The following is a 115225-nucleotide window of genomic DNA, read 5'->3' as shown; positions in this document are numbered from 1 at the left end:
TATGTTCTTAGCTGTTCAGTTGATGTAGGGTAGCTTCTGAGTTGGGCCAATCCATTAGACCTATCAGACAAAGTCTGGCTCTTTTTCTGGTCACTGCCATGCTTTTGCCGGCAGTAAAATTGGAGAACCAAGCTGGTCCACTCTGGAGGCACCAATGGCCTGGATCTGAGCAGCAGTGATAGAGCCTTATCAGGGCACCTCACATCTGAGTCCTGGGCCTGTTGATAAAATCACTTTTCTTCTCTTAACTTTAGATCTCTTCTACCCATCAACCATCTTTATTTTGAAGAAAACAAAGTAACATCTATTTCTTTAGATGATATTTTTTGCTTACAAGAGTAAAAGTTGGAAAAATTGTTTGGGAGGAAAATACACCATTCAAACCTGATAATTTAAACTTCTGTTTAGTAGATTACCATGTTGGTATTTTTAGCCAGTCTTGAATTTAACACTATAGCACAAATACAGTGTACTTATGGTAACACACACACACACACACACACACACACACACACACTGTGTAGGTCCGTACTTCTATAATCAACTAGTCTTTTTTTCTCCTGATCCTGCCTCTTGACCAGATCAATCCTGCTTTAAGTCCATAGGTGCTAAGCCACAACCAGACAAGTATCAGGAATGCAGTTAGTCAAATATCCTCCACTGATTCAGTACACTGCAGCCCTGGCTCAGTAGAAAGAGCACTAAGGCCTGGAGTTGGCAGATCTGTGCCTGAACACGCTCTTTGATACCTTCCACCTGTGTGGTCTTGAGCAAGTCACTTGACTTTTCTGAATTTTAGTTCTCTCATCTATAAAGAGAAAATTAATATCACCTACCTTGTAGGGTTGTTAAGAGGGTTAAAAATACAAGCTGTAAAACACAAATCTTATGTATAATTCATTTTCATCCTCTGCACGGTTCACTAGCAGTAGCAGTTCTCTGATTCCTATTACTCGTCCACGGGAAATACATCAGGATGCTCACATATGTGCCCAAGACAGTGGTGGGGATTAGGAGGCCCTACTTCTCTCTATTAGGGAAGCATCTACATTGTACATGCTAGTATAATAGGCACAAAAGGACAAAATGCCAACAGAAAAGTAGAAGACACAGTTGTTGCCCTCAAGGTATTTACTATTCAACCTCAAAGATAAATCATGAAAATAAAAGGCAATTACAAAGCCATGAATGCCACTCATAAATGAGTACAGAACAATGCATTCTAAACTAGATACGTTAATAGATAAGATGAACTTGATCTAGAAGAATCTGGAACTAAGAAACGATTTGCCTGTGGTTAGACCTCTTGGAAGAGATCAGTTTTGAAGGACGAAAAGAATGACTGAATGAAGAGGACACTCAGGAGAGGGCAGTGGCCCAAGCAAAGATGCGGTCACTTGTAATCATCAGGTGTCAAGTTGGATGAACCTGTAAAGCAGAGAAGCCCTAATATTACCTGATGTAACCTTCACAAAAATCTATGAAGATTACACAACCATCCTCATTTTATGAATGAGGAACTGAGGTTCAGAGCTTGCAAGTGAAGGAGTTGGAGGAGTTGGAGTTGGAATCCAGGACTGTTTAACTCCATAATAACCCAGTTTCTTGGTGAGTGATTTCTAGGGCAAGCATGCTGGGTTGTTGACCTCTGTTCAAGTTACTCATTTTTCTCCAAATCTAGGAGACTTTTATTACTTCATCTTGGGCTTTTAAGCTTCATACTCTCTTTGACTAACCATTTCCCCAACTGGTTGGGATCAGTCTGACTCCTACTGTTGATTTTTTGAAGAGGTTAGCAACTCCACCAAATTTCACCCTTATGCAGAAATGAAAGAAGCATGCCTGTCTTTCAAGCCTCTGATCAGTGCAGAACACATTTGGAGATCCAATTAGAGCCACTCAAAACTAACAATGCTTTGAAAGCTGACTATTGATTAGAAATGCGGATGTCAAGTTACCTTTGCCCTAACAATAAGCTCATTACAAGGCACTTCAGAGAGATTCAAGCATTAAAAACCTTGCTTTGATGACTTTGACAAGGTAGGGAAAAAGCAGAATTAGTTACAAAGAGAGTATTTTCCCCTCAAGTCAGAGACTAAAGACAGTGTGGAACTCATACACAGAAAGATACTTGCAGACAGAAAGACATACATATAAAGTATATTTCTGCATATGGATAATAACATGTTTACTAACTAATGGGCTTTATTTCCATTCCAATGTCTCTATTTGGGAAGAAATTTGTTGCTTAATGAGAATCTTGGAAGATACTAGTTCAGTGAATGAATGTTCACTAGAGTGGGAAGGGGTTCTACTCTTTTAATACTCAAGCGATGCTCCTGACATGCCTGTCAGCTTTCTGTAACTGGGTCTGTACTAGTCCGCCCACTCTCTCAGCTGTCTCTCTTGGTTGAGATAGCACCCTAAGGATGCCAGATCTATAGCCGAGGATCTACAGCCAAAGAAAGCAAGAAGGTATACAGTCACTTGCTTTTTTTTTTTTTTTTTTTAATATTTATTTATTTATTTATTTATAGCTGTGTTGGGTCTTCATTGCTGCATGCGGGCTTTCTCTAGTTGTGGCAAGCAGGGGGCTACTCTTCGTTGTGGTGCATAGGCTTCTCATTGCAGTGGCTTCTCTTGTTGTGGAGTACTGGCCCTAGAGCTCACGGGCTTCAGTAGTTTCGGCATGTGGGCTCAGTAGTTGTGGCTCACGGGCTTAGTTGCTCCGCAGCATGTGGGATCTCCCCAGACCAGGGCTTGAACCCGTGTCCTCTGCATTGGCAGGAGGATTTTTAACCACTGCACCATCAGGGAAGTCCAGTCACTTGCTTTTTTAATAACTTGTATTCTTAGTTTCTGCAAAATGACAAATTCCTTCTGTTATGGTTACAGCTAACAAAATGGTATTTAACCCCCACTCTCACCTTTTGACTGGTTGCCCTAAACAAAAAAGATTATGTCCATTGATACCCACAAATTTCTAAAACCACTTCGAGATACTGCTGGTGTGGAGGGGTGTGTGTGTGTGTGAGATAATCCTTCTTCATATGTTCACTCAACAAGCATTTCTGAGCATCTACTAAGTGCCGGACACTGTAAGGTACTCAAGATGTGAGGGGAAAAAAAAAAAAGATTCCTGCCCTTAAGGAGCTTTATTCTAGTGGAGAAGCACTGGGGAGACAAAAATCAATATAAAAATAAACAAAATATTACTATATATAAAAGAGATAAACACCACCATCCTACTGTATAGCACCAGGAACTATATTAAATATCTTGTAATAACCTATAGTGGAAAAGAATATGAAAAAGAATCACTTTTCTGTATTGTAAATGAACTATACCTCAAAAAAAAATAAAAGTAAAAAAGCAAATTGTATTATAATGTGTTAAAAGGGAATAAGGACTATGGACATGAAACATGCAACAGGGTAAAAGGCTGAGAGTACAGCCAGCCTGTGGGCAGCGGTCTGAGGTCAGGAGGCAGGCAGCGCTGTTAAGTAGGAGGGTCAGTGGAGGCCTCACTGAGAAGGTGTGATTTAAGCCAAGACCTGAAAGAGGTGGGGGCTTCAACCAAGCAGATCGCTAAGGGAAGAGTGTTTAGGCAGACAGAGTTGCAAAGAGCAAAGGCCCTTAGGTGTTTGCATATTAGAGAAATAGCAAGGAGACCAGTGAGATCAAAGATGAAACAAGGGGGAAATGGAGTGAATAAGCTTAACTTTTTACTTTCTGATCATGAGGGTGTTTTTCAAACTTTTTATGAAGCTCAGAGTGAAGAAAACTTATTCTTTTTTTTTTTTTATAAAATTTATTTATTTATTGGTTGTGTTGGGTCTTCATTGCTGTGCGTGGTCTTTCTGGTCTTTCTCTAGTTGCGGCAAGTGGGGGCTACTCTTCGTTGTGGTGCGCAGGCTCCTCATTGCCGTGGCTTCTCTTGTTGTGGAGCACAGGCTTTAGATGCGTCGGCTTCAGTAGTTGTGGCACACAGGCTCAACAGTTGTGGCTCACGTGCTCTAGAGCGCAGACTCAACAGTTGCGGTGCATGGGATTAGTTGCTACACGGCATGTGGGATCTTCCTGGAGTGGGGATTGAACACATGTCCCCTGCATTGGTAGGCGGATTCTTAACCACTGTGCTACACATGAAGCCTGAAAACTTATTCTTTCAAGAGATTTCTGTATTGACATGTAAATACAGACACAATACAGTTAAGTAAAGGCAGGTAACAAAACAAAATTTATCCACAGGATTCTTTCAAATTTTTAAAAAATTACATACATACTCATGGCTCTCACTTTCTACTTCACACACTTGAAAAACTTTGGGGAAAAAAAATATATGCTTTAAATATCATCTTTGGATTGTAGACTTCTTGAGAACAGAAGATATGTCTTTGTGGCCATAATACAGCAAGCAACACAATGTCCCACTGGTGGGAACGCTAGTGAGTAAGAATTCGATATACATATGAGTTAATACATGTCTAAGTATCCCTGTTTCTTGTTGAATGTGGGTTTTTCTATCTCATTCCCAACACATTTCCAACAAACTCATGCCATTCCTTTGAATTCCTTTGCAGTGATCTGGAATGTTCCTGTTGGACGTTCCCATTTTGCAGCTCAAGTCTCTGTACAGCATAACCAAACTGGTTTCTTACACCCTCTTTCCTGGTCAGGAATATAGCCCATTCTTTAGAGATTCCATGGGGAATCTTTCTTCACATTGAATTCTTCCCACTAGTTACCCAAGTTTCTTAACTGCTGAAACGTTTTCCATCATCTTTAAATTATTTTGATATCAGTTTCATATCTGCTTCAATTCCATTTAATGAGTGCCATTAAGGTAGTTTTGAGACTCCCACCCAGAAGCATACATACACATCTCTTAGGTTCTTAGTCCAAGGAGGTATTTTCCAGATATCTTTCTAGTGGGAAGCTCAGCTCCCACCAAGCAGTCCCTGCTTTAAAATGGCTTTGATGAATGACTCACAGAAGCCATGCCAGTCCCTGAATCATCACATAGCACCCCAGGTGGGAAACATCAAATGTCCTCTGCGGTTGCTCCATTCACACCCTATATGAAGAGATTAAATAAATGCAGTTTCGTGTGGCACAGTTCTGCTATTTTCATTCTTCAAATCCTAAAAATGCATACCCTTTGACCGTTCAATAGTCCACGGTGCTGGAACTGGGGCCTCACTGTACTTCACCTCATTGACTGACGACACCTCCAAAAGCAGTGTGGTGGTAACTTGTGCCCAGTGTGCCCAGGGTGTGTTACAGCCAAGTACAAACAAAGTTGGCCACTTCACAAGCTGGGTGCCCTAGAATCTACAAGAGGAAAGTCCTCTGCCTTTTCCTGCACATAGCACCATGTTAATTTTCCCCTTTAACACAATCCAGACACTGCATTTTTTTTTCCAAAATGCCATTGTACAGCTTACCTATTCTCTCTGTCCTGCTATTCTAATTATTTAATTACCCTGCCACAGTTAATTCGTACTTATTAAAGACAGCACCCTAATGGACATTACCACTACCAGAAAGCCACTCAAGTTGGGGTATGAGTATCACCTTCATACATCATCACAGTATTATTTATTTATATCACTGTTATACCAGGTTATGAATGAAACGGAAATATTTATTACCAGCTCCCCTTCCCCCAACCAGTGCCGTCCTACTCCCCATATGTGACATACGGCCAACTGGCATTGCTTTGTGCCCTGGAAGTGCCAGGCAGCTGTTATAAATGAAACTGGCAGTCTTTCCTTCTCATCTGGCAGAAGTCTTTTTCTGTCTTGAATAAGGGACCTCTTTACCACCCAGGAATCCCAGCAGTACTACTCTTGACCCCTGAACCCACACCCAGACTCGACGGGGGCTTCCCCACCAGCTCCAATTAGTTTCAGCACCCCCTGCTCACCCTCCAAGGCCTGGCGTGGGAGGGGAAAAGCAGGATGGAGTGCCAGTTGAGAGGAGTACCCTTCCCTGACTCCATCCTCCCTTCTCCTGTCACCCATTTCTGACCGCTTGATCCTATCAGGGGTCCATAAAGCCAGAAGGACTCTGGCCCAGGAGAGGGGGGTAGGGGTTAGGCAAACAGGCCAGGGAGGCAGTTGGTTGAAATTTAACCACAATATTCTTGGTCTCTATTGTTTTGAGTGAGGCCCAATATTTCCACAGCAGGATTATAGGATCTGATTAACCATGTTAGACAACAATGCTGAGCTGGGATGGGCTTCCCCTTCCAGCTGCCAATATGAAAAAGTAAATACAACACCCAGATTTCAGAAGGGACTCCCAGCAGCCCCCCAAGCCCTACTGCCCAATTCTAACCCCAAAGTGAAGGGAGGGAGGAAGAGTGTGGCACTGCGTGCTCCTATAACTCCTGGCCCTCGGCCCTGCAGGACGAGTAACCTGGCACATATTCCCAGGTGAGCCAATGGCTGTGTGCTCCCCACACCCTGGGCTCTTCCAGTGCTTCTTCTGGGTTCCCCTAGACTGGCCCAGATTCTCGGGAACCCATGAGAGTTAGGTGCTGAGAGAATAGTGCTCACTCAAAGGGTCCAAGAGTGTGGAAAGCACAGCAAAATCTCTTGGGTTCCAGGATAGAGAAGCTGACAGAAGGTAGGATTCCACAGCCTAGACGAGACAGCTTTTGCTAGAATGCTTTGGTGCTACCTCACGACTTCCCACGTGCCAGGGTAGAAAAATGAGACCCCAGAATGGAGAGGAAGCGCAAAGGCCACCATAAAGCAAAGTCTCAGCAGAAAGTATTCCTTGATGGGTCTGGAATAGAATACAGAGGATAGACGGGCTTCTAGATACTCAAGTAGAGACGGATTCCCTAGGGTCCCTCCCCCTCACAAACAGACAAACTACCTCACACCCTTCCCTCTCTGAATGTCTCCCCTCATGGTTGGGTCTTCTGAAGCCCTGTCCAAGAGAAGATGGAAGAAAAACAGAAGAGCATTAAGGAGCCCTCAACAAGAATACCCTGTAGCAGCTTCCAGGAGGTCACAGCAGCCAGGGAAACCCTCCCTCCACAGCGTGGGCTACCTTCTCTTCCGGCATTTCTCTCTGTATCTAAGCACCTAGCAGAATCCGCTACAATTCTGTGAGTCCATACATTTACTCATGTTGGTGAGAGGGACTAGGAACCAAGGCTCTTGAGCTCTGAGTTTGGTGGCTTCCTTGTAGAATGTCACTTACTCCTTTTGAACAATTTCTCCTTCAGGAAAATTAAAAGACAGAAAAATACTTCCGGGTAGAGCTCAGAAAAACATATTGTGATTGTATGAAAACCCAGCAGACATAAAGTTGCACCCTTTAGTAGCATAATACCAGCGCAGTGATATTTTTTGAGTTAGCATTAAAAACTGACCCTGTTCTCAAAGGGTATAATCCAATGTAAGGATGAAAACAAAAAGCCCATAGGAAATGTGTATCTAAACACTGATTATATTAATAGCACAAACAGTGAGGAGGTGGGCAGAACAGATAAAGTGAGCTTACCACAACATGAGGAAGGGTAATTAAGAGGATTTTAGGTTTCCCCAGTACTCTCTGGAGCAAATCCCCTGAGCTTTGTAAATAAGAGGAAATGAAGGACAGAATAATAGGAAAGAAAGAAATGCCCCTGGTGACAACGTCAAGAATGAGACCAAATCCAGGACAAGGAGAAGAGGCACGGCCTTTACCATCCCCACTCCCACCATCTCTGCACAGAAAATGACACATGGGCTCCTGCTTATCTCCCAGCAGACCAGGGAGGAGGAGGCAAGGGCCTTTGGAAAACGGGAGGTTTATGTGAACAAGAAGGCAAGAAAAGGGAGTTCAAATGGACCACGGGATAAAATTAAGAAGCAGTGGGTTGAGTATTCAGGAGACTTGAGCATCTCTCCCTCCCCCAAGTGCTCACTGAGGGTGAACTGCATCAGACCCGTGGAAAGATCTGGGTCCAACAGGAACAGATTCTTTCCAAGTCCAGAGTACAGGAGCTCAGATCTCACTCTCTGCCACCTTACACCCTAGGGATTCCAGGGCTAGCTCCTCAGGATTCAGTGGGCAGAGACTAGAAGCTCCTTCCTCCTTTTTCGATAATTTTACTACCCTTTGGAGACATTCCTTGATCTGGGAGATTGGCTGACTGGTGACAGAACAGAGAATGACCCTTGTGGGGTTTTCCAGGACCTGGCTCAGCCTCTGCCTTCAGAGCTGCTGGGAAAGCCCTCAGTGAGACCTGAAGAGAAGAGGTGCTGCCCGGCTGGAGTGCTAAGGGATGAAGATTTCTCTCCCAGCAAAGAGCTGGCCTGTCCTGGCTGACTGTGGGGGAAGGGTGAACCACCAGCAAGGCCAAGTAGGCCTTGCAGCCTAGGTGGCGCTATTTCTCTACTTTTTGGGTCAAGTTCCTGCAGGAACTTCCTCGAGGTCCCTAGTACTGCTCTTGGTTTGCTGGCTTGCTGCTGTAAACCACCTTATATTATTTTTTTTTCTAAAAATACTCCAAAGCAATTGAAAGAGTCCCTTCTCCCACCAGCCAGCCCTGGCCCCAGCCCCGGCCCCGGGGAGCGGGTGGGTAGGCGGGGAGGTGGGCCACTGCTTTATTAAACACAGGGAAAACTAATATTTACGGAATAAAATTTATGGAGCAGCCACGAGAATTCGACCCTTTTATGTGCATGTGGAGTGGGGGTTGGGCCAGGCTGGGGGCCTCAGGGAGGGGCCCAAGCCAGGGGGCAGGGCCGGAATACAGCCTGGCTAGGCCAATTTGTCAAAGCAGGGATTTCCCTGGAGTTGGCCCTGGGATGAATGATTTTCAAACACCACCCCTTGCCTTGAGGGGCAAAAGCTTCAGGGCAAGCATGCCTGAGGCAGGGCCTCAGGGAGCAATGTTTCTTTAAGGGTGTGTTTGGGCAATATCCCCATGGGGGCAGCAACCTTTGGGGATAAACGGGGCAGTGGGCAGGGAGGTCATTAGGCATACTCTTAACCTTTTTAAAAAGTTACACATTCTTCTGAGAGCACGGAAAAAATTATGCTCTTAAGATTTTACTTATAATTTTCGAGATTCACAAACCCCTGATCCCTCTCTGATTAAAAATGCCTGGACTGTGCTCTTAGGGCAGAGGGATTATCTAGGGTGAAGAACCCTTATTTTCTCCTAGCTTGTTGGGGAAGTCTTTCCATTTTCCATGTGGTCTCATACCTTGAAATCTGGCTATCTAAATTATGCCAAGAGAAACTAAACAACAAAGTGAGTCATCTGATAGATTGTTTTTACATAGTACCCAATTCACTTCAATGACAGTCACCAGACTGGGGCACTAGTCTGAAGGTAAAGAAAGTTATCAGCAGCAACTGGGAATGAGCCCTGGTGGAGCTCTCAGACTCTGCCGGGGGTAAAGGCCTGGGGGTAAGTCCTGGAGTCTGCCAAGGCTCCTCCCTTGTAGAGCTAAGGGACTAGAAAGAACATCCTCTTGAAAAGAGGCAGGGTCACAGGCGAGGAATGGTCACAGTTGAAGACAGGAAAGAAGGACTTTACATCCTTCCTGGAAAATGTTTTCAGTAATGTATGTAATAATGCAGTTCAGAACCCAGCTGTCTGGGTTCAAATTCTGGCTGTTACTTATTAGCTGTGTGACCTCTGATAAGTCACTTAATCCCTTCAAGACTCCATTTCCTAGTGGGTCAACAGTATCTTCCTCATATGATGCTGTGAGGATTCAGTGTTAGGCACTTATTAGAGTACCTGGTACACATTAACTGATCAATAAACACTAGCTGTTCATTATTGTTATTATAATCATTATTATTTTATTATTACTTGGGTCATCCTCTTTCCCCCAAGACTTGACATGGGGACAGAAACACCAGTCCCAGCTAGAGATGATATGTGGACAAGGAGGCCTTTGACCATCATAAGCAAATAAACCAGAAAAGGCCTCTGTGGGTTCTGCCCCGACCCTTCCTCTAGCTAACAGCTTCCGACGAACATCTGAATTCTACTTTTCTCCCTGTCTCTCCAAGGTAAAGTTTCAGATGGTCTTACCTATAGAGGAAAAACCTAGCAGAGGAGGCCAAGGAACTCTGTGAATTCTGGTCTGCTAAATCTTTTTTTTTTCTTTTTTCTTTTGGCCATGTAGTGCAGCTTGTGGAATCTTAGTTTCCCGGCCAGGGATTGAACCCAGGGCCACGGTAGTGAAAGCACTGAGTTCTATCCACTGGACTGCCAGGGAAGTCCCAAATCTTGCTACATTTGTCCAAAGAGTTGATTTTCTAAGATTCTGCTGATCTCATACAGCCTTTACATTTTTTCCTGCTAAGCACTATTCATTCTATATGTCAATTCTTTTGGTCCCAGAGAACTCCTGTGGTCATTTTCTATTCCCTGTCATCCTATCTTTTCTAGTTCTTCTAGTTACTGTGTTATCTGAAGTGAAGTGAAGAATGGGAAAATAAAATTCCTTTTTCTCCACTCCGGGGAAACTAACTTGGCCCTAGGGCCCAGAGCTCTTTGTAATTTCAATCCCACATTGTGGTTTAATCTGATGGGCATGCCTTGGAAACTGACAAAAAACACCCCATATGAAGTTGGACCAAAGAGCACAGAAGCCATATGTTCTATCTTGTGCCCATCATGGAGAAAGGTCTCAAGATCAAAGCTCCCTATAGCAGGCTTAGCACAGGCCACAGAAGAGAAGTATAAGAAGAATCTGAAGGATTGGACCAAGGGCCTAGACTTCATCCAGAAGTGGGACCCAGTAAAGTGAAGTGAGTTGGTTATGTGTTCCACAGATAAGCTATCTCAAAAGCGGGAGAATGTCAGTGCTTTTTATTCCATGCTAAAGAGAAGAGAGGGCCTCTGAGGAGCATCTGGGACAGGTTAGGGACTCTTAATAAAGGCAGACAAGGCTTCCTAAGCATGTTGTGCCTGTTTGCAGACCTGCCCCATATACCTAAAAGCCATGGTAGGTCCTCCGTCTAGAGAACCTTCACCAAAAGAAAGGAGGGTATGGGATTCCCAGAGACTGGCTTCCACTTGGACAGGGAAGGCTAATGCCCAATGGGCTGGAGCCAAGATTCCCTCAGTTAATAGTACCGATGCCTGTCAACATGAACTTCAGCTATCTTGCCCTTACAGTGGAGTCCCTGACTGTATAACTCTGTGTCAGAGATGCTGTTGCCATGGGAGCTCCTTGCAAGGTGACACGAGGAAACTACTCTCCAAGTCCATCCTCAGCAGTTGAGCCAGCGACAGGTTAAATGAAGAGCCCGCTTAGCTTCTTCCTCTTGACCTTCAACAGCTGAGGTCTCTGCACAGGGCCTGAAGTAACCTAGAAAAAAAGGAACCAAGTTAAGAGAGGTTTTGAACAGTTCCACCTAAGTTAGGAAAGGAACTTCCTTCCTCCTATGGCTCTGGTTAAGATGGGTGGCTGATGCAGGTGTTCTGAAGTCATGTCAGGCAGTGAATGTGATATAAGACTCTATGCAGAAAAAAAAAAAAAAAAAAGATTCTATGCAGGAGACGCACACATCCCATCTCCCCTAGGGAACAATCTCCTAGACCATCACTGGAAGTGCAATAAGGTAGAAAAGGAGTCAAGGTCCATCATTCAGAAGAAGTGCAGAGAGAAGACAACAAGGAAAGATGCAAAAGACCATGACTCTCCATCCAGAAATTCACAATTTAGATGCCTGATCACAAGTATCCCCCAATGTTGTTAAGGCAGTGTCATCTAGGTGACAATTCCAGGGACCACCAGCTTGGGAGCTATAGGTGCAGACTCCACCAACTCTTGAAATGCTATCTAGGAAGCTGCTCATGACTTACTGTGGGCTCTTTCTCAGGCACTGAGAGGGATGGTACTGAGGAGATCAGCTCTTCTGGCTGGTTCAGAAGCTGGCTATCAGTTCCTTGTGAGGAAGCACTGCTTGAGGTCTGGGGATCTCCTGAAATCAGAAAGGTCAAGAGAACACAGTGATAACTGAAGGCATTAACATTTACCAAGCATTCTGATAAAGGCCAGGCCTTGGTACCAATATGTAAACAGACACAAATTCACTTCCAACTAACTTTTTGGAAAGCCCTGTGTCTACTGTGACGATTCCCCAGGCCCACTTTAACCATGTAGGGCAAGAGTTTCCTTGACTCAACACAGCTAACTGTTCTTCTACATATTGCCTGCCACTTCTCAGGTACGGAGATTAATCTTTTTGCTGGTTCTCTCACTAATTCTCCTAAGCATGTAGACCAGTCATAATAAAACTTTCTGCAGTGATGGGAATGTTCTGTATCTGCGCTGTCCAACCTGGTAGCCACTGGCCACACGTGGCTACTGAGCACTTGAAATGTCCAAATGAGGAGATGAATGTTTCATTCTATTTAATTTTTATTTATTTAAATGTAAATAGTCACTACTGGCTAGAGCTACCATACTGAACAGCACAAACCTAGACCCTAACTCTAACCCCAGGGAGACCAAGGACCTCTGGAGCTACTCACCAGTGCCTTGAAGCTTCTGTCCCACTTGGATCTCTTGTCTGGTGACTGCCATATACAGACTCTGTAGATTTGTGACAAAGGGTCTTCCATCACCAACACTGCATGCCTCTGGTAGTTTCTACAGGGGAGAGGAGATGCTATCATTGGTGACACGGTATTGCTAGAGAAAAGAAACTTGATATCCCACTGGCAGAACTGGCATCAACCCTAAAAGAATTTACATATAGAAGTTAGATCCAATATAGGACATCTATATACAAACCTGTGGGGACCAATATAAAGACCTCTTGGGAGGTCTTTTCCTCTGAAAGGAAACTCCAGATGAATATCTTTACTTCCCTCATACTCAGGTCATTTATGTTTCCCCATGAATACCTCATAGGTTTGTAGGTTCTTTTGTTGAAAAGGATGACCTCTTAGAGGACTGTTTTAGGAAATCATCTTCCCTAAATTGCCCCTGAGTTATAGAGATTACTATTTTAATTAAATTCACTCCTAAACTTCTACACTGGAGAGAGAAAAAGGATGAAATCCAAGAAAGAGGAAAGAGAGCAAGATGGGAATGACAGACTGAGAAACAAAAATCAACTATGGAGGTATGATGGTCAGTCAAAGGAGATGGGAGAAACAAAGCGTACAGAGCTGTGGAGGCTTGCCTGCCATTTTATATTCTGTACGCAATCCCATTGTGCTTTACTATAACCCATGAACTCACAATGGCGGTGATAGTTCCCCCAAGGTGGGGAGAAAAGTTGCTCTTGGGGGGTGAAAAAAAATCTTACTCTTTTAAAGTGTAAAGCCCAGATATACAAATAGTACATAAACAGAATTTTGGTATATCTGTGGTATTAAAATTTCCTGGACTTCCTAGGTGATGTAGTGGTTAAGAATCCACCTGCCAATGCAGGGGACACGGGTTTGATCCCTGCCCCAGGAAGATCCCACATGCCTAGGAGCAACTAAGCCCATGCACCACAACTATTGAGCCCATGTGCCGCAACTACTGAAGCCCATGCGCCTAGAGCCTGTGCTCAGCAACAAGAGAAGCCACCACAATGAGGACCCCGCAAACCACAATGAAGAGTAGCCCCAGCTAGCTGCAACTAGAGAAAGCCCACATGCAGCAATGAAGACCCAACGCAGCCAATCAATCAATCAATCAATCAATTTACAAAATTTCCTGAGGAGGGATGATTAGGAAAAAAGGTCTTAAAAGGTTCCTCAGAAAGGTGATAATGAAAAAAAGTTGAGAAGCACTGCTATAATCACACTATATTTATCTTTTTCCTTCATTATGGAATGAACTGTGGATTTATATCTACAGCAAAATGCTTTGCCTGGTTTGGGTTTCATACACTTGGCTGAACTGAGTTTAAGTAATGGCTGAAGACTGAAGAAAGTGCAATAAAAATGAGATGAAAGAGTATGGTGCCCAGTGGACCTAAACCTGGCTGTACTTCAGAATCTTGGAAAGGGCCCAGAACCACTTCATCTGTCCCTATGCATGCAAATCGTCATGGTTCCCAGCCAAGTTAGCAGGTCCCCAAGGGAAGCCCTGCCAGCAGCTCACATGGGAACAAGCCCAGAATCCTAGATTGGCCCACATCTCATGTCAAGGGCACTTTCTCTGTGCCATAAGGGCATTCATTTCTGAAAACCCACCGTGGGAGAAGGATGGAAGAGAGAAAGTGGGAGAAGCAGTGAAGTAGCTACTGAACCATGGTCAAGATTATATAGCTCTTTCCCTGAGCATGGTGGTAGCTGAAAAACTTGTTGATCCCTGGGAAACATAACATAGATTTCTACTCCAACCCTATTTGCATAAAGACTATATCAGTCTTGGACTTTCACTGGAAACTACAGACAATGAATCAGGAGTCTTGTGTAGACTTTGCTTCCAGCAGTAATCATACTAGGAGTATAACAGCAGCATTCCCTGAGGAATGAACTGAAATAGGTCATGAACCTCTACCTCACCTCACGCTCCTTCCTAAGTTCAGCTCTCCAATCCCCAAGCCACCTCCTCCAGCAGAAGGTCCTCTACTCTATGGCCAGAGAGCCCTGACAGCAGACAGGCAAACAGCTGTTCTCCGTCCTCACATCTCATGTCTCTGGGATCTCCCTTCACACTGCTCAAGAAGTATGGCCTCTCTTAGGGTCACCCACACATGGCTTGGTAGGCACTGTGCTGTCTGTACAAACGGGCCAGGCAGAATCTAGGGAGCCCAGGGGTCATCTCCTCCTGCCTTTTCTATGGAGCCAAACAGATTCATAAAATTTCCAGGGTGACCTTTAACCAGTTAATGTATTTAGTCTCAAAATGAAGTGTCAAAAATAAAAGGCTACTAGAGCTATTGCTGTCTTGGACCTAAGTCCAAATCCAGAACGTATATCTTAGCCTTTCCTCCATCCTTCCCCTTCTCAGAGAGATCTGGTCCTGCAGCTGCTGCCAAAGGTCATCCCACTCAGGTATCTATTCGCAGAAAAGTACTAGGAGAAGAATATTGGTACATTTGCCACATATTTACTATGTGCTAGACACTGTTCTAAGTATTTTAATGTATCAACCCATTTTGTCTTATTCACTGCTATTTCCCTGGCACCTAGAACAACCTGGCCCACAGGATATGCTCAGTAACTATGTGTAAATGAAGGAACATGGTAGGCATGAGTATGACCCCATCTTGCTGAGGCAGTCACAGCTAGTAGGTGGTGGAACAGGATTAGAATCCAGACCATGTGGCTTCAGGGCCCTCAAACATAATGACTACTCTATTTACTTCTCTGAATGGTAGAATTTTAGTCTAAAGGGCAATACAGCCTTCTCCAGGATTATAGCCCTTAATTCTCTGCCTCACAGATCATCTGCCTATATTCCCAACCAGTTCAGAAACAAGCTCTCTCAGGGGATAAGAAAAAAGTGAGCAGATAAAAAGGAGGCAGCTGGCCCTACTTGGAACCCTCAGAGGACTGAAGGGCCATACTGTTAATCCTGTTTCAGCAGTTCCCCATCATCACTGATTCCTTGGGCATCATTCTCAGAATATGCTAGGGAAAACAGGTGGCGAGGCCTGAGCCTGGGAAGGAGAAACATTAGTTCCTTGTGCAGGACAATGGTAGGGGCGAGCTGGGGCAGGCAGCAGAGATCAAAGGGAGAAGCTGGACTCAGGACTAAGAAAAGCAAATAGCAGTGCCCCCTGCTATAAGTACACCTGAGCCAGGAGCAAGGTGTACCAGCCACAAGCAGGTCACTGCCCAGAATGGGGAGGGGAAGAAGAGCCAGGTCAGTCTACTGTATAATGTGTTCATCTGGTTAACCCAGAATCAATTCTACTCAGCAAAAAAGTCATTGAGATTCTACCATGTGCCAGGTACTACAGTACTGGGGGAGGGGAAGTGGACGCACCAGTCCTTCCCTCCTCAGAACAGGATGGAGTTAGTACAAAGATAAATAAGTCATAGGCCCTGCCTCAGAGTTTATAGTCACACGGGAGTGCGGTGAGGGGAAGAGGCAGATTCAGTATCCCCTGCTTCTTGAAAATTTGCTTTATTCCACTTTGCTTTTACGAAAAGCCTGCAATACTACCTGTTTTTGCTAAGTGGAAGAAATCCAAAAAAGATTTCGCTTTTATGAAAAAAGGTAATTGCTTTTTCACTTCATGCCATTTCAGCTTACGAAAGGGTTCACAGGAATGCTCTATTTTCAAACAGAAGGAGGAACTTGTGTGTGTGTTTTTCAGGCGTTATGCTATAACAGAGTTATAAACAAAGGGTAATAAGAACCCAGAGAAGAAGAAAGGGACAAAGTCTCACTGAGAGTCCTGCAAAACACTTCAGAGGTGGTGACATCGAGTTAAGCCTTTGCAAGGTTAGAAAATGTGGTGGAAGTATTTGAAGAACAAAGGTGTGAAAAGACAGGAGAGGTGCACATATCTCATGGGAAATGAGACTGCAAAGCTAAATTCATAATCACCAGACTGCAAAGGACTTTGTTTTCTGAATTAAGGATATGCCTGTGGGAATTCCTTTTGTTTCACAAAGCAGCTTTCTCTGCTATACAACTACTTACCAAGGCTTCCTTGGCTTCAAACTATTACTGATATAACGTTGAGGAAATCAGAAGTTTCCTCAAGGTTTCCCTGTCTAGGCTTTCTGCTACATATAGAACCTCTTCACTACTTACTGCTAGTACAGTGACTCTTTAAGAGGCACAAGAGCTACATCACTCTCCTGTCTCCAATAGCTCTGTTACTCTCCCACCTCCAATTCACTAGGACTTTGGCCCCTGCTACATGGCCCTATCACAAGTGTTAGGAAAATCATAGTTACAGAAATCATAAAGGGCATTTTAGTTCCCCTTCTTGCCCCTATGGCAGCCCATCTTGGTTGCTTGGCCCCCAAATTCCCCTCCTTTAATGATAATTCCCATCTTCATTGAGTCTAAAACTCACTTCCAGTGGTCTGGAAATTCCAAGATGCCCTCCTACCCTGTGATCACAACAGGATCTGCTGGAGCAATCCCAACTGCCACTTTCAACTAGAAATAAAAGGTGTGATCCTACTCCCAGTCCCCACCCCTATCTGAACGCTTCTTTCCTCTAAGGCTGCTTCAGAAAAGAAACCGTAAGAATCCTGGGTAAGGAAACGCTGGACCCCATTATATTGCTCAGCCTACTCAGTATGGACCCACAGGTGAAGTATACAGGTTTAAAAGACAGAAGAGAAAGGGGAAATGAGCAAACTGGAGCTCCTAGCACTAGCCTTGAGTAGGTCTTTGGTTCTGGCACCGGCCACAGAAGCCTGAACGGCCCCAAGGCCCTGACACTGACTGCCAGGGCAGGGCCCTCAACATGTGACTTCCCAAGAGTAAGAATCCTCTCCCTCTTGCAATGTGGTAAACTGTTATGCTGGATACAAACTTCCCTCTCGAGAGGGCCCAAGTCAGGTTAGGAAATCATGGAGCTAATTCATCATTAGCTCCTCTTAGGGGTAAGAGCACATTGGAAAACCCTTCTAAGGGCTCAAATTACCAAAGGGTTACCAAAATAAATACAAAGGAACAAGAAAACTGATTTGGAAAGAGAACTCCAAGGAGAAAGACTCATTGAGATAGAATTCCCCCTTTCCCCACCCCCACCCAGTCATCCATTCATTCAGCAAATATTTACTGATTACCTACAGTGTTCGGGGTGATGTAGATGCTAGGGATACAGTATATTGAACAAAAAAGATAAAAATCCCCTGCCTACTGAGTTTTAATTCCAGAGAGGGGAGATTAACAACAAATATAGCTAATTAAAACATATACTCGGTCAGATGCTGTTAGCACCACAGAGAAAAATAAATGAGCATAGGCATTATGGGATAGGGGCAGGAACATGTTGCAATTTTAAACAGAGGTCAAAGAAGGCCTCACTGAGAGGTGACACTTTAAAAAGACCTAAAGGGAAATAACAGAACGATCCATGTGGCTATCTAGATCAAGTGACGAGATTCCCAGTTTGCCTGGATCAGTCCCAGTTTGTGCTTGTTGCTGTTTATTAATAGAGCTCCTTTTCTCTCTTATAAGTGTCCCAATTTGGATGATAAATTAGATGGTCACTCTGTATCAGAGGAAGAGCATGGCAGGTATTTGGATATGTGTCTGTGTGTTTATTTGAAATCGTGAGATAATACAGTATATGATCTTTTATTCTGTAAGACGGGAAGCCATTAGAGTTTATAAACAGAAGAGTGAAATGATCTGATTTACATTTTAAAAAGATCACTTTGAGTGTAGATAGACAAGAAGTGGGCAGATCTGTTAGGAGGCTGCTACAATAGCCAAGTGGGAGATGATGATAGCTTGGGCCTGGGTGGCAACAGTGGAGGTGGTGAGAAGTGATCAGATTCTGGCTATATTTGAAGGTATGGTTAATAGGATTTGCTGTTGGATTGGGTATAGGATGTGAGAGGAATCAAGGATAACTCTACTCCAGGTCGTAAGGCAGATGTTACAGAGGGATGACCCAGAAACCTAAAATAAAATCCCAGATAACCTGAAGTGGCCCCTGGGTTGACAACAGACTCAGCCAGGGTAGTAAAATAGGGACACTTAGAGGCAAAATGAACCCAATGCCCAAGGGAAGTATCAAAAAGTTTAAAAAGAGGAAACTGAAAGCAGTTTCTCACTCAAAGAGGAAGAAGCAAAACTATCCAGAAATTAGGGGGGGAAAGTCTTGGAAAAAAAGAGAAGTAGAAACAAGCTTTAAATTCTGGCTTTGGAGTCTCAAAGACTTGACTTTGTACTTAAGGTCTTCTATTTGCTAGCTGTGACACTTTGGGCAATTACTATATTTAATCAATGTCTTATTTTAAGAGAGAGAAAGAGAGAGAGATGGAGGGTTGGGTTGATATGGGGGCTGGGGAGGGAGGACTGAGAGGAACAACATCTACATCATACAGTTCATGAAAGGATTAAAGGAGATAGTAGAATAAGTACCCAAGAAATGTCTGTCCCCTCCCTTTGCAAGACAAAGGAGGCTCAAGAAATGCCCTAATGCTCTAGTACATAGAGAAACCAGCGTCTCACCCAATTATTAACCTAACAATTCAGTGATTAGTCAAAGCCCAGGTCAGGAAGATACAGTCACAGAAACCTAGCTAGTAACCTGTGGGTAGTGCACTGTCCATCACTGCCACATGAGCCCAATCCTCAGTCTCCAGTAAGGACCAAGGTCCTGGCTTTAAACCCTGGCTTTGCCAGTGAGCAGTTATGTTACTAAGCTCTTTTAGCCTCTGCCCCCTCACCAGAACAATGAGGAGACCAATATCTAGTTTTATGAGACTGATTATACACGATAATACATGTAAAGGTTGCCTGCTCCATCTAAATTATGTCTCCTGACCTCCCCCCAAATGCTCTTGTTGCCTCTCAAAGATCTCCTTTACTCTCCCAATTTGCAGGACCTACCCAAGAAGCCAAGCTTTCACTTTTATTCTCTTCACCTCTTTTTTTGGAAGGTGATGGGTACAACAGTGGAGAGTAAAGCTTTCTACTTCAGAAGTACACAAAGCACAAACAGCTTACTCCCTGAAAAACTTTAGCTAAAGTGTTCCATATAGCCCAACCTGTCCAACAATGATTCCACCAGGAACCCTTTCTCACCACTGTTTGCTGTTACCCAGTGAGGCCTGGGCAAGAGGCTCTGCTATGGTGTTTCCATTGTAAAGTAATATATACTCAATAAAGGCTATTTGGAGAGTAGAAAAACATGACCTGCAGATATGTCATCCAAATAGTCAGTAATGTGTTTTTGATGGGATTAATCTCACAGTTTCTTCAGAGTCTGAGAGAAAAAAACGTTAATATTTAGGGCAGAGAAAAGAGATGTGGTGGTGATGTCCAGGCTTTTAAAAGACAACCAGCTTACTCTCCCTTCGCCTCACTTGAAATTTTTCCACAGCAGCTCATTTGGATGAGCAAGATCCAAGCCTAAGGGTTCCCTCTGTGTTGTGCCTCACAGAATACCCCTCTGAGTTCCCTCAGTTCACTGATCACAAACCTTGGTGACTTGGGAGAGACCTGGCACTATAAGGATACAAGGCATGCTGCCCTTGAGATCGTATGTGAAGTCGACGAGACGGCTGACCTGCTCCTGTGTTTGGTCTGGTTTGGCTTTGTTGGGTCTGTGTTGCACAAGGCCCACCCTGACCACTGTGCCCTGGTGCGGCTGACCTTGCCACACTCTCCCATCGGCCTCTGGTCCTGAGCACCCACCCACTCAGCACTGGGCTCTGCTAGGGGAAAAAAACAAACAGGCCTGAACTTAATCTTGTGTTTGAGACCTTGCAAATTAATTACAGTCCACCTCAGTCCTCCCCACTTTTAAAACTAGGTGGGAGGATGGATGCATGCCTACACTCACCCATCTCAGCATGCACGCATGCAATCCATTCACATCATTACGTCACTTTCTTTGTGGCCTGCCCTTCAAAATGGATAATTTTGCCGCCTCACTCTCCCTCATGGCGCTAGAAATGCAACCGAGATAAAATAGGTGCAGAGTTCAAAACAGTTTGAGATAAAGTCCAGATTTTTCTGATTCTACTTGAGGCCTAACTCCCTAACTGCACAGTCGGAAGAGAAGGGAGATGGGAAGAAAAACCATAAAGAGAGATCCAAACAGAAGGCTTGAATCACGTTAGTAAGATTAACATTTTGGAATGCTTTCAGTGTACTAGGTACTAGGCTAAGCATTTTAATGCACTATCTCAATTAATCTCCACAGTAAGCCTATCAGGTAGGCACTAAAATCATTCTTGTTTTATATAGGAGAAAACAAAGGCTCAGAGAGGTTATGAAACTTGACTAAGGCCACAGCTAGAAAGTTGCAAAGTGGGGCAGCAGAAGGCCCAGGAAGCTGAACTCCAGGACATACACTTGAACCACTACACTATATCTCCTCTTAAAATCAACCACTGAGACGGCCATTTCTCCCTCCATCCCCCACCTCCCTCTCCCCAGAAGGAGGCTGGCCCCTGTTCTGAGACCTAGTGGTACTAGAATGTAGCTCTTTCTCGGTGAGTGGGATCTTAGTTCCCCGACCAGGGATCGAACCCTTGCCCCCTGCATTGGAGGCATGGAGTCTTAACCACTGGATCGTCAGGGAAGTCCTAGCCTTCTTTCTTAAATCTCCAAATAGCCCAAGAGACTGATAGAGGGAAAAGACAAAATGCCCTCCAGAGAAGGAAAGCCTTACTTAACTCCTTGATTGTCCTCCAATGGGACTAGAAAATCAGAAAAATGAATCTCTGGTATGGGGAGGCTCTAGACTCTAAATCTCCTTTTAAAATAAGTACAGCCCCTCAAAGTCATAGCAGGAAGGCCCCTCAGCTCTGCCCCAAAAGAAAAATAATGGTAAAGGGAGTGGAAGTGAAGGTGGGGGCAGGGGCCGCTGCTCTTGTAAGAGCCCTTTGTGGTGGCTGCCTCTGAAAGGAGGTTTTGCTAGACAAGGTGGAACTTCTCAAGGTGACAAGCAAATGGTACAGCCTGAGCGGTGACCCTTTGCTTGCTCCATAACCACCCCCTCCCCTCTGGAGGGCCAGAGCCTAAACTGTCCCCGAAGCCCCACCCAGCCCCAGCACAAACCACAGCTTTCTAAACAAGCAGCAAACGGGCTGGGGAGACGCAAGTGGTTTCCTGGGGGGGAGGAATCCTCAGAGCCCCTCAGAAAGTGCAGTAGCAACTCTCATTCCTTCTTTCTCTACTCCCACTCCTTCTCCAGAAGAACAAGCAGCTCCTGTCAGCTCTGGCTCAGGGAGGGGGCGCTGACCAGCCTATCGGGGACAACCAGTCTGAAGGATAGTTTAGCCCCTCTCTCAAAGTCAGCCACCTCACCAGCCTTTCTCCAAATGCAAATGAAACAAAGAGGTAAAAACCAAAAAGAAAAAACAATCAGGTTTAATAATAATAATAAAAAAAAGCACAAGATTACAGCAGCCATCTGACTCTGAAAGCCTGTGACCCCTGCCCTGTGCCACGAGCTCTACACAGGAGCACATATTTCAGTTTTTCCCTGTTTTAGTGGAGAAGAGAGGATAGTCAACTGGGTTTGCAGGGCACAGAGGTGATTTAAAGGACCTGGTAGCATTATCTGTAGGATCTCTACTACCAAAGGGATTCTCTTTCACTCCCCATTACACGCTTGACAGCTGGGAATACAGCCCATGGCAGCTATGATCTCATGGGCTCCCCGCCCCCATCCTGCCTGTCTCCTCCACCTCACAAAATCTTCCTCTATAGGGTGATGCATCGCCTCCCCATAACACACACACACACACACACACACACACAGTCGCTCATGATAAGGGCCCGATCTTCATGACCTTAAGTAGGCAAAGATTTCTTAACGGGATATAAATCACAAAAGAAAAGAAAGATAAATTGGATTACATCAAAGTTAGGAACTTCTGTTCATCACAAGATACAATTAAGAGAGCAAAAAAGCAAGCTATACAGTGGGAGAAAATATTTGCAATACATATAACTAACAAAGGACTCATTTTCAGAATATTTGAAGAACACTAAAAAATCAGTAAGAAAAAGACAACCCAGTAGAAAACTGACAAAAGGCTTGGTCATACCTAAGTGATCAGGAATTACATGAAAATATAGGCAACCTCATTAGTCACTGGGGGAGTTAAAAAGCCACAATAGGATACCACTACATATTCATTATAATGGCTAAAAGGAAAAGGCAAATAACACGAGCGTTGGCAAGGATGTGGTACAACCAGAACTTTCATATACTGCTTGTATGAGTATAAACTGATATAATCACTTTGGAAAACTGTCTGGCAGTATCTACAAAATCTAAATATATGCATAACTATGAAGCATCCAACACAAATGATCAATAAATTGTGGTATAGTCCTATAATAAAATATTATACAGAAGTGAAAATTAACAAAGTACCGCTACCATGGATGAATTTCATAAAAATTTTGTTGAGTGAAAGGAGTCAGACACAAAAGAATACATACCATATAATTCCATTTATACGAAATTTAAAATAGACAAAATTAATCTATCATATTAGAAGTTGGGACAGTGAACCTTTGGAGGCTGTAGGTACTGAGTACTGGAAATTTTCTAGTTCTTGATCTGGGTACTGATTACACAGCTATGTTCAATGTGTAATTCTTCAGGCTGTATGCTTATGATAGGGGCATTTTTCTGTATACATCTCATACTTCAATTTTGAAAGTTTATTAACAGAAGAAAAACAACTTGGCAGCTCCTCCGAAAGTTACACACAGAGTTATTACATGCCCCAGCAACTGAGCTCCTAGGTATGTACCCAAGAGAACTGAAAACACGTTCATACAAAAACTTATACACGAATGTTCACAGCAGTTTAATTCATACTAACCCCAAAGTGGAAAATGATCCAACTGGCCATCAACTGATGAATGAAATAAACAAAGTGTTTGTTTTGTTTAAAATCCATATAAGAGCATATTATCCTGCCATAAAAAGGAATAAAGTATTGTACTCGCTTCAATGGATGGACCTTGAAAACAATGCTAAGTGAAAGAAGCCAGACACAAAAGACCCTATATTGTATGATTCCATTTTTATGAAAGATTCAGGAGAGGTGAATCCACAGAGAGACGGAAAGTAGATTAGTGATTTCCAAGAATGGGGGGAGTGGGGAATGGAAAATGACTGCAAGTGGGTACAGGGTATCTTTTGGAGGGGGTGATGAAAAGGTTCTGGAATTACATAATAGTTGTAGTTACACAACCTTATGAATACCACATAATTATACACTTTTGCTGTATACTTTTTTGATAAATGTTATGGTATGTGAATTATAACTCAATTTTTCAAAAAGATTTTTTAAAAAGATTAAGTCTCTACTCTCCCACACTCCTCTGCCTATTCTTCACTCTGTTCCCTCTTTCAAGAATAGACTCTCAGGCTCCCAACAGGCCTGGACAACTTTCAAAGGACTTTAACACAGTCAGTGGAGCAGAATCCTGCCTAGTGGCTGAGTGACTGGCGTTAGCACCAAATGAGGACAGAGTACAGGATCTAGAGTCACATATGCCTAGCTTTGAAAATAAGCCCACCACTTACATTTTCTTTTTATGATCCTGGCTAAGTGTCTATTAATCTCTTTGAGCCTCGATTTTCTCTATAAAATGAGTAGAATAATTCCTATCAATGAGGGTTATTGTGAGGATTAAGTGAGATCATGTACGTAACATATTAATTCTGCTCTCTTGGAGTTCCAAGCAATCTCAGCTACTTGAAGGCAACCAGAAGCACTTTAATTTGGCAAAACAGTGTGGGCTCTGGAGTTGAATTGCTTACACTCAGATCCCAAGTCCATTACTTTATCTTTCTAAGCCTTAGTTTCTCCAGTTGTACAATGGGAATAAGAATACTACCCGCATTTTAGAGTAATTCTGAGGATTAAATGAGATAATGCATGTAGAGTGCTCACTACACTGCCTGGCACATAGAAAGCACTCAATAAATATTAACTGTTATTATTAATTCAGTCATTAAACAAAACTGTTGACTATGCCAGATAGTGTGCTGTGTCCTAAGGATAAGATGGAGTTCACTGCCTTCAAGGAGCTCATAGTCTGGTTGGGGAGTCAGACACATAAACAAATAACTGTTCTTATGGCTGGGCACACACTGGAGCCTTTGACTGCCAGTCAGTAATACTAGGTCTAAGGCATTATAAAACCAAGCTGGATATGTAAGGAACGGTGTGGGGTGGGGGCAGCGGTGAACAGACTAACCATGAATCCATAACAGACCCCTCCTTTTTTCTACAAATAGCCTACAAGAACCTAGATAAACAGGCAGGCAGACTTCGACTTCCTCCTCAGCATTACTACTAACTGGCCAGGGGCTTAAGGGCATCTCCTATATACATATCTATCCCCGCTACTCTTCGAGTGGCTGGTTCCTTCTCATCTTTCAGATCTCAGTTTAAACGGCACTTCTCCCGGCCCCCCTCACCATATCACCTAAAGTATTTGTTCTTATAGCACTCTATTCTTTTCCCTCAAAACAGTCATAATAATTTTCAATTATTTATCTGTTTACTTGTTTCCTTTCTCTCCCAGTAGACTATGAGCTCCTAGAGCTCAGGTTCATTCAGTAAATATTTACTAAGTATCTACCACATGCCAGGCTCTGAAGTATGTGCTGGGAATTCAGTTTTGGCCACTGAATTCAAAGACATGGCCACTGCCCTCATGGAGCTTATACTCTAAATTTTTTGCAGAGCTTTGGGGTGGACATTCATTCCAATCCTGGCTGAGAACCTTTTCTGACTAGCCCAGTTAGAGATAAGCCCTTGGCTGCCAATCTCTCACTGAGTCCAAAACGTAAGAGGCTGGAACTCTGGGGATGTCTTAGTTCTTCCTTTTGCAATCCCAGATTCCCATGCTCACAGCCCAGCAGAGTTTAAGCGAGGGTAAGCAGCACAACCTCAGAGATGTTTCAGCAAATTTTTTCCTTATAAAGCTATTCATATCAGCATTCTAAAAGCAAGAACCAGTCGGTATCCGGCAAGGGATATACTGTCTGGGATGGGGGTGGGGATGGGAGGCAAGAGTCTCCTGTTAAGTCCTACAGAGAAGGAATAACTAGAGTCCTCAGCACTTTTCAAATTCAGTGCCCTGAGATTCTCAGATGGCTGCTTCCCACAGTCTGAGCTTCTCTAGCATTGACCCTGACCATCCCAAGGCTACTTCCTGCTAAAGCCAGCCTGAGGTCTTGGGATGCTCCATTAGACTTTAGTAAATATATTCAGCAGCAAACTCTCCGGGGGTAGGCCAAGAGAACACTTGTTTTCCAGGACTGGGAGATAATAAAATTCAAAGGATGATTTAAAAAGCTGCCTCAAATTCTTTATTAAATGAACAAGGGTGTACACACACACACACACACACACACACACACACACACACACACACAGAATCAATCTTTTAATAGCGGGAGATCAGTGTGACCCTGATCCCCTGGCCCCAACTACTTAGACCAAGGGTGACCAAAGAGAAGTCAATCTCTAGACCAACCAGATTCTCTCCATTGAGAGTGTAACCCAAAAGTCACAGTGTGGATGCTTAGTTTTTTGTGTGTGCAATGGACTCATCTGCAGTCTGGTAAAGGCTGGGGACCCTTTTTAAATGCATAAAATATGTAAGATTACAAAGAAGATAAATTAATTAAAATGCCATATTCAAATATTTTTAAAATGTGTAACAGAATAATATATGTACTTCTTTATTAACACGTTAAATTATAAGACCTAGTAGTAGAGCGAATAACCACCAGAAGTTCAAGTAGTGATGAGCATAAACTATATGTCATGATATCTGCAGCAACTATAAAGTGATATGAAAATATCTGTGATTTCTATTGGTGACAAAGTCACAGATACTGCTAATGACATGGTAATTTTCACTTATATTTATTTTAATTGAAATACATTTGATTTACAATATTGTGTTAGTTACAGCAAGGTGATTCAGTTATATATATATCTTTTCAGATTATTTTCCATTATGGGCTAAGATACTGAATATAGTTCCCTGTGCTATACAGTAAATCCTTGTTGTTCATCTATTTTATGTATAGTAGTTTGTATCTGTTAATCCCATACTCCTAATTCATCCCTCCCAACCACTCTTTCTCCTTTGATAACCATAAGTTTGTTTTCTATGTCTGTGAGTCTATTTCTATTTTGTATATAGATTAATTTATAAGTATTTTTAGATTCTACATATAAGTGATATCATATAATATTTGTCTCTGTCTGACTTACTTCACCTAGTATGATATACTCTAGGTCATCCATGTTGCTGCAAATGGCAATATTTTATTCTTTTTTATGGCTAATATTCCATTGTATATATGTACCACATCTTCCTAAACCAATCATCTGTTGATGGGCGCTTGGGTTGTTTCCATGTCTTGGCTACTGTAAATAGTGCTGCTATGAACAATGGGGTGTGTGTATCTTTCTGAATTACAATTTTCATGTTTGGGGGATATATGCCCAGGAGTAGGATTGCTGGGTCATATGGTAGCTCTATTTTTAGTTTTTTAGGGAACCTCTATACTGTTCTCCATAGTGGCTGCACCAATTTATATTTCCAACAGTGTAGGAGGCTTCCCTTTTCTCAGCACCCTCTCCAGCATTTATTATTTGTAGACTTTTCGATGATAGCCATTCTGACCTTGTTTATTACATTTATAATAGAAGGAAGTGCTAAATTTCAGTTACAGGTTAATGAAAATAAAAATGCAATCCCCCCATCCAATTCATGACACCCTGAATTCTCAAGGGATCCATGGACCCCAAGGTGAAACACTTCCATTGGATAACAGTGCTTGCTTACTTAGAAAGGCCATACAGACCTAGTCAGAGTTAGCAACAAGGCAAGCCAAAGGCACATGCCAGCCAATAGCTTATCGGAGCAGAAACAAACCTGTCAGCAGGTCTTGAGATGAGCGATCTTGAGATCCTGGAGAAAGATGCTACCTTTCCAGTTCCTGTGAGACATGGCTAGGTGTCCTGAAATTAGACATGGACAGATCTCCCTGTGCCTTTTCAGTAAATTTCCTTCTTTACCTAAGCTAATTGAGGGGATTTTCCTTTAAACAAATGAGTGTATTGAAATATGTTTATAATATAAATGTTTATTTGTGTACATTAACATTCTACTGGATTATGAATTCCTTAAGAGTTCAGAGTATGCATAGTCTCAATTCTGTAAAGCCTATAGCTGATTATGTCTATGAGCCTGCTGTAGCAGCTACTAACAATATCAAATGTTTCCCGCCTCCAAGGAGGAGGGAAAGCTTCCTTTCTTCTGCCTATGTGGCTAAACCTGGCAGGCAAACCTGGGCCATTCAGATAGTGAGCTCATAGGAGCCTGACAAAATGGATTAGGATGAAAAATCAAAGAAGAGGTCCTCATACCATCTGAATCATTGTAGAGCTCTAGGTTTAGGGAGGGCAAGAGCAAGAGGAAGGTATAAATGGCCAGAAGAAACCAAAGCTGTCAGAGGTCCTCTTGGAAGATGCACCTTCAAGTGTTATTCCATTTTATTTGGGGGGGGGGGGGGGAACTGAGGGGATTAAACTGCGTCCTGAACAGCTTTCCTGTTACAAAAGCAACAATGATGGTCAACGCTTAACTCCCACTGGACATAGGTCTGGGACTACTTCTGTGAAGAAGGGAATAGAATGACCCTCAAGGCTTCTCCCATTGTTCTTCCCACTGTTTTTAATCCCACTGAGGTCAAACACGAAAGAAGTGAGGGGATAAGGGATTGAATATTACTGACAATCATTTAAAAATGCAGTGAGTGGTGGGTACATGGTATTTGTTTTATTATCCTTTATACCTTATATATGTGATGTATTTTCTTTTGTATGTATTTAATATTTTATAGTAAAAATGTTTTAAAAGACAGTAAAAACCAAATCAAATCAAACACCCAAATGAAAAAGTAAAAAATATTTAACACAACACTGCAGTGACTACCAAAGCCCAAGCATGGCAGACCCGTTGAGGGACATGCTCTTCAGACTTGTACTAGTGCCTGGTCTCCCTGGACCCTGAGCTTAAAGAAGGGCACAATTGTACTTGGATGAGATAACAAATCTGAAAGCTGTTAAGAAGATTGATCAGTAGACCCCGTGAGAAAAATAAAAGCTCTCAGAGTTCGATGTGAAGGTGGAGAACATGATTCTAAACCATTCACTTTATTGATTCAACCCAGGGCACATGTACTAGCCACAGGTGTCCAGAATCTTTCAAATAATAAGTAGTAAGAGTCTACCCAGTTTGGTTCACGAATGCCTCAATGGCTGGTGTGTTTGAAATTGCTGCCAGGAGAATGCCTAGACCAGTGTTCTCCACAGTACATGCTTTAAAATAGTAGATAAGAAAGTTCCATTGCAGAAAAAAAGAGGAGAAAATTAAATATTATACTTGAGATATTCTAAAAAGACACATGCCATTTTATCTTGTTTTCATTCTTTCCAGCTATCGTTTTATATGTGTGAATATTTGCAATAAATTCCCCCTTGGTAAATAAAAAAAAAAAAGAAGGGCACAGATTCCAAGAAGTCTGAGGTTCTAAGGAAAAGAAAAAATTCTGGATACAAAGTCACTTTCCAGAAAATCAAGAACCTGGCAGGCTTCAAGGTTAGGAAGCTGAAGTACTAGCAGGTTAACTGCTAGGCCTGAGTTAGCTGCCACCAGTTCAGCTCAAAATACTCATTCACAACAGAGCAGCTGCCTAAAGCATGGCTGGGGTGGTGATGGAGGGATGTGACCCAAAGTTGTCCAATGATGACTCTAAAATCCAGTGCCTAAGGCGAACTAAGCAGGCCTAACGAGGCATTAAAGAGATGCCAGAAAAAGATGGAACCCTAGAAGAAAAGTGGAAGTGAAAAGATATCCTTCAATCAGACCACAACTCAAAACATGAGTGTGGTCTCACTAAGGGGAAGTTGAGGGTGGTGGTGGGAGAAGGCGGCTGGAGAAAGAGAAGTGTGACTCTGCACAGAGGTCAAGGCAGGCCTGATTAGGAGGGAATTTTCCGAAATGAATGTAATCAGGCTTGAGGCTAAAAGCTGCTTCCTGAGTCTTCCTAGTCCCTCGGCCTAGGATTTCTGCACTCCTTGTCTGCTCTCCACGCTGTAGTCCAGGGACCTGAAGATGCCTGGACCATTTTCTAGGCACAGTACATCTCACACTCCTTTGGATCTAGGTTTCACTAAGGAGGAGAGAATGCCCTGGTTATGTAATTAAGCGTTTCCTGATACACTCTTCACTTCTTTGAAGGAAGCCATAATCTTGTGGGTTTAAGACTCCCACTGAGTTTGCTAAACCCTTATCCTCAGGTTCACTTAGGAGGCGAGAACAGGCAGCCCTGACACCAGGCTGACCCTAGGGAACAGAACAGCTACTCCAGGGTTCATCTTCAGGTGAGGGGACGAAGGAAGGACCAAATCTAGGCTCTGGTTACAGGGCATCTGGAACACCTGCTGATAATAAAACATTATCTGTCAAGGCTTTGGCCCTCCAACCCACTGAAACAGAGGAAGAGGGTGGGAGAGGAATTTTATGCCCTCTGATACCCACCCCAGGGAATAACAACCCCCACCCTCCACTTCATCTCAGAGGCCACTAGCCAGAGTAGAAGGGCACCTAAGGGAGGATCTAGAGAAAAGACTGACCAAGGGATGTAAAAGGCTGTACTGGTCCCTTCCTAGAAAGGGAAGGTGGGCAGTGGATATGAGAGAAAAGCTAAGGAAACACTTGGCCAAATCAGCTTTCTTCCTTTCCCACTTTCACTGAGTCTAGCCACAGAGGTGGCTTTTGTAAGATCTGTGGGAGAATAAAGCAGAGAACGGAAAGGAAACATTCAATTTGAATATGTTGAGTTTGAGATGTCTATTAGACTTTCAAGTGGAAATGTTGAACACGCAGTTGGAAACACAAATGTGGGGTTTAGGAAGATCTGGGCTGGAGAAACAGGCATAAAGATGGTATTTGAAGCCGTGAGATTGAATGCAATCACCAACTGAGTGAATGTGGGTAGAGAATAGAAGAGGACCAAGGACTGAGCCCCAGAGGAAGTGCAGAAGAGAAGGAATTAGCAAAGGAGCTCGTGAGGAAGTAACCAAGAAGTGGAAAATAAAGCCAGGAAAGGGCACAGCTCTGGAAGCCCAATGAAGAAAGTGTGCCAAGAAGAACTGGGTAATAACTGTACCAAAGGCTGCTTGTAGATCAAAAAAGATGAGAACCAAGAACTGACTATTGGATTTTGCAGTGAGAAAGTCAGCAATGACCTTTTCAAGAACAGCTTCAGTAGAGTGACAGTCAAACCCCACTGAAATGGTTTTAAGAGAGAACAGGAGAGAAATTGAGCATCATAAAAACAGACAGCTCTTGAAAGGAGTTCTGTAACAAAGGGGGCAAAGAAGTAGGGTAGTAACTACTGGGTAAAGCAGGGTATCAAGAGAAGGATTTTTAAGGTAGGAAAAATAATAGCACATTTGTATGCTAATACAATAAATTTACAGAAAGCAAAAAGTTAGAGAGGGAAGAATTACCAGAGCAATCTCCTTGACAGGTGACATGGAATCTAACTGCACAAATAGAGGGACTGCTTTTAGATAGGCAGATGGCTAATTTGTCTATGCAAACAAGCAGAAAGGCAGTGTATGAGGGTATATTTGTTAGCAGTAAGTAGAAGTGGTGGCATAAGTCTGTTACAGTTCACTTTTAAAAAAAAATATTTATTTATTTATTTATTTATTTATTTATTTATTTATTTATTGGCTGTGTTGGGTCTTCATTGCTGCACACGGGCTTTCTGTAGTTGCGGCACATGGGCTCAGTAGTTGTGGTTCACAGGCCACGTTGGCAGGCAGATTCTTAACCACTGCACCACCAGGGAAGCCCAGTTCATGTCTTCTTGATTCTTCTTTCTCCCCCCGCCAGCAAGTTAGGAAGCAAGTTTAAGGTGACAGGGACTTAAGGAAAGAGAAGAAGGTGTGAAACAGTCATCTAGAATGATGGGAGAGTGAATGGATTAGGGAAATACAATATGACTGCCTGGCAGTATTAAGGGTGCATTGGAGGTTCATGGCCAAGAATTTAAATTGAAACTAGTCGGCATGCTTGTTATTTTTTTTTTCTGACTATATGTGGCTGTATGTGCAAGTATGGAAGAGGTAGAAAAGTTGGGTTTAACTGTATACAACACAAGAGTTGAGCAAAAACATCAAGAGTGCATCCAAGGAAGTGATTATAATGACTGACCATAGAAGCTGGGTAAGGAAAAGAAGCAGGACATCAAAGGAGTCAGGACAATAAAAAGGAGGGTAAGATCAATGGACTGGAGGTCTCTGGAATTAAAGGAATGTTGAGTCGAGGTAGAGAAAGAGAGCTGGAATGATAAGGAAAGGAAACGGTTGGAAAGTAGGATGTATAAAATTGAGATTACAGAGGGGCTGCGATTACAGGCGATGACAAAGTCCACAGTAGACCCTAGAGGAGCTTCTAAACAGCGGCACTACTGACACTTTGAGTTAGACAATTCTTTGTCGTGGAGGCCATATCCTGTGCACTACAAGATGCTGAGCAGCACGCCTGGATGCTACACACTAACTAGATGCCAGCGGCACCCCACCACAAATGGTGACAACCAAAAATGTCTGCAGACATTGCCAAACGTTCCCTGAAGGCAACATCTCCCCTTGTTGAGAACCAGTGCTCTAGAGTATGTCCATAGTAATCAGTGAATGAGACAGAGCAGAAGTCAAGATAATTCGACAAGACTGGAGAAAGTAGCAGTGAGTCAGGAGCTAAAGTCCTCAAGAAATGAGTTGGAATGACTCAGAGTCAGTGTGTTACAACAACGATGAAGAATAACAGATGATATAATCTGATGACACGAGATTCAAAGTAAGGTTTTTTAGGGAAGAGGAGGGAGAACAGTTGGAAAGCAGCAATTACAAGCATGGAGGACATGTATCCCATGTTCATATTCAGTGGTAAGAGGACTATGGGAGAAGAAATAGCCACCATGTGAGAGAGGTGTAAAAAAGAAACTTCCACAGGGGAAAGCCAGGATTCTGAGCGGGAAGGAGAAAGAAATGCCCAGAGAAGAGACTGAAGATAAAGAAGATTCTGCTGATGATGTACTATTAATCCCAGAAGGCACAGTGGAAGGATTTAGGAACTGGGGAAGGGTGGGAAAAGAGGATAGAATGGGGAAATGCAAGGTGTGTTCCTCAAACTGGAAGGTGGAATCCAGTGGGAGGTCCACTAAGGGGAGTGGTGGTGTACAGCAGGGGTCCCGAACCCGCGGGCACTGGTCCTGGGCCTGTTAGGAACTGGGACGCACAGCAGGAGGTGAGCAGTGGGCGAGCAAGTGAAGACTGAAGCTTCATCTTCCGCTCCCCATTGCTTGCATTACCCCCTGAACCACCCCCGCCTCCCCCCAGCCCCATAGAAAACCTGTCTTCCACAAAACCAGTCCCTGCTGCCAAAATGGTTGGGACTGCTGGTGTAGAGGACATAAATCTTCAAAACAGAGAAGAAGGAAGCCTTCTGTTATTCTGGCAGGAAGGTGGACACGAGGTAAAAATGTGCTGGCAATGTAGCACATGCCACTAGGAGTCAGGCTATAATTACCAACCCAAGGCTAGAACTAGTCTAGAACAAAAGGATACATTTCTAAGCTCCAAAGAATAGCGCCCACTTTAATATTAGGAAGTCAACCAGACAGAGGCATATCTCTCAGGAAATGAGAACAGGGTTTTCTAGGGTCCAGGAGCTAAGGAAACCTACAAGAAGGGTGAAGCTTGTGTAAGATTAGTACAGATAGGCCTAAAGAGGTAAGTAGAACTTTGGGGGCCAGTTAGGAAAGTGCTTTCCTCATAAGAAGATCAGAAATTAGGGCGATTTAAGAGGGCCAGACGGGCTCTAAAGGAGCAACGAAATATAGCTGAGAACCCAGAGGACTTGATCTAGTGCTTACACACTGGAAGAGAATTAGGATGTAAATTCCCAGAGGGACTGAGAATTACATCACCACCCCCCCATTCACCCACCAAGCTGGACAAGATTGAGGAAAGGAACAAGGACCAGTGAGCCCTGGCAGCTAAACCAATCAAGCTAAGAAAAGGCAAAGAACTCTATTAGAATAAGGAATTGGTGCTGAGTAAACTCATCCATTTAGTTTTCTTCCTTTTAAAAAAATTACAAAGAAACATACTGACTTAACACTTAAGTTTAAACACTACAGAAGTATATAAGTAAAAGACTCCCCCTCTTCATCCCCAATCATTCCTCAGAGGTAATCACTGTGAACAATTTGGTGTATATCCTCCCCTACTTTTTTCTATTCTTATATAAACAGACACAGAGGTGATTTCCCCCCTAAAATGGGATCATATTATACCTATTTTTATGCATTTATCTTTTTTCACTTAATAGTATATCATGCCCATCTTTTCAAGGTATAGACAGGTCTACCTCATTCTTTTCTAATGGCTTCCTTGTATTACATTGAATGGATAAGCCATAATTTTTTCTTATTTACATAACAGTAGGCATTTAAACTGTTTCCAGTTTTCCCTATTAAAAACAACGCTACTTCGCACATACTTGTGCATGTCTTTGCATGTTAATAACTCTACAGATCACATTCCTACCTGCTGGATTAAAGGATATATCTGATACTACCAAATTGCCCTCCAAAAATAATGTACTGATTTATTGTCCCACTAAAATTGTATAAAGAATGCTCAATTCCCCATACTCTTGCCAAAGCTATAATAACCAATCTTAATTTTTGCCAACTGATGGGAGAAAAAGAACTCATTCTTGTTTTAATGTGAACTCCTTTTTGTTTTGTTTGTTTGTATGTTTAGGTGGGGAAGGATATTTCAGTTTAATGATAATGAGAACTAATTTCAAATTCATTTATATACATAAACATTGAACCAAGGGGATCCATCTTTATTAAATATACTGATTGCTAAGTGGAAAAAAATATGAGAATAATAATTATACACATGACTAGTAACTTTGAGTATATTACATGCCCAGATGCTGTGAAAAATACCTAAGTATATTATCTTGTCGAGCTCTTATAATTCTATGGAGTATATTAATATGCCCATGTTACAGAAAAAGAAACTGAAGCCAGATTGGTTAAGTATCCTTCTCAAAGTCACACAGTTAGTAACGGAGTAGAACCATGTGTTGAACCCAGACCACCTGACTCTGGAGTCCCCATTCACACAAGTTAAGTAACTTGTTCAACCAAAGTTGCACAGCCAGTAAATGGTACAGTCAACCCCAACTGTTGAACCCAGGCCTGTCTAATTCCAGAGCACACATATGTTAGGTGCTTATTTGTTTAGTAGAACTTGCATTATTTATATGAATAATGTAGTGATGGTGTGGTGAAGAATTTATTCCTAACTAAATGTGGGGTTTTTGTTTCTTGTTTTTTTGGTTCTGGTTTTGGTATTTTGGGTTCTGTTTTGTCTAAGGTTTAAAAAAAAAAGTACTGAGATTGCCCTGGCTGAACTAAAGGCAGGGCCACTGCACTGCATGACTCCAGGGCATCATACCTTATGTGAATGGAACTCACTGCATCTGTGCAGTACACAACCTGCAGGGCCGAATGTGGTGGCCCCAGGACCAGACACAAGACTGACTAAAGGAAAAGGGGTATTTCTCCCACAATTAGGCCAAAAGAACTAAGGGAAACAGAGTGTCCCCTAGTGGCTGAGAATGGTGTTAACAACCACAAAAGTCTAGCTAGAAATCTCCAGAACTGCTGGACTAGGGTAGGTTGCTGTAGTGAAATCAGGAGACACGAAAACTAATTGCTGCTCTCTCTACCTATAAGAGAATGCAAGATATATCAGGACTACTCTTTAGAGGATAAATGAAACAAAGGGGAACAGAGGATAAGTTTCACTCATATCTTGGGGCTCAAGAATAAGATGCCTATAGAGTAAATGAAAAAAGGAAAAGAAAATCATCTTATTAATCTAGAGAAGGTGGTAGAGAAGAGGGGATATATAAATAGATTCAAGACTAGATAATCAGTCCTGGAAACTTCTGAGCACTCTTACGAAAGGCACCCCCCCCCTCCCAAAAAAAAAAAAAAAAAAGAATCTAGAAAATTAGGAGAACCTTGAAAATGTTCTCAAGGGGGAAAATGATGCTAAAAGAAACCCAGATGTGGTGAATATAAAATGAATGGAATTTTGGATTCATTCCTACTGTCAGCCTCTCTTAGAATTGAGGCAAAGGCAATTGCAGACTTGGGAAGAAAGGCTTAACCTGACCAAATTAAAATGGCCTAAAGCCATAAAGAGACCATGGGTAAAACAGAAACATACAACAGCTGAGCAGAAGATGGGCCTTGCAAATCAGCACAGTAACTGAAAGAAATGGAGAATATTCAGCCAAGGTAAATATGACTATAGTATCAATCACATGCTTGATTGAGAAGCAGAATTTCTGGTTAATCACATTTTCTAGTTTACTATTTACCATTTGTTACATATACACATTATCAATTTTCAAAGAATTCAGAAGTAAACTGTAAAATAAAAATACCACTAAAATATAGACATCTCATAATCTTCTATGACATGGGGTATTTATCAAAAGCATCAATCATCACTACTGTCTAAGGCTTGTGCAGAATCTGGTCTCCATTACTGACATGTCAAAAATCTAGCTAAGAGGAAATAATCTAGAAAGATGTAGATGGCACCAATTAGGGAGATGACAACGCTTAGAGAGTTGAGAGACATGATCTTTTCCAGTTCAAAGGACTTGGTACAGTAAGAAGCATGATGAGTGATAATAGCAGTGGAACAGAGAAAAAGGGCCACATTCACTTAGACAACTCACTAGACGGTCGGTTCTCTGAGAGCAAGGACTTTGTTTTGGTCATTGCTCTATCATCGCATCTAGAACAGTGATTGGCACACAGTAGGCAGTCAAAAATATCTAAAGAAGGAATAGTACTGTTCTGTTTAATATGCCCTTTTCCCATTCTCTCAACAAAATATTTCTGGAAAGAAGGAATGAATGTTGTTCACTCTGTCTAATCCTTTTCCACATTCTCTACTTCGGGAAATTCTGACCCCAAGGTCCAACTCAAATTTCTTCTCTTTCTCAAAGTCTTCCCTGGTCGCTTCCTGCTGCCCACAACCCTACCTCCTTCGAAAAGCCAAAATCAAACCTACTTTATTCTTTTCTTCCAAAGCATGTTACTTGGACCCATATTTGTTCTTATTTCATTCTGCGTTGCATTATAGTTCAGTATATGCATGTCTGGGACAAGGAGCAAAGTTCTGGATTCAGTTATTCTTGAACCCTCATCTTCCAACATACCTTGCAAATAGTCATTACCTAAATGTCTGCTAAGTTTAATAAAACAGAATTAGATTCTTGGTGTCTAATAAGAAGCCAGCATATAATAGGTGCTCAAGAAATGTTTATTACATGAATGAAGTGAAAGAAAGATAATACCAACAAAAAAAAAAGTTCCTTGCCTCAAATCCCAGGGCTGGGAGGTGTCATGCCTTGAAGTTAGAAAAACGTTTTCTTTCTTGCCTGGTTCATGTGCCCAACATTGGGCATTCTGGCACCAAAACTGTAGAGATAAGCTTGGGGGAGCCCCACGAAGAGTCACATAACTGACTTGGGGTGGGGGAGGAAAGGATGAAAAAGCAGTGATTAGTGGCTTAAGCCAGGCAGATGGCCTCAGTGACATCTGAGACTGGACACAATAACCTTCTGCTAACATTGGGAGAGTGTAAACACCCAAGAGGGGAGGAATTGTTTAGCCTGGTCCAAAGAGCTAAAAGTAGGAGAAAGGATGAAACAAGGGATGGAAGATCAAAGCCCTGGGACAGGAAAGCCAACCAGGAGAGACACTGTTCTCCCTGGACTGAGAAAACAATGTTATATACATTTTCATAGATATCAACAAGTGTTATTATCCTCAGGTCTACAAACAGATGGAGGTCTACAAACAGATGGATTGCTGAAACTAGAAGAACCAAAATCTAATACAAAGAGCCTATGCTTGGAACAGAAAGTTCTTTTCCCATTATGCAAAATATAGTCCCATACTCAGTGTTATTAAAACAGTGTCCAAAAAAACCACTGCTTCAGACTGCACCCATAAGTAAAAGCACCTCCAAGAGAAGATTAAAGAAGAAACTAAGAGAGAAAGAGAATCAGCAAAGCAAGGTGACCGGAATCCTGTGGTTCAGTAAAATACATGAAATCTCCCATTTGTGCTCTAATTTGCTCTTTTCCGTTTTATTCTAACAAAGTCACCTCTCAAAGTGGAGTTTGCTGAAAACATATTCATTGCTTCCTATTCCTATTCCAATCCCCTCCAAGTCTGCCTGCCAGCCTTTCAGCGAAGTGTTAGTGGACTTCAATGCTGTCTACAACATTAATAATAATAAGTGCAGTTAGTGGTAGAGATAGAGAAGATATGGTTTCCTGCTGCAAAGACTCGTGATCTACCAAAATATAAATATGTGAAAATAGCAAGAAAATAATTGCAAAGAAACATATGATATATACAAGGGAAGAATAAAAATATATCCTGAAGAAGAAAAATAGAAATGGACTATTTGAAATCAATGTATGGGTTTATAAAAGCAAGATGGAACCTTAGGGGGTATTCTATCAAAATTGCTCATTGACAGATGAATTAAACAGAAGCCCAGGGAGCTTAAGTAATATGTCCAAGTGACAGATAAATAAGTGGAAGAACTAGAATTCAAATCAAAGTAACACCAATGTTCATTGCAGCATTATTTACAGTAGCTAAGTTATGGAAGCAACCTAAGTGTCCATTGATAGATGAATGGATAAAGAAGATATATATCTGGAATAATATTCCATTAAATAGATATCTAATGGAATATTATTCAGTCATAAAAAATAAAATCTTGCCATTTGTGACAACATGGATAGCTCTAGAGGGTATTATGCTAAGTGAAATAAGTCAGACGAAGACAAATACCATATGATCTCACTTATACCTGGAAACTAAAAAGCAAAACAAACAAACAAAACAAAATGAAAACAGACTCAAACACAGAGGACAAATGGATGGTTGCCTGAGGGGACAGGGGTAAGGGGGGGTGAAATAGATGAAAGGTATTAAGAGGCACAAACCCCCAGTTATAAAATAAATAAGCCATGGGGATGTAATATATAGCATAAGGAGTGTGGTCAGTGATAGTGCAATAACTTTATATGGGGGCAGATGGTTACTAGACTTATCATGGTGATCATTTCATAATGTATGCAAATGTCAAATCATTATGTAGCACACTTGAAACTAACATAATACTGTATATCAACTATATTTCAATAATAAAAAAAAATCAAGGTATTCTGACATCAAAGCCAAGGCAGATGACAGGAACAAATGCAGAGAAGCAAGAATTAGCAATGCCTGTAAGGACGAAGGTCAGCAGATTGGTTTGGCTGTGACAGAGGACCTGTTTCATAAGTACTGAGAACCAAGAAGCCCCTGTCTATTCCCAAATCATCTGAGTGGCTCCATGTGAGACCCCAATTTTCTCCCTCTTCAGGAACACCCACCACACTTCAGTGACAGGGGCCCTGCAGGACCTCTGCATTTCCCACACTGCATGTCCTGCTCTGAGATCTTGTCCTCTGGCAGCCACCATTTTTACTCCCAGATGCCTACTAGTCCTAAGGACCCCCAAAACCTCCAAGATACACATATGGCAAAACTAACCAAGAAGCTCCCCTACATATGAACCTCTGGTTCTGCTCACAACCCCGCCCTCCTCCTTTGCCCCCACAAACACTGAGGAAACCAGATGTACAAATGGTTAACAGAGAAAAAAAATCCCACCCAGACCACTTGAAACGCGGCTAGTCTGGCTGGGCTTCGAGTCTGCTCAGCGACTGCTCCATGTCTGCTATTTATAGCCTCTGGGTGCCCAGCCCAGCTTCCAGGTCACTAATTGTGGCCCAGCCCCGAGCCAACCCCCATACCTCCTCCCCCGCCCTGCAACACAGGGAGCAAGAAGCAAACCCAGCTTTGTCCAGCCCAGGAAGAACAGCCGGGAGTGAGATCTGAATCCAAGACCCTATATTACATGTCCTGTAGAAGATATCAAAAATGTTCCAGAGGGTCTGCCCTCGTACTGCATATCTTGGAGAGCTGAGTTATCCCTTCCTTCTATGGGCAGGCATCCTTTCCTGAATTCTTTAAGATCATCCAAAGTTAAACCCTGAGTACAGGCTAACCCATTCGAATACTAGAGAGGGGAGATATGGGTTTTAGCTATCAAGGACATCAGCCAACAGTCCACAAAGGGCATATCTCTTTGAGTAAGTATCTACGTATCCATGGATTGGTATGCTTGCCCCCTCTTAGGGTCTATTTGTTAGATTATCTACCCATTTATTTGTATTACTACCCCACAGCAAGTAACCAAGTACTTTTTAATTTTATTAGAGTTCTATCTATTAAAAATCCCTTCTGATTCCAAGATGCTATTACTTGAGTATTATTCTATAATATGGTTTTTCCCCTAGGAATGCAGATGATTCTGAGGTGGGCAACGACCATTTTTTGGCATGTGAAGCTTTGTGAAGTTACCCTGAGTGGAAAAAGGTTTTTTTTAATTTTTTGCTTTAAAAAAAATAAAGGCACAAAGATTAAAGCAAAAAGACTTGGCAAAAATACTCAGTGAAGCTTTCTGTGTTAGGCCAGTATCTGTGCCACACTGGGGAAACCACTGATGGGCCACATTCTCAAGTATCAATTCTAATCTGAAGTCTTCTTTCCATCCCAATTAAACCTGACCATTGTCAATGATGTTCATATTCAAAGCGAAGGATTACAACTAGAGGTGAAGAAAGAGGTAAGAGGCTTAGAATAAAAGTGAGAAATCTCCTTCCTTTCCTGGTGCTCTAGTGCCTAAACTATGGTTACCAATCTTCTCAGACAGTCCAACAAGCTCCCAACCCTCTATATCCTTGACCAATACTGCCCAAAACTATACATCCCAATGTCAGTCTTCCCCTTCTCAATTTGGGGTTCATTTGGGCCACTGGATAATATGCCAGAGATTCTGGTTATTGGAGCCAGAGCGAGAATGCTGCTGTGCTATCTCATCATCACCCACAAATACCAATTCCCAGCCCCAAATGGCCCCAAATCTTTCCTCCCAAGACCACAAGGGGAAAAAAAGTTTCCAAATTAAAAAACTAAAACTGGCAACAAAGGTGCCCCATGGCAGTAACCTTTAAAACTGGCCATTAAAGTTTATAAGTCAGACGGGCACCAACGTGAACGATCAAGAAGAGGAAAACAGCCCCCTCCCTTGGGGACCTGGAGCCACAGCCTTCCCCCTAAAGCCACAGAGCTGATGTCACAAGAAGTGCTTGCTGCCGTCAAGGGCTCTCTGTGTCCTGACTACAACTACTCACAATGTAGGCAGCCTCTGTGTGCTGGAGGTGGGTGGGTGTCTGGCTGAGAATAAAGGAAAGAGGAGGGGCAAGGAGGCATGGGTTGGGGGTATATAGGAGGTAGGGAAAGGTGGGAAGGAGGAGAAAAACAACAAACAACAAATCTCCTACCATGAGGGCTGCCTGCAATTCCTAGGCCAGGAGGGGACAAGCCTGTCAGCCTGCCTAGGACAGTGGTTCTCCACTTTTTTTTTCCACCCAACACACATGAGGCATACCAAATATTTTCATCGGTAACTATAGGTCATTATGCAATGATTCTTAACCATACTGGGGTTGGCGGGGGCATATATCGGAATTTTTTCGGTAAGCGTATGAATGCTTGAAAAGGCCTCCAAAACATTCTGATCACCTCCCCTATGGGTTATGTAGCCCCTATGAAGAATCACCGGTTTAGAGAGCCTAGTCTTCCTTCCTTCCCTCCTTTCCTTCCTTCCATGTATTCAACAAATATGTTTTGAGAGCTTATACATGACAGGCATTGTTCTAGGGCCTCTGGGAAGACAGCAATGAACACATAGACAAAATCCCTGCCCTCAATGAGAATCCATGCCTTCACAGGGGAGGAAAACATCACAGTAAAAAAGTAAAAAGTAAAATCTGGGGTATACTGGGTAATGATAATTGCTTAGGGGAAAAATAGAGCAGGGAAGGGGACAGAAAGTACTGGTACAGGTGTGCAGTAAGGGGGAATTTTAGATAGGGTGGTCAGGAAGTCCTCAACTAGAAGGGAAAAGACCTGGAGGAAGAGGAGGAACCAGCCATGCAGGTATCTGGGGAAAGAACATTCTCAACAGAGGGACCAGCAAGTGCAAAAGTCCTGAGGTGGAGCACCCATCTAGGATGTCCAAGGAAGAGTAAGGAGGTGGCCACTGAGGCTGGAGCCCACATCCCACTGTCCACACCAGAGCTCCTCCTCCATTTCAGACCCTGCGGCTCTGATCACCTGTTGGACTAAATTGTTGAAGCCAGGAACGTGATCACAAGCAGAAAAAATGTAAATACCCTGGTGAAAGGGGCACAGGTAGGTGGGTAAGATGAGCTTAGTAGTAAAGTATTTCTCTTTATTTAAATAGCTCAGAGTTCTTTTAAATAAACTCTCATCCATTCACATGAAATCTTTCTAAGGAACAAAGGTCATATCCCCTTAACAAAGGACCAGAGGGAAAAATGGCTAGCTCAAGAATCATTTGTTAAATGATTTTAAAGCTAGAAACTGGAATAAAATTTACTCTTGATATTCAGTCCAATTCTCTATTATTCATAAAATCATAGCATATTAAAGCTGGAGGGTCCTTAAGAGATTATCTTACACATTTCCCTCATATTACCCAAGAAGCAGCTACCAAAATTAGAACCCAGGGTTCTTGGATAAGGGTTAACACTCCTTAGAAAGCAAAGGAGGGGAATAGTGCAGTTTTTAAAAGAAGGGACCATTTCTCTCAAATCTCACATTTCTAGAATTTCTCCTGCAGAGGAAGGTATGGTGATGACATTAGGATTACCGAAGACTAAATAGTGTTCTCTGTCCCCTGACCCCTAAAAAAAGTCTGTTATCTCCACATGCGAGACCCACTGCCCTTTATCCAGCTCCCTTCAGTCCAAATGTCCTTTGTGAGACAGAGCCTGGCCGAGCCAGTGGGCCGCAGGTCTGAAGACCAGATGAAGTCTACAGCATGGATACAGATATACACAGTCAGGGGGAAGGAGGGAAAAGGAAAGCACACACAACACAACACACCAGGGCAGCTGCAGAAAACAACTGCTTGTTAAGTTAAAATTAAACTCTGCACAAATATTGACCTTTGGAGGGGACAGAAACCGGTCCCATATTTACCAGTTTTATAAATGGGACTGACCACAGCTGCCCCACGCGCTTGGCCAGCATGATGGCAGGATGGGGCGAGGCCACGCTTTGGGGGTGGGGGATGAATGAGAGGGGCAGGAGACATTTTAAACACTCTCTTAAACGTAGTTACTACTGGTAGGTCAAAGTTCCCAAAAGCCTTAAAAGAGGAATTTCTAGGAAAGCAAATAAGGCAGTCTCTGAAAGTGGGGGGTCAGAGAAGTAGGGATAGAGAGGAAAAAGGAAGTGTCAGAAAGAAAAAATTGCTAAAAATAGTGAGAAATACAAGAGAGATTGAAACTGAATGGAGAAAACACTGGGGAGCTTATCCTTTTGAACCCTGGCCCTTGGTCAAACCAAGAGTCATAAGGCAGAAGACCAGGTGACCAACTTAACCCAGTGGAACAATCTAAACTGACTTGGATTGAGTCGGCTCTGCTGCTTACTTGCTATGTAACCTTGGGAAATTCAGGGACACCAGCTTCCTCATCTATAACATAGGGGTAGTAATATTAAAACATTGCCCTAATTCACAAAGACCACAACCAAAAGACAATGTAAATGTAAGCACTTTGCCAACTATAAACACCACACAGATATAAATCATTATTTTTATTAATTCTATCCCAGCTAACTGTGCACCTTTATGGTCCAAACTGGCCAATAAACTGCAGTAAAAGAGCAGAGTCAGGGGTCAGAAGGGAGAGCCTGAGCGTCCCCTGAACTTGTTTAAAAGCCTCCTAAAGGGATATACCTGATCCTTCCCTTACTGCAGGATGACAGGGAGGCCAGCCTGCTGAAATAGGCCCCAAAAGCCACACTCACAGCTGCCAAAGGTCTAGATAAGCAGGAGGAGAAAGGACTCATCAATATTATTTCCCTGAAAGCTGGTCTCCGGCAACCTAAGGTTTTTCAGGAACAAACATGACAGATGCTGGGCAACTTAGTTCTGTTCCAAGCCTCTGATGTCTCTTTTATACCTTCCTTTACACCCATGACTTTCATGATCAATAATAATAAACATAAAAGGCCTGGATCCAATCTCTACATAGGGCATGACAACACCCTCCCCCCGAGCTATGCCACCAAGAATTAGAATTCTGAAAGTATCTAACTTTGAACAATACATGAAAAGATTCTGCTGAAATTAGTCACCAGTTTTATAGAAAGCTTCTGTGCCTTTCTGTGGTACACTGTTCACACTCCACACCTGAAAAGCATGGGGTAGACAAGTGTCTATCACTTACGGCACATGAGAAAGGCAGTGATGAAATTAAAGTCCTTTACCTCCTCCGTGCTAACCAAACACGTCACTAGTATCTTTTGACTCTGCTTCACTTGTTCAATGTTTTACCTTAATATATTACAGTTTATATTGTTAAACGTGTGTCATAAAACATAAACAATGTACAGCACAACCATGTCAGCAATTCAGGAGGAATTTCCAACGCTGCAGTCTCTGTGGTCACAGGACAGGAGGATGTTTTGCTTTTGGTGCACCAAACACGTGCTGAGGCAGAGACTCCAAACAAATTGAGGAGGGGGAGACAGACAGGAAAGAAAAGGGGAAGAGAGTAGGCAAACTACACTCCATGTGGGGAATCAGCTTCCCTGAATTGTGATCCAAGAATTTATTTTAAAATGGAATCATTGTGAATTGCCATAACCTTCTTCCTTTGGCTTTATCCTTCTGCAGGGACAAAGAGAAGTGATATGCCCCCAGGTCCAGCCACTCTGGGCCTCTATGTGTTTTTATTATTCTTTCAAAGAAAAGAGTCCTCTCCTCACTCCACCCCCATCTTTCCCATGAGCAAAGGACTCCTCCCTGTAAGTTTTAGTTCCATCTTCTACAAACTTTGGAGAGGCTAAGCTAGCTGAGCTAGTGAACCTTCTCTGCAGGAGCCTAAGATTCCTTGCTTATTAAGCTATAGCCAGAATTGATAATGTTTTCAAGTATTCTCTACTTCTAGAAAAAGGGGAATGTCATTACTGTAATTAAGAGTGTCACCCATTTAATACTCCAAGAAAGTCCATCCTCATTCTAAGTGCCAGTGCTCCCAGGAGAAGCCCTGAAGAGGACGTGTTAGTCTGTCACTCTTCAAGATCCTCCTGCCTCAATGCTCTCATCCAAATAAAATCAATGCTTTATAGACAGGGAGGTGTCTAGGCTCGGAAAATGGTGCAGGAGCTGAAAACAAGTATCTTCAAAAGCAAACTGTTCTTAAGGAGAAATTCACATCTAAGTAAATCTCAGAGACAACAATAAAGGCCACAATGGGACAAGTGATGATTATGCAGCAATTAGAAGTGAAATGTCCAAAGATACTTTATGAGGAGTCTCTTGACCCTCTACCCACAGCTTCATCTGTGAGACCCTGCTGATCCCCTCCCAGACTAACTTGAGGCTGCCCAAATGCAACAGAATGCAGCAAAATGCAGCCCCGCTTAGGACTTCTAGTTGAATACAAGTTGTTTCAGTGATCTCCCACTCTCTCCTAGTCAAACTGGGAGATGACCTCTCAGAGCAGTCCCTGAACAGATCACCTGCCAGGGATGATTCCCACTTAGAATGCCTTGGCCTGACTAAACAAGCAAAATGTCTTTCTTTGGGGCCTCAAGACAGAAGGGCACTTTAATATTGAAGATGACAGCTCCGCAAATGCTCCAAAGGTCTATAAGAGGCAATGTTCATTCAGGCCTAAGAAATACAAAATGAAACCAGGGTCCCTAGAAATGCTCTGATGTAGCCTAACAGTAAGGACAAGAAGGGGACTCTTACACAGGGCCTGGATAAGGCTGGGAGTGAAGTGAAAGCACAAAGAAGGGACTCACAAACCTGGAGAACTTCTCCATACACAAATGCACATCTATTTCCTATCTGAGGCTCAGACACTGCAGAAGTATTTGACTGTAAGAACTATGTCTGTAACTCAGAAACAACTAAATTTCAAGCACATTAGGAAGCATCCTTCACCAGTAATCTTTGAAGCCCCTAGAGAAGTAAATAAGGAAACACTGCTACCAGGTACCAGTGAGTGCTGCCGACTCACCAGCCCTAGGAAATGTCTGAACAGAGTCTTATTCAAGCCAAGGGAAAGCGCTGTTAAAATACACAAAACTCCTTTGACTAATGTGAGGGGGGGAAAGAGCCTCTATAATTAACAGAAACTGTCACAGGCACTGGGGGCTCCGATGTGTTCAACGCAAACCACTTGAAAAGAGCCAATCTTCTAGGAGAAGGCTGGGGTTTGTGAGTGGGGATCCAACAGGCTGGGGACAGCTTTTCCAAAAGACTCCCACCATATTAAAAAAGAAGAAGAAGAAACAAGAAGAAAAAGGAGAAGAAAAAGGGGGGGGGGAGGAAAACCCAAACCTCAGCTGAATATTTCCCCACCACTGGAACTAAAAAGCAGAACAGAAGAAGAAAAGTCCAAATGCAACCAGTTTTCAATCAGGGTCTAATTAGAAAGAAAAGTGGCAATACTATTATTACAGATCTGGGGAGGAAGAAATGCAGTCAATGGCTTTCGTTTGGGCTGAGCCATCCACTTGAAAGCTGTGATGATTAGAGGGACAATTTATGGCAGAGAGATGCTGGAGGGGAAGGGAGCAACAGAAGAAGAGGGCCTAGGGGCTGACTGCTCGTGCCAATCAAGAGCCTAAGCACATAGTCAAAAGCATTTACTGATCGCTTGCGATTTGCAAAGCATCACATGGAAGGCTATACGGAGGAATAAAGATCCTAACAGATGTAGCTGCGACCTGAAGAGGCTTATAAACACTATCCCTGCAATAAGCACCCACCTCTTAACTCTCAGCCACTATATACACACGCACAAGTCTTCAGAGAAAATTTAACCTTGACTTCTTTTACACACAAAGTTCACTCTGACCACTCATGTGGCCTGACTCTGCATTGCTCCCAGCTCCCTCCTCATTTCCACACAGGAGACACAGAGACCTCACAAGAAAAAAGAGGTCATCATCAAACATAATTCCTGAATGAAGCTATCTGGATTCGCCTCAGCCCTCAAAAGAAGCCAGTCAAGGTCTACACCCTGGCTCAGGCAAGCTGAGACCCTACATCAAGATGGGGAACCTCAGAAGAGCTGGAAGAGTATTTTCTTTCTTTATGATCCCGAAGGATTCAGGTCCATTTTCTAGGTAAAAGTCATAATACATGAGAACCAGCAGAAAGGAACTAGGGACGGGCACCCTAATATACACATGGTTATAGGAAGGAAGGGGTCAGCTAGCTCCATTCCATATTTGCAATAAAACAAAGCTGTTTGATTGGTAAGAAGTGTGAAGTACTTTCTTCCCTTGCTCTGGGGTACCCTCTCCTTTGTTGATTTAGTTCAGGCAACTTGGAGGAGGGACAGGAAGGGCCAGGGCAAACATGTCACAGCCTGCAGTGAATAGGGCCAACAGAAAGGAGAGGCAAAGAACAGAGCTGAGAGGAGAGGAAAAGAGGAGAGGCCTCTCTTCCCATCCCACAACCTGGGCTCCATCCAACACAAAGTTAATTCCTAACCTCGGCTCACCACCCTGCCCACTGCTTGCATGATTTATCCCTCTATCTGCCTGCATCGCCTTTACAAGCCTCCTAGCCCTGCACACCATTATAAAAGCTGTCTGTGCTGCTGGCTCGACCTGGCCTGGCCCAGGCTCCTGCCACAGTAACCCTTCCCCACCCCTACATTTTACAAGCCTTCCGCCATCATGGAAATCTGAAATCCCACGAAAGAACAGTAAACATCGCAGGGAAAAGAAAATACCTAGCTAGGCCACTCTGGATAGCAGAGTCACAAATGGACTGATGTCTCTAAGCCAGGGATGAGGGCCTCTAGGCAATAACAGTGAGCTGCCTTCTGGCCTGAGCTCAGTTGAATAATAACAAAGAGATGCACACAGAGACGTGCCAATCCTTTATGGGGCATGGCCAAGCATCCTGGTGCCCTGGGAATTCCCAGGCTCAAAGAATCAGCCAGAATGTTAGGGAAACTCACGAGTAAACACAGGTGTCAGGTTTAGAGAACCACGTGGAAATGTGAAGTTTTAAATAACGGAAAGAGACTAAACATTATTCAGACCACAAACTAAGTCAGAATCAGCTCTGTCACCTTCTTATGGGCTCCTTAGGGAGGTAGCATGGTGTAGTGGAAAGAGCATGGATTTTGGATTTAGCTGACTCACTTTAAAAGCTGGCCTCATCACTTATTTATTAGCTATGTGACTTCGGGAAACATATTCTCTGAATCTCAGTTTCACTCTCCATACCGTGGAAAATACAACTCATAAAAAGATGGTGAAGAGCAACAACAAGATATATAGCCAGAGGGCCTAGCACTTGACAGGTACCTGCCACACAGTAGCTATTACGATTATTGGGGATGTTAGATATCCTAAAATGGGGGGGGGGGTTCTATTGCTTCCTTATGCAAATTTTAGCCTGCTTAACAGGTTTCCCCTTTATTCTATGAAAACTTTCCCTTTCTAAACCAGATTCCACCATTTCATCTCCTGGCCAGAGAATGAGCCACAAGGGAGTCCCCTAGGGGAGTATTCTTCCCTTCCCACTGTCTTGAGTACCCTTGTCACTTCATCACTTTGAACTCATATGACCCAGTTCTGCTTCTGACCCTCCCCACTAGGCCTGCATTGGCTCCTCCAGCCTCAGTTCATAAAGGCTCCTCTTTCTCTTCACATGCCTCAAGAGAACCTGCCAGCACCCACCAGGTTCCATTCTCTTCAAGAAATGCCCGACTGCCCTATTACAGCAGAGTCTAAGCCAGAAGTCAGGGTTCGTACCTTCTAACTGAGTGGAGAAACGGACACTAAAGAATTCTCCATGAGTCTCTGGAGTTCCAAAACACTCTGCCAATGAGGCTGAGTGCTCCCCAGAGCTCTGTTATTCACTTGGGGGTAGGCCACGGGGACATGGAGGGGGAGGGACAGGGGAGGGCAGGGAGAGAAGAGAGCCTTGATTCAGGGGCCAGACTGAGTCTGCCACAGGCCAGGCTCCGCTGAGGTTTCTTGGGTGAAACACGCCTCTGTGATGGCTGTGCCTGTGAAGCGGATGGAAATGCCCATAAAGCCGTATCAAACCCTGCGCAGAAAAGGACAGGGATATATATAGAACCAGGAACCAAAGGGGCCACAAGGGATTCAGGCGGACAGCTCCGCCCAGCCCTTAAACCCGCCCAGGGGAAGCAGGAGGCCCAAGGAACGAGCTCAAGGAATGAAGGTTGGAGACAGCCCGGCGGGTTTGAGAAGGGAGTGGGGAAAGCAGGGGCATCGGGGACAATGGCAGAAGAGAGCTAGCAACTGGGCTGTGGGAATCAGTCGGGCCGGGGAGCCGTGCCTCCTCCAGCACCTGGAAGCCAAAGAGCCGGCCTCTGAGTTTTGGCAGATCCTGAGATGACTCTGAACACTCGCTTAGGTGTCCTACAGTCTGGACAGTGTCCTGCTGCCTTCTCAGAACCAAAGAGCCTCTCATGAACCAGCTTTCCCTGTCCTCCTCCGCCCTCCCAACCAGCACCTCCGGTTTAAATCCCTCCAGGGGCCGGTGTTCTCCGTTCCCCACTCCCTTCACCCCACTCCCATCCTCCCAGAGAAACTGGGGTGCATGCAGGTTGAAAAAAGAGACCTACCCATGAGGAAAGTGTCCTGAAACAAGAAAGGTATCCTAAGACGGACGTCTGTCAAAAGGAAGAAATTCACAGAAAGGAAAAAGAGGTTCACAGAATGAGGTGAGAGCCTGAGAAACCATGGGCATGTGGTAGAATTAGGCCCTGAAGGAGACAGTCTTGCCAGGGACAGAAGGTGAGCAGGCCCTTCTTCCACTCTTGGATTTGCTGGGACTCCCCTCTCCTCACCAAACCTCTGGCCAAAGTAGGATGTTAGAGGTACAGTCCCAGGGTGAGGGGAAGCGAGCAGACACTGAGTCCTCAAGGATTTCTGCCCCGAGCAACAGCTGGGCAGCAAGTGCCCCCTCCCTGTCCCCAAGAGAACCCTTCCCTCTCTCTACATCGAGTCTTCCCCAAGTCAGCGTGAGAAGTAGGACAATGTTTTGGCGCCACCTGCTGTCTTTTCCTGACAGCTGGCCCTCAAATTCACCTCCTTTAATTCATCATAAGCCCTAAAGGAACGGAATCCAAACAACGGACAAGTCCAGGGCTCCAGGCTTCTCCTGTTCCCTTGGATCAATGTCCTAGGAACTCCAACTAGCCAGAACCTTTTTACTGGGTTCTGAGTTCTGGTCTTAACAGCCATTAGTCTGTGAAGTTCCTTCACCAAGAGTTTTGCTGATTTGAGAACTGCGAACCCTCAACAAGCCCTTTCTCTAGTTGATAAATTCCATATATTTTAAAAATATTTCTCTATCATGCTGTTTGGTTTTCTTGGTTTTAGGTAGAAATTCTAATTTTGCACCGAGATGACATGATCCTTTGTCATCAAACAGTAGAATGAAAACAGTGTCACCAGTGAGCAATGACTTAGATACTTCACACTGCTCTGCCATTCCTGTGGTCCTCACTATGGTCTGGGCAAATATTCTAATAAGCAATATGCTCATTGAGCAGTCAGTTCATCTCACAAATATAAACATTTGTTCATCCCTTTAACAAATATTTCTGTAGCACCTACTATGAACAAGGCACAAGCTGGAGGTTCAGTGGTAAGACACACATACACCCAGCTCTCATGGAGCCTCCACTTTAGCATCATTTATCTGATTCTTTAAGGTAATCTGGCAATTTCTCACCTATCTTAATATCTAGGTGAACAGCAAAGGTCAAGACAAAAATGTAAACAGACTTGGTAAAGAGACAGAATAAAGAAATATAACAGGATACATGAGGAAGGATATATAGAGTGGGACAATGAATGTGTATAGAGAAAGAACTGCTACTATTATTCCTTTCTCATATTCCTTGTGAAGAAGCGTTTTTCCCTAAAATCCATTCCTGGACATAACTCTAGGAACTACATGCCAGCTTCCAACGTCAGCTTCCTCAGACCTCAAGAAGGATTTAGTAGGTCTTTAGTAGAAAGTATGGAGAGATGCCTGGGATTGACAGCTTAAATTACATGCAAGTATTTCCCTAAATGTCACCACAGGAAATATGTGGGGCTCCATAAAAAGTATTGTCATCTGATAGAAGAGGGAGAAGCTTCTGCTAGGCTGCAGCACAAGCCAGTAAATCGAGGGGAATAGACAGTTAACCACAGAATCTTAGGGCCAGCCATGCTGTCTCCTGTTGCTCTCCAACTGTTTCCAAGCAGGGATGACACCTGTTGTTAGGGAAAGGGTCTTAAAGAACACTAGGGAGGTAGATTCCAAAGTTTCCCTGGTAACATTCCAGTCAGGTAAGAGAATTTTCTCTCTACTTCAACTATATCCTTATTGCTGCAATTCAAGTTCATCTTTTCTTGAAATATCTTGAATGAAATGCAGAAAAGCACATCCTACAGGTGCTAATTTTTCATACTTAAAAGAATGAGTTACTACTCAATCTACTCTCAATTAATTGATCTCATTTTCCCTGGATACTTCTTGAAAAATTCTGTTTCCATCCTTATTATTCTCCTGATTTTCCTATGGGCACTAAGGCCCCATGCATCTTTCAAACATAACACCAAAATCCTAAGTGGCCAACCAGTGCTAAATACAATGGAAGGGTGGCCCCAGGCTCTCCTGCTCTTCTTATAATTATACCATCTGGAATTATGTTCATCTCTTTAAATAACCAAACTATGCCAAAAACTATATCGCAGTTGGGAGCTTTTACTAGTTAAATCTTTTTATAGAGGAAAGACATGCTATTAAACAAGATACTGCGCTAGCTAAAGCATCTGACAAAAGGTGTAGCAGGCAAGGTTGGTAAGCAGGGTGCGGGGAGAGGGTGGCATTTAGAGGGGCTTTATGCCTTGTTGAGGGTTATTAAAGGAATCACAGGAAATTCTACTTCTCTTTCCTTTCAAGAGCTCCCTGGGAATCCTTCGCTAATTTTCCCATAGAGAATGACTTCCTCATTTGTCCTCACTCAGAGCTCTGTGTATATCTCTAGAACAGCACTCTCACTTTGGATAATAGATATAAGTACACCTGTCTCTTCCACATGCTTCTTGGGGCAGGAATCATGTCAGTTATCGCTGTATTCCTAGCACTCACTAAGTACTTACCAATGCTAGTTTCCTACCCAACAGAGTACCTCGTACAAGAATCTAAACCCAGCAGTACTCAGTACACACTGGACAAGGACGATGGCATGAACAACAGCCATCCAGTACGACTGCACTAAGTTGTCAGACCAGTTCAGGATATTGGCATGAAAACTACTTTTTCTCTTGGCCCAGACATTTACTCTTAAGGTTTGCCTCCTCCTCAAGAGACTCCAGGAAATAGGGCTAGTTTTAAGTTCTAGAAACTTTAATCATTCCTGTTTTCTCCAAGCTAAGGGCCCGAAGGAAGCCTGCAGATACCTCATGAATATTGATGAGCCTCTGCGGTCACATGAATATTAACAACACCCTGTGGCTTTCGGAACGGCAGCCCAGCTAGAAGGTCTAATATTAACCTTGGCTAGTCCCGAAAGGTGGGAAGAGCATATGCCCATACGACTCCATGGGGAGTAAAGAGTGAATGGCAGAGTCTAGTTGGGGGTTGGCCCCTGTGCAAACACTGGGCACAAGGGCAGTTAAGAAAGGACTAAACATTGTGCCCACCTCCCTGGTACCGAGGGCTCTGTTAGCTGCTACCCAGGCAGAAATCCCCAATTCTCAAGCTCTACAGAAGTAAGGATGCAGAAACTAAGTCCTACTCAATTCAGAGAAGAACTGGTAGGGATACCCTGACCTAGTTCAAGAGCTACAGTAGAGGGGTAGGGAAAGTTCAAAGTAGGATCTCATTGGACAAAAATCAGAATCAAATAATAAGGCTCAATTAGGCAACAAAATACACAGTTAGCAGGTCACACATTAACAGTAATGAAAGACCTACAGGCTGTGGAATTTTCAGCCCCACACCTTCTGTGAAACCAATGACTCAGTTTTAAGAGAAAAGATGTTCTAACACTGAAGGAGCAAGAGATATGAGGGATCGGGTTCTTTTCACACCTACAGATTCTGAACCCAGGAGACACCAGTAAGAATGATGACTGTTATTAAAAACAAGCAAATAAAGAAGTACCATGAATCAGAGTCGACCAAAGAAACCCAGGCACCACTGGCCCTGGGTCTAAGTCCCAAACCTACTTCTATGGCACATGACAATACCATTAAAAGGAAAGGCAGGTTAAATGCCCCATGCAGGGATTGGAATTAATGCTAATAATAGGATTCCTGCTGTACTCACACACCAAAACAGATTTTGCTTAAAACTAGAAAACACCTCTTTACTCCTCTCGCGTGATCCTACTCAAAGGCCTTGACCCCTTAGCTCTGTCTGCAGATCTGACCCAGCCCCCTTCACACACAATCCAGAGGAACAGAGAGGCCTGTGGGCCTAGCCCCAGCTGAGGCGGTGAGAGGCCACACCTAGGAAGAGGGTGGGGGCTGCTCACGGAGCTGTGTTCTGTCACACAATTACCATATTATGTACCCCTAATAAAAAGAAATACTTGAAGTTTTACTAGTGCCATATAATAAAGTATTTATAGAATTCGGGGGGTGGGGTGGGCAGAAGTAGAGGGGGGAGGGCAAACGGAGGAATCAGAATTGTTTGCAAGAACCCTGGCAATGACAATCCCCCGTATTCATCACGTAGCTCAACTTCAAAGTGTCAGCCTGGGCCCTCTGGCTGGCTCTCACTAGCCCAGATTGAGGTGGCTCCCTGTCCACTCCCTCATCAGAACAGTCTGTCTCTGACTTCTTGCTGGTTAACAAAGAAGGAGATGACAAATTGAAAGGACCGGGAAGGAAGAAGGAATGTCCGCAGAACTGTGTGGAGGCCTGAAAAGGCTGCGGACCAGAGTACAGGGGATGGCAGTTGAAAGAATGAATGGAATGTGAACTTTAAAAGGTTCTATTCTGAGGCTAACCTTCTGCGTCTCACCATCCAACATACCTGACAGTTTCGAAATTTGCCAAAACAGGGTTTTCCATCATTGCACTGGCCCCTCTGCACACCTCTCACACTCCCCATTCCGACCATACACTCCACTTGCCACCACCACGAGCATGGTGCACTCCACACCTACGACAACCACAGAATCTCCCACACCTCCCCTCCTCACGCACAGTCCCTACGGCCACAGCATCTCACACACAACATGCTCGCCACAGCACACTCCTCCCCACAAGCTCTCACTGGCTGCTTGGATTTCCGGGCATCTTCCCAACTTAAGACACATCCTAGATAAAAACATTTTGAGTCTACAACCCTCTTTAACATTTCAAAATTTCCTATTACCCAGAAAATCTCCCCAAAGAGAGAGCAGTGAGGGCTGTGGCATTATTACAGAGGAGACTATAAACAGAACAAATATAGAGCTGCTTTATTACAAGGCAGTGTGGGGTTGGTGGCTGGCTGATTACAGGGACACTCCCCAGAGCTCTCTGCAGTCCCAGACCTCAATAAAGGCCAGACTAGAGTTGCTTTCAACTGAGGGGCAATTGGATCCAGGGGGCCCTTAGAATCTCTTCAGATTCCAGTCCAGGATATGAACCTGCCTTGGTTGAAGATAAGAAGGAAAGCAAACACAATCTAAGAACAACCATGCTTGGCAAAGAGCCACCAGGCCATCTTCTCAAAGGCAAACACAATTAGTAATGGTTTGGGTTTCTTGAAATCAACAGATATCAAACTTCAGATTAAAAAAAAAAACTATAAAAATCAAGAGCAAATTGATAGGTTTAGAATCTACACACATCAGGGATGGTGCAGAGTGAGGAGAGAGAATGGATTTGAAGAGAGAAAGAGAAGCAGCGCAGCTTAAGTGACTAAACCAATCCATATTACGCATAAAATCATAGAAGGAAAGAGTGGGAAATCCACAAGTCCTCTCCTCTGGGCTCTGGGCACACGGCGTCCCTTCCTGGGTGACTCACAGTGGGATCACCTTCACCCCTGCTTCATGTGGTAAGGGCCTCTTTATAAGGAGACACACCGCGAGCCTTCTCCTCCTCCATCGCTGCAAGCCAGGGGAATTGCGTCACTGACCTCCACACACACTCACTCCCTCCTCTTTCCAGCCGGCCACCACACAAGGGATCTTGTCTTGTGGTCCCCGCAATCCTTTCATCTAGGCTCCAAACCCACTGTCACCTTGGCCCTGAATCACTCCCCAGGAGACACTGGGAAAACATTGCTGGACAAAGAGCGTCTGGGTCCTGTATGGCTAGAATTTACTGATCCCTGCTGGCAAGAGAACCCGGGCCATCCTCTTCTCTGCCCAAAGGCCAGGGCGCAGGAATAATTTTGAACCTGGCCTTGTGGCCAGCTCTGCCTACAGACTAGGTTTCCACTGATTTGGGTGATACCAATTTCCTCCAGCTCCCAAGAGCTGAAGGATAAAAAGGGCTGAGAGGCAGCCTTAATGGTTCTAGCTCTGCCTTACTTGTTCAGTGGCTGAGAAATTGTTAGAGCTGGAAGAGGGCTAGCAAGTATCCCACCCAGTTCTCTTCTCATCCCACTTGGCTATCCTGTTATCAGGGAGGCCCCAAGGGAAACAATTTTGGCAGCTGAAAATGTCAGTGTTTCTCAGATCCTTCTCCAAGATAGAGGATTCCCCTCCAACTGTGTCTCAGCTCATTTCCATGTCCCATGGTCCTAACATTTTTCCTTGACCTTCTGTGTGATAATACTCCAGTTTGGTGTTTGGCCATTTTTCTATAATTTCAGACCTGTGTTTCAACGGGCAGATTTAAGAAGAGTTACAGGAACGCTTTTTACTCTCTGAGTATCCTCCCTTCTCAAATATATTTCATTAGAACAGAGTCTCTGAGACAGTGTGAGATAGTGGAAAAAAGCTCTGTACTAGAAAGTCAAAGGATGAGGTTCTGGCTTCAACTGCAATTACTTGTGGGACACAAGGTCACTTAATTTCTCTGAGCCAATCCATTATATCTCTTTATCCTGAAGTGGCACTAGTGGAGTGAAAAAAAAATTTATGTAAATTGGTTCTTTCTTTTCCGCCTTTAAAAAAATCTGAGTAGGCAATCAATATATTTATGTTGAATTTTCCTCAATGAAACCTGCTCATTTCACCAGATAGTTATGAGAATCAAATTAAATAACAAAGGCAAAAATTCTCTGCAGAATACATAGCACCGCAAAATTTGCTGAGTACTTACAATGGATGAGACAAGTTAAACAAGATAGATAATAGCCCTCCTCTTGGGGAACGTACCAGTAGCGGAAGGAGCCAGAAAAACTAGTAATTACAACACAGTGTTGATAGGGCCTATGATAAAACAAATAAAATAGCACATCAGAAGGGCAACTAGGGACTTCCCTGGCAGTCCAGTGGTTAGGACTTCATGCTTCCACTGCTGGGGGCCCAGGTTCAATCCCTGGTAGGGGAACCAAGATCCTGCAAGCCATGCAGCACAGACTAAAAGGGAAAAAAAAAAGGGGGGGGGGGCGGAGACTAACCTGAACTCAGAGGGCCAGGGAAAATTCCCTGGAGGAAGTGACACCTTCACTGAAATCCAAACAATAACAGGTGTCATCCTGGTGAGAAGGTTTTGCTGCTGGTTGGCAGGGGGTTTCCAGAGGGAAGAACACATGCCCAGGACTAGAGATAGGAGAATAATGGGCTCTAGGAACTGACAACTGTTCACCGCGACTGAAAAGAAGATCTGGGATGAGTTTGTGGGTACAGACTTGGAAGTGTAGATTTGGGGATGAGTGTGGCCTAGCAAAAGAGTGGGAGAGGTAAGTAGACACCAGATCATAAAGGGCCTTAATGGTTTTACTAAGGAGTTTGGACTTTATCCTAAGGTCAATAGGGAGCCACCGATCAGTTTTCAGCAGGGACACGTGACCAGATTTACTTTAATCAAGAGCTTCCATCTGGTTTCTTGTCCTTTCTTGAGTATCACCCCCCACTCTCCAGTGAGAGCTGTCGGGTAACCCAGGCAATAGTCTACATTTCTAACCCAAGGCCCATTTCTTATCTCTTACTTGAATTCCACCAACTCTGCCAATATTTACTTTTCTCCTCAATCCTAGATCTTTCAACCTCTAGAAACAATTTGGTGGCCTCCTAACAGAAGACTAAGATAATGCTGCCCAAACACATGATCGATCTGTATAAGAAAGACCTCATATCTGGATGATAATGATAGACTAGTAAATGAACTGTATGAAAAACATCCCCTCCTTTTCTTTCTTTACCTCATTAAGTTACCTAGAGCCACATTTTAAGGCTTAGATCAATACCCTAAGGGAAAACCATCATGGTCATTAACTTTATCTCTTGGCCTCACCATTTAACCTTAGGATCGCAGAACCTTGGCACTGGGAAAGAAACCTTTACTCCTCTAGCCCAGCCTTCCACCTGAGTGTCAGAGCTTTTGGCATGACTTGGCAATTGAGATCAAATTATTTCTTACTGCCTGAAACTTCCTTAAGAATTTATTTTTAGGGCTTCCCTGGTGGTGCAGGGGTTGGGAATCTGCCTGCCAATGCAGGGGACACTGGTTTGAGCCATGGTCCTGGAAGATCCCACATGCCACAGAGCAACTAGGCCTGTGTGCCGCAACTACTGAGCCTGCGCTCTGGAGCCTGCAAGCCACAACTACAGAGCCCACACACCACAACTACTGAAGCCTGCGTGCCTAGACCCCATGCTCCATAATAAGAAAAGTCACCACAATGAGACGCCCACTCGCCACAACTAGAAAAAGCCCATGCACACCAATGAGGACCCAATGCAGCCAAAAAATAAAATAAATAAATAAATAAGAATTTATTTTTACATTCATCCTGTGCTGAATAGGTTTAGGGTGGGACCCCTATGTCCAATAGGAAATAGCTCAAACTCACTAGGTCTTAAGGTTCTAGAATAATGCTATCAAAGTGTTATCAACAAACTGGTCCTGGTCCATGGACTCCCTGTTACAAGGCCACCTACAAGTTAAGTACAGAAATCAAGTGTAAGCATGTGAAAACTTTTATAGCAACCTGATATTGTCATGACATCGACAATACACGTTCAGAGGACTCATCTCAATGAACAGGGTATAAAACCGTTTGAGTGTTGTTGAACTTGTCACATGTGGCACCTGCTGCATATGAGTTATGCACAGTAAGACCATGTGTCAGATTACTTTGCAAAGCACTGTTCTAGAAGGTTCCATGGAAAGAGAAGAGGAGAGGTCTTGGGGTAGGAGGGCTAGCTCCTCATTCCCCTCCCTTCTGGGTACAATAGAGAGTGAATCTGCGTCCGAGGATGAGGAACAGGAAGCTGCTCCCACTAAGCCACTGGCTGTGTGGGGTGAAGAGGAGGGCAGGAGTTGGTGGCCAGGTTATCAGGCAATAACAAACTCGGCATCCAAGCACGCGACTTCCAGCAATGCAAGGAGTTTCCTTTGTTTTGGGAAAACAAGAACTGCAAGAAGCCTCTCCTTGACACGTTCTTGCCTGGCTTCGGGAGGAGCCCAACCACCCTGACATACAAACAGGACAGTCCTGGCCAGTGAGAGACAAGCCAGTACCCTGACCACAACCCCTGTTTGCTTTTCCTTTTCCACCACTTCCTCAGTTGGAGGGCCACTGTGGGGCCACAGGGAGCTGCCAGCCTAGGTCACCACTCAAGAACTTCACCCCCAATGACCCAATACCTATTCCATACAACTCTTCCAATGCCCTTTCTACAGCCTACTTTCTCCCCCCAATATGGTACTTTTGGTCTGAGACCAAGGGCATCCTTCCCTAGAGTTGTAGGTAAAACTAAGCTTGAGAGCACCACTCTGGCAAGGGCCATGGTATGCTCTCGCAAACTATGCTATTTTAACTCTAAAGCCAAGGAGATCAGCACCTAGCCAAGTGCCCAAGAAGGACAATATCTGAGGTTCCAACAAAATATTCTGAAGAAGTATTTTTAAGTTATCTGAATAGTCACTCAATTATATTAGGTTATCAGCTTCAAGAACCCAGTTATCACCAAGACTAACATATGTAAAACGATGCACCTCTTTATGATGTAGAATGTTGTTAAAACTAAACTTGTAGTAGCTAGCTAGGGAGCGAGGACAAAAGACCCAAACATCTGACACCACCTGGGAGTCTAGCTCTTGGGGTATAAACAGAGTAAGAGTGTCAGCCTCTCAGACTCACAGGAGAGCACCTTCTAAGACCAAAGACTTGAGGACATTTTCTCCAAGAGTACTGAGAAGTAGGGCTGCCAAGTCCTACTTAGGACTTTACTATGATCAGTCAAGAGCCTTGCGGACCAGGAAATCTTCCTCCCTTTCTGATTAATCAAGGGAGCTTACTCTTTATTCTAATGGCTCAAGAGCCCAAGTTTCTATGAAGACTCATTTGTCCAGTAAGGGGAGGGGTGTGGGGGCGGGACTCCCCCCCACTCCAGGCCTCCTTCATGCCAAAGAAGGAGGAAACAGAATAAGCAAAATAAAATTCATAAAGCAAAGCAGTAATTATGGTGTGGTCAACAAGAGGCTGTCCTCAGGCCCATCATTATGTGGCTAAATTTAACGCCCTGAGCGGCCAGGGGAGCCGTGCGCCCCGGGCACCGTGTGTCCACACAGACGCCAGCTTCGCCACCTTCACCCGCTCGACAGCCGCCAGGGCTGCCAGAAAGCAGGTCACAATTTTTTTTATAGTCTGTTTACCAAGATGCTGTTTTTACTGCGAGGTTTCTCTCATTTTATCTCTTTTTCCCTTTTCCCCAAACAGACTGGCCTGTATTTTCTGTCCTGGTTTTTTTTTTTTTTTTCTTTCTCCCTCTCTCAGTACTATTTTCAGAACTCTAATTTTATATGGTATGTCCCTTTTTTTTTTTTTTTGGTAAATATTTGCCATGACTAAGCCAGGCACATCCAGTTTAAAAGGCTCCATCCCACAAAACATCAGGTCTTTAATGATATGCATCTCATTAGCTTTCCCCATGAAAGGGGGTATAGAAAAAAAAAAGCAACTTACAGACTCTCTCACTTTTTATATCTAGAGAGACCTATATTTATATATGAGGACAAGCTGGAAGCTGACATTCTAAGCCTCGATATGAGGTTAGTACAATGGCCATTTGATTCAGGAGAGAGAGGCTATTGGTCTGTGTGTCAGTTGATTGCTAGTTGATCCAGGTGGTTCGGACCAGATCAGTACAGCCAGAACCAATCCTCAAACTTCTGAAGTATCAGGGCTTGATAGATCAGGGGAACAAAATTCCGGGAAGTCCTCTGACACTAAATTTTCTAAAATGGAACAAAGAGAGTCAAAGGGCACCAATATATCCGTCCTCCACTGGTGGATGAAGTCAAAGAAAAGAAAGCTATGAGTTAAGAGAGCACTGAGAGAGATCCCCTTCCAGTTAGAACTTCATACTGCCCATTCACCACCCCAAGGGCTTCTCCAGCTGGGCAAAGCCCCAAAATTGATGGGAGGATTTCTTACTGTACATGTTAGGTTCGATGAAAGGGGCTGTGTGTTCATTTACTGCACTGAACAAAAGGTACAGCATCCAACACACTCTCTCCGAGGACTGACCTTTGATGCATTTAAAATCATCTTGATACTCCAAGAGGAAGTTAGAGGAGTCTCCAGTATTGACAGTTTTCAATAAGAAATGCTGGGGAAGGGAAATAGACATGGGGATTGAGAAACCCTGAGCGGCTACCGAAACAGCATCTCATGGGGAGTCTATATTTTGTCAGTGTCACCAAAGGTCCAGAGTCTCTAACTTGGTTTTCATTGGTTAATTTAGGGATAATCATACTCTAGAGGACTGACTGATGCTAACTAAAATCATAAGAGACCAATTTAGAAATGAAAGTACCAATTTATTAGTTTATAATGTGAGGCTATACTATTCCAGTGACTGATATATCTTCAGCTGATTTTTCCTGGGAAGCTGAATAAACACTGAGAGTGCTACTTGCTAAATACAGGAAAAAAAAAAAAGGCAAAAATAGCAAATGACTTTATGGGATAGTTGATATACACTGAGGAAAAAACTAGCATTCATCCTTATTCTACTCTAGCATTGCTTTGGCACTGTCCTAGACAAATTAATCAATTGTTACTCCTTGGTTTTTCTTTTCCTGAATTCTATACAACTCTGCTCCTCTGTTAGTACATCTCCTCAGACCTCATGAATTAACTATATAACAGTTTTTCTTAAATTGCTTATCAGAGCCGAGAGGTGTGCAAGACGACGAGTTGGAAGAAAGGGATGTGGAATAAGAAATTAGGCAGTACTTGGGGCAGAGTTCTCTAGCCATGGACCACTTCCTTCCCTATCTTGTAATTAAGTTACGAGATAGTTACAAGTCTCCCTACTACACATAGATGGGTCTCAGTCTTGCCTACTGCTCACAGAAAGTTCCAGGTGTACCTGTGTAACATGTGGCAAGGCAACGGAACATGATGGAAGAAAACTGGGCTGGAAGTTCAGAGCTCCAGATCCTAGTGCCAAAATCTACCACTGTTTTTCTACATGACTTCTTTTACCTTTATAGGCCCTAATTTCCTCATAAGTAAAACAAAGAGGCTTGATATATCCTTAGACTGATACAGTTCCTTCCAGCTCTTAAAATTCTATGGCTCTAATCTTCTGAAGAAGATATCTGAGATGCCATAACTTCCTTCTTAAGGTATCAGCAGAGGCCCTTGAGATTCGTAACCTCATCTCATAAGTGATATATTTACAAACATTTGGGTGGGTTACTTCTGTAGGTAGCTAACCTCATCCATTTTATATTGATTCTTATTTACCCCACTATGAGAATGACCCAAAATTGGGGTGGTGGTGGATATTCTGCTTGAGACTTGCGTCTCCTTAGGTATCCACTAAATTCAGCAGTTTCACTCTGCTCTTCCCCCAGCTGCCAGCTGCTGCAGAAAACTAAATGCTAAGATGCTCACGGACTATTCCTTCTTCTTCTTTTTTTTTAATTTATTTTATTTTTTACTTATTGGCTGCATTGGGTCTTTGTTGCTGCACACGGGCTTTCTCTAGTTGTGGCAAGCAGGGGCTACTCTTCATTGCAGTGCAGGGGCTTGCTGTTGTGGAGCTTCTCTTGCTGTGGAGCACGGGCTCTAGGTGCATGGCCTTCAGTAGTTGCAGCACGTGAGCTCAACAGCTTAACCACTGCACCACCAAGGAAGCCCTGGACTATTCCTTCTTTACACCAAGCAGTATCATCATCCTTGTCTCAAAGCACCCCCTCATTCCTAGCCTCACTCACATCAAGTTGGAAGGAGTTCTTTGGAGTAAAGATTCGAAGAAGACAATGTACAGCAACAGAACTGTTCAGGCTTCAGGCCTAAGAGTAACAGATGCCAGAGAGCTTTTGACGGATTCCCTCAAACCACTACACTTAGAGCCTCTCAGATTGTTTAAAAGAATAAAACCCTTATATGTGTCTTTTCTTCAGTAGCCATTCACCATATAAAATCCATCTGAACTCTTAGCTCAAGATTCACTTCTTTGGACTTCCTAGATGGCACAGTGGTTAAGAATCCGCCTGCCAATACAGGGGACATGGGTTCGATCCCTGGTCTGGGAAAATCTCACATGTCAGAGAGCAACTAAGCCCATGCACCACAACTACTGAGTCTGCACTCTAGAACCTGTAAACCACAACTACTGAGCCCACATGCTGCAACTACTGAAGTCCTTGCGCCTATAGCCCATGCTCCACAATAAGAGAAGCCACCACAATGAGAAGCAGTCCCCGCTTGCCACAACGAGAGAAAGCCCTTGTGCAGCAACGAAGACTCAATACAGCCAATAAATAAATAAATAAGTAAAAAAAAAAAAAAAGATTCACCTCTTCCAGAAATACCTCACCCATACTAGCCTGGTATGAACCCCAGATACCATCCAAATGAATCTATTTCTTTCTCTTCTCAGACAACATATATCTTTATGTATTTAGAACATTTTTTGCATATGTGTAAATATGGTCTAATCTCCCTCTTCAAAAGTCCATCTTTCAAGGGCAGAAACCATGTTTTAACTTCTCAGTATGACTCCACAGTGTTTAATATTTTCACTGGTGCTTAATAAGTACTGTCCACACAGAGGTTTATGTTTCCAAATAAAAAAACAAATAGACCAAAGATCTCCCACATAGAATGAAAAATATGCTTCCTGAGACTCTGGGGCAACCTCCCCTTTGACAATTCCCTTATGGGAGATAACAAGGATGCCCACGAATCCCTCTGTCTTGTTCCCTGAACAGTGGACAGCTGAGTGGCCAACCTACAGGACTGTCTTCCTCTCACACTTTACTGTGGCTCACTATCCAAAAGAGGTTTCCACCCACAAGCAAAGGCCATCATAAGAGAACACTTTAGGTGTAAGGCTATATAAAGTCAATAGATCAGGCAAAGCTTAAAGGTAAGTCGTTGGATACTTTTGTTTTCTCTCTTCCTTTCTCTAACCAGAGACACTTACCAATGTGAGAAACTTCTCCAATGCCAAGACCTTTGAGCTACAAACACTCATTATTGTGTACCTCCTACTACAGGGCACTGCGGTAGGTTCAGAAGAGGAAATAAAATAAGCAAGACAGTTTTGCCCTGAAGGAGTTTATCACCTAACAGGGGCGCTAAGTATAGAAATTCTTATATACAAGGCCAAAGTGATAAGTGACACAGGAAAGATACAAAGTGTTGTGGGATCTCAGAAGAGAGAAAGAATATAGCTTATACTTTGACTTCAGTCCGTTTCACTATTTCTAGCATAACAGAAACGTCATGGAACCATATGATTCTTTTTAAGTAAGGAGAGTTAAATGCCCTTGGAAAGAACTGCAAAATTCCTGGATGAAAAGGCTACATCTTCTGGGGAAAGAAGGCAGAAAATAGGCAGAAATCAAGTCATCTATCTTCAAAATATCGCCTGTGCCTTCACGCCACCCACAAATCCCAGAGGAAGGCCTATCCCCCCACTTGGCTCCACTCCGTAGGTCCTTGCTTTCGCAGTGTCATTTTCCCTTCACCACTGTAAGTTTCTCTTTCTCCAGTGGCTTCTCCTTTGTTTTCAAACACATATTTGTCTTCCCATCTTAAAAGGGGGGTTTTGCTGGGCCGTTAGCTCTCCAGCTAGCTCTCATTTCCTTTTCATTGTGAAACTTCCCAATGAGAGTTCTACACTTAACTGTCTCCATTGCCTTATCAAGTGACCCTTCTTTAGCTGCCTACAATCTGCTGATATTGCCCAAGATCCCGGACTGCCTGATGATCTTTCCTCGGGCAGTCAGCATGTGGCACGGGCAGATACCCTCCCTGGTGATGGGAAGAGCATGGGATTTGAATAAAGACAAATTCTGTGATCTTAAATGACCTGAAGCAAGTTACTTAGCCCTTGAGCCTCTGCTTCTTTATCTTTAAAATGAGGATAATATCACCAACCTCACAGGTTTGCTGTAAGGATTAAAAGCTATAACTTAGCTAAAGCACCTACCACTGTATCTAGCACACACTCAGTACATACTTGATAACTGCTAGCTTCCCTTTCTTATCTAATTTACTCCCCATCCAGATTCTCTCCTATCTCACTCATATTGCCTTCACTGACTCCTACTACCTTCCAAGTATGATTGCTCCCCAAATCTCAATCATTGGACTTTTGTTCCTTTCTACATGCTGTTCCCAGCAAAAGGTGCTTCCATTCTCCTGCCATTAAATGCTGCTCCTTTGTAGATCATTCCCAAATCTATTTCTACAGGTCCTTTTTTCAACCTAAGCTTCAACCTATTTTTTTTAACTCTTTCCTGAACATTCCCACTTGTATGTCCTATAACCAATTTAAATCCAACATATATTGAAAAAGATCTTCATCTTTTAAATTAACTCTAATTATATATAAGGCTTTTTTTTTTTTTTTTTAATAAGCTAAGGCATTGTTAAGTAGTCATACTGGAATGAGTGGACTTTTATGAAACCCTTCCTCTACTAGGGGACAAGCAAGGAGACTCAACTGTGTGAACTGTGGCAAAATGTTCCAGAGGTATGTAAAGCTTATAGGTTAGACCTAAAAGGACTCGACATTTGCCGGAAATAAGGCCTCAGTTATCACTGCCTCACTATGCAATTCTGAACTAAGTGGATTTCTCAGACCAGAGATCAAAACCAAATGAGAGACTAACAGTGAATCTGGCGAAGCTAAACGGAAAAAAAAAATAGTTTTCATTTTAGAAGAGTTGGTAACTTCCTTTGAATGAAGTAAGATGCACAGCCCCTGCAGCAGTGTCTGTTAAATTGTGTTAGCCGATCTGGGTCTAGATGTATCTAGATATACAGGATTTAGTTTTCCACAAGCCCCTACAAACTCTGTTGTCTTTTATCCAGCCTGATCCACACGTTTCTGTTATATACCTACCCCCTGTAATCATCTGAGTTTGTAACACCTGGTTTTGAGTGTTTTAGGATGAGAATTTAAATGTGATTAAGTCCTTTACTGTTGGGATTCTCAGAATCAGAAAGCCTATCTTTTGGAAATGAGTAATTTTAATCCTTTTGTATTTTCTATATTGATTTTCTTTTTGTTTTCCCTCAGATTTTTAATAAATTCTCTTTTGAAAGTATAAGCCTTTATAAATCTTTGTAAAAGGAAAATAAAGAGGTCTTTTTATATATTCTTGGGACAAAAAGAAAAGAAGTGGTGACCCCTGGTAGCAGGGCTCAATGGTGACTACAGGAATTTCAGTGAGAAAACCCCAAAAAGAAGGCAAAATTCAGAAGAAATATGGTTGAGAAACATGTGCAGCCATCCCTTCCTCCCTGGAGCTTTCCATTCCAGACCTCAAATACTGGTGGACTTGTGTTTTAAATAAGGAAAACCATTCCTTTATATGCCCAAGATTAGATTTAATTGAGCCCCACCCATGATTTTTCCAGTCTGTCAATGGCACCACTATTCTTCAGATCACATAGGCAAAGCACTGACAGCCTAATCTTCCTAAAAGATCACTTTCATATGTCACTTCTCCGGTCAAAACTTCCAATGGTTTCCCACTTTCTATAACAGTAATTAACTGCAAGAAGGAAGCGCCCCAACTCCCTCCTAGGAGATGTGCCCCTGTTTGAAAATCACTGCATGTAATGACAGATGTTAATAACTGGACTGAAACAAGCAAATAAATGGATTACAGGCAGAAAAGAGCTAAAAAACATTTACTGTTAGAACAAAGCACCAATCTTCCAGACCAGCATTTAAGCCCTGCCCCCAACCTAGCCTCAAGTATTATCTTGCTAACTTTATTTTCTACTAATCCTCACCCACTCTTCTTATTTTATATCCTTTGCCCATGTGTTTCCCACCTAAAATGCCTTCCACATAGTTCCCTAGCAAAATCTGAAAAAATACTAAAGTCCAGTTCAAGTCCTGCTTTTTACAGGACGCTTTTTCCAATCACTCCACTACTGTGGCCTCTGTAACCATTCACTAAGTACAGTGTGCTCTTTGATGGCAATGTTGCCATTTATGCTAGTTCATGAGCATGATACTGGATACTGGAAGGATGAACTAGCTGCAAGCTTCTCAAGATCAGAGAACAGACACACACAATCGTAGGGAGGATATTCTCATGCATCTAGACTTATCCTTCTTTATGATGCCCATGAAGGAGACTGAAAAACATCCTCTGAATGCTGTGTCTTCCTCTACATATTGAAAAACAGACACATGGCAGAGGAGCAGCCCTTCCAACCTTGGAAGTAGAGCCCAGAGAGAGGAAAGGCTGAGGAAGGAAGAAACTTAATAACTTACTTTGGGCTCTATGACTCATGTTCTTTCCAGGATTTTGTCAGGTTCTTATTCCTTTGGTTTTTGAGATATTTAATTGCTTAACTGGCTCTGAAAAAAGAGGTTCTAGGACCTCTCAATAATAAAAGATACAAGGTTTATACTTCATTCCAAAATTGAGACTATCTCCCAGTAAACTAAGTGTCAAAGAAACAAGGCAGGTAGTACAATCTGACAATGATCTTCTCCTTAGGCTACTCATCTGTTTATAGTGGGGCTAAGTCTCAGGATACCAACAGCTGACGGTTTCATGGCCTATTCATAAGATAGTAAAAATAACAAAGAGTGGGAAGATATGATTCCTTCATCCATCAACAAATACTTCCTGAGTGCCTACTATGTGTGGAGATACTGCTCTAGGCACTTTGGATAAACCAGCACACAAAACACACATCCCTGTCTTCACTGAGGTTATACATCCTGGCAGGCGAAGACAGGCCATAAACCATAAGCATAATAAAGTCAATAAATTTGATGGTAATACGGAAGATAAGTGCTATGGCAAAAAAATAAAAAGCAAAGCATGGTAAAGTGAAATGGGAGTGCCGGGGGCAGAAGGGAAGGGATGTGGCTTACAATCTTAACAGGATAATCAGGGTAAACCCACAGAGAAGGTGATATCTGAAAAAAGGCATGATTGTAGTCCATGTAGATATGCTTGCTTTTTTCAAAAAATATATTCATTTATTTATTTAGGCTGCACCAGGTCTTAGTTGTGGCACGGCAAATCTTTTTTTAGTTGCGGCACACAGGCTCATAGTTGTGGCACACGGGCTTCTTAGTTGCAGCATGCAGACTTTTAGTTGTGGCATGCATGCAGGATCTAGTTCCCCAACTAGAGATCAAACCTGGGCCCCCGGCATTGGGGGCGTGGAATCTTATCCACGGGACCACAAGGGAAGTCCCCGCCTGCACATTTCTTGACATGCCTCCCCTTAAGAGTTGAAGCTTAATTACCCTTCCTTGGAGTGTGGCCTGGACTTAGTGACTCACTTCTAACGAAGAGAATATAGCAAGATGGTGATGGGGTGTCACTTCTGAGATTAGGTTATAAAGAGACTGCAGCTCCCATCCTGGTCTTGGTCTTGGTCTCTCAGCCCCTCGGATTACTGGCTCTGGAGGAAGCCAGGGCCGTGTCATATGAGTGGCCTATGGAGAGGCCATGTGGCAATGAAATGGCACCTCCTGCCAACAGTCACATGAGAGACCTTGGAGTGAATTCTCCCGCCCCTTATGATGACTGCCTTTCCAGCTGAGATCCTGACTTGCAGTTCAAGAGAAATTCTAAGCCAGAATCACCCAGCTAGCTACTTCTACATTCCCAACCTTCAAGATAATAAACGTTTGTTGTTTTAAGCCACTAAGTTTTGGAGTAATTTGTTATACAGCAATAGATAACTAATACAGACAGAAAAGAAGTGAGGGATTTGGCCATACAAATACCTGAAGAAAGAGCATTCCAGACAGAGGGAATAGGCAGTGTAAAGGCCTAAAGGAGGTGATGCTTAGAGCATCAGAAAAACAGCAAGAGGCCAGTGTGGCTGCAGTGGACTGAGGGGGAGAGAGAGAGGAGATGAATCAGAAAGGTAACAAGGTCCAGATCACGTAGAGTTTTGCAGGCCATCATAATGTCTTTGGGTTTTCCTCCATAAATGAAATGTAAAGCCAGCTTTGAGCAGGAGGTATCATGATGTGATTTGAGTTTTAATAAGATCACTTTCTTGGTAACAGGCCCAGAAGGGAGCAGAAGAAGCAACAGGGATACCAATGAAGAGACTAATGCAAAAATGTGGGTAAGAGACGATGGTGGCTCAGACAAGAATGATAGCGGCAGAGGTGAAATTACAGGTGTACTTTGAAGGTAGAGCCAAGAGGCTTATGAACTGGATGTAGGATGTGAAAGGACAGAAGTCAAGAATGACTCCAAGGTTTTGGGCCCTAGCAAGTGAATGGATGAAGTTTCCATCAACATGGGAGGGGGTTTTTAGACAAGCAAATTTGGGGGTTAAGATTAGGAGTTCAGTTTTGGACATGCTGAATTTGAGATGCTATTAGACTTTCACATAAAAATGTTGAGCAGGCAGTCTGAAGTTGGGGGCAAGGTCTAGAATGAAGATTAAACTTGGGATTCATCAACAAGATGATATATATATATTTTTAATTTTTATGCAATTTTTATTGTTTTGTTTTTCCTTTTAAAAGGAATTTTATTGAGATATGACTGACATGCAACAAACTGAATATGTTTAAAGTGTAAAATTTGATTTTTTCCTTATTAGTCATCTATTTTATACTTATTAATGTATGTATGGCAATCCCAATCTCCCAATTCATCCCACAACAAGATGATATTTAAAGTCATGGGACTAGATGAGACCAGTAAAGGAGCGAAAAAAAGATCAGAGCATCAAGGACTGAGTCCTAGGGCACTCCCAACATTAAGAGATAAGGGGAAAGAATCAGCAAAAGATTTTTGAGAAGGAACAACCGATGAGATAGGGAGAAACAGGAGAGTATTGTGCTGTGGAAGCCCATGTTAAGAAAGTATATTGAGGAGAAGGAATTGACAAGCATTATAAAGGGAAAACCTAAATAGGAAAGGATCAGCCAACTCGACTGTCTTCTGCCTCCCTACTCTTCTTTTTCATTTCCACATCCTCCCTGATGACAAATTCTATAGCAGTGATAAGTAAAGGGGGCTGTGGGGACAGCAGGATAGTGTACCTATGCCTGGAGGAAGGAAAGCAGACTGAGGAAAGGAAAAACTGTCACGGAAGACTCACAAAAGGAACGTCAGCAGTGCAGAGCTGGGAAAACTGAACAGGAGTTTGCCATGAGGACAAAAGAGAAAAGAATAACAGGCAAACGGATCACAAAACATATGGGCAGGAAGCTGTCAATACCTGAACATGATGAAAGGGTGGGGTGCTATCAGGGAGTGACAGAAGGTCAGGCTGAGGAGGTCAGCAGGACCAAATCAAGAACCAGTTTGTGTGGCATGCAAGGAGTTTGAACTTTACCCTGCAGGCAGTTGGGAACCACTTCAGGACTTTAAGCAAGGGAGTGATATCATTAGGTTCCTGTTTCAAACAGATCACTCTGACGTAACTGCAAGTTCAATTAGAAGGAAATAAGTATTGACTGGGAGACAAGTTAGGAGGCTGTGGCATGGTCAAACCAGAAACGGGGTGGGGGATGGCTAATCTAAGGCAATGGAAGCTGGAATAGAGAAGAAGAGAAGATTCAAAAAAGGGTTAACAAGTTAGGCTCTGGAAGTAAGGACAAAGAGAAGAGGGGATAATGCCCAAGTTCCTAGCTTAGAAAACTAAATGGATAATGGTACAATTCCCCAAGAAAAGGAACATAGACGAGAACTAGATTTGGGGCAGTAGACAATTAATTTTAGACATGTTTAGGGTATTGCATGTGGGACATCCAGGTGGAAATGTCAAATATGCAGAAAGAAATATGGGCCTGAAACATAGTGGAGATATAAAACTGGTACTCAGGGGTATACTAGTGATAGCTGGAACTGGGGTCTGGATGAGATCACCCAGGGAGAAGAGACTGAAGGGTGGGAGGATGGAGGACCCAATCCTGGGTAACACTAACGTTTGATGGTAGGGAAAGGATGGAGAGCCAGCCAAGGAAACCAAGAAGCTGCCTGTGAACTTAACAGGATAGCAATTTTCAGGTTAAAGGACTCCCCATCTTTCCCAGATTGCTTTGATATAAGCTTTGGCTTCATAAGAGCAGCAATGAATATCTTCATAGCTTGAAGTCTCTGCTCTAGAATCAGGCTGCAACCAGACAGGGGATGAAAATACTAACTAAAACTAGACAGGACACAAAAGCCATGGCTACATTTAGGATGCTGAGTCAAATCAGTGTTAACTATAGTTGTAGAACTCTAACTACATAATAGAAATTGGTTAAGGTATTACATGAAACAGATTATCTAAGCCTTACTAAGCATTCAGAATGCAGTAACGGGAGTGATTGCTAGGCTGAACACTCTCCTCTAAAGACAGAGAAGAAGAGAACTGCAAAATCTCTATCTCTGCTAAGGCCCCCTCCCCAAGGAAGCCAACTTCTCGCAACTGCCCAGGTTTCGGTGTCCGGGGCTGATTCCCAGCCAGGGGTTGCCAGCTGCAGAGGGCGGGGCTCTATTTTGGGCTGCCTGCTGTCCCTGAGCCCAGCCGCGTCTGGTTTGAGCAGCATGCAGCCCCAGTGACTCACACACCCATGCAAACCGCCTGTGGCTCGTGGCATGGCCTCGGAATGCCAGCCTTAGGCCAGCTCCCTCCTCACCCCATTACACTGGGATAAATAAATAAAGAGCATGCCAGCAGCCGCACAGCCTGATGGCAACCAGATGAAGAGAGGGAGGCATGGACAGGGCCAGGGGAAGGAACTCCCTCCAGTGGACCCTGCTGAGCGTGGGCCATGCCAGCCCTCTCATCCTAAACTTCCTCTTTAACACCATTCCTACTGGCATGTAGTAATAGTCCCCAATTCCTTGACAGGTCTTCTATTCCTAAAGGTGCCTCTCAGCCCCTAATCCTAGGAAATGCTCCACGTGGGGATGCTGCCCTCTGGGAGAACAGGGCCAGACCTGACTTGAATGGGCACTGCCAGGAATCCCCCTCTAGTTAGGCCACCATCGATTGGTCCCCTTGGTCTCCCTGGAAATGAAAATCAGGCTCTTAAGGGGAGAGGAAAAACAAAAAGACTAAATATGGAGAAGTAACCCCTGTTCAATCCTTAAATATTTTTCCTGGCCTTAGTATCCTAGAAACCTCCTGTCCTACCGCCTCCTGTGCCCCATCTCAATGGCCTCTTGCCTAGCAATCATCCCAATGAGAACTAGGAAAAACAGACCCCAGGCACTGACCGCATGGCCCTCTGACATCAGCCCTGGCCCCCCTGCACCTTCATCCCGAGCTCTCTGTCCCTGGTTTGTTTATCTTCCAACGTTGCTTATTTTGATGGCACATCCTTTCAGCTCAGTCTTGGGTGACCCTGTGACCCTTCTGTGTCCTGTTTGTAGGACCCCAGGCAAGCAGGGTAACTGAAAAGATGCAGTGGCCATAAGAAATGGTGCAGTCCTGGTAGGAAACCTTTCAATTCTAGCAGTTCTGCAGGACATTCCGAGGACAGTGCGGTGATCCCAGAGGTCACAAGAATTCTACACCATCCTACCCCTTGACTCTTCTCTAATTTGTGTGTGCAACCAGTAAAAGTAGCAAAACAAAATAGGGATAATCCTAAACAATGAATCAAGAAGTGTGGATGGTCCTAAACATACAGCTACCACCACGTGACTTTAGGAGAATCACTTAACCTTCCTGAGGCCCAAACTCTTATTTTATGAAATGGAAAGCTATAATTACCTATCTCTCAGATCCTTTCCAGGTATAATAAAATTCTACAAGTCTATGTGGTTTGGATGTGATCCACCCAGAACCTAGAGGACTAGTGTTCTCAAAGTAGTTGGTTCTAAACATCAATCCCCTTCCTGGGCTAGCACCTATATTCTACATGTTTTCTCATTCAGTTCTGCAGCGTTCCCCCCACCCCAATAGCATGAAAGAAATGAGCCTCCAGTTCTACAAATGAGAAAACAGGCTTTGAGAAAAGCCACAAAATAAATCAGGAGAATAACTGAAGATCCTAACTATGGGTCTAACAAGCAACGCTGTATCCACAGCACACACTGCCACAATTCTCATAAAATCCCTTCAGTGCAGGTTTATCAACATATTCATCCACAAACTCATTGAGAACCTATCACTTCTAGGCACTATGTTTGGTGCTGGGAACATAGAAACGCATTCAACATGGTCCTTGCCCTCGAAGAGTACATAGATCAGTGGAAAAAGACATAGTCTTGCAGACATACAAACAGCATCATGACAAAATTATAACTAGTAAAACAGAGGCATGAACCAAGGCACTGCAGGAGCAGGAAAGAAGGATTATCTTTACAAGGACAGTCCGGAAAGGTCTCCCAAAGAAGCTGAAGCTGACACTTGAAAGATTAATAGAAGTTTACAAGGTAGATAAGACCAAGGCACTGGGCATTCTAGATAAAGGAACAATGTGTGCAAAGACACAAAGGCTAGAGAAAACAGCATTTTTGGCAATTTGAAGCCATTCTGTATGGCTGAAGCATAAAACACACAGAGAAAAATGTTGAGAAACCAAGCTGGATAGGTATGCAGGCACTAGATCAGGAAGGGACCTCCCTGCTGAGCTAAGAATAAGCCTTGCATTGTTTGACTAGGGCTGAGGCAGGGAACTAGTATGCCATCCCAGCCTACGTTAACCTCCTTAAACCCAAATCTATAGACAGGGGAAGCTATCTGAGAGAAAACAAGGCCTAGGATATCTCTCTCTGTCACAAGTTTAGATTTAATGGTCTCTCATTCCCCATGAAGACCTGAAACCTATTCTGCTTCAGGACTTAGCAACACATGCTTTCCTTCTCCTCCAGAATTACAACTGGATGGACTGAGTGCTCAACTTCCATGTTTTGGTCTCACTGTTAACACCTCGAGCATCATGAGGCTACCGCTCAGTCAATGGACAGAGGCAGAACAGAGAGGTTCTAAATCACCTGCTTTTTGCTCAGCCCTGTGAAAAGAACTAATTTCAGGTTCAAAAGAAGTAGGAGTCACAGTCCCTGTCCACAAGGAGCTTACAAATTAGCCCAGAAGACAAGACAGAATAAGAATAATCTATACATAACACAATATTAGAACAGCATTATTTACTCACACAATAAAGTACCAACCTGGGTAACATGTATAATTAGAAAATAGTGCAATAATACTAGGGTACTAACTGTACAACCAACAAGTCCCAGAAGAGTTAGAGAAAAAGATCAATATTGACTGGTATTATCAAAGGTCACTATTAATATTACCCCTGCTTGGCATTTAATAGATGTTTCTTTTGGCCAAGCTCAATCCTTAGAAGGGAAACCTAGGCAGGAGCTTCTGACAGGCCACAATTATCTACTCCCCATTCATTCCTTTGCCAGTCTCCTTGTATAAACACTGTGATTTTCCACAGCCTACTGTGCCCACAAGACAGTCCCCAAATGGTAGCCCTGCGCTTTTCACTTTCCTCTACTGTGGGATGTCAACGGGGCCTGGACAAGTAATAATGACTAGCCCCCAGCTCCACAATTCAGACCTGGGATCAGATCTCAACAAGCAAAAATTCAGCAACTGGTCAACCAAGCTTTCCAAGAGAATTCCAAACAAAATCCCTAGGTACTTTAGCAGAGATATTTTACAAATGTTAATCAGCCCACTTTTGCCTTTTATGTCTTTCCCCCACTTCTCCCCATCTTCCCCAGGTACATCTTAAGCTTTATCAGACTTTCTATAGGTGACTTTTCCAGAGAAAGGGCTCTCCAACCATGCAAGCAAACCTAACACCCAAAATGCAAGTCACCACTCGGGCACCTGGAAAGAGGAAATAAAAGCAAAGCTGCACAAGGAGAAGGGAAATAACAAACACTTTACCTCTACCATAAATTGTTCCAAGAAGGAATTCTCTTCAAATGGCTCTGTCTTCAACCGATCTGTAACAAGAAGGGAAGCAGAAAAGAAATATGAGTCTTAGAATGAGCTTCCTACCTGTGAGATGGAAAGAGAACAGAGCCCAGGACTTCTTGGGAAAGAGGATAAAGATGCAACACCCAGAGAAACCTAGTTCAGTGAGAGAAGAGGACAAACGGGAGGAGAAAAGGGTGATCAGCAATAAATCAGCAGGTTCACTGGCAGCATGTGCTCTAGAAGGTTTTCCCACCACAAAGACAGGTCAAATTAAATTTTTATTCTGAAGTTGGAGCTATGCAGCTTCCTAAAGTCCCAAGCCATTCTGCCCTCATGCAGTTTTGTATAGCTACTGGCTCCTTTCCAGAGTCTTTCTGTGCCATTGCCTAGGGCATGTCTGGACTCAGTTACAGCTTCTGTTGGACACTTGGGCCCCAGCCAGGTACTCGAGGCAAAAGAAGTGTCATCTAGTCTCCAGTTCCTGGTCAGCACCCAGCACCCACCCTCGCGGAAGCACCTCCCTAATGCAAATGAGTCTCCCCCTTTCCTAAGGCTCTCCGACTGTCTGTACCACTCCCCACCAAACGCCTCAAAGAACATCCTCTCACCTCGGCTCAGCGTAGCCCCACTCTCCTGGTAGTCCTGGAGCTCTAGATCTTTCTTACGAAGCAGCATCGCTAGGTCCCTCACTTGGCACTGCAATGCCAGGCTCATGCCCATCAGAGGACGAATCAAATGCTGGGAGACCTTTCATGGAAGAGATACCAATTAGCCAACAGACACACACATAGTACTACCTAACACTGCATAAGATACAAGGAAAAAATACTGAAAAACAAAATGTTTTCACAGGAACTTGTATTTTCATAGGCAAGCAACCCATTTACATGAATGTAAACACAAATATAATAATTAAATAAGTATATGAAAAAGGTTCAAGGATTTTCTCTGTGGCACAGATAAAAGGATGGGAAGAATAAAGGAGAACATGTATGAACAGATAACCTAGAGTTGTGATTTAAAGAGAAGGATGTGATACAGGTGATAAGAAGTAAGTGTGGACTCAACTCTCAGCAAAAACTGAGAGACGAAAGCAGAAGATCCAAGTAACGAAGAAAGTAGGTGCGGTTTAGCTGGAGTGTAACGGAAGACAAATATCAACAGAAAGTAGAGAACTTTGAAAGTCAAATCAGACCCAGACACTAATTATGAACCATATCAGGGCTGATAATAGCCCAGAAAGAGGCCAGAGTTTCCATCTATTCCCACGAATGCAGCAAAGTCTTAGGTCATGGTTGTGATAGAAGCAAGCCAATCACCAAGAGACTAGCCTAGGAAGGAACAAACCACTCCTCCACACAGCTTGCTCTTAACCAAAGGTAAGAAGGATGCAAGCGTGGCCACACCGCAGTGCAACCAGAGTGATGCTCTCATATGATAATACACAGCTATATAGAATAACCATTCCATTCACCTACACAAGGTGTCCATTAGCCTGTCAAAGAAGTTAGCAAAAATCAATCATTTGTGGCTGAAAGTTCCTTTCCCTTCCCCCAAGGAGATGAACTAAAGGAGGCAGCAAGAAGAAATGCCCTAGATCAGAGGTCAGCAACTCTTTTCTGTAAGGGCAGATAGTCAATATTTTCAGCTCTGTGGCCCACAATATTCAACTCTGCTGTTGTAGCAAGAAAGCAGCCATTGACAACATGTAATAAATGAGGGTGGCTGGGTTCCAATACAACTTTACAAAAATAAGCAGCAAGCCAGATTTGGCCTGCTGGCCATAGTATGCCAACCCCTACACTAGACCTAAAAAGGAGAACTTTTAGACAAGATACCCAACACAGGCTTGAAGTGAGGAAAAGGTACTAAAGTGGCTCATAAGCTGTGCAAGCCAGACTCATCTGGATCAGGATCAGAAGTCTGGACTCTTCAGACTTGTATGTTTTCATTTCCATTAATTTTCTAGTAAAACTTATTACTAAAGACTTCAAGTATCTTACGGTTCAAACTGACAGGAAATAATTTTTTTTTCTCTAAAGACAGATTAGAAGAGAAGACACTGGGTATGTGTTAGGGTTGGGGTAGGTTAGGGTTTGGGAGCAGCAGCTTTTGCACCAGCACCAGGACCCAAGAAACGCAGGGGTAACAGCGCAGAGTAGAAGGTCGGCAGTCAAGTGCAGCTACCTGTCATTTCTTTCTGTCACATAGCACATCCCAACCTAGGACTGTCTCCCAGCTCAGTTCTTAGTATGAACTTAAACCTCCAGGAAGTACTGTTCAGAATGTGACAGAAGCTCTGCTTTTGGAAAATTTATCCACTCTAGACTCAACCCCCTTTTCTAGGAATTGCTTTAAGTTTGGTCCTTTTCAAGGGAGATCAGGAGGGAAAATAGGTGAATACTTGTATGAAAGCAAGTCAATGTTCAGTGAGTTGAACTGAAAATAACTGCCACTGCTAACCAAGCAGCATCTCCATCCATTTGTTGGCGCACTCAAATAACAGAAATTCCTGGAGTTAATAACCAACCTTTCTCTGGGGGCTACTTTCACAGCAATTCCTTTGAGTGGTGGTAAATATAACAGCATGAAACATGATGAGAAACAGTTTTTAATCAATGCCATGTCTAATTAAATGTGGTAATTATTGAAATTATTAATAGGACTCCAATGTCTATATAGCATTTTTTAAAAAGCTTTTTATCATTAAATACTTCAACTTCTCAAATAACTTCATAGGACTGGGTTACACCACTCTGAATCACAGGGGTATAACTCACTTCGAAGTTAGTTGAACCCTAACTTAGATCAATTAATTAGAATAAGACACTGTGGCTGAAGCAACAGATTTCAAAGCAAATTCACAGATACTACAAGGAAAAATCTAAGTGCTTTAGGAGGCCAAGGACACTCTCTCCCCTTCATTTATAGACAGCAATATATGAAAAGATGCAGTTGAATAAGCCAATTCAACAAATACCTACTGGGTGTCGAATACATGTTCTGACCCTGTGAGGCCTCTGCCCTCAAAGAGATCACAACAGTTAAGGAAGTCAGGAAGTGTGGTGGATATAGAAGCAGGAGTTGCCAATCTTCTCCAGAGGAAAAGCTATTTATAATTTTCCCCAACGTCTTCAGATTTGTTCATATGTCATAGGGAAAAGAGCAGGACAGCAGTTACAAACCCCAAGATGAAATGTATCACGTTTGGATATAATGAAAAGAATAGTAGACTAGGAACTAGGAGACCGAGATTCTAGCCGTGGCTCTGATAGCATCTAGATGTGAAAACGGCTTAACCTCAAGTACTTATATGGTCTTTGTCTTTTAAAAAAAAAAATTATGGAGTTGGAATATTTGCTCTCATAGGTCACTATAATCCTAAGGTTAAGTAATGTTACATATGTTCTCTTATTTAATCCTCACATCTCTGCAGTAAGGTCATGGTTGGTATCTCCATTTTACAAATGAAGAAACTGAGTCTCATAAAAATTCAGTAACTTATCCAAGGCAATACAAGTAGTCAAAGTGGTGGAGCCGAGTTACAAATTCAGGTCTGCTGGTTCCAAAGCCTGTGCTCCTTCCACAAAAAAAACCCTTGGATGTGACTCCTGGGAATCAAAAAATAGCCAAAGAGGTGACAAATTTGTAACTCAAATATAGACTATAAAAAATTATATTAGGAAAAGAAGATAACAATAACAACAACAAAGAATTACATTAGCCACTAGGAAGAACAGAGAGTGGGAAGGAGGAGGGGTGATAAGAAGTTGGCCAGAAGTGGAAATGGGTTCAGTGTTAGGAAGTTTTATATATTCCATAATATCCTGCAGAGACATAAAAACTATTACTTTATTAATGTGAATACACCATGTGGTAGCGGGTGTGGGGAAACAGGTACTCTCCCACTCTTCTGTACTGGGGGGCGTGAAACTGCATAATCTCTCTGGAAGACAACAGGACATTATGTTAGCAAGATTAAAGATGCAAATATTCCTTGATTCAGCTATTCCACTTCTAGAAATTTAGACACATACTTACACATAGAAAAAGTAAATACAGGATATTCACTACATATAACAACAAAAGAATGGAAACAATTTAAGTGTCCACTAGCAGCAGATCAATTAAATACATGTTGATATATTCACTCATCAAAATGCTATGTTGCCACTGAAAAATATTAAGGCAGGTCTTCTAAATGTATTGCTGTGAATTATTTCTAAGTTCTAAAACTAAATGAAAAAAGCAAGGTACTGAACACTGTGAACAGCATGCTGTCATTTGTGAAGATACATATATCCAGATATGTATTTGACTCTATGAGTATATCCATATATACATATATATACATACACACACACACACACACACACACACACATATGTAGCTTTCCTTGAAACAAGAAGCTTACAGCAGTAGTTGCTTTAGAGAAGGAAAATGAGGGACTGGAAAGGGAGTGGTAAGAAGACCTATTTCTTCCCTACATACCCTTAAATGCTATTTGAAGTGTTTGCCTTCTGCATGAGTTACTCATTCAAAAAGAATTAAATAAAAACTATGACAAGAATGAGTAACAAACAAAAATTATGACTGTGTGACCTCACAGACACACACACAAGCCTGAAATAGTATCCACCTACATCCTTGTTGGTGTCCACTGGCTCTAACTTTTTCCCTATAAAGCTTCCTCAGGTACAGGGGTTTCCCTGGGATGGCATTCTTCTTGTAATAATATACCTTGAAGCATAATTATTCATAAATTGTTCTCCCCATGACCAACCAAGACTCATTCCACTCTAAACACTGTTGCTCCATAGCCAGCCAAGATTCATTCCACTCTAAACACTGTTGCCTCTTTTTAAATTACGGCTCCCCAATTAGAGGAATTTGCCTAGAATAGCTAGGTTTTCTTTACATATTACTTTCAATTATAATATCATTATACAAGTGTTCTTTACTTATTCTTTGAAAGAAAAAACTATTAGAGCCAATCAGCTTCCAACAAGAACTGCCTCCCCAATCTCACTCCTCTGAATTTCCAGGGCTGTGTGATATAAAATGAGAGTAGTTATGGCTAGGGTTTCCCCAAGGCTGCCCAAATGTTTTGGTGCCAGAATAAGCATTATTGAGGAAACAGTGCCCCCTGGTGTTACTTAGAAAAAGTTGCAGGGGTTTTGAACAAAATAAATTCCATCGAAAGCAAGGTGGAAATTTTCACAAGTTCAATTAAAACCAACAAATGTAAGTGATTATTATTGCTAAGCACTGTTTATGGGCCTTAAAAATTCAGAGGTTAACGAGCAGTAGTTCTCCAAACACTCAAGTCTAGCTTGGGTCAAAAATACCATATCAAAAACAGAGAACAGTTTGTTGAAAAGCACTTTGTTCCATCACCCTATTGATGCCAAAGCAACACAACACCTCTGGGAGACTAAAGAAGGGAGACAGGAAATGATGCCCACTAGTCTTCAGATCCCTCTGCTGATGAACCTACAAGCTTAGAACTCCCATAGAAGACCCTGTCCTCTAATGCTAAAACAAGCTCTATTTATATAGAAGGGTAGAAGAACAAGCAGAAGTAATTCCTGCAAACTAGTTCTTCGCTCTCAACAAACTAATCACTAATAAAAGCTCTTGGGGCCTAAAAATCTACAAGTCAACAGAGGACATTATCTTCCGAGTCCCTGAAAATGGGCTCTCGAATCAGACCTATCTGGGAGTCAAATTCCAGCTCATTCATTTATAAGCTGGATGTCTTTGGACAAATTACCTTCAATCTCAGCTTGCTACTCTGAAAACTGGCAATAATAATACTTACCTTTCAGGACAGGACAATCGTGAGGATTAAATGACAAGATAACGTTCAAAAAGGTACTCAACACTGGTATATGCCTGTGCTACAACCAGAATGATCTTGATAAATTACAAATTGGATCTTGGTAAACCCCCACTTAAAGTTTTTCAATGAATCCCTGTTGCCTTTAGGATAAAATCCAAACTCCTTCAAGATCTGGCCACTGTCTACCTCATTTCTCACGGCTCCCTGCAGTCAGGAAGTTCCCCCACTTGCCCTACACTTAGGCATTTCCACACATTTCAGAATGCACTCATGCCTAGAATGATCTTTTTATTTTCTCCCAGTTACTTCCTACTGATCTTCAAAATTTAGCTCAGAAACTATCTCTTCAAAAAGATTTTTCTGATCCTCAATCATCCTGGGCTTATCTCAATCAAAGTATATACCATACTTTATCCTGTTTCCTATCTGTCTGTCTTCTCATTAGACTATGAACTCCAGGAATAGGCAGTATTGCTTTAGATCTGGACACCCAACAATTAGCCCATAGTAGATGCTTAATAAATGATGAGTAAATCAAGTAATGAATAAAGATACCCAGTAAAGCATGTAGGCCCAAACTCTGCTCCTTTTGCAAGAAAAGAATGTACCAGTCAAGAAACCTTTTTACCTACTTCCCAGTCAAGGAAAATTTTCTAATTAGAGAAGAATTTGAAATTTGAAAATCTTCTAACTGGGGTTTATTTAAAAAAAAAAGAAAGAGCACCTAAAGCTTCATTTGAGAAGCTTCGAGAAGGAGAAGCAGCTGGCACCTCTTTCCCTACCCCATATTTGAATTGCACTTACCAGCAAAGGGCTAGCTAGGATACAGTGGAAATTCCAATAGAATGGGAGGCCAGAGAGCTCACTCCGCACCCGTAGTATCAATGCCTCTGCCACACGATCACAGGAGAATGTAGCTTTGCCAGGGCCAGCAGTGTCCTTCAACAATGGGCAAAGCAGGTCATTCAAATGAGAAAGAAAAGCCGCAGGAGGAGCAGTCAGGCGCTTGTTCAGCTCCTAAAAAAGACAGCAAGCGTTGTACAGAGTAAGAATGCTAAAAGGAAACTGACTCCCTCGTAAGTAACAGCAAAGGAAAGTTCCGGTTAACATGAAGATAGCGGGCAGTAATGGAAATAAAAACAAAAATAAATAAGTGGGACCTAATGAAATTTAAAAGCTTTTGCACAGCAAAGGAAACTATAAACAAGACTAAAAGACAACCCACAGAATGGGAGAAAATATTGCAAATGAATCAACAGACAAAGAATTAATCTCCAAAATATATAAACAGTTCATGCAGCTCAATATCAAAAAAAAAACCCAATCAAAAAATGGGCAGAAGACCTAAATAGGCATTTCTCCAAAGAAGACATACAGATGGCCAAGAGGCACATGAAAAGCCGCTCAAGATCACTAATTATTAGAGAAATGCAAATTAAAACTACAATGAGATATCACTTCACACCGGTTAGAATGGGCATCTTCAGAAAAATCTACAAACAGGACTTCCTAGGTGGCGCAGTGGTTGAGAATCTGCCTGCCAATGCGGGGACACAGGTTCAATCTCTGCTCCAGGAAGATCCCACATGCCGCGGAGCAACTAAGATGGTGCGCCACAACTGTTGAGCCTGTGCTTTAGAGCCTGTGAGCCACAACTATTGAGCCCATGTGCTGCAACTACTGAAGTCCACGTGCCTAGAGCTCATGCTCCGCAACAAGAGAAGCCACGGCAATGAGGAGCCCACGCACCACAAGGAAGAGTAGCCCGCACTCACTGCAACTAAAAAAAAGAAAGCCAGCACACAGCAAAAAAAAACAAAAGAAAGAAAGAAAATCTACAAACAATAAATGCTGGAGAGGGTTTGGAGAAAAGGGAACCGTCTTGCACTGTTGGTGGGAATTGTTACAGCCACCATGGAGGGCAGTATGGAGGTTCCTTGAAAAACTAAAAATATAATTACCATATGACCCAGCAATTCCACTACTTGGCACATACCCAGAGAACACCATAATTCAAAAAGACAGATGCACTCCAATGTTCACTGCAGCACTATTTACAATAGCCAGGTCATGGAAGCAACCTAAATGTCCGTCAACAGATGAATGGATAAAGAAGATGTGGTACAGATATACAATGGAATATTACTCAGCCGTAAAAAGGAACAAAATCGAGACATTTGCAGAGACATGGTGGGCCTAGGGACTGTCATACAGAATGAAGTAAGTCAGAGAGGGAAAAATAAATATCATATATTAACACATATATGCGGAATGTAGAAAGATGGTACAGATCAACTGGTTTGCAAGGCAGAAACAGAAACACAGATGTAGAGAACAAACATATGGACACCAAGGGGGGAAAGCAGGCAGGGGGGAGGGGTTGGGGTGGGATAAATTGGGAGATTATGATTGCCATATACATATTACTAATAAGAAAAAGATATATCAAATTGTACACTTTAAATATATGAGTTTATTGTATGTCAGTTATATCTCAATAAAAGTTCTTAAAAAAATAAAATAAAATAAAACTAACTAGAAGGTAAAAAACCACAGTGGGCAGAAGAGGAAGGGAAAGGAAAATAAAAACATCAGAACAGGAAAGAAGAAAACAAAAAGAAGAGAGATCAACTGGCCTACTCCACAGTTCTGCCTTCCATTGAATGCACTACAGAAACACACACACACACACACACACACACACACCCACCCATATGGAAAGATCCCAGGGCTAGAGGTAGAAGTGCAAAACATCAATGGAAATTGTCTCAACCTGACTTGACCTTCCTTGACGTTAATGTCCCCTGACCTTCACTAGGAAAGAAATTATATCCACTGCCACCCACAGCAGTGCTTCTCTTCACACTTACCTTGGCTCGCTGGCTGATCACACTAGTGTCCACCTGCTCATGCCACACTTGTTGAAGATCCGAAACCAGCAAGGCATAGCCCTGCTTGGTGATATAAGCCTTGACCAAGAGGGAGTTCTCAGCAAGCTGCAGCCATGCCCAAGGCTGCATCAGCAGGCCTTGCTCCAGTTCATCCATCTGCAGGAAAGCCTTAATTTAGCAAAGTGCCCCCAGGGTGCTGTAGGCCTGGGGGGACACCACTCATAAAGTTCTATATCAAACACATCTTGTGAAAATCCTCCCTAAGAAAACAGAAGGTATGGATTTACATTCTACTCCCTCTCCTCCACCCTCCCTCCCTGTATATAACCAGCTGAACACCAACCCTATTGCCTCTTGCCACTAAAAATCTATTTAGAATTTTGAGGGTTTTTCTCCCATATTAAATTCCTAGAAGACATAAAATATCTCCTTCTTCTATAGCGTTTAAGCCTCAGCATATTGGTATTAGTATTTCTGCTTTCTAATAATATAACAGTATGGAAACCTAAACCATTTTTGTTGCATCTTTATCACATTCCTAAGAAATATGTCAATGCTAGCCTTTCCCAGAACTTCTAAAAGAGAAGAAATAGTTCTTGTTCTATAAAACATCATAAGTCATAAATGTCATGGGCAGGAAATTCAAACTATTTGATCATTATCTAAAAACAAAACTCTGGAAGCTCTGTGAATTTTAAATATATATATGTGTGTGCCTGTATATATATATATATATATATATATATAGAACATATATATATTTCCTAAACATATAAATATATATTCCCTAAACGAATGTAGGTATGTATGTGTATATATATATATATATATATATATATATATATACACACATTTATATGCCCTCTAAATATATTTTTCCCTAAATATATATACATTGTCTAAGACAGGGATTCTTTTTTTTCAGTAGAGCCATATTTACATTTTATTTAATTGTAGTTTAATGTTTTTTTTGGTTGATGAATTGAATAACATTTTTAAAAAATCACAATATCTTTCATCGGAAAGCTTCTATTTTATGCCTTCAAATGAATAGGAAAGTATACCAAAATTATTAATCATTCCATAGTACTACAAACCAGTCCTAAAAACTAACTTCTTTGTGTAGCTAATTGAATACCTGTCTGAACCATTATCTTGACTGTATTTTTCCTTAAAAACACATAGGGGGAAACCTTAAGATTGTTTTTCCCCCAAGAACTGGGGTAACATACCAAGAAGTATCATAGATTAATGTGCAGACTCTGGAAAGGTCCAGAGCCTATTTTTATATTTGCTGAAGATAATAATATGAACTTCAGCATGGACACAGCATATTCCCTTCAGCATGTATTTTTAAATATGAAACATACTTTTCAGTAAAAACTTTCATTATTGGTGATTTTTAACCAGTGGCCTCATTTTTTCTCTCCCCACTGTATTTGCTAAGGCTGCCATAACAAAATACCACAGACCAGGTGGCTAAAGCAACAGAAATTAATTATATCACAGTTCTGGAGGCTGGAAGTCTAAGATCAAGGTGTCAGCATGTTTGATTTAAGACAGGGATTCTTATACTAGAGTCTATGCATGTAAACCCCCTGGAATTATATGCAAAATTTCTTCATACATGCATATACCCATTTGGAGGGAAGAGGTCCACAGCTATGGTCAAATTCTCAAAGGGATCAATGAGACACAAATAAAGAGCTAATAACTCTGTGTCCAGAAGCAAAGAGAAAAGCCCTAATCCCATTTCAATACCCTGAAAGACTAAGAAGTCAATAGAAGGCACAGCACATTACACAGGTAGAGACCAATGAATTAACTCCACTCATCACCCACATCCCCACCCAAGGCTCTGCCATCAGTGACATCACACCCTGCTTCACATCCTGGAAACCAACCTTCCTACTTCAACAACTAAACTTGCAGTCTTAATCTAGTAGATGTTCAGTAACTATGACTACTTTACAGGCAGTTTGATCATTTTTCCTGTGGGTAAAAAAAAAAAGTGTGGGACTTTCCTGGTGGTCCAGTGGTTAAGACTCCGAGCTTCCACTGCAGGGGGCACAGTTTTGATCCCTGGCCGGGGATCCTCCAGGCCATGTGCAGAGCAGCCAATAAAAAAAAAAGTGATTTCAATCTACAAACACAAACTGAAGTTGGGGGTGGGGGCAGATCTTAGAATACAAAGAAAACAATGAAAATCCCTGGATTTCATTAACATGGTTAACACAGTTCTGTTCTTCCAGTCATTTTCATCTCAATCTAAGCCATTATTCTTCCACTTATAACCCAGTTTTTGAAGCGTGGCCTTGTTACATAATTTGTATAGTCACTAGACAGGTGAAATAGAAATATACATATTGTGATTTTTATCTCCAGCGGCCTCAAAACCTTCTGTTTGGAAGATGGTATTTCGGTCACATTTCCCATCTGCTGTTCCTACTGGGAAGAGATCTTAGAATGATGAAGCTAGTCCTCACTGGACCAGAGTTCCACACTACCCAAGGTCACAAACCGCAAGTCGCCAAGCCCCTCTCTCCCTTATAGGCACTCCCCAGTGGGCACTCTAACAGTCACTAAAATTGGGTTGATTATCCGACCCTGTCACTTAGGAAAGCCTGGAAGCTCAGGACCCTCACACTGTATGGTGCTTTGTTTTGCGGGCGGGGGAGGAGTTTAAAATGTGGCTGGGGTCAACATGTCCCCTAAAGAGGTCTGAGAAATTCAGCACCAGCCCTGGGGTTAGTTGCTCCCACCACGCATGTCCTGTTCTGAGGCCTCTGTATCTCACCTTTTTCTTATTACCTTCAAGGATGCCTTGAACCTTTACTTAACCAGATTCACCCGTTTATTATTCTTGAATGAGGCAGGGGAAGCGCTGAGGGCCAAGAGTGGAGTGGGGTTGCCTAAAGCGGGTCGGCACCCAGTCCCGCCGCTTGGCCAAGAGCCCCTCTCCCGGAGCAGTTCCTCCGCCATCCTGCAGAGGGCAGCAAAACCCCAGCGACAGTCTGGGCTGGGCCACGCCCCGGCCCTCGGGGAAAGGGCGACTCCTCACTCCCTTTACCACAACCCCGCTCCAGGAGCCCCACCTGGCGTCGTCCAGTTTCCATTCGCCCTCACTAGAAAGGCCTTCACTGTCCACGTTTGTACGTTTACCACACCAGCTACATAAGGAGTGGCTTGGGACCCCTCGAGGGACAATAAAGCCGAAAACCGCCGGCTTGGTCGCACCAAGCTGCCGCCGCAGGAGTACCCTTACAAACCCCGCCTCGCGGCCGGAGGCGAGCTGCGCACGCGCGGCCCTGCGGCCCCGCCCACCCCGGAGGCCTGTCCCATAATCCCGGCCCCGCGCAGGTCCCTACTGGGAGGAAACTTTGGGGAGGAAGCGAGTTGCCAGGGCCCGCCCGCAGGGTCCGAGCAGTCTCTCACCGCCCTGCCCCGGCCCCGACCCCGACCCCGACTAGAGCTCGACCCCACCTACCGTGAGCGGCCTCGAGAGCTCTCACCCTCCTCGCTGCAGGCTGAGCCGCCCGCGCAAACCGAAAGCCCTAAAGTAGAGGCATTCCCCCCCAATCACCACCACGGGGAGGCGGGGTCTTGGGACACTGGGGAGGAGCCCAGGCCTGATGTAGGCGGGGCGTCTGCGCCCACAGAGCTGATAGCTGGAGCGCTCGGAGGTGGAGGAACACTGTGGCCTGGAAAGCGAGAAGGGAGGCTCAAGGACCCCTGGTAGAGATGTGAAAGGGGTGGTGGCATTCCTTAGAGTCGCGCTGGCAGAGCAGAAAGAATGCCAGACGAAGTGCAGGAGAGAGGACCCCGAATTTGGATTTGTTGACAAACCTAAAGTCATTTCCCTTCCCTACCTGTCCAACCGCTTTTTTGGTTGTTTTGTTTTTAAATAAAACGAGGGGATTGAACTTCAGTAGATAATCTCTCTTGGGTCCCCACCAGCACTCGAGTTGTTTAAGAGATGAGTCTCCCAGGCATAAATCCCACGATCTGACCTCATGCTTCACCTCTCCTGTCTCATTTCTCCTTCCATTCACCCCCTACTTATGCTCCATCACCACAGAGAAGCTTGAAATCCTTCAGCTCATCTTGTACCTTGTACAAATTACTGTTTTGCTCGAGCTGGGTACCTGAGCCTGAAAAATTCTCCCCATCCATGTTCCACAACCAAAAGTCCTCCTCTTGTCAAGGCCAGCCTCAGTGCTGCTTCTATGTAAAAGCCTTTCCCACTATTCCCAATCAGAATTCATTATTTCTTCTTCTTTGCTCCTATAGCATTGTTTTCATCTTTATTGCAGACTGCTTTCTGCTTTGGATTTTAGTTAGTAATTACACATCTGTTTAAACCATAAGTGTTCTAGAGGGCAGGGACCCTGTCTTATCCATATGTGTATTTCCAGGACCTTGCACATAGGAGGCACTCAATAAATATCAGTTAGGTGAATGCTGGGGTTGGAGTACAGATAGTTCACAGGCAAAATATCATTCATTCATGGCCCACTAAACCATAGCCCTGCTCTGAAACAGTTGGGCCTAAGTAAGAGAAGGAAAGGCAAACACACCTATTGGGAAATGAGACCTTTAGGTGGCCTATGTGACACACACACACACCCTCTCCCTGGGAGAAAGTAGAGCCTGGGATCTGGCTCTCCAGCAAGCTGGGAGATAGGGCTAAAGTAACCAAGGTGGAAGCAGGAGTTCTAGTAATTACTGGGACCTAAGTTCTCTGCTGGACCCAGGGAACTGCTCCCCAAAACCAGTCAGCAAATCAGCTGTCTCTCCTGCCTCAGAGGGCCCTCCTTCCTCATTCCCAGAGTCTTCGGGCAGTGGGCAGAGGCAACGGAGGGGCTGGGGAATGCAGGGACACAGATTTTGGATGGAGAAGGGAAGCTCATACTCTTCAGCAGCCTTCTCCCTGGACTTCTGAGGCATCCGAGCCTCTTGGGCAGTGAAAGAAGATGGCAGCCCTTGACCTAGGCCTCGCTCAAGCCGTGTACCTGCAAAAGAGAGGGTGGTCAGGCCACTGCCCAACCCAGGGAGTGATGACTTCCTGGCCACTCCCCAGTCTCCTGGGGCCTGGCCTAAACTTACCAGGAATGGTGTTCTCTAGGAGGAAGCCCAAGAGTCCCGCCAGGAAGATGGGCTCTGTGAGCAGTGAGCGTAGTAACACATCCAAGGGGCTCCAGCCTACAGGGGGTTGAGGCCAAGCAGGAGGGGAACTCTGATCCTATGCAACGCCAAGGAGCCTAATAACTTCCAACCTAAGCCTTAGTCTTGGACTAAGGACAGATCTTTCTGAATTGTTCCATTTCCCCTCTCCCCCACTTTGTCCCTCTGCTCTCTATTTCCCACATCCAGACTCTTCCCCCAGGGTCCCTGCTCAATACCCTATATTCTGAGCATCCATGTGCCTTTCAGATATGCTTCGATAGTTCTAGGCTCCCTGTCTCCGGAAAGTTTGGCATTAAAAGCCCCAACCTTATTTCCCACTTCTTACCTTCTATGCTCTAGCCTGGGTTCCTCAACCTCAATACTACTGACATTTTGGACCAGATAATTTTCTGTTTGAGGGGGGCTGTCCTGTGCATTGTAGAGCGTTTAGTAGCATCCTTCTACCCACTAAATGCCAGCAACAATCACCTCTCCCCTGCTTATAACAACGAAAAATGTCTCCAGCCATTGCCAAATGTTCTCTGTGGGACAAAACTATCCTCAATGAAGAACCACTGCTGTTTGCTCAGCTGAGCTAACAAAATGAGTTATTTGCTGCTCCCAGGACATACCCTATGACTTCCTACTTCTATGTCTTTGTTTATGGTGGTTCTTCCACCAGGAGTGATGTGTTTATTTCTTACCATCCTTCAAGGCCAGCTCAGTGTTACTTTCTCCATAAAATTTACCTAGATCATCTCCAACAGAAGCCACCTATCTCACTGCTGAGCACCACAGCTCTTTATCTGAACATTTCTAGTTATGTTTCTACACATCTCATTTCTTTTACTAGACTGTAACACCTACAGGCACCTTTGTATCCCAAGGAGCTAGCACCATGTTCAACAAATATTTGCTAAACAAAGGAACAGGCTATTTGTACCAAAGCCCAGAGAAGGGTGTGGGGCCTAGTGTTCAGAGAAACTCAAGTCTTGAGCCCTTGCTTTCCCACTGCCGAACAACTCCTCTTTCCCTCGCCCCTCCTCCCACCTGTGCTCAGTAGAACTGGAGCTTCCCGAAACCATCTTGGCAGCAACAGGGCCATGAAGATGGAGAAGCCAACAATGAAGACATTCCGCCCAGAGTCAATGTCAGCCAAGTGGAAGCTGGAGAATCCAGTAGACAGAACCACGGCATGGGTCACCCCCAGCACCCCACCTGTCTCGTACAGAAGTAATCAAAGATGTTGGGAGAGGGCTGGCACAGCAGAGAGTATTGCAGGCCGGGGAAGGTTGTAAGGGGCAAAGACCACCAAAAGGCCCAGGAGCCCAGAAGCCCAGTCAAGAGGCCAAGATGTGGCTGAGAAAACAGGGCAGCTGACATATACTCATATCTACATACTAGGGAGCCTATTCAGAAAGAAAGGGTGCCAACCACCAGCAACCAGGTGGGCCCTGCTGGGGGGTACTGGTTCAATACCAGTCCTGCTGATACATCCACTCACCAAGCACAGGCAGCGGGATCATGGTGAGGAGCTGGGCCAGCCTCGGGGAGAGCCCAAGTGCCACGCAGAGCAGCCCCACCAAGTGGGCCACTCGCCGAGATCCAGCCTACATGACGAAGAGACACTAGAAAACACAGCCACCTCCTCGACCATTCAAGGTCTTCGCCTGGCTGACCCTTCTCATCATTTGGATCCCAGCTCAAATGTCACTCTCCCAAGAAGCATCCCTGAGCACTCTACCTAAAGGGGCCTCCCTTACTCAACCACTATCCCACCCCCTGTTTTGTTTTCTTAAATAGCACTTATCACTCTTGGAAATTATCGTATTTGCTTAATTCTTAAATTGTCTGCCCTTCTCTCTCTTGAAGTCCCCAAGAGAGCAGGGACTGCATCTGACTTGCTTCTCTCTAGAACCTCAGCCCTGGTCCAGTGCCTGAGGGACAGAAGGGGCTCAGGAGTGATTTAGTGTCTTCCTCACACTCCTAGCCCTTACCACTTCTAGGCACCTCTCTAAATGAGATCACTGCTATGAAGTGCCTGGCAGAGGGCTAGGCACAGCTGGCAGTCAATTCCCTTCCCTCTCCTGCCCCTCTGGCTCGGCCCCTCCCCCCCACCACACCCCTGTCCACATACCTGGAGAAGACTCACTGTGCCCACGTTGGGGAAGCTGGATGCAGTGCCCATGGGGCTCCCCAACAGCCCAGCCAGCACACTGCCCAGACCCTCCAGGCTCAGCCCTCGGCTACAGGCATGCGGAGGTGGAGAAGGCAAATGCAGCAGCCGGCCACACAGGGCGTAGCAGCCCAGGGAGCTGGTGGAGGCTGCCAAGGCCATGGAGATGCCCGCAGCCAGAGCCCTGGGTGTCAGCAAGGGCCAGTCCCACTCAGCTGGGGAGGGAGAAAGAGCTGCCTTAGGGCCAGACTCAAGTCTAAAGCATCTCCCTGCCTCTGACAGCCTACGATGCAAGAATCCTAAAGGCCCCATTGTCTTTGAAGATAAGGTCTTGGGACAAAACCATCAAACTCAGGGTAAAGACCCATCCCTTTACTGTGGTCTACAAAGTCCTCTTTGGTCTGACCCTTACTTCTCTCTCTCCCACCATACCTCACTTCTTGCACTCCAGATACACTGGTCTTGTTTCAGGTCCTTGTACGTACTGTGCTGCTGGCCACCACAGGGCCTTTGCATATGCTGTTCTCTCCACCCAGAATGCTCATCACTCTTGCCTTTACCCAATAAGCTCCTACTCATCTCTCACATCTCAGCTCAGTGATCACTTCCTCAAGAATGCCTTCCCTGGAAATTCCCTGGTTGTCCAGCGGTTAGGGCTGCATGCTCTCACTGCAAGGGCCCAGGTTCAGTCCCTGGTAGGGAAACTAAGATCCCACAAGCCATGCAGTGCAGCCAAAAAATAAATAAATGAAAGATAAATAAAAATAAAAACATTTTTTTAAAAAAAGAGTTCCTTTCTGACCTCTCCAATAAAGTTAGATTCCCTATTATAAACTTCCATCACACAAGGAACCTCCCCTTTCTCATATTTACCACATGCAATTTTGTATTTACTTGGGGACTTTAATTAGTATCTGTGTTCCCCAGCAGATTATAAGCTTCATGAGTGCAGGAACTGTGTCTGTCATGTTTATCACCATGTCCCCTATCACGTGCCTAGCACATAATCAGCACTTAAATGGACCATTATTAAGTTGATGAGTGAGCAAATTTCATATACAATGCCTCAAAAGCCATCTTTGTGCACAGGTCACCAGCTCAAATGCCTGTGAGAGTAGGCATCATAAATGTGTAAATTGGGTAAAAGAGTATCAACACACAGTGGTGGGGCTTACAGATGTCTCTAAACAGTAAATAAGACACCTGTGGTGAGCGCCTGGCATTGCCCCTCAGACAGGCAATTTCTCTCCGCTGTGTGTTTTGATAATTCGTACAATTTCATTAAGTCAAAAATGAAATTCATGAAATCTTGAGTTCAAAAAAAGAGACATTTTTATCGGAGTCAGAGGTTGGATGACCAGAATAAAACCTACCTGGGTGAGGCAGCCAAAGCCACGGTGCCTCGGTGGGGGCAGACAGCTCCTGGGGGATGATGCTGAGACCCAGAAGGGCAGAAACGATCCACACACAGGCCACTGGGATCAGCACCTGAGGGACAAGACTGAGACAGAAAAGAACCCCTCCCCCAGAACCTTCTAAGCCCGTCTTGGAGGGGTAGACAGAAACCAAAAGGTAGGGGGCCAAGCAAATGTTCCGTGCCAGCCCTTCTAACTTCAACTGCCCCAGCCCAGACCCCCACATACCGAGAGGAGCCTGAAGGCAGGGGTGTGAGTGTGGGTTGAAGGGGTTGAAGAGATTGAAGATGGCCTCCAGGGGCGTGGGGGTAACAGGCGGGAGCCCAGGTGCTGAGAACAGACCACCATGAGCAGGATAAGCCTAGGAGAGAGAAGGAGCTTTAGGAGCAAGAGGAAGCAGGCATCCTGAGGGGCGAGTGCAGGCGGGAGTGGCAGGATACCATAAAAGGGGGTCCCAGAGAAGAAAGCTCCCCATGGAGGGGGAAAGAGGGTACCTTGGGGGTTAGCAGGAGACAAGGTGAAAGTCGGGGTGACCAAATGAATCCAGCAAAAGTCCTGGATTCCAAATCCATAAACTTGTCCCTGCTGAGATGGTAGAGCCAGCAGCTCTGCCCTTCCCATTTCCCGCACACCCCATCGGACACCACACCTCTCAGGACTTACTTACAGTGATGCCAGGCCCCAGTGAGTAGAGCAGAAGAGGGCCACCTCCCTGTGGGCAGAGAGCCCTGCCACAACCAGGCTGGGGGCCAGCACCAGGGGCCCACAGTGGGGGAACAAGTGGCCAGGACCCCCCAACAGCCCCAGCATGCCCTGCAGCAGCCCAGAGACCACCACGGCCCCGGACACCTGGTGGAGTGGAAAAGAGGACAAAGAGAAAACATTCTGCTCAGTTGAGATGACCTCAGTCTAGACTTTTTAACTAATTCCAGGGAGTTCCCTGGTGGCCTAGTGGTTAGGATTCCGGGCTTTCACTGCCGTGGCCTGGGTTCAGTCCCTGGTTGGGGAACTGAGATCCCACAAAGCCACATGGTGTGGACGTACACACAAAAAAACCCAAACTGATTCCAGGAGGGGTTTCCCACCCCCAATTCTTTCCCTTAGAACATCCCAGTCCCTGCAAAATGGAAACAAGAGCCTCCCCAATCCCAGCACCAATCCCCAATCCCCAATCTTAGCCCGCCTCCTCCTCCACATCCCCAGGCACTTACTTCTCTGAGAGAAGTGTTCCAGAGCTCCAGGCCATGGCAGCCAGGCCCCCTACACAGGCGCAGCACAAGGGAGGCTGGGAGAAGTTGGGGGTGTGGAGAGGAGAGGTAAACGGGATGGAGACCCATTGCTCTACAGTCCTGGCTGGTGTCTGGCACAGCTCCAACACCCCACAGTGCCTACCCTCCCATCATTGCCCCATTTCAATCCTGCACCCACTTACACCTGTGTGCTCAGATGAACACCCCACGCCACCCTCACCCTGTGCCCTTGCTCTCTGCTCACAGTTTCCAGGTGTCCGAATGGCCAGAGGGAGCTTCTGACTGGTCAGCACCAGACCGGGGATAAGAAACTCTAAGGATGGAGCCTGGACAAGAGGCAGCCTGTAGGAACAGCAGCCCCACCAGGTCTGGAAACATGGGGCAGCCGAAAGCCTCCCCAAGCCTCTCCTACCCATTGGGACCCTTTCCCCTTCTCTCCAGGGAGTTCCCCTCACCTGCTGCCCAGCCAAGTTTGCAGGGCAGTAGACATGCCACATGAAAAGAGGCTGGAGGCCAGGAGCTGGGCAGGGAAGGAAGAGAGTCCTCCTGCAGGGAGACTTCGAAGCAGGAGCAGATGGGAGGCACAGAGCACAGAAGCCAGGACCAAGATATGCTGCAGGCAGAGGAGCAGTCTTCAGAAATAGGCAAAAATACCTATTTCCAGAAGCTTTATCATGCAACACCTACTCCCTCCAAACACCTCCTTCAGCCAGCACCAACTCCTGCACCTCCGTCTCCTACCTGCAGAGCCAGAAGACAGCTGAGGCCCCAGGGAGGAGGCCCACACAGAGAGGCCCAAGAGTGAGAGGAGGGATTCTGGACGGCAGGCGGCTGTGGCAGGGAAGCCATGGTACCCTGGGAGCCCACGGATCGGAGTTGTATGGCGTTAGGGGGTGATCGGCTCATGCTTCCCTGCCCTTCTTCTTGTCTTGGCTGCCCCTGGGGCCAGAGTTAAGGAGGGAGAGTAAGAGGTCAGAGTTTGTGTGAAGTTAGCTGCCTGGAGCGGGGAGGGGGTGGGAGTGTCAATGAAGCAGAGCAAAAGGATGAGGGATTTGGGGCGGGACACAGCCCTTTCACCTTTGCCCAGCTCTTGTGCAAATTCCATCACCCATTAACCTTGGAGGCAAATTCTGGACCCCTCCCCCCAAGAATCTTCATCTAAGCAGCTGTCCCAGAATAGGAATGGTGGGGAGGAAGCCTCTAAAATAGCCTGGGGAGGTTTTACAGGCTGCATTCCCTCCTCACCACTGCCATTTAGAACCATCACGATTATACTGCAGCTCTCAACTCTTTTAGGGTCAAGCCCCCTGGACTACCTCGAAAGGAAACATCCTCACATCATGTATGACAACAGTGAGCACAACTCCATATAATGTTCTCACTGCAATATAAAGGAGAAACAAAAGTAATTTATGATAACAGGTATTTCAGTGTGTGAAAACTTGGGCCCAACTAAACCAGGAGGCAATGAAGTAGTCCAGTGCCCACCCCCATGTGGAATCACCGTGAATATGACAGCTACAACGCCAACTGATATTGGTGCTTTCCTCATGACACGTGCAACAAGCAGTGCTGCCGTTAGTGAACTGGTGTTCCAAAATAGTGAACAAGTTCTTGGTAAAGCGATGAACAAAGCATTGTTTTAATTTACACAGAGGTACATTCCCGGCAAACTGTCTTTTCCCAAATGTGCAAAAACTATTCTGTGTTTATGAATAATTTGATCATATAACACTAAATAATTCTAGGCTCAGATAAACAGGATTTTCATATACATGATGTACATTCAAAGGTTGTCTTGGGAATTCTTCAAAATAAATTGCTGGGCATTTCAGGATGTGTAGCATCCTGTACAGGCCAACTAAACGCCAGTAAATCCCATCCCTTCAAATTTTTACACCAATCAAAAAATGCCCCATAGGGACTTCCCTGGTGGTCCAGTGGTTAAGACTCTGCACTTCCACTGCAGGGGGCATGGGCTTGATCCGTAGTCAGGGGAACTAAGATTCTACATGCCACACTGTGCAGCCAAAAGAAAAAGAAAAAAAAAGAAAAGCCCCATAAATTTCCAAGATACACCCTAGGTGGCAGTATCACCCCTGTTGTATATCTTCATCCATGGTCCCAAATAACCGCAGCCCAGCCGGCTGCTCAGTTTTTCTTCCTCCAGTGATAACCCAGCCTCGGTCTTCTCCTTAACAGCACTGACTACGACCACGTGTCAAACCATAAAGGAAGTCAGGAGAGAGATAAGGTATCCTTGGGCTTGCCCTCAAGGAGCTCATGGGGCTGGATACTTGGCTTGGCCTCTCTCCACGAGATGTGCGTCGGGATCCACACAGATGGTGCTCACTCAGAACTTGTGACAGATAGGGCTCCCCCAGGCATGGCACAGTCACTATCTGTGCCCCACTGCACCCAAGTCCAGCAGTGCTAGGGGCCCCAGGGTGCTAGGAGCAGGGACAAGGGAGAAGCTTGGTATGAGAGCCTATGACTATCAAACAACAGGGAAGTTCTGGAATGGAGTTCAGAAAGAATGAGTTGCAAGATGACGGGATCAGGGATTCAGGAGGCTGGGAAGGCAGATATGGGGAGGAGAGTTCTTCGAGGGCTGCTACAGAAGGAAGAGTCCAGGCCATGCAACTGAAACTGTTTATTGAAACCTTAGTTCTACAAAAGCGTGAAAAACCCAGATACAAAGCAGTGGCCAGAGAGGCTTGTGAAGAGAACACCCGGGAGAGGAACCAGAAGAGAGGGAAGCCCAGGAGCAGGGGACTAAGAAGAGAAGGTTGAAAGACAAAAGGGCCAGGCTGATGGTCCCAGCAGTCGCTGGCTCTTCTAGACTACATCCCAGGGACGAGTGTGGAGAGATGTCCCCCCTCACCCCCGCCTTCCCTCAGCAGTTCCTACCGTGGATGGCCCTGTCGGTCCCTGCCTCTCCTGAATCAGGGACAGCACACACATCCTGGCCAACGTTTCCTCCTTCCCTCACCCCATCCTAGAAAACTCAAAAGCAATAGTCTAGAAGAGCCCAGGGGAAATGGAGAGACAGGGGCTTCTCCCCTATCTACCTATGACATACCCCTGGTCTCTGAGCTAAAGCTTTCCCTGAAACCATCATTGCCCTAGCCAAGCAGCCAGCCCCTGAGGGACAGAAAAGCAAGTGACCTTCAGTCCTTCTGCCCCACAACCCCCATAAGCTCCATCACCCAGGAGGACAGGGGACCAACCAAGGACCCAGATCAAGCTTTGCTCCTCCAGGTTCTCAGGGACTCCCAAATCCTCTCAGTGCATTCCTCAGAGCCCTACCTAGCCTGGGAAAATAAAAGACTTCAGGCGGGCCAGTTCCATGATGCTGAAAAGGGAACATTGCTGGGGCTGTGGGAGCAGAGGGGGCATCGGGCTCCAAGGCCAGGGGGTAGCCTGGCCATGGGAGTGGTACCAGGGACTGGGGGACCCAGTGCGGATGGTACGGTTGGAGTGGTGGCAGGCATGGCAGGTTGGGGAGTCTTTCTGGAGCTTCTGGCAAAGCCGACAGTTATGGACCAGAGTGGGAGGAGCAGGAGGATCTGGGGGAGGCAATGGTGGGGGAGTCAGTGAGGCCAGAAGACTGCCCCAGAGTGAACGCAGCCCTACATCGCCTTCCAGGCAGCCAGAGACGTTAGCAGGAGATGGCAGGCTCCGTGGCACAGGAGAAGGTATGCAGGGTTCCAAAAGGCACCTGGAGGCTAGTCCAAGGTCTGGGGGGCCAGGTGGGGGGCTGCAGGACAGCCCCAAGGACTGGTGTATTACAGCTACCGATGCCACAGCCAGGGCCACGCTGCTCACGTATGCCATAGCTAACAGGCAGGACAGCTGCAGGAGAGAGGTTAAGAAAGGTCAGTGCCCAAATCCCCTTTCCCTAAACCCACTTCTAATTGTCTTTAACACACCCACCCCTTATCGCTGGACACTTGTACTCAAGTTAGAGCTCTCTGCCACCACGTACTCCCAAACCTCATCTCCTCAGCCTTTCTGTATTGGCTTTACATTATCCCACCCTACACCTCAAGCTTCTATCCTTCCTGACCTCTCCTCACCTTTGCCAGCCGCTGGCAGAGGGAGCCCAGGGTCAGTTGCCAGGCAGGCTGCTCCAGCAGCACACACAGGTCTGTATAGGTGTACCAGCCCCGCCGGCGCCCCTGCTGCTCAGCCACGCTGCGGAAAGAGGAGAAAAGACAGAGAGGGTCTGCAACTCTCCTACAGCTGGCCCACTGGTACCCTCTTTCCCCAGGGGACCCATCGGGAAACACTGGGGAACTTGTTAAATGCACAGATTCCTAGACTAGCTGTTGATCCAGAAGCTGAGGGTGAGACCAAGATCTATACTTTAAACAAGTTTCTCCCACCTTCCCAAAGGTGATTACAAAGAGGACAGCAGATAGGTTTGGGAACCCCTACCTTGGGCGATTCTCTTTCCCATCTTCTCCCTCCCCCCAGTTACACAGACCCTCATCTCCGTTTAGCTCCTATGGCTTAGGTCTCAGCCCCCAAATCCCTCAAGCCCCTCTTCCTAACTTCCAGAACCTACCAGCTCTCCAGCCAGCTCAACACCTCAAAGATCTCCCGAGGGTCAGTGTAGAGACGCCAATCCTGTGGGTGAGAAGAGAAGAGCATCAAACCAGGCCTGGATATGAGCCACAGTCAATTAATAACCAGACCCACAGCAGCAACTACAACCACTACTACGGGTAACACTTGGCTCTTACCGTGTACCAGATACTGTTCCAAAAGCTTTTATGTATTAACTTACTTAATCACCACATACCTGGTTTCCTCTTGCACCCTCCACTAAAAGCAAGGGGAAAAATAATCTTGGGGATGGTCCATACCCATAGGGAGCCCAGAATCTAGGGACAGACAGTCTGGAAGCAAATAATCAGGGCCCAGTAAGATAAGCTCTGACTCAGAGCATCCCCTGTGGTGCCTGGAGAACTGGCGACAAGGGATGCTCCATTTCTGGCTTCACCACGCCAGGACCCTCCAAAGGCTGTGCTTATTCCAGAAAAGCTAGAAGAGGAGACACTAACAAGGCAAGACACAAGGAGAACAAGCAGAAAGAGAAATGAAGAGACAGCAGAAAGCTGGGAGATAAGAGAAAAAGGATGAAAGGAACATAAACATGGGCCAGGAAAACAGAGCAAGAGAGAGAACAGCTACTCACCATGGCACTCAGGAAGCCCCTTTCCAGGGCATTGAGAGTGGGCACAGCTACACCCCCAGCAGCTCCCCACTCATCATTGAAGACCTCTTCCTCCTCCCCTTCATCGTAGAGGTACTTACTGGCCACCATCTGCAGAGGAACCAGAGGTGGTGTCAGTGGAGCTCACACCCGGCTCCTGGCTCATCAGGGAGATGAAGGGAAAGGAGCAATTTACCATGGAGATCAGGAACAAGTCAGAGGATGACACATGCCGTAGGTAGTCCGGGTTTCGATGCCGGAGCCGCTCAATGTACACCAGAGCTAGCATCATAGCACACGGGGAGATGCATGCCTCCCTGGACAGGGGAAAGGATTAGTAATTAAACCCAAGGGCCTTTCAGCTCTTATGACTCTTATGATGTTCCACTCTGTATCTTTACAACTTTTCCTTAGAGATAAACATTCCCCACTCTCTAGAGCCCAAACACTCCTACTCTGTCTCTCAACTGCAGACTCACCGGGACACATGGGCTACATATTTCTTCTGGAGCCGGCGAATAGGACTGGGGGCTGCCTTCTGGAGCAGTTCCACGGCAATGTCTGCAGGGGTCACAAAGAAAACAGAGTGAGCAAACAACTCCCCCACAGTTGTCCCCACTGCTATCAACAGAAAACCCAGAACTCAATTATCTGAAGTCTTGGGGACAGGACCATAGTAACAACACAGAGATCAAATTCTCCCACACTGAGACAAAAGGCCCATTCCAAGTTTGAAATTCAGCTCCTTCCAGCTGAAATTCTTTCTCTGTCACCTGAAATTACCTACATTTGTTCTTTAATTCATTTGAAAAGATAAACAAGCGTTATTTGTTTGGGAAATACATGATACGCATCCTTGGAAAATCAGAAGTTTCTGGTACACAAATCAAAAATAATATAGATTTGTAAAACAGCAATATTTCCACCTCATTTAGGGTTAAAAAAAAAGTGAAATACAAATCTAGTCCTTCCCCAATCAAATGCACTAGCTATGAAGAGAGTGCAGTTATCAAGCTACACCACTTTGGTGACCAATGACAACCCCATTTTCAGGATTCTCACTTGCCCAGTCGCACAACACTGTCTAACCTGCCACAGGACTGGAGAGCTCCTCCAGGCTACAGTCAGCTTCCCAATCCCAGCCATAGTAGAGTCTCCTCCGAATCCGGGCACTCAGCTTCTGGTGTCCTGGGAGGAACTGAAACAGGGCAGGAAGGTGGTGGAGGGTGAAGGGCAAGGAAGGGTAAGCTGGAGATCCTGGCTCCTGGCTGGAAGCGGGGTGCGGGGCGGTAGGCCTGCCTCACGGCTAGTAGGGCCCACGCCCGACCCAGCCCCGCATTCTCTGGATTGTTTGCCAATGGCAGTCTGTCCAAGAGGGTGGAATTCTCCCCGCTGAGGGCTCCGGAGAAGAAGTTCTCCGAGAAGAGGCCTCGCTGGCCACCTGCTATTCCATTCCTGTACCCCGCGGCTCTCCCGCGGGGCCCAAGCAGCCAGGGCCTCGAGTAGGCACGGTTAGAGCGACTACCGCCTGGTTTCCCGGCAGAGCCGTCAGGCGAGCTCGCGGCCCCCCTCGGGCCCCGAGGGGAGCGCCCGGGGTCCCGGCTCCAAGCGCGGGGAGGCAAGGGAGGGGGCGGGCCGCACGCTCACCGTGAAGTCCTGGAAGCCGGTGAGAGAGAAGGTGCCTTCTTCGTCCAGCAGGAGCCCGGCCAGGTCCATCGCGCTGCCAGCCGCCGCCCTGTGAAGGTGGAAGGGAAGGAAACGATTTGTAAGGGGGCCGCGGAGCCGTCCCTGCCCGCCTGTCCACCTGCCCGCCGGCCTCCCTCAAACGGGCCGCCGCCCTAGCCGGTGCAGCCCCCTCCCCTCCGGTCAGAGGCGGCAGGCGGGGCCGGGCGGGAGGAAGCCCCTTCCTGTTCCGCTCCGGGCGGGGCTCCGGGCTCCCGGCTCCCGGCTCCCGGCTCCGGGATCTGGGCTCCGGACTCCGGACTCGGGGCGTGGAGCTCCAGGGCCAAGGCGCCCCCCTCACAGAGTAGAGAGGAGACCCGGCTTCGAGGCGCGTGTTGTGCCTTTGCCGCGCCACGCGTCTGCCCCGCGATTAGAAGCCGCGGGGGCGTCGCTGGCGAGTCGGAGCCCGGCACTTCCTGCCGCCGACTGGGCCGAGCTGCCGGCCCCGACCGCCAGGAAGGAGCCGGGCTGCAATTCCTGGTACCGCTGAGCCCCACTGTGCCCTCGTCTAAGATATCGGAACAATTCTTAGGGGACCATGGCGCACTGAGGATGAACGAGCCCGGCTGACCTTTCTGTACCAATGTGGATATAAACGTAAATAAAACAAAGACTCGGGGCAGGGAGCTGCTCGCTATTTTTTTTCAAGGAGATAGACGCACACACAGAATAACATACATAAAAAAGCATAAGAATACACAAAAACTTAACAGTAATGAATTGTGTACAAAGTGGAAGGGGAACTTTTCGCTGTATATTTTTCTTTTGTATAGCTTGAAATTTTAGATCTAATTAAACATCTATTTTGTAGGATTACTGCAGAGATTGAATGACCTCAAGGTAACACAAAACGCTTGTTACGCTGTAAGCCTCAATAAATGGTGTTAACGTGCCCCCCAAAAGTAAGCACCTAAACAGGGTTTTATTTTTAAAGTCACCCCAGACCTCAATCCTTTGCTTGAGCAAGGGATTGGAAGGAGTTTCGATGCGTAAAGGCGGGAGAGTTTACAGAAAAATGGGACGGAAACAACTTTTCTGAGTAGCTGAAGCTGTTTTTGAGGCTGTCGAGTCACGCGCTGCTGTTTATTCGCTGAGGGGAGGGAACTGGGAGGACCTGTACGTCCCGGGCTGAGTAAAGGGACGGCCGCGCCCTACCAGAGCACCAGCAGATCCTTTGGGGGATACTGGTCATCTGGAAGCCCACTTCCTGCCCCTTTGGGCCGCATCACACCAGGAATCCCGGGCCAGGAACGGCCTCCGTAGCCTCCCTGCCTACATAAGGAGAAGAAAATTCGCTCGGGGGTACAAACGCTGAGACCCCGTTCTTCCGTTAGGAAAAGGCGGACACCGCCCGGCGCAGCCAAAACACGCACCTGCGCAGGCGCGGGCCGCCCTATCGCGGCAGTTAGGGCGCGTCACGTGACGGGTTCGTCGCTCTGCCTTCACGTGACGCCTGTCCGTGGCCTCCGCGGCCCTCTCCGCGGCGTGCGCCCCCTTCCGCCTGACGCGCCCCCGGCGGCGGCCGCGCAGCCCTGGCTCCTCGCGGGCTCGGGCGGCGGCTGCGGCGGGGCTATGGCGAGCGGCGGTGGCGGTGGTAACACCGGCGCGGGTGGGGGCCCGGGGCTGGGCCTGAGCTTCGGCCTGGGCCTGGGTTTGAGCCTGGGCATGGGTGAGACCACCAGCGAGGCGGAGGAGGAGGCGGCCACGGCCGAGGCGGTGGGACGCCTGGCCACAACGCTGTGGCTGCGGCTCCGCGGTTGGGAGGCGGTGCTGGCGGCAGCGCAGCGGCTGTTGGTGTGGGAGAAGCCGCTGCACAGCCTGGTCACGGCGGCCGCACTCAACGGCCTCTTCTGGTAACGGCCGCAGCGGAGGGAGGCGGGGCCGGGCTGCGCGGGAGAGCGGGGGCGGGAGAGCCCTGAGTACCATTCCCCTTTCTGGGGAGGACGCTTGCCTTGGGGGACTGACCCGTTAACTGGTTTTTAAAGGTCGGTGTCCGCCTGGGTTGCCCCATTCCTCTGTCTTGGGGTGTCGAGATAGGCCTGGAGGTTCCCATTTCCCCATCAGTGGGCGCTTCTCCTTTTGCGGTGGATGTGGGAGCGTCTCTCACCCACTCACAGCTGAGGTGCCTGTCTCTCCCTAAGGTTGCTGTCTTCGTCCTCCCTGCGGCCCTTCTTCCTGCTCAGCATCTCACTTTTGGCCTATTTTCTGCTGGATCTCTGGCAGCCTCGCTTCCTCCCTGACATCTCAGGTGAGTGTTAATTCATTTATTCAGCAAGCCCCACTGAGCACTTGTTTTGTGCTGACCCGCATGGCTGGGTTGAATGGTGAGAGGAAAGTACAGCAGGCTACCTGCCTCCAAAGCACGACTACTTACTCCCCGAGATGGGAAATAGAGTTTCCCCTTTTTCAAAATTAATGTTATTGTGTGTAGTAGTAGTAGTTAAGATTGTGGACTCTGCATCCAGATTGCCTGGGTTCCATTGCCTGCTCTCCCATTTACCCTGTATGTGACCTTGTAACAGTCACTCAATCTGATTTGCGTTTACCTGTTTTCTTAACTATAAAACAGGGACTGGAAAACTTATTTCATAAAGAGGTGGAGAATAAATGAGTTAACACACTTTATATGCTTATGGTAGGGCTTCACATATGATATGAATTGTAGGAATATTGGCTCTTACTGTGTTTTTTATGCTGTCCACATATTCACTTAATAGACACGTTGGAGCAACAGGGGTGTAAACATGAATAAGATGTGGTTCCTATTGTTGAAAAGGGTAAAGTCTAAAGAAGGAGACAGACATACAAATAACAATGTAATACTTCTTGCAAATGGCATTTGAAGAAAGCATTCTGGGACTGCAGAGGAAAGGCAACTGTTTCTGGCTTGGGGAGTGTTTCCCAGAGCTCTACCCCTCAATAACTTGTTTCTCTTTCTCTCTATACAGCATCATCTCCAGAGGAGCCACACTCTGACAGGTGAGTGCAGGCCACCCCTTGAAGACAAATGTCCAAACCCCATCTTGCTTTGGTGCCAATGTCACCACCCGCAGTGCATAGCAATACTGCAGCTTCTGCAGGCACAGACCCCAGCATAGTGAATGCGCCGGTAACAGGCTCAGCCCCAGGTTGTTGTGTAGGTGTTTGCATGCCTGCTCCTTTCAGGGCAAAGGGTTGGGAGCTCTGGGCTTTGTTTTCCAGGACCTGGACAGCTTCCCTTTGGGAGGTGGGGTTGTCTGCTTCCTTAGAAAAGAGTTCATTGGCATTCTCAGAGGGATTTGAGCGCCTAGGAAGCTGGTGTCTGAGGCCTCCAGGGGTCATGTCATGTCTCCCCAGTGAGGGTGCGGGGTCAGGCGCCCGGCCGCACCTGCTGAGTGTGCCCGAGTTGTGCAGATACCTGGCTGAGAGCTGGCTCACCTTCCAGATTCACCTGCAGGAGCTGCTGCAGTACAAGAGGCAGAATCCAGCTCAGGTAACCTCCCCCACATCACAGAACAGTTCTCTACACTGTGGAGAAATAGAGGTGAGGGATGGGGAGGAGTGACTTGAACTCTCTGGCTGGAGACTGAAGGATAAGGCCTGGTGCCTTCTTAAGACAAAATGTACAGCTAATAGCCTGGTACAGGGGGCAGAGTAAGCTTCTGATGTTCTGACACTATATTTTGCCAAGAGAGACCAGTTTGAATTATCCATGTTTGGCAACGTCTGTTGCAAACTTCCTGAGTTGGTGATCCTGGGCACCCTCTTGAGTGTACTGGATCACCGCATTCCTAGAGGGCATACCCCTCCTTCCACCAGCTGAGCAGTAATATTTCTTACCCAGATAAGTGGAGCGCATATCTCAGCCTACAGTTCTTCTTAGACCCTGTGCTCTTCTGTGCAGTTCTGTGCTCGCGTCTGCTCTGGCTGTGCTGTGCTGGCTGTGCTGGGACACTATGTTCCGGGGATTATGATTTCCTACATTGTCTGTGAGTAGGATCAGAACCCCTCCCCTTTCCAAAGCCCTGTCTTTATCTTCTTTCCTTGGACTGACTAAAGGGGAGGATGGTGTACACTCTCTGCTCAGTTACCCATTTACAAAGATCACCAGGGGATGCTGTAGTATTAGTAACAGTGGAATAGTCACCTGGGGAGGAGAGCAGTGGATGTGGGAAGAGGTTGGCACAGCCGCAGGAAGGGACTTTGTCTTCCTTCAGCCTTTTCTGTTTAGGCATCAGTTCAATGAGGGCCCCTGGGAAATAGGCGTAGGAAGCTCTGAGTGGACTCTCTAACCCCCAGTGCTGAGTATCCTGCTCTGGCCCCTGGTGGTTTATCACGAACTGATCCAGAGGATGTACACTCGCCTGGAGCCCCTGCTCATGCAGCTGGACTACAGCATGAAGGCGGAAGCTGACGCCCTGCATCACAAACACGACAAAAGGAGTAAGGGGATCCCATGACCCAGAAGGGGGGGAGTGGGGGAGGACCTTGGCTGGTAGCTTGTGAGATGCCCTGGGATTTAGATACTCTCCATGCCTTTGGTCATGTTTGTCCGCCCATTCCTGCTTGGTCACTGCTCTCTATTCTTGGTTCTCTAGAGCGGCAGGGGAAGAATGTACCCCTCGGAGGTGATGAGCCACTGGCAGAGACAGAGAGTGAGAGTGAGGCAGAACTGGCTGGCTTCTCCCCAGTGGTGAGGTCCAAGGGAGACAGGCTGGGGGAATTGCTGTGCTTTAGAGCAGCCACCTCTCAAGGGTGTGGGGGGGTCAGTGGTGGGCAGGGATGCTCCTGGAAAACGGGCTCTTGTAACCCCTTGCCAGTTGTGTTCATTGTGATTCTCCTGCAGGTGGATGTGAAGAAGACAGCACTGGCTTTGGCCATTACAGACTCAGAGCTGTCAGATGAGGAGGCTTCTATTTTGGAAAGCGGTGGCTTCTCTGTATCCCGGGCAACAACTCCACAACTAACTGACGTGTCAGAGGGTATGGGAAGTCATTAGTCCCTTCCAATCTTCCTGTTCCCTGTCTTTGGATGCTGGCTGTGCTCTCTGGTGGTTGCCCCCATAAATATTTTCTTTGGGGAGCTGATCCTCTAGTTCTCCTCCAAGCGCTTGAGAAAGACCTTAATGCCTAAGGCCTTGCCCAGCATTCCATGTCCTGAGTTCTCATCCTCAAACTGATTGGCCTGTTGCAGTTTCTCGGAACAGCAGGCCCATCCCTGGCCCTTTGTTTTCTGCCCAGATTTGGACCAGCAGAGCCTGCCAAGTGAGCCAGAGGAGGCCCTGAGTCGGGAGCTGGGGGAGGGAGAAGAGACAGACCTGGCCCCTCCGGAAGACCTGCTGGGCCCCGCTCAGACCCTCTCAAGGCAAGATCTGGACTTGGAGGAGGAAGAAGATGTGGCATCCAAGGAAACCTTGCTTCGGCTCTCATCCCCCCTTCACTTTGTGAACACGCACTTCAATGGGGCAGGGTCTCCCACAGATGGAGTGATGCTCTCCCCTGGAGGACCAGTGGAGACACTGAGCCCAGAGGCAGTGAGTGGTGACCTCACCACTCCACCCAGCACCCTGTCACCCCTACTTTGCCTTGCTGAAAGTGACCGTGTCCCTTCCCCCTCAGTACTACCCCCTCTGCCCCAGGACTCACCCCAGCCCCTGCCTGCCCCCGAGGAAGAAGAGGCACTCACCACTGAGGACTTTGAGTTGCTGGATCAGGGGGAGCTGGAGCAGCTGAATGCAGATCTGGGGTTGGGGCCAAAGACATCCCCAGAGCCCCCTGATGCTCCACCCCTAGGGCCCGATACCCCGTCTCTGGTACAGTCAGACCAAGAGGCTCAGGCCATGGCAGAGCCATGAGCCACGGGGGAAAGAGTTGCAGGCACAGTAAGGCTTCCTGGCTAGGGATGTCACTGTTTCCTCCTTTCCCTATTACCCTCGGGGGGAGCAGTACGTGGGGAAGCTGGCTATCAGATGGAGCCAGTCCACCCTCCACCTGCCTGCCTGCCTGCTGTCCCGGGCCTGGTACAGTACCTGGGATGGGTTTTAAGTTTGTAAATAACTTTACATCTGGGTTAGTGGATGTGAACAGGGCTAGGGGAGTCCTTCCCCCTTGCCTCCCTGCCTCAACTCTAGTTTCATTCCACGATGCCCCAAGCCCTGGTGGTCTGTCCCTTTCTTTTTTCTCCTATCCTCAGGGACCTGTGCTGCTCTGTCCTCGTGTCCCACTTGGTTGTTTAGTTCAGGCACTTTATCATTTTCTTCTCCTGTCCCACACTCCTCTGCTTTATTTCCCTGCTGTGTCCTGTCCTTAGCAGCTCAATGCCCACTCTTTGCCAGCTCCTCCTTCCCAGCAGGCCCCAGCTGAGCTTCAGGGAGGCTCCTGTCTGGGAGATACAGACGAAACCTGGGGTGGTGGGTCAGGTCAGTAGTTACGCACTTAGGTCACTGTAGCCTGTGTAACCTCTGCTGCACCCTTGCCCTAGTTCATCCTGGCCTTTCCCAATACAGGATGAAAGCAGGGATCCCACAGCACATGCGCCAGCACTGCGTTAGTGAGCAGGAGCTCTGTCTTGTGAGGCAAGGGGCTTTCTTAGGGAGGAATAAGACCTGCTTCTCTGGGCCATGGTCCAAGTGTGGGACCCCCTACTAGGGTCAGGAAGTGGACAGTAACATCTGTGCAGGTGTTGACTGGAAAAATAAAGTGTTGATGGCTAGAACTGCTGCTGCCTGCCTGCCTCACTGTGAGCTGTCTCTGTCTGCTCTGCCCTTACTTCCTTGTGCCTTATCTTGCTCCTGGCTGTTTATTTACATTGGTGCAAAACAAAGCCAGAAACAAGGATCACCCTGACAGCCCTAAACTGCCTTTAGCCATGTTCTCTGAGGGTGTGATATGCTTGGTGAGATTTAGCACATGCAGCTTCCCATCAGTAGAAATTTGGGACCATAACAATTGTTTTCTACAGTGCCGCCCACAACCTTAACACTGTCTTCTTAAGAAGTACTTATCTACATGCTGAGAATTAACTCCCTCAAGCCTCATTTATCTATCCTGAGGAAATCAAACAAGCAGGACCTATATGTGTATTAAAACAGATTCCAGGCCCAAGAACATTGAAGAAATCGTGTCTAGCGCTAATTGAATGAGGGATGTGTGCTTGGCACTCTTCTAGGTGATTTATATTGTCATGCTTTTCCCTGACAATTTGGAGATACTGTTATTTCATTTTACAGACATTAATTTTCACAAGGCCTTGGGCATGGCCTCAGTACATGGTGCGGCCAGAATCCAAACCCAAGCAGTTTAGTTTCAGCAATCACCCTAGAACAGGAAGCCCCTGTCCATTAATAGGGCATGAATGGGAAGATGCTCAAGGGTGCGGGAATGATAGAGAACCAATCTATTGTACTATCTCAGCTTCACAAAGTGGTCTTTTAGGACTTCCCTGGTGGCGCAGTGGTTAAGAATCCGCCTGACAGTGCAGGGAACTCGGGTTCGAGCCCTGGGCCGGGAAGATTCCACATGCCAAGATTCCACATGCCTCAGAGCAACTGAGCCTGTGCGCAGCAACTACTGAGCCTGCGCTCCAGAGCCCAGGAGTCACAACTACTGAAGCCCGCACGCCTAAAGCCCACACTTTGCAACAAAAGAAGCCACTGCAATGAGAAGCCTGCACACTGCAATAAAGAGTAGCCCCCAATCTCCACAACTAGAGAAAGCCTGTGCGCAGCAACAGAGACCCAACACAGCCAATTAATTAACTAATTAAAAAAGAGGTGGTCTTTTAACAATCCTCACTCTTTGGGGAAGAACAACGTTAGAGGAAAGCCCAGAACTGGGCAAATGGTCTTTTTATGAGTTCACATCCTCGGCCTTCAGCTGGAGACACCGTAAGGCAATGCTACCTGGCTTTTTGAGGTTGACTTCTATGCTGCGTCTCTCCTAGGCGTGTGAGAGTTTTTTCCTTTCCATTTGTTTCACATTTGCCTGAAAAACAGACTTTCGGGGTTTGAAGGGCCCTCCCTGTCTTTTGCCACTGAAGGAATATGAACTTGTAATCATCTAGAAATTTCTGAAGAGAATGGGAAAACAGTTCAAATCATCAAACAGGTAACTGAGGAAAAGTAGAATCAATCAGAAAAACAATGGCTGCCATATGCCCCACCCTTTCCATCTCTTTCCTTGTTAAACTTGCAGCTTGAAGCTAGAGCCAGAAGCTTGGGTCAAAACATTCACCATATGCTTGGAATTCCACGAGAGTCCATTCCTGACACTTGCCCATCAGACGATGGTTGCTGTATGTTTATCTACAATTTTTCATTATCAGGTGTCCTGGCCACTTCCTGCCCCATGATGAAAGAGACAAGAAGAAAGCTTTTCATTTGAGTGAAAGAAAAACGAGCAGAAATGTGAAACCTACAGTTAGGCTAAACAAAAACTAGAAGTACAGGCTGGGGGAAGAAGGGTAGTTTACATGTTTATGTTTGTGGGGAAGGGCAGTGCACTTCAGTTAACTACACATTCAAACAGCTAAGAGTGTAATGTTCCTGCTCATAAACTGAATTTTAGGCTGCATTACTGGAAAGCATATAATACCTGGAGCATACTGTGCACAAGTTAGAATACTTTCAGAGGATGGCTTGCTACGCTTGTGGACAAGTTGACAAATTGCAGAGTGCCCAGAAGAGGATCGCCAGCGATGAAGGCTGAAAATGTCATCACATGGAGCATATAGGAAACTGTGAAGGAGCAGAGAATGTTTAAGCCAAGAAGGGAAAGCTGAATCAAGTCACATTAGCTGCTGTCAAACTTTGCAGGGTTACCTGTAGGACTGCAGAGAGCAGAAATTAAATTTTTGAGAAGAGTTTGATTAATAATAGCTAGGCAGAATTTGTTTTTCTGGTCAAGGGATATTGCAAAACAGAGATTTGAATGATCTTTAAAAGTACAAGATCAAGGACAAAGAAGATAAGAATTTTCCATCATGCAAGGCAATATGTCACCACGTTGTTTTGCTTTTAATGTCCAACTAAAATCTCTTGGACTTCCTCCTTCTGCTCCCTGAAATGGTTTTTCACTGGGTCTATCACCGGCTCACTTTTTCTTTGCACTCTGCCCTGGGAATTTCGTGTTCACCCATTTTGTTCCCACTCATATGCTGATGACTTCTAAACCCTAGCTTGCGTTCCCAGAACTTCTGACTAGGCATCTCCATTTGAATGTCCCATGGGCACCTTCTGCTCAACATAGCAAAAACTGAACACATGCTCTTTCCACTCTGCATTCCACCTCCCTACTCCCTTACACAAATAGGCTTTCACCTAGGGCTTTTCCACACTCTTCAGTAGTTGTGTCACACAGGCTCAGTAGTTGTGGCTCGCGGGCTCTAGAGCGCAGCCTCAGTAGTTGTGGTGCTCAGGCTTAGTTGCTCCGCAGCATTTGGTATCTTCCTGGGTCAGGGATCAAACCCATGTCCCCTGCATTGGCAGGCGGATTCTTAACCAGGGAGATCCCCTAATTATTTCTTGATTCACTCCCCCTCACAGCCCTGATTCACACCCTCCTCATCGCTCACCTGGCTCACTACAACAGTTTCCCTGCCCACACTCTTGTCCCTCACCAAAATGTATGCCCAACAAAGTGGCTAAATAACTTAAAAATACAAATTGGATGAGCTTTCTGCTATTTAACAGTAATCAAGGCTCTCCTCCTACAAGGTATCATTCAAGCTCCCTGATATGGTTGAGAAGCCTTGTGCAATCTGCCCTCGCCCTGTCTTGCTCTTTAAACTACAGCACCAAACCCCAGACAGATTGTCCTTTCCTTGGCTCAGCGGCACTGCCGTCCTCCAGCCCTGCTCTACACCCACACCCCTCATCCTGCCACTTGCCAAACATTTAACGTGTCTTTTAAGATGTACTCCAGATCGCACCCCATTTTCAAAGCCTTCCCTGATGTCCCACATCACCTCGCCCTCCACAGCGGACCTGCTCTCCTAGTGCTCCCTCCTACACTGCTGTTTCTCAACATATCACACAGAATCTTCATATGAGTACGGTATATGGAGTATATCAGTGTATGCATATGGATAGATAGCTCCAGTGATGCTGGGTATTGACAAGAGGGCTCAGTTCCTCATCACACTAACCTCTCCTTATGGCTGCTTGAGTGTCATCATGACATGACAGCTTCCTTCCCCAGAGCAAGTGGTCCAAGAGAGCAAAAAGAAAGCCACAGTGCTTTTTATGACCTAATGTCTAAAGTCACACTCTATCAGTTCCACCGTATTTTTACATCAGAAGCAAGTCACGGAGTCCAGCCCAAGATCTTTAAGGGAAAAGTAGGAAAAAATTTGTGGACGCTTTTTTTGCCACACTGCTTGCAGATCTTAGTTCTCCGACCAGGGATGGAACCTGAGTCACGGCAGTGAAAGCACCGAGTCCTAACCACTGGACCACCAAGGAATCCCCTTGTGGATACATTTTAAAACCACTACACCAAGCTTATGTGGAAATTATATTCAAGAATTTGGACTGACAGTCCCCACATTATAAAAAATAAAAACAATGTATCAACACATGGGAAATGAATAAATTTAGTAATAATGAATAATATACAGTTAAACAACTAAAGATACACATGTTAAATTATTCCGTATATGTTAGTCATAGATCTAAGTGCTTTACATGTATCCTTTTTGTAATCTTCACCAACACGCTTTGATGTAGGAACCCATCTCCCCCATTTTACAGATGAGGAAATTGAGGCTTAGTGAAGTAAAATGGCTTGCCCAAAGTTACACAGCTGGTTGTGATTACAGTACTGGTTTTCAGTATTCTGTTATTCTCACATATCCTCATATCTTAAACTAACTCATATCTTAATGGAGGTAAAAATGGTCTTTCAACATTGGAAAAAGAAATCTGAATTCTGAATCATTTATAAATGAGGTATAGCTGCATTAAAAATTTGAACACAGAAAGGTTTGTTTATAAAGCATTGTTGCATCCCACAGACTTCAAGAGGAGGGAAATGATGTCAATGGACAAAACAAACGTCTATTATAAGAATAATTTTTCTAGTTCAGAGACACTTTAAACAAGTAGATGAGGAACTGGATAATGTTAAAATTTAATATAGGTTCTCTGCATCAGAATCTCAATCTAGGATCAATGAAGTTGAAGAAGATGGATACAAATCAGAAAATTTCCATTTGAAACAAAACTAGAGCTTGCTAGAAATTAAAAGAAAAAAATGTATCCACCTAGAGAAACAAAAAGATCTCAAAGTTATCAAACAAGACATGAAACTAGGGACTTCCCTGGTGGTGCAGTGGTAACAATCCATTTGCCTATGCAGGAGACACAGGTTCGATCCCTGGTCCAGGAAGATCCTACATGCTGTGGAGCAACTAAGTCCGTGCGCCACAACTACTGAGCCTGCACTCTAGAGCCTGTGAGCCACAACTACTGAGCCCATGTGCCGCAACTACTGAAGCCTGCCCCACATACCTAGAGCCCATGCTCCACAACAAGAGAAGCCATGGCAATGAGAAGCCAGTGCACTGCAGCAAGGAGTAGCCCCCACTCACTGCAACTAGAAAAAGCCCTCGCACAGCAACAAAGACCCAACACAACCAATAAATAAATAAATAAATACATAAATACATAAATTTTTTTAAAGACATGAAATTATTTTAACAAGAAAGAGTTGGGGAACTATATTTGAAGTTAGATTTATAACCATCTCCTCATATTCTTTCAAGTAGTACACTAGAAAGAGTTTTATCAAGCAGCTAGAAAAATTTGTACCAAAAATACACGTACAACTTAACAGTGATATCTTAATATATTTCTTTAAGAGATCATTATTTTTATTTTTTTATATTTATTTATTTATTTGGCTGCACCAGGTCTTAGTTGCAGCATGTGGGATCTAGTTCCTTGACCAGGAATAGAACCTGGGCCCCTTGCCTTGGGAGCATGTGGTCTTAGCCACTGGACCACCAGGGAAATCCCATTATTTTTAAAAAGAGCAAGTGATTTTATTTCCAATTATTTGTGATTACATTTTTTACTTTTATTGGCATTTAGTTTTTTTCCTCTAAAATAATAATTTATTAATTTTATATGCTAAGAATTTATATTAAAATAGTAATGTATATTTAACATTCATGTTTTTTAAACATTTAGTTGTGTATGTGTGTGTGTCTTTCAAAGATAATAAATAATTTTACTTTTTAAAATGCTGAATATTTGGCTTTAAAAGTAAATTATTGGATTTCCAAGGCAGCACAGTGGTAAAGAATCCGCCTGCCAGTGCAGGGGACATGGGTTCGAGCCCTACTCTGGGAAGATTCCACATGCCAAGGAGCAACTAAGCCTGTGTGCCACAACTATTGAGCCTGTGCTCTAGAGCCCGTGAACCACAACTATTGAGCCCATGTGCTGCAACTACTGAAGCCCACAAGCCTAGGGCCCATGCTCCACAACAAGAGAAGCCACCACAATGAGGAGCCTGCTCACCACAATGAAGAGTAGCCCCTGCTTGCAGCAACTAGAGAAAGCCTGTGTGCAGCAACGAAGACCCAATGCAGCCAATAAATAAAATAAATAAATAAATAAATAAATTTAAAAACAGAACCATTCAGTTTAAAAAAAAAAGTAAATTATTGTTTTCTGTAAAATAAATACTGAAATACCAGTGAGGTCATTTTGCTCCAATCTGTTAACCTCTAACAGCTAGTAGTTATTGGCACTGCGATTTGAACTCACTCAGAAAAGCTCCAGTTTTACACTTCATCTAAAATCAGCCTTTCTCAACTATTGACTATAGGTAATACTGACATTTTGAGCCAGATAATTCTTTGTTGGTGGTGATAGGGGCTGTCTTGTTCACTGTCGAATGTTTAGCTGCAACCTTGGCCTCTGCCCATTAGATGCCAGTAGCACCCTCTCCCTGATATCTCCCTCTGAACATTGAACAACTACGGGGCAGAGACCATAAGTTATTCACCTATATGCCCAGGGCCTAGTAAAAGATCTGATAAGACTTGGTCAATATTTAATGGATTGAATCAAATATATGTAAACTGTAAAATCATATGAATTTGAACTATGTGCCTAAGCTAGGAGTCTATAATTAATCCACAGGAGAGTTAGGGCACTTAAGGACAAGTGACTGAATATTGTCACAAAGATTATATATCACGCACCTGAAGATGCAAGGCAGACCTCAGCAAAGGTAGAGCCATGCTGGTCTTCTAATCTCCTGGGATCTGAAGTCAGTTCTAATCAAAGAGCTTCCACACCTGGCTATTTAAATAGTAATATTTAGATATTTAAATAGTGCCTTGCTCTGAAAGGATGTTTGATTATTGACAACCCATGCAGAGGTTTGGGATTTTCCACACTCTGAGAAAATCACTGCTTAAGATTCTCCTTTTCAGTTGTTGAGGAGTTTATAGAGTGGATTTGGGGGAGGTAATGTTGTATAATGAAAGAACATGGCACTTAAGGTAATGCACAAACATGGGTCCAGATCCCATCTCCATAAGCAAGTAACTTCATCTCTTTCAATCTCAGTTTTCTTATATGCAAAATGGGAATACATAATATCTACTTCAAAAGGTTTTCATGGGGGATTAAACTAAGAGATGAGTAACAGTAGGACAGAACAGTTAGCAAAACGGTTTTTCTTTCCCTTTCAGTATGCACTGTTTCTCTGAGTCAATTGAGGAGAAGGAAAACCACTAAACAGATACCATTAAACTCATATTCAAGTAGAATTGGGCCTGAGATATCCTTGTTGTCGTCCTCACGTTGACCTTGTCTGCTTTAAACCTGCTGAAGCTGAAATAAGAGGTGTCTGGCCATGACTCCACCTGCTGATGTGTAGAGGAGCCAATTTCTGCTGTTCCTGCGGGAGGCTGCAGCTCAGCTTCCCACAGCTGAAGCACAAAGCTGCTTAGCAGGTCTGCATGTGCTTTGCTGGTCTACAATAAAAGAGATTTAAGCAATGCTCAGTTGCTAATTGATATCTTCTGAAACAGCTTGTTCAATGTGGAAAGTGTTATTGGATTTCTCTCAATGTTCTCCTTTATTCCTTTATTCAGGAAGCAAGGAAACTACATCTACACTTTGCAGCAGGAGGTGGTGGCTTTGGTCTGTTCATCATCCTTTTCAATCTTGGGAAGCTCCTAGACTGCGGATCAGCATGAATAGCTTAATCTTGACTATAACCCATCATTCAGGAAAAGTTTTTCCTGAGAAAAGAGAAACTGTGAGGGCTTCAATCTCTCTTGTGGTCTCTGGGGTCTCTGGCAGTTAAAACATTCTGGCTCAAGCTCAAGAGAGAGCTCCAAAGATTTTATTTTTAGGGTTCTCTAAGCTTTTGGTTATCTGAGCATTTGTGGAGTGGGAGCAGGGAGAGAGGCAGTGCATCTCTTTGCTTAGTCTGTTCCAAACGAGGTTCCAAAAACTGGAAGCCTACAACTCTAAAGCCATGAATGTAGAGAGGGGGAAAAAGTGAATAAATAAAATTCTTAAAACCAAATGATTATACTTTAACACGAAAAAAAGATTTAAAATCAGATAGCTATATATTAAAACAAAATAAAAGTATTTATAAAGCCCTGGAAGTAATTTTAAATTAAAAGCAAGTAAACAAAAATAAAAATAAAAACAGGTAAACAATATTAATGCACAGAATATAATATCACCATACCAGGAGTCTTTCCAGAGCTGTAAGGGGAGGATCTCTAAAGTTGATTGGGAAGCTCAGCCATCACTCCACTGCTTTACCACAGCCACCACTGTATGTCAACAATACACCAGCAAAAAGTTCCAACTCGGTGAATCAAATGTTCGTTTTTACTAAGATGAGCTGCCACGACAGGTGTATCACAAAGGAAGCTTTGGGTTGCAAAATACAGAAAACGTTGCTAACAAGAACATTTACTTTCTCACATAACAAGAGGCCAGATGCGGTATCCCCGGGCTGGTTAATTTATCAATGACTGTGGATCTTTTCCATCTTTCTTCTCCGCCTTCTTCAGCCTGTTGGCTCCACTCATCGTCAC

General features: G+C 44.7%; 4 protein-coding genes across 8 annotated transcripts; 1 reads left to right on the top strand and 3 right to left on the bottom strand.

Annotated features, from left to right (window-relative positions):
• Positions 1 to 3838: 3838 nt before the first annotated feature.
• NHEJ1 (non-homologous end joining factor 1) lies at positions 3839 to 88223 on the bottom strand. Of its 4 annotated transcripts, XR_009055013.1 has the most exons (9): positions 86317 to 86672; positions 83201 to 83377; positions 81135 to 81347; positions 75097 to 75235; positions 74456 to 74514; positions 12512 to 12629; positions 11840 to 11958; positions 11148 to 11342; positions 3839 to 5077 (listed from the first exon to the last, which is right to left on the bottom strand). XR_009055013.1 is itself a non-coding variant. In XM_057744230.1 (8 exons), the coding sequence occupies exons 2-8, from the start codon at positions 83375 to 83377 to the stop codon at positions 11268 to 11270; spliced, it is 900 nt and encodes a 299-aa protein (XP_057600213.1). In that variant the 5' UTR covers positions 88134 to 88223; the 3' UTR covers positions 10823 to 11267. The 4 variants fall into 4 exon arrangements, 3 of the variants coding, with proteins under 3 accessions (XP_057600213.1, XP_057600212.1, XP_057600209.1); XM_057744230.1 differs by lacking the exons at positions 3839 to 5077; positions 86317 to 86672 and adding an exon at positions 88134 to 88223 and having other exon boundaries at positions 10823 to 11342; XM_057744229.1 differs by lacking the exons at positions 3839 to 5077; positions 86317 to 86672 and adding an exon at positions 86709 to 86824 and having other exon boundaries at positions 10823 to 11342.
• Positions 87934 to 95735, bottom strand: SLC23A3 (solute carrier family 23 member 3). Its single transcript, XM_057744231.1, has 13 exons — positions 94545 to 95735; positions 93970 to 94167; positions 93684 to 93841; positions 93449 to 93570; positions 93190 to 93263; positions 92646 to 92827; positions 92207 to 92339; positions 91937 to 92051; positions 90525 to 90778; positions 89892 to 89997; positions 89438 to 89605; positions 88328 to 88423; positions 87934 to 88233 (listed from the first exon to the last, which is right to left on the bottom strand). The coding sequence occupies exons 1-13, from the start codon at positions 94557 to 94559 to the stop codon at positions 87944 to 87946; spliced, it is 1911 nt and encodes a 636-aa protein (XP_057600214.1). The 5' UTR covers positions 94560 to 95735; the 3' UTR covers positions 87934 to 87943.
• Positions 95736 to 95866: 131 nt separating this feature from the next.
• On the bottom strand, positions 95867 to 101501 carry CNPPD1 (cyclin Pas1/PHO80 domain containing 1). Of its 2 annotated transcripts, none has more exons than XM_057744224.1 (9): positions 101327 to 101501; positions 100097 to 100184; positions 99539 to 99647; positions 98929 to 99010; positions 98646 to 98766; positions 98432 to 98560; positions 97799 to 97860; positions 97308 to 97425; positions 95867 to 97083 (listed from the first exon to the last, which is right to left on the bottom strand). In XM_057744224.1, exons 1-9 carry the CDS (start codon positions 101395 to 101397, stop codon positions 96538 to 96540), a joined length of 1326 nt encoding a protein of 441 aa, XP_057600207.1. In that variant the 5' UTR covers positions 101398 to 101501; the 3' UTR covers positions 95867 to 96537. The 2 variants fall into 2 exon arrangements, with proteins under 2 accessions (XP_057600207.1, XP_057600208.1); XM_057744225.1 differs by lacking the exon at positions 101327 to 101501 and adding an exon at positions 100473 to 100562.
• A 94-nt stretch (positions 101502 to 101595) lies between these two features.
• On the top strand, positions 101596 to 106861 carry RETREG2 (reticulophagy regulator family member 2). The gene is made up of 9 exons (XM_057744223.1): positions 101596 to 102024; positions 102313 to 102419; positions 103120 to 103150; positions 103508 to 103643; positions 104055 to 104139; positions 104450 to 104593; positions 104749 to 104843; positions 104997 to 105132; positions 105391 to 106861. The coding sequence occupies exons 1-9, from the start codon at positions 101744 to 101746 to the stop codon at positions 106002 to 106004; spliced, it is 1629 nt and encodes a 542-aa protein (XP_057600206.1). The 5' UTR covers positions 101596 to 101743; the 3' UTR covers positions 106005 to 106861.
• The last annotated feature ends 8364 nt before the right edge of the window (positions 106862 to 115225 follow it).

This window comes from Hippopotamus amphibius, chromosome 8 (assembly GCF_030028045.1).
Source record: "Hippopotamus amphibius kiboko isolate mHipAmp2 chromosome 8, mHipAmp2.hap2, whole genome shotgun sequence".
NCBI lineage: Eukaryota > Metazoa > Chordata > Mammalia > Artiodactyla > Hippopotamidae > Hippopotamus > Hippopotamus amphibius.
The sequence above is the reverse complement of the archived record's forward strand: the minus strand, read 5'-3'. Positions and strand labels throughout refer to the sequence as shown.

Excerpts from the sequence above, each read along its gene's own strand:
- NHEJ1 (XM_057744226.1), bottom strand. The coding sequence starts at position 86,337 with ATGGAAACTGGACGACGCCAG. Across the intron at positions 75,236-81,134 it reads TCCTAGCTAGCCCTTTGCTG|GTCTCCCAGCATTTGATTCG; the intron begins GTAAGTGCAATT and ends CTTCCATGAAAG. Across the intron at positions 74,515-75,096 it reads TGGGGCTACGCTGAGCCGAG|ATCGGTTGAAGACAGAGCCA; the intron begins GTGAGAGGATGT and ends TTCTTGTTACAG.
- SLC23A3 (XM_057744231.1), bottom strand. Across the intron at positions 89,606-89,891 it reads GATCCCGCTGCCTGTGCTTG|GTGGGGTGCTGGGGGTGACC; the intron begins GTGAGTGGATGT and ends TGTACGAGACAG. Across the intron at positions 88,234-88,327 it reads CCTAGAGAACACCATTCCTG|GTACACGGCTTGAGCGAGGC; the intron begins GTAAGTTTAGGC and ends TCTCTTTTGCAG.
- CNPPD1 (XM_057744224.1), bottom strand. The coding sequence starts at position 101,397 with ATGCGGCCCAAAGGGGCAGGAAGTGGGCTTCCAGATGACCAGTATCCC. Across the intron at positions 100,185-101,326 it reads AAGGATCTGCTGGTGCTCTG|GGCGGCGGCTGGCAGCGCGA; the intron begins GTAGGGCGCGGC and ends CCACCTTCACAG. Across the intron at positions 97,861-98,431 it reads GGGGCTTCCTGAGTGCCATG|GATTGGCGTCTCTACACTGA; the intron begins GTGAGTAGCTGT and ends TCTCACCCACAG.
- RETREG2 (XM_057744223.1), top strand. The coding sequence starts at position 101,744 with ATGGCGAGCGGCGGTGGCGGTGGTAACACCGGCGCGGGTGGGGGCCCG. Across the intron at positions 102,420-103,119 it reads CTTCCTCCCTGACATCTCAG|CATCATCTCCAGAGGAGCCA; the intron begins GTGAGTGTTAAT and ends CTCTCTATACAG. Across the intron at positions 105,133-105,390 it reads ACTAACTGACGTGTCAGAGG|ATTTGGACCAGCAGAGCCTG; the intron begins GTATGGGAAGTC and ends TTTTCTGCCCAG.